Here is a 120,157-nt window from a genome sequence, read left to right as displayed (position 1 = left end):
TTGTTGTTATATATTTATACTCCTCTTCATCAAAAGATCTCAGACAATATTTGTCATAAAAAATATTGATTTATAGCAAGGGTTCTTAACCTGTGGTCCACAGACTCCTACAAAGTCCATGGATGGACATATATTTTCCCCAATGCAATAATAACAATAAATTATTGGCAATTTTTTGTGTGTTATGTGTTTTATGTGCATTGAGGCGAGGGGAAGGAGGGTCCATAGCTTTCATCAAAGTCTCACAGGAGTCCATGACTCAAAAAAGTTTAAGAATCATTGATTTATAGCAAGCAGAAGATTGCATTGCTTTACTAGGAGACATTCTTCAAGCCTTATTTATGTTGAATAACATTGACAGGATGGATTCCCCGAGGCTGTTTCTATGAATACGTGTGGTGCGAAGTTTGGAGAGGGGGTGTGGGCTGTCAGCATCAGGTCTCCTGGGACTGACAGAGATTCAGGACTCTTTTGCAGGAATCAAGAAGACTATAATGTTTCTGGAAATAATCGGTGTGAAATGTGTGCTGTTCTAATAGAAGAATGCAAGCAGCCTTGTCCTCAGCATTGCTTGAGAAACCAAAAAAAATCAGTGCAGTTTGGAAAGTTTTAGCCTCCCATCTTGATTCAAAATGGTGTCTAAACATAGACAGAGAGAGAGAGAGAGAGAGAGAGAGAGAGAGAGAGAGAGAGACTCTGCTCCTTGATATCAGGAACTAGCATGCAAAATTTGGTTAAGATATCAAAAGAGGTTTCCAAATGCACAGTGAACAAACAACTTCTCAAAATGTATAATAGATGAGGTAAATGCTCCCATGCAGCAAGGGAGGTTTTTGCCTTCATGGTCTGCATATGAGTTTTCCAAAGGCACTTGACCGAATCATCTTATAAGTGCATGGTGGACTAGACAGACCTTCGGTCCCAGTTAGAATCCATTCTGCTGTTTGTTACCAGTAGTGGCCAGCAGGGTTCCATGAGTGGGGCTACATTGCTCTCCTGGCTTCCCAACACCACACCACGCTCTTGCTGACCAGGAGCAGGAAGAGCAAGGCAGCAGGGAGCTCAGCTGATCCAGTCCAATGCTGCTGCAGCCAACCCTGCACACTGCCAAGCTGCCCACTGCCTTGCCCCTCCTCTTCCAGAAAGCAACAGCAGTGCAAAGTGTTGGGAAGACAGGAGAGCAATGCAACCCACACACTCCTTCAGCAGCTACTGGTTGTTACTACCGCCATAAGTGCCACAGTCATGCATCTCTCAACATATTTAGCATTTACAGCTGAGAATTTGCACCAAAGGGCATAATTCCAATGTGCGGATTTTGTCATTTTGTGACAAAAAATGTTCTTTATTTATCTTGTCCATATGGCAGAAAAATATATTCTTTATGGAAGCGCATCATTATTTTTTAAATTCCTGTCTTTACTTGTTAGCGTTTAGAGGAGGAAAAACCTTGCTTCATGTCCGATCCATCCAGCTCAAAGTCAACTCATGTATCCATGGATACTGTTTTTATCACGGTGAATGGCATGAGTTGCTGGCAGCTCTTTACCAGACAGAAATGGAAGGGACATCATCTCATCACCAAAGGAAGATTAGAATCTAATGTGAAAGCCCAAATCCTACACAGTTGGCAGAAGCTAAATGCATCATGATGAGAATGTCAGAAATAATTCTACTCTTGGGTCTAAAGAGGTGCTAAGGATGCTGCTTCTAAGTGCTGTGAGTCATTGTGGTGAGCACATGAAAGTGTCATATGTTCTCTCCCCGACCAACAACTTGTGATGTGTTTATTCTCAGTCTAAACACCATGGATAAATTGGAGGATAATTGGACTGATCTGTAGGAAGGAGTCATAAAATATATCTGCCAATACAGTACTCGTGGTCTAGTTTAGCAGCATTCTCTTGGATAGGACTCATACTTACACTATGAGTGTGTTTCCTTCCCCTTCATTTTTGCATGCACTCCCTGCTCTCTGCAGTTCCCTGCTTCTGGGCCCATATGTTTCCTCTGCTTCTCTTAGTTCCCAATGCTGCTTTTTTAAAATTTCCAAAATGAAAGTTCTCTTGGTTCTGCACGGATGGAGACCAGATGTTACTAAACTGCAACTCCCCTCACCCCTGACTATTGGTCATGCTGACTGGGACTGTTAGGAGCTGTCTTATACTGAACCAGACCAGTGATCCACCTAGCTCTGTGTCATCTATACTGACCAGCAGTGACTACCTAGGATTCCAGACTTCTCCCAGCCCTACCTGGACTGTTTGCAAAGCAGAGCTATAGTCCTTCTCCATCAAACACAGGTGAGTTTCACATTATTTTCAGTTCTAGCCTTTGTCGTTGTTTTAACGACTCACAGAACACTAGCTGGCAAGGGGATTTCGGCTTTACAACAGTTCTGTCTGGTGTACTAGACCAATTTTTATAGCTAGGTTTTCTGAGACCCGCGGGATAGCTCTGTAGGTATAGCATGAGACTCTCAAGGTCGTGGGTTTGAGCCTCATGTTGGGTGAAAGATTCTTCCATTGCAGGGCTAATGCCCCTCGTGGTCCCTTCCAACTTTACAAATCTATGATTCTATGAGGGAGCAGGGATCAAAGCATCTTCTCTTCAGACAACCATTCCAATGAATGGATGTGTCTATAGGCAGAGCCAGTCTCAATGTCTGCTGGATGGGCAGGGCCAGGAGTAGAACTCTGTCTCCCAGTAACTGTGTCACACCATCTTCACATGAGTAACATGTCACAAGAGCTAACTAAGGTCACCCTTATGGGATTTTATGGAGGTTAAGGATATCAATGACTGTGCTCTGCCTCCACTGTCAGAGGCAATAGCGCTCTGAATACCAGTTCCTGGTAATAACAGGTGGGGCAAGTGCTGTTGTGCTCAGGTCCTGCTTCCCATAGGCATCTAGTTGGCTGCTGTGAGAACAGGATGCTGGACTAGATGGGCCTTTTGTCTAATCCACCAGGGCTCTTCTTACATTCTTATTATTATTTCCATTTCTTCCCACCTTGCACTTTTGTGCAATTCTTTGTATTTCCGCTCCCTTTGATTCCAATGCAGACGGGATGTGGGCTAATTAATTATCTTCTGACTGCATATTTTGCAGAACAGCAACCTACATTCTCAGTGTTGGCTCTCTGAGGAAATGACCAAGTGAGGATTTTTGCCTCCATCATATTGTTGCTTTTTATGAAAAGGATAATGCGGAGTCCTTGCAAGGCTGGGTTGGGCACAAAACCATGATCAGGTGCACCAACTCTAGGAGGCCAAGGTGTCTTTGGCCCCTCAATATTTGATGGAAGGGGGCTGAACCTTCTCAATGTTGAGGGGGCAGAGAAGGCCAGGCACAGAGTTGAACATAGTTCAGCTTCAGTGGGCAGCTCTTCCAGAGCGCTTGACCTCTTGCAGACAACACAACCTCCTCCAGACAGCAGACTGTGCACCACACGCTAGGCCCCCTCAATCCTGGAGGTAACTTGGCACCTCTGACCATGGTGTTGTAAACTCAGTGGTCACACAATTAGGTAGCCTAAATGTTCCAAGGTTGGGAGAAGGACAGACATGGTGCAAAAAACAAACACTATTCACATAGTTCATCCTTTGTCTCGATCTGCCTTGTGTCTGCAGATAACAGTGCCTAGCTGCTGTCACAAAGCTCATTTAAAATATTTAATTTCATTGTAGCACTAGCCCTATTCAGGTGCTCATTTAAGGCTTAAATGAGTATACAGAAGATAGAGAGTAGGCACAAGTGTGCTAGCTCTATCCCTTGTCAGGTTCTCATCAGTCTCTATGACTTGGAGGGCAACTGCTTGAAGTCTCCTATACTTGGAGAGATTCCCAGTGCACTTTAGAAACTGGGGAAATGTCTAGCCAACCAGCTTGGTTCCTACTGAGGATATTTAGCGAGCCAACATGACAGTGATCTGGGATTGAGGATTGGAGTGATCATTCTGTGGACAAAGCTGTATTGCAACTTTTGAATGTTTTAATTTAATAAAGGAAAAAGAAACCAGGGAAATCAGACTTCTAGAGTGTACATGGAGCTTCCACAAGTACAGAGGGCTCCATGTTTCAGTCAGTTGTCCTCCAACTCATGAAAGGTGACAGGGGACAGTGCTAATGCACTCATGCAAACTCTCTCCACCTCACACAGTCATTTAAACCACTTATGAATGCCTGAATTGTCTCATAAGTACATTAGTAAAAGTGAAACACATAGGCAAACAGTCAACAAAGATTCATCTCGATACCTCTCAGTGGTTGCTTTTTAGTTTCCAGATGCCAATATTTTCCCTTTTGCTAGCTATACACTTTCAAATAAGCCTGATTTTAATTATATGGTGTGAAATTGATGAAGGTTTCTGAAAAATATAATACGATACTTTCTTTGCAAATTACTCCATGAATGCATTTTAGTTAATTAATAGTAAATGGAAGAGTATTCTTTGAAATCTCTGGTTTCATTGATGTAGCTTTTTTTATCTGATGCATAAACATAGGAAAGTAGTGAGTCATGAATCAGTCCTAAGCTTTTATGCACAGACCTCTGAATCATAATCAACATCTACTCGTCATCTCTCATGCTATCTTAGAAGTTCATCAAAGACCATCTGATTTTTCTCAACGAAAGTGAATTATAGTTCACTTTCAGTGTGAGGAAATTATGGAGTGTGGTCTTTCCTTTTCATAATAAGATGCTGGCATTAAAACATGAATGAATGGGTGTAATATTTATGAGAGTTGTTGTCTCAATGCATGTGCTTTATTGAGGAAGCATTCTTGAGTTCGCAAATGGTTCATGTATTGGGTTTGGCAGCTTCATTCTGGCTGATTGATTTTTTGACATCCTGCGACCCCTAGTGAGCAACAGAAATTGCCAACACAGCAGCAGCACCCCTTCCCGTTCAGACTTGCTCTTCTTAGACCTTCCTGTAGACTTTTCAGTGAGTTCTTAGACACACAGTGAAATGCTAAGCAGTGCGTATTTTTTTCAGGTCAAAACAAGAAATTGGATTTCACTTTTCCATCAACAAGTCATGTCACTGATATACATTCTCTAATTTTACTAATGGGTGTTTTTTTTTTTTGCATTGCAATTATTGGGATGAATGGTGTTTTGAAATATTCACAATAGATGATATGCGGAAAATAATTTCTCTGTGTTTATCAGTAATCTTAAGAAGAAACAGCCATACTTTGAGGTTCTAACATATTGATTTTCATGAGTTAGGACTTCAGGTTTCAGGCATGCATAGAAATAATTCATCACGTTAAAGAGAGGGAAATTATCATTTCCAGTAACTGAGAGGGAAAGGGAGGGGATAGGGATAATCTGAAAATGAAAGTAAATCAGTAGGGAAAAGGGGAAAGAACTAAAAAATCCCCTTCATAACAAGCAATGTCAAAAGACACATATCCCTGATCATTTTTATACATGCGGTTACTATTTGGAATATGTACATAAAAATACGTAATGCTCATTTTGAAAGTAACAGTATGAAACGAGTTGTGATTTTTTTTATAGGATTCAGGCTTAAGAAAAGGAGACTTACAAGCCAGTCGTTGTTCACCAAAAATAAAATGTTACACACAATCCCTTAGCTTAGCACAAGAAGGTTCGCAGGTGTTTGAGAACATTCGCAAAAATCAAGTAGATTTTTGGCAGTGAATCAGCCTTGGTCACCATGTTGGTTGACCTGTACTGAGAGCAGGATAGGGAATGTGAGACCATGCTTATGCATCTTGATTTCTTGGAGACTTTTGATACCATTGACCATGTTATCCTTTTGTACCTGCTCTGTGGGATGGGTACATAATCAGCAAGGAACAGCAATGCTCAAGCAAGCACATGATCAGCCACAGCCATCCCAAGAATCCTGTCCACATCCTCAGGCTGAACAAGCTGAAAGTCACCCATAAAAAACTGATAAGGGGCAGCAAAAGATAACATAAGATATTTTAAGCCAGCACTGTCCACAACTGGACAGGGGCAAATGCAAAGTGCATTGAAAACTAATCACAGCAGGCTTTTCAGAGTTGTCCTGCTGTGAAAGGCTCTTCATCCTTCATAAATGCTCCATGGGCCATCACTCAGCAGATGCAATGATGGTGGAGAAGAAAGATTTCCTGGTCACCACTCAGCATCATCACTAAGGATTGGGTTGTAGAACGTTCTCTGGCCTGTCCTCAGTTGGATTTGTCACACGTATTTTGCTTTAAGTCACTCTCATTGTTGTTCCCATGTCCTGTTGCTGCCTTTGAAACCTGACCTCCTGTTTGCCTTGGATTACACTACTGGTTGCTGGTCATTCTGATATTTGATGACTGCTTCATAGAACTTGACCCTTGCCTGTTCTCCATCCATCCCCTCCATGAAATAGAAACCCGAGTGCTTATGACTTGGCCTTCTGACAGCTTAGCTGTTTGTGTTATAGAACTATGGAAGGTTTGATGACGGCTGCTTAGCTTACCTACCAAGCCTACAATTATCTCCTTCCACCTGTTTAATATGACCCTTCCCTGTTATGTCTAAGCTGCATAGGTGGTGATTTTCAGACAAAAGCCTGCTATTTCTCCCCTAAGTGACTGGTAACTGCCTACACTCCCTGTTGTATAAACCTTTCTTGAGAAGCTCTTTGTTGGGATGTTTATATGGCCGGATATATTGCTGTATTTCTATTTCAGTGTAGTTCAATTCAAAGAAGAGGCCAGACTTTGCATACAGGGCACATTAAAGGTAAAGGTACCCCTGCCCGTACGGGCCAGTCTTGACAGACTCTGGGGTTGTGCGCCCATCTCACTTAAGAGGCCAGGGGCCAGCGCTGTCCGGAGACACTTCCAGAGCCAGAGCCAGAGCCAGAGCCAGAGCCGCACACGGAAACGCCGTTTACCTTCCCGCTGGTAAGCGGTCCCTATTTATCTACTTGCACCCGGAGGTGCTTTCGAACTGCTAGGTTGGCAGGCGCTGGGACCGAGCAGCGCGCACCCCGCCGCAGGGATTCGAACTGCCAACCTTTTGATCGGCAAGTCCTAGGCGCTGAGGCTTTAACCCACAGCGCCACCTGCGTCCCTACAGGGCACATTACGGCTATCCAATTCCTTGTGTAACATAGAATAATAGAATTAGTAGAGTTGGAAGGGATCCTGAGGGTCATCTAGTCCAACCCCCTGCAATGAGGGATTCTCAACTAAAGAATCCATGACAAGTGGCCATCCAACCTCTGCTTAAAAACCTGAAAGGAAGGAGAGTCCAGAACCACCTGAAGGAGTCCATTCCACTGTCAAACAGCTCTTACTATCAGAAAGTTCTTCCTGGATATTTGGCCACTTTCTCCTTTCTTGTAACTTGAATTGGATCAAACCCTACCCTCTGGAGCAGGAGAAAACAAGCTTCCTCCATCTTCCATGTGACAGCCCTTTAGATATTTGAAGATGGCTATCTTATCTCTTAGTCTCCTCTTTTCCAAGCTAGTTGATAGTACATGAAATGTGGGGATAAATAGGTACCACTGTGGCAGGAAGGTGAACGGCGTTTCTGTGCACTCTGGCTTCCATCATGGTGTTCTGTTGCACCAGAAGCGGTTTAGTCATGCTGGCCACATGACCCAGAAACCTGTCTGTGGACAAACGCCTGCTCCCTCGGCCTGAAAGCTAGATGAGCGCCACACCCCATAGTCACCTTTGACTGGACTTAACTGTCCAGGGGTCCTTTACCTCTATTATTATTATTGTTATTATTATTATTATACATTAAATGTCCTTGGTGGCACCAGGCAAGATTTGCAATAGACTACATTTGAACTTAACAGCTTGAAGGCAGGTTCGTGATTCATGCATAGAATTATTCAGTGCAGCATTTGAGGTGAGGGGGGTGGATGCAACTGCATTAATGAGATCTATGCACTGAGAGTTAATGATACGCAGTGGACAGAATGGTATGGATCTAGGAGACAAAGTTCCAGATCCCATGAAGTTCATTGGGTAGCACTGTATAAAGCAGCCAAATGTAACAAAGGTCATTGTGAGGTTACAAAGAAACAAGGATAGACCCTGCCCTGGCTATATCTCATAGTGGAGAGTAAATAAAAAGAATGAAGACTCCTAGGAAGGCATTTGAAGTGTCTGTCACAGTGCTGATCTAAGATTGCATTGGAGTTATCCTTTATTCTGTAGTTGTAAAGCTAGGGAGAATCCACTGATTCTGGCTGTAGGCCAATATATTCAAGTGAGCTCTATTTCAATTCACACTTGACTTTGATGTGATTGTGATGCTGAGCACACGGATATCCCCCAAAATAACATCTTGAAATGATGACTGGTTTGGGGGAAATCTGAATTCATCTGAAATGATGGTGCTTTTTTAAAACCTTTAATCCTCTCCTCTCTCACTGACAAATGTATTATCTGTAACATTTTGAGATATGTATGGATTTATTTTTAGGTTGCGTCTAAAGTACTCGGGACTATTAATGGTACAAGAGAACGCTGAGCTTTCTCGAACTCTGCGGCTGCACCGCAGACTTGCCCTTGGGCTGTAGGGGGGAAAAACCAGTGAATATTTATAGCCAAACCCATACAAAATAAATCTGGTCACTGAAAAGGCAGGCAATGAAGTGCATTTCCCCCTCCTGAATCCATAAGCATAGAAAAGTGCCTAAAACCAAAGTCAGACATTGGTCTATGTAAAGGGAAAAGGGAAAAGGGTAAAGGACCCCTGGACGGTTAAGTCCAGTCAAAGGCCGAGGGAGCCAGCGTTTGTCCACAGAGAGCTTTCTGGGTCATGTGGCCAGCATGACTAAACCACTTCTGGTGCAATGGAACACCGTGACAGAAACCAGAGCGCATGGAAACACGTTTACCTTTCCACCACAGCAGTATCTTAGGTATTGGTCTATGTAGACCAGTATTGTCAGCACAGACTGAGAAAGCATTTCATTGCTCTGCAAACCAAGTGCAATGATAATAGATTAATTTGTATTACAACAATAAAGCAGCATGGAAACAATACTAAGAAAGGGCCAAGGATCAAACCAGATGTGACTTTAATCACATTTTAAATATGTTGTGCAAAACTAGCCGCATCTGTTTTTGAAGAGCAGCCACAGGGGACTACAAATCTATGGTGTAGTCCATTTACTAACCCCCCAACACGACCACACACATTTTTCTTGTGGAGAATGTCTACCAAAGTTGCCTATTGAAGGTGATTATTTTCAGCAGAAAAATTATGGTCATTTTGACCCTCACTCAGGTCAGAGTCAGACGACCTCCCATTGTGTCACACAATAGCTTAATGAAATCACAGCACTAGGGCATTTTCTTGAGGCATTTGGTCACCAGCAATGGACCTCAGGGTCTTGTAAATTTAAGTTGCCACTTCAGAGGCTACGGCGGGGGGGGGGAGTTGCTTGTTATGTCCCAGTGTCACATTCAGTCATATTTTCAGTACTAAGAGTTATTCCTATTGTTCATAATTAAATAATATACAGGTAAAAGAGAAGATGCCATGTGTTCCTTCTGTTTTCTCATACTGAGCTGACCCTTCTCAAATTTAATAGTTTAGACAAGGATTAGTCATTTTGAAATTCACACACTTTCCAGTTCCCCCCTGTGCCCCCCACCACCAAGAAAAGATTCATCAAGAAGGGCAAAGGAACCAGGCCAGTCAGGAAAGATGTTGCAGCTTCAGGTTTAATGACACACTGCTCCTCTTTGGAGGGCATCAGCATCTCAGAACATCAGTCGGCCTGGCTTTGTTGGAACTGTGGTTCATTCATGAGGCAGAAATCTTGGTGATGTTGCCTGACATTTCTGGAAATGCTGGATGGTGGAAAGGAAGGGCTTCGGAGCTCTATCTGACTTTCCTGTAGTAGTACACTGTGTGCGCTACTGACACTGCGGAAACAAAAGTGCAAAATATTGTTTGAGTTTCTCCCCCCACCTGCAAACACTTATTTTTAAACATCTACATCATGCACTCAAGCAAGGCATTGACGGGACCCAAAACTGGCCACTCTGCCCTCATTCTAATGCATGTTTCCCTAGACCACAAAGAATTGCTGCTCTTTTTTTTTGTCATTTGTTAACAATGCCATGAGGATCATTGCTTTACCTCGTCTCCCTTTCTTTCCCCTTCTTCCTCCTCTCTGACCTGCCAACCCCCCTCTTTTACGTCTTCTGCGATAGGGAGGCCTACAGCCACATCGCGTCATTTTTCTGGGGTTTTGGTGATGTTAAAAGTCTAGTAGAGGATCAAGAGGAGCATGTCATTCCATGAAGCCAGCACAATCTGTCTCCGAAGATGGTACTTGAATTTGTGAAATGATGCTACCTGCTGCACTTTTACTTATAGGGTCTGGTGGTTATGAGCTCATATCGTTGATATGGCAACCTCTATGTCTTAAGAAATCACCATATATGGGACAGGCTAATAAACTAACTTTAAAACAAACATATAACACAATTCAGCATCTAATAACAAACTTCAGCATGTATTATTATTATTATTATTATTATTATTATTATTATTATTATTTGGTTCATCGCCTTATCTCATGCATTCATTCTCTCATCCCAAACACCCATCTTATTGTACTTAAATTGCACCCAACACCTCGTAAGCTTGGCATTCTAGCATGAAGTTTCACTTTCCAAAACACGAGAAATTCAGTTCTTCAAAAATTTAGTATGTTCTTCCATATCATAACAAAACCAGTGTTTTATTATGCTGAATATAACCCATGTGCTTAGTAACCATTGAAACATTTTTGTGTTTCCCTTTTTCTTCCAGTTATTACTAACACTGGTTGTTGCAGCTGATAATAAACAATAATTTCTTGGTCATTCCTCAAGGTTTTATCTTTCATACTTCCAAACAAGATCACCGAGAAATCCAATGGAAGCCTCTAACCGTTCATTTCTTCGATGTCTGTGGTAGGCCAAGCCACGCTCACCTGACCAACACCTGATGTCTATAGGATGTCAGGTGCAAGACTGATAAAGCTACATGTGCAAATAACGACAAATTCAGCCGCAGCTAGAATTTTGCACTGTTTGAATTTGACAACTTACCTTGGGCCACTGCTTTTGGCAAACTTCCACTTGTTCTTTTTCTGTGTCCTGGGTAGTCAGGAGCACTCCCGGTGGTTCATTTGCATCCACGGTTGTACCTTTGGCACTTCTTGAATCTGGCACCTTAACCCACCATGCTGCATTTGGCAGGGACCAGATGCAGGAGCTCCCGATCCTTCTGATCTGATCCCTCCTGAAAATAGCACAGCAGAGAAACCTGCCAAATGCAAAGAGCACACTCTGCAAATGTTTCTTTACAGCTGCAGCTTTACCTTTCCTGTACCTGAAATCATATGATCTCAGGTAACTGACTGCCCAGTGTGATCCACAGAGGGTTGGCCACTTTTGGATCTGGCCCTCTGGCTGAAAGATAATCACCTTTTTCCAAAATATTTTTATTTTAGGGCATAACCAGAAAATGTGAGTTACACCTGCTCTAATTGCCAACACACACAGCCAGGTTCAAGGTTCTTGTATTAACTTACAAGGCCTTGAGAATTGGGGTCCAGGATCCCTCAAGGACCACCTAATCCCTCATATCGCTGCCCAGTGGACTTTGTGGGAATCACTGTTAGTGGACCCCCTTGGACTAAAATTCAGCTAACAGGAAAGCAACCACAGAAGTTTAAGTACTCGGGTTCTGAATATGCACCAGCAGCAGCCTAGTCTGATGAATGGGAAAATGTGCTTATCAGCAGGGCAAAATATGTCTCATTTTTAATTGCAACTCAAGTAAGTAGGGTGTCTTGCTTTGAATACAAATGAGCACTAACTACAAGCAGTGAAAATTTACAGCGCAGGCCCATTCTTTGCAGACTTCACCGGCATAACTGATAAAAAACATTTCACCACACATTTCTGCACAGAATATTAATCGTGGTAATCATGCCATGCATGGGGTGTGTGGGTGTGTGAAGGGAAGCTAGTGTACTCTGTGTGCACACACCCTACTAGGAGGGGGGAAATTTAGACCGATTCCTATCACCCTATGCCCTTAAAGTTCATCTCCAGTTTTAGTTCAACAAGTATCACCAGTTCATCCTTCTTTGCATAATGGCATTGGATGAGCCTCTTGTAAAATCATGGAAGGCTCTACATGTGCACTATTTATAGGAGCACCGCCAGCCATTAGCTTTTGACATAACAAGGCTTAAAGTTTGTGAGACAAGTAATGTTTTCTGAAGAAAGCTACTTATGTTAGTAAGCCAGCTAAGAAGCCTAGCAAAATTCATTCCACGAGGAGAAGCAAACTCATATTCTATATTTCACAAAGCCATCATTTATAAAAGGTGAACACTCTTTTTCTACTGGATTTGAAAAATAGTATTGGGATATAATGTGGGGTGTTACCTTCCCTCCAAGTATATCATATGCCTTGATGACTTCATGACCGGATTCACTCAGTCCTTGAAGAACACTAGGGGGCCACTAGGGGGCGCATCGGAAGATGGCTGACAATAACATCTCTCCGACCCACACGAGGTAATTTGGAGGCTATGATGGGAGTAATTAGCCTCCCTACCCTCCCCCCCAGGATAGTGGGGGGGGACTGCCTTGCCTGCTGTGCCCTATACCACCCCCAAATTTGTGGGGATGGGGGCACTAGGCACAAAGCCCTCCTGTGGGATTCCGGTGCTCCTGGACGCCGTCCCTGATCTGCACCACTAGCTGCAAGAACTTCAAAAGAAACAATTTGGATGAAGGAATGCACATATCTCAAGGAAGAAGGGGGAGTAAAGACTGCTAACAGAAGAGATCTCTGATAAAATAAGACGAGTCGGAGGAACAAGAGAAATCATGAGAAGATACGCCAAGACTCGGTATGGCAAATGACTGATGGGGGAGGGGGGAAAACTTTCCTTTCTTTCCTTATGTGATTAAACAAGAATCCCCTTCCCTCACGAGTCAGAAATGTTGTTTTAAGGGCTTAAGCTGTGGATTTAAGGCTGTGTGGAGATAAACTTTGGAACCAAAGCATGTTTTAAGAAGAGCATGGAATGTATAAGAGCTTTGTAATGACGCAGTTAAAAATTCCGTCGCCATATTGGGAAGTTCTCTCGGAGGACTTAAGTCTGAGAGGAGAAATAGAGAAATAGAGCTGTTTTTATATTGTGGGTGAAACTCCTCAGTGGGACTTAAGAGCGACAGTTTTGCGAGATTAATAATGGAAAGAGCGATGTTATCTATGAAGGCGATGATATATGGAAACCATCTCGATTTGAGGATTGGAAGAATGGAAAAATTCACACAGGATTATTATTGGTGTTTATCGGCTTAAGGAGACTATCAGAAGAGATCATAAAGAAAAAAGAGAAAATTTATGAACAAGATGTGATGTGGAAACAGCAAGATAAGACTGGATAGAATTATGAACTCTGTTTGGATTGATTTGGACTGATTTGGACATTAACGCAGTAGCAAGAAGATGATCAGAATCCCCCTTCGGATCTTGAAATATGGGTCCCCCCAACAAAATTTAAAATTCGGCTTTGTAATTCGGAATTTATGTGATGTGATTTAATTTGATTTGATTGGCCGGTTAATAAAAATTATTAAAAAAAAAAAGAACACTGGGAAATTTCAGGTGATTCAGAAGAGGTGGACAGATTGTTACCTGGAGTTGGACATTGGGAAGATGTGACTCCCCTTCACTGGCTTATGCTTTGCTTCTGGGCTCAATTTCAAATGCTGGTTATGACCTTTGAAGCCTTCTGTGCTTTAGGACCTCCTCCTACATAAGTCCACCGGCTCATTAAGATAATGCATGCACTCTCTCTTGTCTGTTCTACTCATATCTGAAGCATGTATCCTTGGACCAGGGAAGCATCCTTCTCGGTGACTCCGCTTAGGGCGTCTGACCTTAGTCCCTCTCTGAAGGTCTTTTACCGGAGTGTTAACACCTTCCTTCTCAGAAAGCTCTTTGGGCTCTAATTGTGACCCTCTTGCTACTTGATTTTGAAGTTATTCAAAATCACTTTCTGGTCTGTTGTGTTTTTCCATGACACTTTTGTGGTTAGCTGCTTGACCCCGGATTTTATGGGATGTTTTCCCCTTCCACCCTTTGATATCATTGCCATTGTACAGTATTGGCTTTAGAGGTTCTTCTCCAGCTTGGGAAGCTGAGTTAATTATTTTAAATGAGCAAATTGAGGCATAGCAGCCTTGTCGCGCAAGGCTCCTGCCCACTGTATTTCATCACAGATGAGTTAAGCAAGGTCATCATTTGTTGTGGCTTTGAGGCTGCTTATAAAAAGGCAAAGCCCGCCACCCTGAACCTCAGGCTCCCAAGTGCAGGTTATGCCACCACTGCTAAGAGCTTGAGAGAAGAAAGAAACATCAAATGGCCCGAATCAAACGCAGCCGGAGCCGGAGCCTGACCCGCTTCCGTCAAATGAGGCAAAAGGCCAGCCATGCGGGTGGCTCTGGAAAGAGACGAAAAAGACGCCAGGGCAAAAGGAAAGGTAAGATGCTTAAATTTAAGACTTCTTTGCCATATGACTCCTTTCTATATTCACATAAGATTATGCTCTTGGGCTGTGACCCTTCAAACATATTTGGTAGGAAGTAAATGTATTTTATCGCTATTTACTACAGCTCAACTTGGTTACATTTAATAACTGGTGGTGGTGTTTGTTCTTTTCTGGTAAAGGTCGTGGTCGCAAGAAGGGGCGAAGAAGAAGACACTAAACTCTTTTCATCTTCATGGTGTTCTGTGCCCTTGATTTCAACCATCTGACTCATCAAAACTTTTGTCTAACAAAATGAACACAACAATCTTTCATGAGAATACCCAGGATAACTTCCTGAGATTCAAGGAGCCTGCAACAATTTGAACAATGCCACCTGTCAATAAAATGCTAAAATTTCATTCCTGTGGTTTCTCATGTTATTTCTTAACTGGGGATAGGTGACAACTCCTCAATGAAGTTGGTGGGTGAATTGCTAGGTTGCCATAAGTGGATATCATGAGTGAGAGAAGCTCAGAAAAAGGAACTTAATAAAAAGTTTAGGAACTCTGAGTTTGAGAGTTGTTGATTGTGTCAAAGCCTGTTTTGTCCAGTTATTATATGTGTGATGGGGTGGTTGGTGGTGCCGTGTCTGGGCACATGACTGCCCCACAAACCAATCAGGATTTTGTTTCAAAGACTTGCCATAGCGTTAGCTTTGAGCAAGCAAATCAGGACGAATTCTTAATAAAACAGGTCATCTGGAGGAGTTCTAAATCATGCTTAGAAAACAACTTCCTGAACTCCTGGTTTGCTGCTATTGCTATATGGAACAACTTCAAGCTTACAGCCAAGTGCTTACAGCAAAATCATCCCCTGGCCCAAGAGAATATGCTGTTTCACAATATAAGCCAGCTGTGTAGACTACATATTTATAATCCTCCTGGCTTGGATGAAACACCTCACCTGTTTGGACTGCAAAGGTCAGAAGCAAAGAAGAGCAGGCCTGATCTCTTACATCAGCACCTTGGGGAAGTGACATTACTAGAAGCTTTGACATACAGACCTGAACTGAATTGTTAACAGGAAGTGGGGGGGGGGAGAAATGAGTGGGAGCCAACCACAGAAAGCTGGCTTTTCCCACCAAGAATCCTTCATTATTATTTTTTGGGGGGAGGTGTTTGCATACCTCCTTCCTTTTATATCGTCTGTCAGTAGTTTACCAGAAAATTGTCCAATATGTTAGCCTCTTCCCTTCCTGCTCTCTCACCCACTTGACCCTACTACTGGAAAATACCAGCCATCACTTTGGAGTGTGGTATCATCAATACGGTAATGGTACAAGGCCTATTTTCATTTTCAACAAATCTAGAGGGCTGTGAGGTGTGTCCATGCCTTGAATGAATGCCTTGTTGTAGGCTGGATATAGCTGAAGTTTAATCCACAGTAGCTGAAGTTTAATCTAGACAAGATGGAGGTTAAGATGCTAGGCCAGTCTAGATCTGGAAAGCTGTTGGTATTAACTGTACTGGATGGGGTTTACACTCTGCATAAGGGACAAGGTATGCCATTCTGGGATTCTCCTGGTTCCTGCTTTGCTGCTGAATTCTAAGGTGGCAGCAGCAGCTAGGGATGCCTCTTCTTAGTTTAGGATGGTGAGTCAACTGCTCCTGTTGTTCTCCAGTAGGGAATTGGCCTCGGCTATTCATGCTTAGCTAAGCTTGTATATGTACTACTATATGGGGTGGCCTCAGGTGCCGGTACTGTGTACCCTTGAGTACCCCCTTTTAAAAAAGAACACTGGGTAGCCTTCAAAGGCAATTCAGAAGCTTGCCTTCCAGCAAAAGAGCACTATAGGGAAAATATTATTTGTACTTTTGGCTCAATCACACAGGCTACTTATAAGAATAGGCTAGAGATTGGAAACCTTTGGCCGTTCTGATGCTGCTGGATCCCAGCTCCCAACAGCCCCATGCAACACCGCTAAAGGTTCAGCATGAGGGGAGTCCAACAACATCTGAATGGCCACAGGTTCTATGCTCCTGGATTTTTAAGGGTGCCTTCTTCCATATCTTTATTTCATTTCCTCCATCTGCAGGGGAGATGTTGCCCCGAGTCCTACCTGCTACAGAGGAGAAGACAATCTCTTTTTTGGTGTGACACCCATGCTCTGGAAAGTGGTTTCACTGGCTTCATATTCCATCTCTCTGTTTTCCTCCCATTGTGACAGCCATTAGAAAAGCATTCAATACTGACTGAAGGAGTTTGGATTTTGGCATTTACCTTCCACAGCTGTCATTTAGGATATCTTTACATAGTTGGGTTTTTATGTGCAGTTGTGAGTTGTCACCTAAATTGTTAAAGCCTTGTTTCATTGTGGCAGTTTACATTCCGCATGAGGTCAGGAGGGTGGAAGCACAAGAATGGGCCTTCTCTGCAGTGGCTCCCCACCTGTGGAATGCTCTCCCCAGGGAGGTTTGCCTGGCGCCTTCACTATACACCTTTGGCACTGGGCAAAAATGTTCCTTTTCAACCAGGCCTTTGTCTGACTTGATTTACAACCTATACCCTTTTTAAAAATGCTGGCTCTTTTGGGGTTTTTTAATTGTGTTGTAGGTTTTGTTTTAATTTTATGTATTTGATATTTTATGTGAACCACCCTGAGACCTTTGGGTATGGGGTGGTGTAGAAATTAAATAATACATACATACATACATACATACATACATACATAATTTCTTTTTTTATTTCCTGAACTGCCCTTGGGGTGTTGTGAGAGAGCTAGAGGATACAGTCTAGAAATGCTAAAATAACTCAGTTGTAACAGCACATTTCACCCATGCAAAAATACAAAAGTTAATGTAAAAATTTTAAAAAATCACTCTTAGGAGAATTGGTTTGTATCTGGATTACTGAAGTCACAATGTACATCATTTATGATGTCACTGGTTTCCTGCATAACCAGTCACCAGGATGCTCACACAACTATCATTTGAGCAGTACCTGGTGGCCAGGTAAGCTCTATCAAATAACATCTCGTTTTAAGTATCAAATATCTTTGAAAGATATCTGAGGGTCAAAACAGACACTGAGAAAGCTATGATCAGCTGTCCTGCCATTTTGTTTGATTGGTATTCAGTGCTAGTCCTACTCAGAGTAGACCTACTGAAGTTAAGTGACATTACTGACAGGTTTATTAAATTCAGTGGGTTTACTTTAGAAGGACTTTAGTTGAATGTAATCATTTGTTTTCAAGGCAAAACAGCTTCCTATGTGCCTCCCCCGCCCCTGTAAATAGCAGTTTGTATAGGTAATTTATATCACTGCTTAGATATTTTTCTTATTAATAAGTGGTTTATAAATGCTTCAAATAGAAATAAAATGAATATCAGAACAATAATGCAGTGAGCAAGCATTAAACAACCCCCATTTCCTGCTGTGTCAGGTAGTTTGGATTATATTTTTGTACTTAATGGAAAATGGTGCTGAATCCTGCGATGGATATCACTGATATCAAATTATAAGGCAATCTTTGCAGCACAGCAGTTAATTGGGAGTTCTTGATTCCATTACCTGTATTTTACCTGGAACAAGTCAATGATCAAATTGCGATATATTGTGATTCATTATAGTAATACTGTAAAGGCAGAATGACCACCCACCCAAGGGCCTGTTGAAATTAATTTCATTTGCTTGGCCAGAGTGACATCAACCACCATAACAGAGGATGACCAACTGAATCCGCAGCTCTGCCTGAGGCTGAAAACCTGAAAAGACATGATGTCGCGGCAACAGCAGAGCAGAAACAGGCGAAGAATGATTCGCCTTAGGAGACAACAGCGTAGCAGGAAACTGGCTGCTCGAAGACTCCCGAGGCGGATGAGAGCAGGTTTTTAAAACATTACTAAACTGGGGGTTTCTGAAGCATCCAGTAAGATTAACATTGAGGGTTAAAAATCTCCAGAGGTAGCATTGAGAGTGAGGAAGCAATTAGGCCACTTTGCATTAAACACAATTATTTCTCAGAAGCATGTCACTTATTTGTTTTATTCATCTGATGCCGACACCCCCCCCCAAAAAAAATTTCACCTTAGAGACCCTTTTCTTACAAGTTATGCACAAAGCACTATATAATAAAAAGAACAAATTCAGCTAAGTTAGTTGAATTTCTCTCCTTTGAAATTAACCAGCTACTTTAGTTATGACAGGTCATTGATATATATATGAATGAAAAGTATCCATTAGAAACACTTGGAAAGGATGCCAGTTTTCTTACAAATTAAATTCTATTTGAGCATCCAAGCTTCCTTACTGCACACTCAGAGTTTTAAATTGTGTGGGGTGGCTCCATGAATAGAGAGGCTTCCCTCTTCTTTGAGGGTTACAAACACACACACACAAACACAAACACACACCACTTGTCCTCACATGTCTTCTTACATGTGAGGAGACTGAATACCCAAATAGGGCTTAAGTTTTGCCAAGAACAGGCTTTTGACCGCCATGAAGTTTCTCTCCCTGCACCCATCATGCCTCTACTGAACCCTAAAATACCCTCCCTGTAAAAACCACTCACAATGTAACGTTCCAAAGGTATTTTATACGACTTGCTAAACCTCTAAGGATTAATCATCCGAGGAGGAAACAAGAGGTGCTCTGTTCCAGACCTGGCACCATGTGACAGGACAGGGGAGTCCATATGTAAGAATATGAGACCCACATAGATCTCTTCTTCATTAGCTAGTGAATGGTCATGTGATTCAGCCCACAGCATATCATTTGCTGAGGTTTTCTATTGGACACATTGTGCAAGTCCCACAATTCTTGAGCTGGCACTACTTGAGGAGCAACAATATCATCATTATGAAATCAAATGAACTGGTGGTGTGGTGGCACAAGTCTTTTATGGGGAGAGATAAAGATAATCTGGAGCTTTGTTCGATCCCTTTGCCCACATTTATTTCTATTTTCCCTCTTTCTGTCTACAGGCAGACACCAGTCCCATTACCGGAGAGCCTCAGCTGCAGTCTAGCCTGGGTCACTTTCTGTAGTGAGGCAACCGCTGCAAATGAAGGGAAAAGACCGTGGCAGAAACCAGGATGAAGCACCAGGCTGCTGGAAGCATGCACTGCACTCAATAAACCATTTGAATGGCACTTGGGCTTCTTTTTGTCTTCTTATGAACCATACTATTGTGAGATGCAGGTGGGACTATCCAAAGGGATGTTGAGAAAGGTGCAGCAAAGGGTGCTGGATCAATTTTTTCCATGAGGAAAGCCTACAGTTTCTGGGGTTTCTGAGTTTATAAATATGGGCAAGGAACAGGGAGACAGGATAATAAAATTACGCATGGTGTGTGGAGAAACTGGACAGAGAGATTCCCCCCATCTCAGATTAGAACCTGGGTGTTGTTCACTTAAACCAAAGGGTGGGAAATTCCAGATGGACAAAAGGAAACACTTCTTTGCACAACACACCGTTTAAATATGGAATTTTCTACTACAAGATGGTGATGACCACCAATGTGGGTGGCTTTGAAAGGAGATTAGTGACCAAGTCATGGAGGATAAGGCTAACAATGGCTTCTAGCCATTATGGTTATACACGCCTTCCAGTATCAGAGACAGTGTGCTCCTAAATACCAATTTCTGGGGAACATGAATGGGATGGTGCCATTGTGCTCGTGTCCTCTTTGTGGGCTTCCCGTAGGCATCTGACTGCCCACTGGGGACAGAATACTGATCTCTGGTCTGATTCTGCATGACGCTTCTTAAGTTCTTATTAATATGAGTTTTGCCTTAACCAAGTTTGATCGCAGTCTGGAATTTAACAAAACAACGTTAATATTCCTGAAGAGTGGGATGAAGAAGGTGGAGAGTGGTTGCCCCCTTTGTTTGATTAGGAAGTCATCTGAGATCACTCTTAAGTGTTTTGAAGAAGAAAGACTATTTGGATGGGAATACACATCCCCAAGTTAAGGGGGGTTGTATGATAGAATACATGTACATGTGAAGAAACAGTAGTTTGGGGGACAGACTGCAATCCTAAACCCACGTACAGGAGGGTAAGTCACACTGGATTCATTGGGAATTACTTCCAAGTAACATGCTTAGGAGGATTGCACTCTATACTTCACTACATGTGTCTAAGATTGCAGTCCAGAAATGCCATGCTACACATGTGTACTTAGAAGTTCTACTGAATTCAATGGGGCTTACTCTCAGGCAAGAGTATATACATTGTAACCACGTTGAGGGTTTCTAAAATGAATTTTATGAAATAATAGAATTATGAAATGTTTCAAAAATCAAGCAGTATTTCAAAAATGAAAATGTATTTCAGTTGTAGCATCATCAGTTGTATTGATATCCAGTATTTCAGGAATTCCCAAAGCAGATTTTTCACATATAGCATAAAAGAAATCCCAGGTAGTTTAACCTCTGGTCCCAATTTCAAAAATAATCTCAGTCACTGAGAAAGGGTGGGAGGGGAATGGATTTTCATAAAAAGGGAAGTCATTTATTGTTATAGCCTATTGCCTACCTGTCAATGCCACAGATATAGGTTCTGCAACTACATAACATTATGAACAGCACTGCCACTGTTTTCAATATCAATGAGTATGTTTTGTATGGAATTTATGGAACAGAATATGGAAAAGATTTTAGTAAATAAAGCAGACAGTCCACAGGGCATTATGATTTACAGTGTCAAAAGCCTTAGTAGAACGACCATATTCACAACACTCTTTTTGAATTTGCCATTCAATTGACCATTCAAAAAATCAGATGCTGATAGGATCACAAGTATCTTTGTCCTTGAAAAATAATGTATTTGCCTCTTAAATACAAACTCTCCAGCACCATCTGTCAAAATTTAAAATTTTAGTTTGCCATCCTAATTCCACATGTTGATCTTTGCCCTATTTAATAATTGCTGGACTTTGAACTGTCAAAACAAAAATCGATGAAATGCTGTTTGCTTGAAAAACTACAAAATAAGGCTAGTTACAATTGTTTCCCCATGACTATCTGGCAGTTACTATATATGGTTACATTTCAGCAGACAAAGGGTCACTATGTGATATTGTTACAGATGTTATAAAAGGAGGAGCTCAGGCACAATTGCTTCAGAAACTCGCAAAACACCAGAGCAATTATCTCGGCTGCACAAGCCAAGAGATAATGCCTGTGCTCCTAGAATCTTGAAAGAACGAGTAAGATGTCAAGATGCAGAAGCTCATCTTCTTCTTGCAAGGAGACTCAACGAAGAGTTCCTCCAAGCAGAAGGAACAAAAGGTGCAGGGTTGTCTATGATGCTCCACTAAAGAAGAAGAAAGGTAAATGTAACATTTACTATGTTTTATACTATTATGGCTGGGCATCTAAGGTTTGTCAAATCATCCACATGGTTGGAGGATAAAAGTAGGTTATTCTCTCCATATGAAAGGACTAGGCTTTACAAGAGTAGTGGGTTGTTTTTTGAAAAGAGCATTTAGGTATAAGATCACAAAAGATAACAATTTAAGCAGAAGTAGTAAATATTTAAAGAACCAGAAGGTGAAGCTGAGGGAAGTTACGGGGAGGGTTCCCCCCCTCCTTTATGATAATTGTCACATTATGTTGTTTGGTTGATTGTTAAATTGTAAAACTCAATAAAAAGCTTTTAAAAACAACAAGAGTAATAGGTTTTTGTTTTCGACAGGTTACGTACGGGTCTGTGCCACATACTACTACTGGAAAGGAGGGAAAAGGTAATTTCTAGTGCTTGCCCAACTGGCCTGTTCAGAAAATCCATGTTTGGCACCAGCGACTCACCACCAGACATCTTCCATGATAAGGAAGTCCTTCAAAGGAGCCCACCAATGAGCTGAGGGAAGACTTCAAGATTCAGGAGCCGGCATATTACAGCAGCAATGCTAGACCTGCCTGTTTGTCAGTAAACTCATGAACATGCAGTTCACTTCGGTTTCACTCTCTTTGATCTCTGATGTATCATTCTGTATGTTTGGTTTAATGGCTCCGTTAAACATTATTATGAAATGTGCTTAAACGGAAAAGTGGAGGAATAAAAATGTGCCAGCCATGTAAGCAAGGAAGGCTACAAGAAACACACATTCAAATTCCCCTAATGCATCATGTGAAAATGAGGATTTGCATCTCACTTCACCATGGATTCTGGCAACACTCTGGTTTTCCAACATATCTTCCAGTATATACAATGTTGGATATGCAGTTTTGTTCAGACTTCACCTCTGTCATCTTTTGCACTGTCTTCTCACAGTCAAGTGACCCCTAATTTGCTGAGCTGTGGTGAAGATGAGCAGGCAAACAAAGTGAGCTAAAAGCACTAACCTAAAGGACATATAAAAACAATTTTGTAGTACCATATTTGAGATATAGGAAATGCCAGCCACTGCCAAGTATAGGCAGTATAGGAGCATTTGCAAAATGGTTGATGGCAAAATATTTTGGATTTGTCATTCATTCCTGATAACAACATCGAGCATTTTGTAAAACATCACACTGTGCAAAGAGGATTTCATGTAAGGAATATATGAATCCATCTGCAGATGCATGGTTATGTGTAAAGGAAGACAAAGACGAGTGTGCCTGCCTTTGAAATGCATGACAGGTTTAAATGAAATAAATGTTGACTATGTGCACAGGATAGATTTCATTTCCATTGATTTCAAAGAGATTTAAGCTCTCGTGTTGTTCTCTGAATGTTTCATATACACATGGGCCATTGTTACAACCACAGTCCTTCCTCCTGTGTTCCCCCCTTCACTCCATTCTGTTATGATTGGCACCTTCTTCAATCAGCCTGAAATTTCAGCAATAAGCCAGTAATGGCTCCGGCCAATGGGTGTAACTAGTATGTGGTACACAGAGAAAAGTTCATTGGTGAGGACATGGCAATCTGTCAGAGTTTCCATTGCAAAGTATTTGTGAGGGGTTTATATATTGGTCTTAAAATGTTTTTCTGAACTGAGACTACTCACACAAGGTGCTTGAGGGTATTTAAAATTGGATAACATTTAATGACATAACAGATTGTATTTAATCTTGATTTTCCATTATGCACACTGTGTATATACAGGATTGAAACAGAAAGCCTTTTAAGTACATTTCACAATTTATTTCACAGTTTACAAATAAGGTTTTTTTTTATTTTCATGCCAGAAGATGTATTTAGAAATTCTGCTCATACCTTTTACAAAATTTTAAAAGAAGTGACGTCACAACCAATGAAACTGTGTAAATTCCCCTAATAAGCATGTCTCAAGCCAGCAATAATTCCACGGTGAATGCAAAAACACTCCACAAAGTACTAAGACCTAGTTTAAAAACCAGAACTTTGAGGGAGGGGTTAAAATAATAGAATCCAAATTCATATCACATAAGAATTAAATTTCAAAGAGCACTATCCAATACTTCAGAATTTAATACATGAACATTGAGGAGTATTTGGTTATACGGTTAACTCAGTTGGTTAGAGTGTGGTACTGTAAATGAGGTGGCCATTGAGCAAAGCTGGACTTGCCTTCTTGTTGACTCCACACACACTCTCTTTGCACAAGAACCTTTCCATGCTTTTTCCCTCCTATTTTCTATTCATCCCTCGGGTTTGTACAGCTGAACTTTCTGTCCAGTTTAGCTCAGCTTGCTCGGTCAGTAGAGCATGAGACTCATAATCTCAAGGCTGTGGGTTCGAGTCCCACGTTGGGCAAAAGATTCCAACATTGAAGGGGGTTGGACGCTGATCCTTGGGGTCCCTTCCAACTCATCTATGTGCTCTTGCCTGCAACAAAATGTTTTGTTGGATGCCTTTGGCATTTCATGCCACTGAGGCTTCACTTAGACTTGAGTATGTCAATGTTTTAAACATATTTCACAAGTGTATTTATTTTCACTTATGAGAAGATGTGGCTCTCAGCTATAGTAACATATACATTATTCATAACAGCACATATCAAAACTTGCGCAGAATCAATATGAGGTTTCTAATAACTGGTAACCTTTCCCTTTGAGCTGTTGGTCCAGGCCAGCCCTAAAAGAGCTATTACTTTTAAATCCTTATAAATCTGTGGGAAATGATATTATTGATCCTTGATTTTCCTCTTGCTGCATAATACATTATATAGTCCACTGAGTGGAATATTTAACATTTCCTGCAGAAATGTAGATATCTCATCTTGCGGCTATGCATGTTTATGGTAAAATAAGTCTCATTGAATTCAGTGGGGCTGATTTCAGGGTCAGCATATGTAGGATTGCAGTCATGCAGCCCAATCCAATGCATGTTTACTCAGATGAAATTCCCACTGAGTCCAGTGGGGCTTACTCTCAAGTAAGGATGCACCTAATAACCCACTCAGAAGTAAAAAGCAACTGATAAGTGTGCATAGGGTTGCATTCACACTCATGTAAATAAGCATAACCAAATAAACATGCGCTTCTTTCTGAAGCAATCCCAGTCAACTGGGTCACACAGGCATTATGATACCACCACTCTGTGGCCAATCAGATTTGACAACAGAATGATGTCACAAAGCCAAATCAAGCAAAGACAATGCTTTGCATCCTAGGTAATAAGATGATATTATGTACAAATAACACTTAGGATTCTAACAACACCATCCTATACATGTCTATTCAGAAATAAACCCTGTATGTAAGATGTCCCTCAAAAACTAAGGAACTGGCCACATCTTATGTGGTTCAACCTCCAGAGAGATAGAGAGAGAGAGAGAGAGAGAGAGAGAGAGAGACAGACAGACACTCAGAGAGAGAGATTTCTGCTCAGGCAGCAGCATTGTTAGTGAGTGCTGAGCTAATGAATCAGCACATCAGTGCTAAATCCAGAATCTGATACAAGCGTAGATAAGCTCCCAGTTCTCCTAAAGAGAGGGGCATCTTGGCAAAGCCCTGCTCTCCACGCTCATGCCAAAGCCAAGGTTCCAAAGGAGAGCCTATGTTTTGAAACCCTCAGGGCTTTTTGACCCCTTCTCTTCCCAATCCACCCCACTGTGTGGGACCCTTATAAGGAGATGCTGCAGGGGAGAGGCATTGCTGCAAGGGGAGAGACTGCCTTTGGAAAGAACCAGGGGAGGGGGCAAGAGCTTGTCCACCTGCTCTGTCCACCCACTTCCCCTACCTGGGACACTTATTAGGAGGATCTGCCTGGAAAATGGCTGCCTGACCTGATGAGCCGAGGGGCAGGGAGGCATTACTTTCCCTCTGCTTTTGGTATTTTGAGGAGGGCTGCTTTCCGACAGCTGAAAGGATGTGTTTGAGATTGAAGATTTTTTTCATAAAGCTGCTCTTGAGATTACTGAGCAACTGCTGTCTGAAGCTTGCGTAAGTTGTGCCTTCTTGTGTGAGTTTAGTATTTGTGCCATCCATTCTTCCGAGAAGGGACGTGGGTGGCGCTGTGGGTTAAATCACAGAGCCTAGGACTTGCCGATCAGAAGGTCGGCAGTTCGAATCCCCGTGATGGGGTGAGGAGCTCCCATTGCTCAGTCCCTGCTCCTGCCAACCTAGCAGTTTGAAAGCACATCAAAGTGCAAGTAGATAAATAGGTACCGCTCCAGCAGGAAGGTAAATGGTGTTTCCATGTGCTGCTCTGGTTCTCCAGAAGTGGCTTAGTCATGCTGGCCACATGACCTGGAAGCTGTATGCCGGCTCCCTCGGCCAATAAAGCGAGATAAGCGCCGCAACCCCAGAGTCGGTCACGAGTGGACCTAATGGTCAGGGGTCCCTTTACCTTTACCTTTCTTCTGAGAAGCCTTGCACGGGGTAGAGGGAAGGGGGAGGCCCAGGGGAGAAAGAGGCAGTGGTCTCACCCATATGATACACTGAAAGCAAAATTCACCACACATTTAAAGCACTCGGCATCCTCCAAAGAATCCCGAGAGCCATAATTTGGTAACAGAGCTTGGAATTAAAGCTCTGTGAGGGGATATTACAGAGTTATTGGGCGAGGGGGAAGCTATGTACTTTAAATGTGTGGTGAATGTGCTTTCAATATGTGGTGTGGATGTGACGTCCACAATGGTGAGTATCTCTTTCTCTGATGGATCTTCCCTTTCCCCTGACAGGAGAAGAATTAGTAAGACACCAGCATCAGCTACAGGAGCAGAAGGGGAAACACCAGAAATCACTGCAGAAGGAGGAGCAGGAGCAGGAGTAGAAGAAGGAAGAGTTGAGTGGATGAGAGTCCGGAAGGCCCAAGCCATGGCCAAGGGGAAGGCGCTTCTCTCTACCCTTCCCATAGAAAATGTTGCAAGTCTGGGCCAGGAAGGAATAGCAAAGCTGGCGAAAGCAAAGCTCAAGGAAGATCCAAAAGAAGGGCCTGCCAGCCTCAACATGATGAAAGTCCTTAAGTAGTCCCTCTCTTTCCAGTGGACTGTTTTCTGTTGTGGGGTCCTTTCCCACCTTGTTTTCCTTCAACCCTTTGTTTTCATTTTGGACAACTTTGGACCACATGAATCTGGGTCATCCCCGCAGGATGGGCAAAGGTCTCTGCTGCCTGGGATCAGACCCACAGTTCAACTTCAACCTGCCTCCTCCTTCCCATTAAGCAAGCAGGACTCTACCCACCGGGTTCCTCTCTACACCAGAGGACCAAGTCCCTGGCTGCCTGCCTCACATCAAACAGTTGTCTTAAAAAAATACGGCAGCAAGTTTTCTCTAGCTTGTTTCTGCAATTGTCTCCTAGAAATAGTATGTAGATCAGGCCTCATACTGCTTACTCATAGAATCAGAGAATGGTTGGAAGTTGGAAGGGACCCAAGGGTCATCTAGTCCAACTCCCTTGCAATGCAGGAATCTCAGCTAAAGAATCCATGACAGATGGCCATCCAACCTCTACTCCTCTCTTGATTGCTCATATCTAGTACTTCCCTTCCTAGCTTTGTGTACCAACACTGGTAGATTATAAGAGCAGAGAAGTGAGGTGGCCAAGCTTTCAAATGATTCCAAATTATTCAAGGCAATGAAAATAAACTGCAAAGAACTTTGAAAGGTTCTCTCCCAACTGGGTGATAAGGCAACAAAATAGCAGATGTGGTTGGGAATGGAAACCAAAAAGGACAGAGGAGGAATCAGTTTTAAAGAAATTTAAAGACAGAATTTGATGCTTCTGACCCGATCAAGCTTTGCTCACATCAGACAGCCTCTTGTGTTGAACTTTCACTTAAGTATGTCCAAGCTAATTGTGCATTGCTAGTTTTGCTGGTCTGACTACTTAAGATGCAAAAACGGGTAGAATAACAACAACAACAACAACAACAACAACAACAACAACAACAACAACAATAGTTATTATTTACCTACCCTTCATCCCAAGGTCCCAGAGCAGGTTACAACATTATATAGACAATGCATAGAAAAGAGTCAAGCCCCATACTGCACTATATTTGTGTAGCATAATTCTATCAGCATCGATACAGTATTTTTATACAATTATATCCATTGTTGTAGTATGTATTTGTTTATGTGCTGGTTATCATAAGAAATATGGAGTGTACATGTGTATAATATTATGTTGTAGCATTATAATGCCCATAATATGCAAGAATTAATAATCCTCTTAGCAAAGCTTGTTAGGAAAAACTTTCTCATGATCATGGAACAAGATGGGAACAAGAAAATATACGTGGATGGGCTCCATATAGAGATTTTCACAAAGTTTCATCCCTACTTCAGTGTAAAGTGATGCACATCAAGGGAAACAAACCACTAAGCTAGTGGTGACTTACTAGGAAGGAGATATTGAGGTCATGGCGGTGAAATGCAGACTCAATGTGCAGCAGCAGCTGTGGAAAAGCTAAGGATCACTAGGAAAGGGATCGTAAATGAAATTGCCGCTATCGAAATGCCTGTATACAAATCTATGGTGAAAAACCACATTTAAAATACTATGCACATTCTTGGCTGCTGCATTTCAACAATGATATTGTGGAGCTGGAATGGGCACACAAACCACCAACATGCTCAAGGTCTGGAGGTTGTGCTATGTCTGTTCCATAGAAACTTTCCCAGCTTATTCATCAGAGCCGAGTGCATGTGAGAAGTGGCGAGAAACACCCCTCACAATCTTCAGTGGAGTGAAGAAATTCGTAAGAACCTTGGGGGCAAAGACTTGTTTCAGGCAAAGAAATTATTCTGCCACCTGCTGCTTTCTTTCTTTTTTAAAAAAAGAAAAAGGGATCAAGTTCTTATTAAAAAGAGACAAGACTTTTCCCAGAGTGAGCCTGGGCAAATCTCATATGAAGCTCCTCTTCCCCATCATTACTAAGACTTCCATCATTATAAAAGCCTTCTTTCATTTCTTTACAAAAATTATATTCACCCATTTGCTGTAGGCCTCCCCCTCACGTATTAGTTGTTTCTATGATGCACAGGCCCACTCACATAGGATTATGACATCACTGGGTAAAAAAACACATTTCCATATGGAATAGTTTCAACTGGCTGGATGTTTTCAGCTGGGTGTTTGCTGAATATTATTTTCTACGAACAGAAGTGCCTATTTCTTTCTTCCTGAATTTGTGCCTAGCCTTTGAATAAAATAATTTTGCTGAGAAATACTTCTGGAAGTTATTGTAGACACTCCTGTTTAAATCTACTATAGGGAAAGTTATTAGCTGGATGTTATTTTGTGTTTCATGAGTGTGGGGGGGGGCATAAAGAGTTGAATCTGTGTTATATGTTTTGTTGGTCCAATCAATTCCTACCAACTTTGTTGGTTCCTGCTCTATCCTAGTTCTTATGCCCTATCTGAATAGACTCAGATTGTACTGTCCTGATTCATGGTAGATTATGTGCCAACACGATGATGGGGTTGGGGAGGAAAATGGGGCTGGGGGACTCTAAATTCAATGCTCAATTCAAGCTCTGCTTTGTGTAATTCTACACATATTGTTGGCTCACAGTTCCACACATAGAGCAGCCTATGAAAGCCCCATGGCAGACATTTGGGCAGGCACAACTCCAACCCACTGAAATAAAATATATCACCCTTTACGCTGTGATGCATCTCAGTAATCTTGTGTGCTTTACTTATTGTAGTAGCAAGCTGGGATGTTCATTTCTGTGAGATTATAAAGAGCAATGTGGTGGATTTCTATTCCTGTTTTATTCTGAGAGACTTACATGTGTTTGTGCTTCTCTGCAGCACTATAATTGAGGATAGGTATCCTTGAAAGTGATTGTAATATATATGGTATTAGTTCATCATTTCTCATGGGGAAAATCTTTTTTGCTGAAACGCAAAATTTGGTTTTGATCCAGAAAATGAAAAGCTGCTCTTCCTATTAGTAAATCCAAGTACACTGTTAACCTCGCAGTGGCAGGTGGATTGAAATGTTTGCTGCTGTTTCAGACTGCTACTTAAGAAAAAAGTAATGCGGTTTAGATCAAACATATATTTATGTAAGTGTTGTTAACATTATGCTACTTTCAGAACTCTATTTTTTGTTTTTTCTGAATATAGACTCTGGTATTTAATTACGAATTTATGTCAGTACTCTACCCTTCTGAATCTATTTAGGATACTTTTTATGTCAGGGAGAAAAGATAACTGACAATTTCCCATACTGCCTCAATAACAAACTTTTTTGAGCCTATTTAGTGCCATTGTTTCCCCAACACTTGCCATTTAGGCACATCTCTGAGGGCAAACGGACAACTACGAATGAGGACAATCCTTATTGGATTAGTCATAAGGGTGGTCTGAACTATTCAAGGCTTTTAGACCGATCTAGGAGACATCACTATGCCAACCAATCATATCTGACTGTGAGATAGCTTCACCAACAGCAAATGAAATCGTTTAAAAGAACTTGAAACACCAGTATACCTTTAAAGGAACAGGTCTGTTTCTACAGCCATAATAAAAATTATCCAAAAAAGTGGGGACGGCATTTTCCACTTTCATTTTTAAAGCTGCATTTTCATGGTTAGTCATCCTGGTCTCTCATGAGAGGAAGGGTGAGGCATAAGAAGATGAAGACAATGATGACAAAGAAATGATCACAACAAAAACTAAAACAGCAATGACAGTTTGTTAACTCTGAATAAAATGTTCCCTGAAAATGGTGTGTAGTTCAGACTTACTCCTAATTTTTACCCTAGTGGGGGAAATATAAGTGTGAAATGAATACACTATTAAATAATATTGCAGGAGAGAGAAGCTTGAAGAGAAAGAATTATATTGATCACATAGTTTGACTCTTTCTGTTTTGTTAAAGGAAAGGTCAAATAATTAGCATTTCACTTTTCCCGTGGCCTGAAGGTGGCCAATATAGTTGCGTTTTCTGTAACATCACATTGCACTGAAACTTTTGATAGGTAATATTATGGTGGTTTCCCCCCCAAAAGCAATGGCTAAAGCCAGAGATCAAGATCAAGAATTCAAAATAAACATACAGCTTTTTTTTGTTTTGTTACATTCTAGGATATGTTAGCTATATATTCCTTCTGAATCTGTAGGCCATTTATTTATATGAAATGATATTCTATCTGAATATTTGAATAATGTTTCTGCTCTCTGTCAAGTGTAAAGGATGATTAAAATTACACTGCTTGGCAGCTATAACCATAACACATGTAAATAAAGCTTGTTTGGTCCTTATGAATCTCTTCTGCCAACACTCTTTTCAATCTTTTTGCCAAAATGTCTGCAAAAATTTTGTAATCCACATTAAGTAAAGATATAGGGCGGTAGTTTTTAACTTGGTTCTTCTCAGTCTCTGTTTTCGGTATAAGTGAGATGAAAGCCTCTTTCCACGATTCAGGTGCCTTTTTCCCCTTCAAAATTTCATTGCAAACTTCCTTCAATGGTTGTATCAGCCATTCTTTCAGCATTTTGTAATATTTGGCCGTCAGGCCATCTGGTCCTGGTGATTTTCCCAGTTTCATATTTTGAATGGCACCCTCTATTTCTTGTTCTGTTATTTCCTCGTTTAAGATCCTTTTACTTTGTTCTGAGATTTTTGGTAAACCGTATTTTCTGATGAATTCTTCTATTTCTTGCTCGTTGGTTGGCCCTTGTGCATACAATTTCTTAAAAAAGCTTTGAAAACAATTGTTGATCTCGTTGGGTTTGTGGATAATCTTTCCATCCATTTCTAAACTTGTTACCGTATTCATTTTCTGCCTTTTTTTCAATTGCCATGACAGAAGTTTCCCACATTTATCCGCTGATTCAAAAGTTTTTTGTCTCATTTGCTTTATCTTCCATTCTATTTGTTGGTTCATGAGTTCCATATATTGCATCTGGTGAAATTTTATTTCTCTCAAAATCTCATGAGACTTTGGTTTGGACCTCAACTTCTTCTCTCCTTCTTTTATTTTTTCTAAAAATTTTTCCTTCTTTTCATTTTGTTGCTTCCTCTTAATAGAGTTTTGTTGAATTAGGAAACCTCGCATCACGGCTTTGCTTGCGTCCCAAATTATTCTTTTTTCCACATCTGTTTTCCTGTTGATCTCAAAATAATCTTTTAATGTTTTAAGGGCCTTCTTGTGGATCTCTTCGTCCTTAAATAGGGTGTCATTCATTCTCCATCTAAAGGAACCAGTAGTTGTTAGTTTCATCTCCATCTTGACCGCGTTGTGGTCGGAGCACGTTTTCGGGCAGATTTCTACTTTTTTTGTTCTTGACGCCAGACTGCTAGAAATCCAAATTTGGTCTATTCTTGTCCATGTCATTTTTGCTTCTGAGAAGAAAGTTCCCTCTCTCTCTAAAGGATTCTTTGTTCTCCAAATGTCAATCAAGTCCATTGTTTCAGTCATTTCAAAAAAGATCTTTGGTAGTCTCCCTTCTTTCGAGATCACTTGTCTCTGTGCTTTATCCATGTTTGTTGAGACAACTCCGTTCATATCTCCCATCATTAGGATTTTATAATCTAGAAAGTCAACTAATGTCTCATGCAACTTCCTAAAGAATTCAGCCTTCCCTTCATTTGGGGCATAAACTCCCACAATTAATATCTTTTCTCCTTGAATTTGTATTTCAATTGCCAGGTATCTTCCTTGTTCATCTTTAAATATCAATTTTGGAGCCAACTTTTCCTTTGCATAGATCACCACACCTCTTTTCTTTACTTTGTCTGATGAGATGAATTCTTGACCGAGTCTCTTATTTATTAATAATTTCCTGTGTATCCTGGCAATATGGGTTTCTTGCAAACATATTATGTCTAATTGTTCTTTCTTCAAAATGTGAAAAACCTGTCTTCTTTTCCGAGGAAGGTTCAAACCATTACAGTTCCAACTAAGGAGTTGCAGAGACATTTTGTATTTAAGTAGCTGTTCCTCCAACTGCTCCAAGCTTCTGCTCTTCCTCCGATGGTGGTAATGAAAGTCCAAATGACAAATTTGCTATATCGGGTGGTTCCCTCTCCTCCACGGTTCCTTTCTGCAAATCCTCCAGATACTTCTCTAGAAATAGTTCTTTGTCCTGAATTGTTTTTATTTTAATCTTCCTTCCATTGAAGTTAAAGGACAGTCCTTGTGGAAATTCCCATCTGAATGGTATGGTGTTTTTCTTCAGCAGGTCTACTAAACTCTTGTAATATGTTCTCACCTCTAAGATGTATTTAGGAATGTCCTTAAAAATCTGTATCTGACAATTTTGGATCACCAGTGCCTTTTGGTAATGCAAATTCAGTATTCTATCTCTTTCTTCTTTTGATCTCAATGTAATTAGACAATCCCTTGGTTTTTTGTCCTGCCTTCTGCCCAGTCGAAAGGCTGAAATTATCTCAAGTTCCTCATCTTCCTCCCATTCCTCCCGCCAAAAAGTTATGATGTTCTCTGTGAGAAATTTCACAAGGTTGTCCCCTTCCACTTCAGGCACCAATCTAAATTTTAAATTCTTCTCTTTACGTTGAAGTTCCAGTAAGGAGAGGGCTGCATCATGCTCATTCACTTTTTTAATAATAGGCCCAAATTTTTCCCTTGTCTCTTCAGCTGTTATTTTTGCACTTTCTGCAATCTTTCGTGTTTCTGAATTTTCCTGAATTAATCTATTTATAGAATCTGTGTTCGATGCGACACTAGCCGTATTCACATCCAACCTTGTTGTCAACTCTGTTAATTTTTTAGAGTTCTCTGTCGAAAGTTTTGTCAATGCTTCCAGGGATTGATTTATTTTAAGTAGAGCCTGAGTCATAGGATCCATAGAAGCTGGTGTTTTTTCCTGCACAGCTGCAGTTCCTGATATAGAGGCCCTTTTCTTGTGAGATTGTTTTGCTTTCTGCCTTGTTACTATCTCTTCTGTAGGGGCACTCATATCCTCAAGGTCGTTTTCACAGAGTTGATTCCCAAGTGGAAAATCCCACTGTTACTTTTTCAAGTGCAACAGTTTCAGATAGAGCCCTCTAGAGGGAGCATTCAATTGTATCCAAATGGCAAAGATGGAAAAACAACAAAGAAGCAAGGGAGTATAACAGTAGCCAAAAGTTTCCAATGTCCAAATTGTAAAGTCTCTATTTTTCTATGTGGCCAAAATGCAGCAAAGTACATCTAAGGTCCGATAACTTTTTTGCAAACAAGTCCCCACTTCTCAAAGTTTGACAGACCACGTCCCAGGTGTCTTGTTTGGGCAGCCCGACCCCAGGGGATTTGGCAATGGAAGGTCTTAATTTTCCATTAATTTTCCAGCAGATTAACAACGTTCCAATCCCTTCCCCCCTTCTCCTGCCAGTCTGGGGGGAGGTTTTAAGTCCGATGTCAGTTTGACAGCTTAAAAAAATTAGAAAGGTTCCCTTTAAATGCAGCTTGATTTTCGTTGCTTTATTCCTTCTGCAGTTCCGGGGAGGCAGACTTCCTTAATTTTTGCCTTTCCCGTTTTCAGCCAATTTTATTTTTTAAAAGTCCCGTTCCTTTTCCAATCTTACTCACGGGTGTTGTGGTCAAATTCCAATTGCAGGAAGGAATCGGCGCTCTCCGCTCATGGCGACGCGGCTTCACTCCGCTAGCTGGGTGACGACTCTCAGCACCGCGCTTACCCCGATGCCGCTCAGAAGCCTTTAAAAAGGCTCCCTCACAGTACCGGGGGGCGCAAAAGGTGCCCACCGAATCTCCTTTGTTCACAGGCTCCGCGCCTGTGATTTTAGGGGTCCCCCGCTTGCCGTAGCGGGTGAGACCCGAACTAACGGAGCAGTCCTGCCTCGGAGCTCGAGGCTCGGACCGCCATTAAGCGCTGTAAATAAAGCTGACATGTGCAGGAGTCAGATAAATGCGGGGAAGCTCAAGTTTCCAAGCAGGTTGTCTGACCTTGGATAAAGAAAGCACAACAAGAGCAGTGGCTCTTTGAGTGGAAGGCTTTCTCTCTTCAAGCACACACACACACACACACCCTCCATCCCCAATGTTTTCCAGATCTGCTCCAGAAGTGATTGGAATGGTAAAAAAATAGAATAGGTTTCGTCTAGCCCCCCCCCCCGGTTCACATAACTATCACAAGCAGAACCTGACTGCAATAGCATTCCCTCTTCCTGTGGTTCCCAGCAACTGCTATTCAGAGGCAAGTTGCCTCTGAAGGTAGAGGCAGAACATAGCCATTGTGGCTAGGTTACACGTAAATAGGGTTAGGCCTGCAGCCTCTTAGTGGAAACTAGTTTATACTGAAACCAATGGCACTTAAGGCATGAATAGCTCGTCCCACTCATTTCAATGGGAACCAAGTTCAACGGACTGACAGTGCGATCCCATTCAAATTTTGTTTAGTTTAACAGTGTTGTTCCCAGCTAAGTAAAGCACAGGACTGGGGTCTTAATTTGGACTCAGCTTCAATGAATAGAGATAGCAAGGATAACATACTTAAATAAGCAGTTTTCACTGCAGTGTTCTTATTAATGTCAAGCTTTGTGAATCAGTGTCAGTGTGAGAACAATGTGCTCATGCTCATACGCCCATGCATATATGCCATGGGTAGGCAAACTAAGGCCTGGGGGCCGGATCCGGCCCAATCGCCTTCTAAATCTGGCCCATGGACGGTCTAGGAATCAGTGTGTTTTTACATGAGCAGAATGTGTCATTTTATTTAAAATTCATCTCTGGGTTATTTGTGGGGCATAGGAATTCGTTCATTATTTTTTCCCCCAAAATATAGTTGAGGCCCCCACAAGGTCTGAGGGACAGTGGACTGGCCCCCTGCTGAAAAAGTTTGCTGACCCCTGATATATGCTGTGTCCCTTCAATGAAGCCTGTTTGAATCCCATTTACTGCTGCCTGTTTAAATCCCATTTATTGGTATCTGCCTCTTCCTTCCCACCATGGCAACAAAAATGCAAAAGCAAAAATCATTCTGGCTGAGCAGTGTACTTCCCCTGCCTTTTAAACAATAGAACAAGCACTCTCTGGACTGACTGGTTTATTTAGAAGTGAGAATTTGAACAACAGATGCTTCTAGATTTGGGTCTTTTAATTCTTTTTGTCGGGACTGCCACCAATGTGTGAAATAAAGGTGTACCTGAGGAACTCTCTTCATTTTTTCAGGACCCTTGACCGCTGGGGCAGGCGGGTGGCGCTATTTCCTCTGTAATTAAGAACACCCAGGCCTTTCCATGACATGTCTCTACCCATGGGGGCAATATCAGATTCCCATGTCCCTTTGCTAATTAGTCATTTCCACACACGTGTGGCTTGTCATCTTGCCAACATGCATGAGACAGCATCTCCTATGGACTCTTTGGGATTGGCACTTCTAAAAAAAATCCCTCCATCATATAGTACACTTCTTGTGTATATGATTATGTTTGCGGAAGTAATCCATAAACATTATAGAATGGCCATCTCAACAAGATCACATTCTATAATATAAATAAATCTATTCCACAAGTTTCATTAAGCCAAGTGCTTATATATATATATTCATATATGAATGAATTAGCTATGATTCACAAATCATGAGAATGACTATTTACAGTATACATTATCTCCTCCCCTTTTTTATTTAATTATATTTAACTATATTTTGACTGACCTGTACTTTGACAATAAAAATAAGATATGGGGCAGGAGAATCCTGGGAGGTGATGGAAAACTGTTAAGCAGAATCTACAGTAGACACGGCTTTTAATACATACATACATACACAAATATATATGCCATTTGTTTAACTTCTCCATAACACAGATAATTTTGGGGATTCTGGTTCAAATTAGCCCTAATCTATAACTGGCCTATTTACTGTAAACTGCTTGAGATAGCATCCGTTTTGAGTGAAGGGAGGCTGTAGTAGTACGGTACTACATAAAGGTAAAGGTAAAGGTACCCCTGCCCGTACGGGCCAGTCTTGACAGACTCTGGGGTTGTGCGCCCATCTCACTCAAGAGGCCGGGGGCCAGCGCTGTCCGGAGACACTTCCGGGTCACGTGGCCAGCGTGACAAAGCTGCATCTGGCGAGCCAGCGCAGCACACGGAAACGCCGTTTACCTTCCCACCAGTAAGTGGTCCCTATTTATCTACTTGCACCCGGGGGTGCTTTCGAACTGCTAGGTTGGCAGGCGCTGGGACCGAGCAGCGGGAGCGCACCCCGCCGCGGGGATTCGAACCGCCGACCTTTCGATCGGCAAGCCCTAGGCGCTGAGGCTTTTACCCACAGCGCCACCCGCGTCCCACGGTACTACATATGCTACCCTAATTTTACCATATGGAACATAGTTATATATTTTTGTATCTCATTTTCTTTTCCTTTCAAGTCCTAAACTATTCTTCATTTTGGCTGTACATTTTACTGGGTTGTGCCTTTCCATTTTCATTTTCCCTGCATTCCCCCTCCCCCCAGTAAAGAAAGAAAACATAATTCTGATATTTTTTCCAAACATTTCTTCTACATTGCTTGCTGCCTTTAGATAATGTCCCAAAGCTCAGCCTTTTTATCTTGTTTACTTGATCATTTTTTTTTCCCTCCTCTCAAGTGCTTGTAAAAACACATTAAATCAGAAAATTCTCCCCTATGGTAAAATCTTATTTGGATTTTCTGTTTAAATAAGGAGTTTATGTTAATAATGTTTCCAACATGTTTCCTTTCTGTCTAAAGAAGGATCTAGGAAGTTGTTGTTTTCATGACAAAAAGGAATGAAATATGAGGACAATAGTCAGAAATTAAAAGGAAGTCCTCTGATCCGAACCTTTGCTCATAGGAAGATGATGTCTCTTCCTCTTTCTTTGAAATTGACTAGTTTTGGGGGATTTGTATGGAAGACAATGGGATTTTAAACATTCATAAAAAGCTATAAAGTCAATGTCTGCTTCTATTCCACTGAGGGCTGAGTAAGATCTCATACCCCATAAGATCTGAGTCAGTGGCTATAACTTAAAAAATTAAAGGAAAATCTTGTTTGAATTTCAGATGTAAAACCAGAAAACAGGCAATTTGAGAAGAGAAAGAAATGCAATGCATTTTGACCTCCATGGATTGTCTATCATACTAGAAGTTTTTATATCAAACGTGCTTGGGCTAGATCTACTGATGGACCAAAGATCTACTCATGGAAGGATGGGCAGGTGGAGGTGGGAGTTTCTGATGCCATTTCTCTCTGCAGCCCTCTGCTCTAGCTTATGAATTCTGTGGAATAGCATGGGAGGGGAAGGAGGAGATCTCAGGAAGGAAAATCAGCAAAAACTGCCTTCCCACTTACGTGGGAATCCACTTACAAAAGGTCTGCACTGGATCCAACCTATTGTTCGTTGAACTTGTAGCTTAAACTTATAAGACTCTGGGTCTTATAAGATGAACATCTAATTTAAGTATTAACACTGCAATCCTACCTATTAATCAGGAGTCCTGTTAAATTCAATAGGGCTTATTCCTGGTGCGTGGGTATATTCAATTGCAGTGCAAGTGAAGTATGCTCATAACTGTTTCTAGCACTCATTTGTAACAATGCTGCGAATGTTTTTAATTACAAGGTTTCTTCGTCAGCAAAGAAAGCAGAATGCAATTCTGCGCATGCGCAATTGGCATGCAGCCAATCGGCACCCAAAGCCAGCTGCTTTGTAGGAATATGTGCAAAAGTTTAAACCCCTTAACCTCACCGATAATCTCACTGATTGTTGTGAAATGAAATATGAACTACAATGCCAGTAAGTGCGCTTGCAGAATTTCTTTAATATTCTTCTCAGTGGAACGTTCACTGATTGCTGTTATTGACATGTCCAGACCACCCAACTAAAGCCTTTTCTTTGGCAAATGTCTACTCTATTTGAGTCACTTCTGTCTATTTCATACAAATGTTTGATGTGGTTTTTGTTCCTGGATATGGTTGTTTTGGGAAGAGAGGCAAGACGGCAAGATGAAAAGGTGCACACACACGACATGTTCTAAAAAAGCTCATACTGACAAAGTCAATACTGTAAGAAAGGGAGTTCACCCATCACTACTTATTTCCTCATTCACCTTGTCCAGTATGGCTTCATCCAGTACATGAAATACTGATAAATCAGTGTTTGAGTGTCTCAAAGCTTGGAATTCAAAGCTTTTTCATTCTTTTTCCACATAAGTCAGTCCAACTAAACTACCAATGGTTGGTCGACTTGGCAGAAAAAGGGTGAGGACCAAAGGTTAACTCCCTTGAAATGTATATTATTTTCTGCATTATTTTTAAAAAGCCAAAATTACAACAGAGGGGGGAGAGAAAGGGTGAATTTCAGTGCCACAGCACTTCATTCCTTACGGAAAATGAATATTCCAGAAGGTCAATGCAGTGTCCTTCATGGGCATAGCCGCGAAGGGGGCAGAGAGGGGCAGCTGCCCCCCTAAATCAATAAAAATCAATAAAAATACATAGCTGAGGTTCTGCCCCCCCAACAAAAGGCCTGCCCCCATAACAAAAATCCTAGCTACGCCCATGGTGTCCTTGTTAGTGTCTGAAGGAACGTGGGAGTTTTGTTCCAGAGGAGGAAAGAAAGGCAAGACTCTTTTCAATAAACAATAAAAGAGGGAATTTGTTATTTCACTTTGTAATGTCAGAAGCACTCCCCAGCCTAAAAAAAGCAATGTACACAAGGAAAGTGCAACATGACATCGCTGCCCTCTGTTCATTTATAATTGCCTTTAAAAAATATGCTTTCTCACTCTTTCTCCTTTCATAATTTCATACTGTACAAAAGTAATCTGTCCTTAACAACGTGGTTGCCAGGAGATGTGAGGTGCCCTTATACGGCTATAGTCTCCCATGCTGGCCTCCAAGCAGAAGCAACTGGCATTCAATATGTTGAGAGTTATCACACTTAGAACATAAACTTTGAGCTTCATCTCCAATTTTATAACGCCAATGTCGACTCAGTTTTTGAAATCCGCTCCTCCTTGCGAAGTCTGACAGCCAAAATTAAGTATTTCCGTTGCTTTTTGTGTTGTTTCCATCTTTTTCTTTTGCTAAGCCAAAGGTAGCTGTGCTGCAGATGTTGGTAGACTCCAGCTCCCAGCATTCCTAGCTGCTGGCCATGCTGACTGGGGCTGATGCGAGTTGGAGCCAAACAGCCTCTGGAGGGCATCACATTATCTATCCCTGTGCTACACAATTCCAAAGCCAGATTTCCCTTTTAACGCTTCAGACCTTGCCAAAATTTTGCAAAACACTTTACTCATAATATATTTAGGTGGCGTTTTGCAAATGCAGGGTTCTTTCAAATAAACACACACACACCAGCCACAACCACATAGGGAAAGGTAGATTTTAGATCCACTAATGCAGTTACCAGATTCATTACTTCAATTTGGGAGGATCCTAGCTACTGCCCACTGCTTTTTAGTACCCCCAATGTAGGATGATGGCTAAGCCCCATTATATTTGAAAGGGAAGCTCAGCCTTCCATGATTCCAACATTTTAGGACAGAGGAGTCCTGAGTGTTTGGCAGTCAAAAAGAGCAGTGCCAGAACTGTGATCAAGATACAGAAATCATTTTGGTGCGAATCCAGCTTTCAAACCATGACAAGGATGCAATAAAGTATTGACTTCTCCTCTGTATTGTCTCTCATTCCTTCATAATTTGATCGTACCATCACATCTGAAGACTGATAGCTCTGCCAGGCGTTTTGATACTGGTGCCATTGCCAGCTGGAAAGGCCACTGAAGCCTGTTTGAAATTAACTGACCCAAATCCTGTTTTTCCTGGATGATTATATGAAAGGCATTGTACTTTTTATTACGTATTAACTAGAAAGCATGTTATCCCTGGCAGCATTTTGAAAGGTGGGAAAAAAAACAACAGAAAAAGTTAGAGCTCTTCAAAAGAATAATATGTAGTGATTTCACATCATTACTGGACGCCCTCCCTCTCAATGAGAGAAAAAAAACTATTTGTTGGACCCCAAAGTGCTCTTCCACATGTAAAAGGTGTTTTTCACTCATGTAATGTCTCTTAAATTGCTTCTTCACACATTACTCTGAACAGAGTGTCTTTGCACATGTGAAGGTGTTTGAAAGAGTTTACACTAGGCAGAGGGCCTTCTCAGTAGTGGCACCCTCCCTGTAGAACGCCCTCCCATTAGATATCAAGGAGATAAAGAACTGTGCAACTTTTAGAAGGCATCTGAAGGCAGCGGTGTATTGGGAAGTTTTTAAAGTTTGACATTTTACTATGTTTTTATGTGTAAGCTGTAAGCTGCCCAGAGTGGCTGGGCGGGTATAATTATTATTATTGTTGTTGTTGTTGTTGTTGTTGTTGTTGTTGTTGTTGTTGTTATTACACTTGTTAATTTGTATAGCTCATCTACTGTGTTGTACATTCTTTGAATGTAGGATTGAGTGAATATGTTGGAGTCAATTTTGCCTTCTCACAGTTTCTCATTTTTCCAATATGAGGTTCTCCCCATTAATTTGCAATCCATTTTTTAAAGCTTTGTTCATCAGCATTTTCGTGCAAATCTCCTTACACATTCTTGTATGGAATTTATCCTGATATATACATTTTTGAAAAGAATTTCCCCATAATACAATGGGGGTTTGTGTGTTATTTTCACTAATATATGAAGCTACAGCCACACTGTATGATTTTTTTTTTTATTTTTTTTTTGGTAAATAATACTTGGCTGGAGAAGTACATTGCAAACTTCAAAGCAGCACAATTTTTTGCGTCTTTCAGTTTGTGTGTTGTTTTGTAAAATGCAAATTAGTAAGTTCACCTTTAAATGTGAATTGAATTTCTCCCCTAACCCAGTTGAATGTAATGTGTGAACATGCCTAAGAAAAGGAAGCTGGATCAGATGTCGGATCCATTTCATTGAGCATCCTATTAGTCTCAGTGGCGAACCAGATACCCATTAGCAAAGCATCATTTATCTGTGCCAGGTAAAAATTGTAACACAGGTCCCTTTCCATACCCCTTATAGGCCCTGTCTGTTATGAAAAATTTGAAGATTCGTGCTGTCGTTTAGCTTCTTTGGTTCCCATTGTTTAAAGTCTTTATATTTTGGCTCCCTGATTTGTGTACATATATCCTGACATGGCTCTTTATACAGTCATACCTCGGATTACGAACGCTACGGGTTGCGCATTTTCAGGTTGCAGACTGCGCCGAACCCGGAAGTACTGGAACAGGTTACTTCCGGGTTTAGGCGCTTGCGCATGCGCAGAAACACAAAATGACATAATGTGCATGCGCAGAAGCACCGAATCGCATCATGCGTGTGTGCAGACGCAGCGCTTCAGGCTGCCTCCTGCACGGATCACGTTCGCAACCCAAGGAATGACAGTATAGTAATTATACAAGTCACAAATGCTTTTCAGTGCTTTCCCTGGGATCTAGTGTGAGTCTTTTATGCACTCTTAGACCATGACTGATGTTTGTAGGGGTCTCTTCAGCTAAAGAGAGGGGTATAAATACTTTAAACTAATGTTGGCCTCTTCTGCTTATGCTAAGAAAATACCACCAGTAGAAATATGGGACTTATATTTCTCAAGCGAGTAGGTCATAGGTGGTGGCGCAATTCTGTCTGTTGAACCACAAGTCGGACATCAGGGGTGTGGCCTTTCCGATGTTTTTGAACTGCAATTTCCATCATCTCTGACCATTGGCTGCTGACTGGGCCTGATGGAAGTCAAAGAACATCCAGAAAGCCACTTAGTTTCCTCATGCTTAGTCTGGAAGTCCCTATACAATCGTGTGCTCTCTTCCTTTCTCTCTCTCCCCCTCCCTGCTCTCTTTGTGAGGCCTCTACTGTAGAAAAGGACCCAGGTTGAGCATGCTACAGGGAATATTGCTTGTTCTATTCTAATACCTCTTCCGATTGGCTCAGCAAGCCTTACAAGAACTGGATACCCTATACAGGGTGAAAAGTCTGTATGGATATCTTCAAGCAAGCAACTGATTCCTAGCATAGTGTATTTTCAACTGCTAAGATACAAAAAGATGGAATGAATGGTTGTTTTTGCTGAGCACCCACTATATCTATGATTCCATCTTTCACAGAGCATATATTATTACTGTTGACACACGGCCACCTTTCAATTCATTCCAAAAGAAGCATTCTCAAATGGACGTTGACTGATTAAACAAGAAGTGCATTGCACAATATGGTAATTTGCAAAAAGCATTTTCCCTCCCTCCCCGCCCACCTGCCGTGTGTCAGGTGTCATTCACCAGCCCTGCACATGCTTTTCTGACACATTCTTGTTGGAGTCAGCACTGTGCTTTTGAGACTTTGGCCTGAATAGCTGGATGACCGGCTGAAGCTGCTCACCAGCTCCGATCACATGTTATCAGTGAAACTTTTTCTGCTGCGTTTGTTTCCTTTCATTGTGTCCTCAGGCTGACCATTTCCTGCCAATGTCCTTTAAGCAACGAACATACAGTGAAGATCAGGGTCAGTCCTCTCGCTGCTTAATCTTCACTCATGGATTGCAAAGATAATGGTTTTAGTAATAATAATAATAATAATAATAATAATAGGAAAAATAGGAAAAATAAGAATGACAACTTTCTCTTTCTGTGTGCTGCTTTCTAAAATGACTGGAAGAACTTCTATTAAGAACAACTGCTGAAATACTTTTTAACAATATCTGTCTTGGTTTTAATGTGCAGAATACAATATGCAGAATAAGAGCGCCTAGTATAGTGCACTGACATGGAAGCCAAGTACATTCAAATGTTGTCTAATATCTGAAGGCATGCCAACAGAATGTAATTTTTAATTTAAATAAATCTCTTTTGAAAGCCTTGCCGAACTGTGTATGGAGCATTCCAATCTAGTGTTCTCCACACACTATGTCACATTCCCCCTGTACAGTGGTGCCTCGCAAGACGAAATTAATCCATTCCGCGAGTCTCTTTGTCTTGCGGTTTTTTCGTCTTGCGAAGCACGGCTATTAGCGGCTTAGCGGCTTAGCGGCTATTAGCAGCTTAGCGGCTATTAACGGCTTAGTGGCTTAGCAGCTTAGCGGCTATTAACGGCTTAGCGGCTTAGTGGCTTTAAGAAAAAGGAAACAAACTCGCAAGAACTTGCAAGACGTTTCGTCTTGCGAAGCAAGCCCATAGGGAAATTCGTCTTGCGGAACGACTCAAAAAAACGGAAAACTCTTTCGTCTTGCGCGTTTTTCGTCTTGCGAGGCATTCGTCTTGCAAGGTACCACTGTATCATCATCATCATCAAAATATCTAGTTTATATAGCCTCACATTAAATCAAAATATGTCTCTGTCAAAGTGAATATTTTATTGATTGAACTAAAAAGTCATAATTTCTAGTCTTACTGTCTCATGATCATCTGTTCACCGCTTAGCTGGCCAGATAAGACATGTAGAATGACTGTAGCCATTTATTACTTGAAGTTACTGGAATTTGGGCCTACTTTATTTAACAGAAAGATGGATAATGGTCCTACTACAACCATATGCCTGAGCAGCAGTGATGTCTAGCAGTGCAAGGCAGGTTATTGGAAACATAAATCCATTGTTTGGGTAGAGGAAAATAACTTTAATTCAATCTTCTCTCCCCACATTCTACCCTCCTACCTCTGAATATATGGTTTGTGTTATTGCCAGTAATTTGCCTGTTGTGCACACCCAGGCTGTGGTTGCTGGACAAGCCTTTCTGGAATCAGGAATTCTGCACACAGTGAATCCTTATAGCTATCAATATGGCCTCAGTTGGATCACAGTGAATATGTGCATTTGAGTACATAGCTGCCCAATACTGTAGCTTTCCTAGTGATGATTCAAGTATCTTAATTTGCTAGCTATCAACTCTGCTTATAAACAGGGTAATAGCATCATAATCTTGTTCAAGAGAGAATGTGCTACACAAATTCTTCCTGAGCAAGAAGTACTTGTTCTGTACTGTACCGGGAAAGAGCAGGGTGAACACTGATGCACATCGGCACATGCAGTTTCATAGATAGATCCCCAGGCTTCATATGGCATTTGATGTCAATTGCTGAGGTTGCACAGGACATTTGGCATCTAATGAAATCCTACAAAAAAATTGGGAAAGTGATCAGCTACCCATTTGCAAAAGAGCAATAAATCTTCTCCATGCATTTTCATTTTCGTTTTGTGCAAACTTTTTCTAGGCTGATTTTCTTATCAGAGTTTGTACATCATGGATATCTCTGTAATGTTTTTGTACATAATCTGTTTAGGCAATATATGTTTTACTATTTAGGCTTTAGTTGTCTGAGCTGCCTGCCTGACTTCCTGAATCTGAGGCAGCGCTCTCTCCTTTTTAAAAGTCGTGTGTTGCAGCTGTGTCTTGCAATTGTTTAATTGCCCATAGCTTCTTTTTATGAAGGTGCTAACCAGCCCGAACCACCATAACCTAATAATTGCAATTCAACAACACTCTTTCCTCGTAGTTCTGTTCATTTTTATTTTTTTTAACTTGGCAGGCAAGGCTGTGGAAGCGAATCAGTACACAATGGCTTCAAAATCCCTAAAGTTTATTCACCCAAGAGTAAAAGCCATTTCAGTATCCAGCACAATCTAAATTGTATAGAGATCTAAGGAGGTGAAAGGTGGGACCAGGTGGATCCAACAGAAAGGGAGGGGCCAGAGAATGCACTCTCAGTCTCTCCTGCACACAACTGAAACTGCAAGGGGGTTTCATGCTTGAACAGGGCTATAAAATAAGAGTGGCGGAAAGTGGCCATTCCCAGGTAAAATCTCTCTTGAAAAAGATTCAAAAAGGTGCCTACAGGAGGCTCCGTGCTTCACATAAAGGATGTTCACATGTTACATTCCATGAGAGTACAATCAAGGCGTCTGTAAACAAGTTCTGTACACTCATACAGTAACTCACATGTAGCGTTCAATCAGGGTACAGTTTCTGTAGGTAGTAGCTGAGCTGTACAAATCAACAAGTGTACACTTTTCCACACAAACACTTCTACCTGTGAAGAGACAGCTTGTGCTTGTGTTCAGAGTAATGTGTGAACACACCTTCAATCACCCTCCAATCTATGGAGGTTGAAGAGAAAAACAAGTGGTGCTGTCTGAATTAGGGTTGTTCTCATTGCCCCCTCACACGTTTGCTATGTACAGTGTGACTGTGTGTGTGGTGTGCAGTCACCTGAGCTCCAAGCATGCCGCCTGACCTTACCAGAGAACTAGGCCAATGTGAATGCTAGAAAATCTTACACATAATTCCAATCTCAGGTGCCCTGCCAAATATTTTTCCATAACGGTTGGCAAGTATACAGAAGCAATCAGCATATCATTTAACATAAAGCAGAGGGAGACTTGCAGAGATGTTTATTCAGAGGTGCTTTTAGGGAGATACGCTCCTTAAGTATGCTCCTACTGGGCTCACAGTCTCCTTATCTCTCATCTTGTCAATTGCACTGACAAGTGAGGATCCAGGGGAGCTCCCATAAGCTCCTTTGTACCTTTTGCAGCTCTTCCCCAAGCTGAATGCTCTGCTCAGGCGGACCACCCACAGACACAGACATCACTTCCCACTGGCAACTTGCCAGGCAGCAAACAATCAGCCACACCACCATATTAGCCTCCGTACACACACACACACACACACACCGCCCTCACATAACTCCAAACCAAAGGAGGCAAGAGCCTGCCCAGCCTTCCAGGTGATAGGTGCCACAGGTTTCTAGCAGCCTAGATGTCTACACTGAGAAGCTCCTCCTTCTTGCTTGCACTAGGCCCCACAGAAGTCTCAGATTTGCCCTTTGTGTGCCGTATGTGTGGCTTACGTATCTTAGTTCAATTGAAGTGTCCTTAGTACTGGAATTTTTAGGAATGGGTGTGTTGTGGTGGAGGGCAGGCGGGCGACACTCTTCCTTGGAAGCAGCATCATTAGTATCTTGAATGGAACAAGTCATTTGACGCTAAGCCAAAAGGAAACTGCTTCCTCTCATAAAATTATAGTTTCCTGGTAGACAGAGTGTTACCCACAAGACTGCTTGCTTGCAGTCCTCCTGTTTGGAGTTCATCTGAAGCCAATTGCGCAGAGAATTCTTCCCAGCTGTGTTTGGCATTATCTCTAAACTGATCGGTGAATTTGGTCCTGCAATGATCATTAGAAATCTAAGAAAATGTAAAGCAGTTTTTGGGGACCGCCACTCATGTTACAGAAACTTTGGCCTGGCTTATACATCACACTAAGACAAACCATGGCTTGGCACAAATGTGTGATTGTGGCCTGTTTCCCCATTCACGTAGTCAGGTCCACATGAGGCCCCTTCCCATCTGAGCATTACCCTGGACTTACTCCCATTTAAATGTGCCCCCCCCCCATGGTTGGAAATTTCAAATTTGGAAAACCACACATATAAACTGGGAAAGGTCCTAGACATCATTGGACTGGGGAGGGGGGGTCCACATTTTGTTCTGGTGCGGACAAGCCCTAAGAGTCAACTACCTGTTGAACTGACTTCTGTACATGGGAGGGGAGGGGACACCATCTTGTCCTTTGCCTCAGAAAATGTCAACAGCTAACCCTGCATACTTCCTGGGCCAAGGAATTTGCTTGCTTGCTTGCTTGCTTGCTTGTTTTTTAAAAATGTGTCTATACCACTAATTCATATAAAACAGTAAGGCAGTACACAGCAAGATATAATGTAAGACATGCAACATCGTAAGAACAATACATAATAATCACTAAAATGATTGGCTAAGCATTAACTTAAAGCAGCTGCATAGGCCTAGGGGCATAAAAGTCTTTAAGAGATGCCCCAAAGTCAATAGGGAAGATGCCATTATATACCTTTCAAGGTGTGTTATAACTGGCTGCAGAGCTGGTCAGGATGTGATTATTTATTTCGCCAGTGGGAATAGAGAGTAAGGAGCACAGGTGCAATATTGAATAAAATATTTCAGGAGGGTCCAGGTAAGACCAGCCCTGCATAATCGATCACATGACACAGTGCACACACACACATCATTTGAATGGGAATGCCCATCAACTTTGCATGGGCCTGAACCCCTCAAATATTTTATTATGGGGGCCGAAGCCTCCACAGCCCCTAGGGGCTGTGTCTCCTATGGGAAGGGCACAGCAGTTGTCTGGGACTTCCTTTTTACTAATACCACTTATTTTAGTAGCAAAATGTTCCACCACTATCAGGTGTCGGGCTGAACCCTGAGAGAGCCCAGAATTCTGGCTTAACCTTCCCCCCAGGCCCTCCAGTACCATTTCATGTTCCTCCTTAGGCAAGCAGAGTCCAGACCTCCCATGGGCGCATGGTTATTACCTCACTGGCAGCATGGTGCCCCAACAGGACAAGAGGCTTTAAAAGCAATCCTACCCTGCCCAGGGAGTTTACCTCAAGGTTAGGATCACTTCCGTCAGCTTTCCACAGGCAACTGTCAAAAAGGGGGGGGAAAGGGGGGGAGCTGTCACAAAAAACTTTTTTAAAAAAATATAAAGAAATTTTTACCTTCCTGGCTTTTTCTTATTGCTGAGAGTTAGATTTTAGTTTTATCTTTGTGGAACATAAACAAAGATTCGGTATCTCATCTGGATTAGTTTCACAGCTTTTCTTTTAATCAAAAAACTTGGTGACCTGCTTAAAATACAATCTCGGCAGAGTTTTCTTTGGCCTGTCTGCCTCTCCCTTGACTTGACACCAGCAAGATCAAGCCATGGAAGACTGTCAGCACAAGGGATATCCTTTCAAAAACAGGACACAGTTTTCTACTTTTTATTGTTAAGCATTTTTTAAAAAACAAAACGTTCCTTTTCTCCCTCTGCCTTCAATATTCTGGATTTTTTTCATTTATACCAAGAGATGACAAGCTGGTATTGTTGGTTATTGCGAGGGAGCGGTGATTTATTCATAATTTATTGGGCTGATAAATTCATTTTAATCTGTACAAACTGTCTGTTTGAAAATAACCCAGAGCTTTTGAAAAGCACAAAGCACTCCGAGTTCAAAACTTGCCATAGACTTGTGTAAATAAAATGTACCCAGATAATTTTAGAGAAGAAACAAATCCTGACTTCAGAAATGAGCGCAGATGTTCCTTTTTGACATATACAAATCTGCAGCTTGATCATTTCTTTACATTAGGCATGGGGAACTTCTGGTTCTCCAGACATAGTTGGACTCCACCTCCCATCAGCACCAACCACTGGCTATGCTGACTGGGCCTTATGGGAGTTCATGTTCAAATCTGAAGGGCCACAGATACCTCTCAACCTGGATTTACATACATGTATGCTAGTGGCCAGCCTTAATTTTCCTTGTTGTTTGTGACACTGAAGCCTCTCAATGAATGCCACATGCCTCACTTGGTTTCCTTACCTAATCTGATCCTTCTAGCATCACTTTTTAATTAGAATGCCCAGTTAATCATTTGCACATTTGGTCTACTATTACCCATGTTGATGTAACCAAGTCCATAGACTGTATGTATCTCAATAGTCTCCAGACTGTATGTATCTCAATAGTGTTCTTTTTGTCCTCTGTTGGATACATGAAAGCTTTCCTCCATTGTTTCTGGAGTCTGGACTCCATCAGCATTTTAGTGTGAGATGCTCCTAATATATACCTTTTTGTATACAGTTTCCCCTAATATAATGTATTTTTGCACGTAATTTTTGCCAATCCATTTTTATGCTCACTTTACTCCATCAAATGTATATCTGTATGCATCGTTTGAGAAGTGCATTGAAAAATTCAGAGAAGTGCCATTTTGGAAGGATGGCTGTGTTTCTGTTCTCAGATTGTTCCAGAAACTGTGATTTGGGTAAATTTACCTTTACATGTGATACAAATCAAATTTCTCCTCCAACCCTTATTGTAACCACTAATAATCGATGATGGAGCTGGTGGGCTGGTGGTGACTGGAGCTTCTGGTTCCTCCAGACTTGTACACCACCTACCAGCCACTACTGAAGCCCAGGCCATCTGCACTTCATTTCAGTAATTAAAATGGTGTCACAGAATATAACTTGCTTTGTTAACAGTTGGAGAAGACAGTTGCAAAAGTTTTAAAGTATGTAACCAAATTAGTGCCTGTAATTTAATTCAGATGGCCTGAACTGACACTGTACTACAAATTTATAGAAGGAATAAAAGTACTCACGCACAATTAAAGTGAGAGTTACTATGTTGATTATTTTCAACTGAATCAAGGCAGAAGTATCTGAAGAACAAGAGCCTTTGGTTAAGATCTTGCTGATCGCAGCCAGAGTAGTTTGGGCTCAAGAAGTGGAAAGAGTCTCTGGTTCCAGCTGGATGAGAAAGGCTATGGAAATGTCTTCAAGTTAACAGAAATGGACCAATTGGCTGGTTTGATTTACAAGAGAAATGGTATGTTTTACAATTTGTTGGGAGGTGGGCGTTTGCGAATTATTGTAATGCAAATTTTTGAAAGGTAAGACCCGAAAGACACTTATTTGTGCAAAGTATTATTTGTGCATATTTTGATGTGTGTGTGTGTGTGTGTGTGTGTGTGTGTGTATATATATGGGTGGAGAGAGTTACTCCATGCATGAAGAGCTGCACAGAATAAGGCAGGAAGGCAGGAATATTAGTCAGAAACAAATGAGCAGGAAAGAGATGAACTTGTGAAGAAAATAAAGAGGCTAATATGAGAAAATCCCCCGTGTAAGAAAATACGCTTGTGCTGATTTCAAATTGGCTCCAAAAGAAAATACTGGAGAACAGGAGGGTAGATAGAAAATACCTTCAAAAGAATATCTGGGGGCTCTAAGTGGCTGTGGAGGCAGGGGCATACACCTGTCACACCCAAAATGTCCCCAAGTCCCTCCTTTCCCAACAAACAAGATCTGGCCGACTGCTATAAGAACATAAGGCAGAACTTCTGACCTGATTCAGCCGATTCTGATGATGTTACGACATAGCCGTGTGGCCACATAGCCACATAACCCACCAAGATAGTCTGCTGTCTTCGGGAGCCATGGAGAATGCTGACCTGCCTCCCAGGGTCAAAGTACAATTCGAATGTGGTTGGATTTTGTACATGGAACAGGGCGAGGCGCCAACTTGACCTTTGCTTCAAGTAGCAAAATATCGGGTCAGCTCTAAGTGACTGTACCCTTGCTCTTGCAGTTGTCTGGATGAAGCTGCTGATTCACAACTACTGCAAAATCCGAGAACAAAACTCATTTTGCTGAATTGTCAGTGGCTGCCTCCCATTATGGCATTTTAGTTGCATAAAAAGCAATGGAACCATCATATACATACATATATATATATATATATGGATCAGAAATGTGGCTTTGAGATGGAAATTGCAGTGTAAGGTTTCTCTCTCCTTTTGTTGGGAAATAACCAGTGGCAGTTGGTTATCCTAGTAACGTCTCAGTGTTCTGAGATTCACCCAAAAAGAATGTTCATATTCCTTAGAGACTGTTAGGGGAATCAAGCAATGGAGAAAAGGTGCTGTTTTATAGATAGTGAACAGTCAATACTGAAAAGGAAAGAAAGTTCATCCCAAAATCCTCTGATACTTGTCACATTCACTTATTCATTTATTGTCCAGATAGTCCCCAGATAAGTTGCAGTGTAAAATATATGGTGCATCATGGTCACTAATGCTTCAGTTGCAATATACTGTCATATGGTAGATATATTTCTACATGAGGAGAACATACAAGAGAACATGAGCATTTTTATTGGGTGTGAAGTGATAACTGAATGTTGACCTATTAGTGTGAATGTCAAAAACCAACAGTTGTGTAAAGTTGTGTAAATATCTTTCCATCAAGCCATCACCCTCCTACAGTTGAATGAGACATGAAACAGGAATTAAATGCTAGCATTTATTGACAGGTGGCCTTGCTCAAATGTTTTTCTGTTCCTTGATTCCTGGGAAGACATCCTGGGTCTCTTGATGGAAAATTTGCTTCAATTTCATGTTTGGTGGAAGTTTTAGAAAGGTCAGCTTTTCAGATCAAGAACAGAGAAGACCATGAAGAGGGAATTTAGTCGTGTCTCCTCTTCCTCTGCCTCTTGAGACCATGGGACCTGTGACCTGGAAAAGAGACAGAAAACACCATCAATACTTAGTACGCTTAATAACCTGAATGCTCCTTCAGAAATAAATCACATTTTTATGAGTGGAGGCTGCCAACTGCCAGATTTGTTACAAAGCTGTAGCACCCCTCTAGTTTAAGTGATGCACAAAAGTCTTCACCTCTCTTTGTTTTCCCAGGCTGTCTCCTTTTCCCTCCAGATCCACCTCCATGACGTCTCTTTTGTGGCTTTCTGCGGTGGCAACGGGTCATGCTCCTGATTGGTCTGAATTTTGCCATGTCTGTTACTGTGCTTCCCCTTTGAGCTCTTAGCAACTGGAGCACCACCCGCCTTGATGGGCCTTTCAGAGGTTGTGAACTGTAGTGGCACCACTTGGCTTTCCACACCCCTCCCCTGGAAACTAGTGACCAAGTCTAACAAAGGCTGATGATGTATCAGGTCAACTCAGTTGTGATGAAATACAATGGATGAATCCTTATATGGAGATCTGTATTCTGTCCACATGATTGACCATATAAGGGAAATTACAGTAGCACTATCATCGACTTAAGAGTCATTAACTCAGTAGATTTCACAAAAACCTCTAGGAAAAATCCTAAATGTTTTATTAAAACCCACAAAGGTTTGAAATCCTCATATTGCCCCTTCCATATGTTTTTGTCCGCCGCCAGGAAAATCATAGGAAGAAGAAATAACTTATTTTCATGGCTGACATAAAATAGGGAATTTTCCATCTGTATTTTGGAGTTTTGAAAGGATATTAATGCAAAAGGTAGTTGAGACTCTCAAGTATGGCATCCCTGAAACATTTATAGGTGGGAAAACTCCACATTTTTCTATTTAAGGTGAATTTATGTGAATTGTACACTAAGGTGGTGATGTAAAAATAATGTTGAGATTTTGTTTAAAATGCCATCCCGTGGGTGATAGAATACAGCACGAATTTTATATAAAAACTATGTGCAAAGCCATGGAGTAAAATTTATCTGTCTTTTATGTGCCAGTATTAGAAAAAGGGGGATCCATTGATTGCCAGATTCCACCTGAAGAGAGAGTCTGCCCATGCGGGCATATGTGCCTGAAGATTTACCCAACTATTTACTTGTTTGCCCAATTTATGAGGACTTATGAACAGCCTTGTCCAAATATTTAAATCTCTCAGGTGACAGATCAATGGGGTACCTGAATAATTTTTTATTATGGGACAGGTTACCTTAACATTTCTGAAGAGGTAGCTTGTTTTGCCCTTGTGTCATTTGTTATTAAATCTCCAAAAATATTCCAAAACATTTATCGTCCTTTACAATTTCTTTCCCAAAATTTCTTCTTGACTTCCCACCCCTCCTTTCCTAATGTTTTGCCTTTAGAGTTGCACCTAGAGAAAGGTTTGTGGGAATGACAAGTTAATTTCTTCAGAGGAGCAAATATTTATTTCACCCAATACCCAGTTTTAATTGTAATGTATTTTGTTTTATGTGTGTCTTGCTTTGTAATGGCGTTTGCTACACACAACAGCAGAAAAAGTCATATGTTAATACATTGTCCTGGTATTATCCCAATGCAGTGGGGGTTCAGCTAAAATACTATGCTCGGGGTATCTTGTATAGAAAGCAGGATAAAAAGGTTTTAACATAGTAAGAAATTGGAGTTACAGTTTTATGAAAACAGTGTAGCCAGATACCAGATATATTTACCAATTTTAATTCCTATTGTACCAAAACTCCAGAAACCTCAGCAAAGTGAATTTCTTTATCTAAGGGGGCTTACTATGTGAATTGTCTCCCATATTTAAAAGCATTTACAAACCACATTTTTAAAAATAAAAATGTCTACAGCATTAAAACAATGTCATTAAAACAAAATTACAACACAAAAACCAGTAAAACAGTGGCCTAGAAGCATATAAAAGTAAGAATTTAGGGGAATTTGGAGAAATGAAGACTGTCTGATCTTATGGGTCAGGGAAAGTTTGGGTAAAAACGTGTCTTTTCAAGATGTCTGAAGTGACTGATGGACAAGATGCATATTCTAAATGTCCTGGTCCCCCAAATAATATGTGCACATTTGTTCTAGTGCCACCCAGGTTTTGTGCTTATATTTCCCACCATCACCACCACCTTAAAATACACCAGTGACAAAATCCAAACACAATGATGAAAATAAAACTGAACTTTCTTTTTCGGTGAGATTTCCATGTTCTGGCTGTTCATTAGCAATGTGTCCTTTCTCCAAGATTGTGATTTCATTTTTCTATCTTGCTGCCTCTTCCTTCAATAACTTGAAATCACTCCATTTCAGAATGCAGGATACAAATGGAACCTCTCTATGCCATAGCTCATCCCTACCAGTCAACAGTCCACAGACTCAGCTATACAGCTGCAAATGAAGCGCTTTAAGTGTGTTGTAAAATACAATATACAAATGTGACACTAGATTGTGACAGTAAGCTATGGCAAATTCAATGTTATTTTTTTAAGCTTTTTTAAAAAGGCATTTTTACAGTGTTCTATGTGTGTAGATTCCACCCACATCAATCTCAACTGCTGTGCTGACCTCTCCTGTGCTCCATAGGATATTGGCAGTGCTAAAGTTTAAAAGTATTACCTGCATTCTACTACTGATTAAAAAAAAAAATTGGGGGGGGGGGAGTGTAGCAAAGTTTTGACAGTTGTGTTTGCCCATACCTTGAGGTATTAAAGTATTAAAGAACCTGATCCTGTGTGTGTCCAATCAGTAGTCACATTCCACAGTGTTCAATGGGAGCTTACTGCCAAGTAGGTGTAGAACTGTGGCCTTAGGATACAACCTTGTTTATTCAGTGTTCGGGAGCATTGCAGACCTACTGCGCCACTGGACCTCTGTGCTGAAGATCACGTTTTAAAATAGAGCAACATCTCTTATTTTTGTTACCTTCCCTATTCCTTCCCACAGTATGCCCTAATGAATGAAACAAAGAGGCAAATAAAATGTCCAATGTTTTATTGACAGGTGGTTTGTTCAAATTGTTTCAGCCTCCTTGATGGTGGGGAAATCATCCTGGGTGTTTCTGAGAAGGTTTGTGTCTTTTTTGTTCTGTTTCGCAGGTGCTCCAGAGGCAAGCAGTGTGGGGAATCAGGGGATGCCAGAGACGATGAAGAGGGACTTTTATTTAGTCCTTCTTGTGTCGTCTCCTCCTCCTCCTGTGACCTCCCTTTTTACCTAGACAGACACAGAAAACAAAGACACTGTCACTTCCAATGCCTCAGTTATGGTACAAAGCAGCCATTACTACACAGCCATTATTACATATTTTTCCAAACGTGTACTTAACTCCCTACCTTTCCCTTTCCTGCCACGTCGCCGTCCGCGTTTCTTTCCACCTTTACCACCATGTCGCCGCCGATGGCGATGGCGACGGCGACTGAGGCTTCTGCTCCGGCTGCGTCTGAATCTTGCCATTTCAGATGGTGTCTTTTGTCTTTCAAGCTCTTTGCAGCTGGAGCGCCACCTGCTCTTGATGGGCCTTTGAGAGCTTAAGGCTTGAGCTGGCCATCGCTGGCTTTTTTATAGCCAGAAGACAATGGCCAATGACACGTTACCCAACTGTGATGTAATACAATGGGTGACCTTTGCATGCAGCCAGCCAATAACCAGGTTTGTATATATGGCCAATTTATCCAGCAAGGCAGTTTCAGCATCCACTAACCTGTCCTTGATCCCGTTCCTTGATCCCCAAAAGGATCTGCATGCCTTATTACATGCTGCTTTCTAGGGATGAAAGATAAATTCAATGCTGTTCTCATTTGAAAGTGGACTTATCAAACACACACTTCACAATATATGAACCAAAGCACAAGCATATTTTGAAATGATCACTTCTCCAAATTCTTCAGCCAAAAAACTCCATCCAGAAATCCATATACTAATTGAAAATAACATGAAAAACTGAATTATACTAAGGGACGTTGGAAAAAAGTGTCCATTAAAGAAAAGTGCATATACATGTGTGTATATTAGGAGACATTTTCTCTAAAATGCTGATGAATTTTTATGAGAGCGGTTTAAGAAAAAAAAAATCACAAACTGATGCGGACATGTGGAGAATTGAATTTAGAACTGGAAAAATAATGGAGAGGAACCAACATTGACAGATTAATTCATCCTTATTTTCTACAGTTGCCCACTAAAACCTCTGCATACACCCAAATTATGTTCACTGATTTGGGAACAAAATGTTTTAATTTAAAAGTATGAGATGTCTTGACCAATCATCAAAAAGCATGCAGTGACTGATGAATATATGTTGCGAGCAGAAGACCTCTCTCTGATCCGACCATTTGTGTAGAAAGAAAACTTTGCCAACACAAAAAATAAATGTTCATAAACTTTACTTGTGGAACTCAGTTTAAACGTTACCTGTTACATTTTGTAATCTTACAAATTCCATCTACATTGCTCTAATATAATAGTTTTACATGCGAGTACCTTAGGACTAACATAGAACAGACTTGTAGCTCAGAAATGTTTTTATTCATATATATTCTAGGTTGTCTTCTTATGGCTAGTTAAGGCAACCCTCCAATCCATGCTTTGGAGGATTAAAAAATGAGCCAAGGCAATCTCTTGGGGGAAGGACCTCAGCTCAATTGTAGATTATCTAATCCCTAGAATCTCAAGGTAGGACTGGGAACAACCCTGTCTGGAGCCTTGGAGAGGTGTTTATTTAATGTAGAGATGCTATTCGGCTCTAACTCCCAACAGCTCCAGCTAACATGACGAGTGGTCAGAGATGGGAGTTGTAATCCAAAAATATATGTATGGAGGGCCACATGTTCCTCATCCTTGCCTTAATGCTTTCCTTGCTAAGATATCTGTATCATGCAGTCTGCTGTAGGATAGTGGTTAAGAGTATCAATTTTCACTTTAACTGAAATAGGTAGTCTCAAACTCTATTCTTTCCTTTTCAGCAAACATAAGGAATAATCCATTGCATTGTAATACTGAAGTTTGAGATTTGAGTCCCAGAATATTCACAAGACTTATGCTCTAGCCTGAAGGTTCAAACATTTTTAAGCTTCACTTGAGGTAGATTTTCAATCAGCAAAGGAAATCCTACTGGCACCATGAGTATGTATTGGAGATAACTTGAAATGTGTTATCACTTACATAACAGCCACATATGAAAAGGATGTGGGGTGTCAAACCATGTTTGGCCATTTTTATTAGTCAAAGCTGATTTCTCAAAGTAGATGAATGTGTGGAATTGTTTGACTGTTTGGGAAATGATTGCTTCCAAGATTATTTACATTTGGGATGTTGTTGGTTTTTTAAAAATTGTCTTAACTATACATGAATTAGTGAAGCTACACTAATTAACACACCTTCTCCATTTTTAAGCCCATGGGTTGGTTCTGAATGCTATGTAATATTTGGTTAAGCTTAATAATGAAAAACCAGGAATGAGACTATGCCTCTATTTATCTAATATTTTAAAGGTAATAATCACAAGATGTTGTATTATCTTGGGTCAATTTGCCCCATCATACCACGCTAACCCATCCAAAACCTCAGCTTGTTCCATTTGTTTCCAGCGTCTTTTCGGTTAGGCACTACCAAGGATCCTTAGCTAATTGTCTTTTGTAAAATTGGTTCAATTATGAGCCTTTGTCATCTGAGTAGCACATGTTCTCTACATGAATAGAGCTAAGAACATTAATTCATACCACTAAAACTCATGCAAACTTTGAAAGGTTTGTAAGGGTCCTGTCTATTAATAAATTTGAGAATTTATTGAAATCAAAATAAATGACTTCGCAACTCCCTTCTGTTGTGCAGAATCTGGCACCGATCACTTTGTTTGCCAAAATTATTCACATTGTCCATCACCTTTGGGCTTGGCTTGTTGCTTCAGTTTTCTGTACACCTTATACCTTGAATGTGTGCCCCGAGAGGTTAGCTGATGTGATAATGCTTTTGAGTTATTTCCAAGTGCTATTATATTTGTAAATAAGAAAATGGCAAGATAAACCTCCCACCCTCTTTCTCATTTATACCACTGGAATTTTAAATGTGTACTGGGAGCCAAGCTGACAGCTTTCAGATCACCCAGGATGGAAAAACCTGAGTTGCCCACTGCTGTTTTCCAAGAACATTACTGTAATGTCAACATCTATCATTTTGCTTTGCTGCATACAACTTTCCCCACAAAAAGCACAGACTCAAAAAATGAAATGTCAGCATTTATTGACAGGTGGCAAGTTTCAAATTGTTTCAGGCTCCCTGGTTCTTGGACATTCTTCCGTTTTTTTGGTTTTTGTTTCAAGGGGTGGTTTCGTTTGACTGTTTTTCACTGGAGGCTTTGCTGAGGGGAATGACCCGGAATCAAGGGCAGAGGACACAGCAAAGGGAGTCATTTAGTGTCTTCTTCCTCTCCCTCTTCTGCGACGACCTTTCCCCCTTCCTGGAAATAAACATAACAAGCACCAGTTATTTAATGTAACCCATTAGACCTGTGGTATATAGTGATAATGTTAAATGTCCTAAATGGGTATGGTGTAGGGTTTTGGGATTTTTTCTTACCTCTCCTCCTCCCACGTCGCCTTCCCCGCCTCCTTCCAGATCCACTCGCTTGGCTGGCCTTTCGCCTCCTTCGGCGAGTTAGGCTCCGGCTCCGGCTGCGTCTGAATCTGGCCATTCTGATGGTGATCTTGTCCTTCCGAGCTCTTGGCAGCTGGAGCACCACCTGTCCTTGATGGGCCTTTCAGAGCTGGTGATTTGCTGGAGGCGTCTCTGTCCATTTATTAAGCCAAGCGCAGCACCTCACAAAGGCTTGTGATGTCATGCCCTCCTTTGTGATGAAACGCAGTGTGTGACCCTTACTGCCGTGTAACAGTATGCTCATCTCAAGGCAGGGCAAAAGAAAGGGCAGGCAGGCAAGCAGGGTTGCACCTCAAACATTTACATACGCATAGGTTTCAAATATGCGCCCCAATTTAAAGCCATTTCCCAAATAATGTAAGAAATGAAATAAAACCAGACAGAAATAATAATGGCACCGACAGTAAAAAAATAACTGAGGAACGAGGGGCGGGGGGGGGGGAGTTGGCTAAAAACTTTAAATAGGCCCGGGCAAATCAAAAGGTCTTATAACTTGTTGCATAAAACAGAGTAACAGATGAACCTCAGGGCAGTTGGGGGGGGGTGGTCACAACAGGAGCACTACCACCATGCAAATATATGGTAAAAGGTTAATAAATGTGTCCCCAGATGCATGTTTGGGTGAACGGTTTGAAAACAGAGAAATGAAAACAATCTTTAATGGCAAATCTAAAATATTGTACCCTCACCCATTTTATTTTATTTTAAAAAAACATGTTTATGGACACCAGTTTTAGGGGGTGATGTTTATTTCCCATCCTTCAAATACTGTACTTTATTTGGTAATATGGATGGGAGAGAAAATTTAATGCAAGCCTCATTACTTTGCACTTCCCAAAATGATACATTAACCAAAAAGCAGCTCTTCTTAAGCATTTGTGCTTCTCAACTAAAAAATGTCTCAACTAAAAAAATTTGCATGCAGGAGTAGTGTGTGCATTACAATGCACGTATTAGGGAAAGTAACATATAAAATGCATCGTATTAGGGTGAAACACTTGCAGAAATGTGCGCATCAATAAATGTGTCCTCAAAGAAACCAATAAATAACTTGAATAACTTAATAAATATCAGGACAAGGCATGGAAATAGGATCTGCAGGGTCCACATCACAACAGTCAGTATGCAAACTACACTTTTGGATTTTAGAGGCTTGTGTAGAGCAGGGTTGAAACAGGGGAGCAGCAGTGGCTCTGGGGAATAGATTTTGAGAGGCAACACATAGTAGGGGGGCACATTTGACTTGGACTGCAGGCAATATTTTAAAAAGATAAGCACTGATCCTAGTTCTGGTCACTTCTCCTCAAACTTGGTGATGTTTTGATATAAAAAAAAATCTGGGCATCCAGATGGGTGAGCTGTTGGACCTCCAACTTTCTTTTGTTTGACATAGTTGTCCTACATGGAAGGGCTTCCATTCCACCCCTTCTGTCCATCACACCGGTGTTTATCCCTTGAATCACATCCAATGTGATTTATATGAGCATCAAGCAAAACGTGTGCAGGTCTTTAGACTGTACTCTTTCTTATGAGGTCAGGAAATAATTGCATGTGTTTCACCTCCCGTTTTGCCTCCAAAGTGATGCATATGGGGAATGTAAATTTGTGGTCGTCTAATCTTGCTTGCTTAGACGGCTTGCATAATTTGATTACTCTGCTTTTCCTTTTCAGCAAATCTCACCATCGTTTTTAATAGATCCATTAAAACAAAAACAAAAAAGTGGAATGAAACATCAGAGATCAAAGTGATGGAATATTTAGGATGACACCAAAGACAACAGTTTTTGTTAATGAGTTTACTGACAGGCCTAGCACTGCTCCTGTAATAGGAGCACTCCTGAATCCTGCGGTCGTTCCTTGGCTCATTGATGACTTAACTGATGGGTTTCCACGTTGTGGGAGATGTCACTGTGATTCACCAATGCAGAAGATGGAATTTCTAAGCAATGGAAAGGGAATCACTGGAAATCATTTTCTTCCTTTCCAGTAATAGTATACTGCACAGACGCGGACATACCCTGCAACATAAAAACAAAATCCAATGATTAAACATTAAAGTATGGTTCTTTGAAATATGCTGCACAACACTCAATCAAATTAAATTGGTGTTGGATACTATTCAAAAGATTGGCAAGTTTAAGATCCCCACCTAATGGATTGTAATTGCGTGTCAAAGTTGAAATTTACCTTTCCTTTTTTTAATTGGCATTTCTGCACCTGACTTGCATCTTCTGCTCCTCCCTCCGGTAGAACCTCTACGAGTGATCCTCCTGCTGGCATATGTACTACCTCTTCGGCTTGACATTGTCCTTGATGTTTCAAGGATCCAGGATCAGAAACATTATCCTTTGCTCCTCTGTGCCCCAACTGTCTACTCAGATGTTATGCGAGTTTCTGAAGCATTGTACCTGATCTACCGCTTTTATAAAATCTGTAGCTATGTCACACACGGTTGTTACAGCAACCCTTTGTTCACTGAAATATGACATAAATATGACCATATATGGTGACTGAAGGGTATTGGTAGAAAAAAATAGAAGTAGCAGGGCTTTTCTTCAGCTGGAATTCACCGGAACTCAGTTCTGGCACCTCTCAGGTGGGTGGCATTGCCATTGTAAGAACAAGGGAGGTGTTAATGGTGAGTTCTCGCACCTCTTTTCTGAGAAAAATAGCACTGAGAAGCAATGGCCCTAACATGTAGTGTTTTCAAGAAAACAGTACTTTCCTAAACTTTGCTTAGACTGTTCAGAGTGCACTGATTGTGAGATAAGACAAAGAGAATTTCAAAATGACATAAAGGATTGCTAATATTTTGCAACAGTCTCTCTCATTCATGACATTTTTTTCTACCTTACTTGATCTTGTTTCAACATGTACATATACTTGGATTTTCAACTGAAAATAACAGTCAAAGAAATGTGGATGTTTCAGTAGGGTTAGAAGTTGTCCTCTCGTCCTGGACATTCCGTCTGTTACTTATAATGGCATTATTTCAGTGGCTGAAAGCCTAAACCCATTATGCAATTATTCAATTGCTTTCAGATGGGGATTGTGAGGAGTGAACTGACTACAATGCAAGGGAGGCCTAGACCAAACTCTCCTACTTTTCAGTTTAACTCCTGTAAAAATCACAGTGGGATTTCTTATTTGTGGAAAGCAAAGTTTAAATTTCAAAAGGGGGAAGGGATAAGATATAAAATCATGGGTGCTAGTACTCATTTTATTTGTTTGTTTGTTTGTTTCTTTGCTTGCTTGCTTGATTTCATTAATTGTTTGCCATAAACGAGTGATATTACTTAGACACACATAAATCACATGAGAGATGCTCACCACAGCGAACATTTTACATGTGTCCGATTGGTGCACGTAAGGTGTCTGAAAAGGGGCAGGAGCAGAATTGGGTGGGCTTATGGACGCAGGTGGCGCTGTGGGTTAAAGCCTCAGCGCCTAGGGCTTGCCGATCGAAAGGTCGGCGGTTCGAATCCCTGCGGCGGGGTGCGCTCCCGCTGCTCGGTCCCAGTGCCTGCCAACCTAGCAGTTCGAAAGCACCTCCGGGTGCAAGTAGATAAATAGGGACCGCTTACCAGCGGGAAGGTAAACGGCGTTTCCGTGTGCGGCTCTGGCTCTGGCTCTGGCTCTGGCCAGAGCAGCGATGTCACGCTGGCCACGTGACCCGGAAGTGTCTCCGGACAGCGCTGGCCCCTGGCCTCTTAAGTGAGATGGGCGCACAACCCCAGAGCCTGTCAAGACTGGCCCGTACGGGCAGGGGTACCTTTACCTTTACCTTTATGCACACTCCACCGATGTATGCAGGGGTCAGGAATGGAATCCCTATGCAAAATAGTCACCGATGTTACAAAGATATATCCTTTCTGGAAAGGTTATTGTGTTTGCATGCATTATACACACACACACACACACACACACACACACACACACACACACACGTACATAAACCCACACCCGCCAATGCCTTCTTGGTATGCAAACAGTTTATTATTTATTATTTATTTGTATACCACCCTTCTTCTGAAGATCACTGGGCTTTTCACAACATTAAAATACCAAATGAAAACACAATGCATAACTTGGATCTTTACATGGACTGTAAGAAGACCAAAATGTTCACATTTTAATGTATCTGCCTGGAGAGAATGTAGTTCTCAATATATAATTTACTTGTCAACATTTATATACCTCAGGATTGTAAAATCCCTCTAAGTGGTTTACACTTTAACAAATATGCAATTTCATAAAGATCAAGTTCCCACTGTACAGCTGACAGGCCCTAGAAAGAAGCTTCTTAGATGCAGTGCCTTTTTGTATATGGCTGCATTCAGAAAATACTTTATTCTGTTTACCCAACATTTCCTTACTTGATAATTTCCACATTTCATGTGATCTTTCACACAGCATAAAACTAATGGAATGTAGTGGATGTTTAGCACTAATTTCCAGGCTAATTGTTTTCAAAAAAAAAAAAAACCCATTCTTTTGCAACCTTTTTAAACCAGAAAATAATGGGAGTTTTCTGATGCAATTTCCATGACAAAATTTGTGGCGGTCTTCCAGCATATAGTTCTTTTACGCCATTTAAAAGTTAATGTGACATTTTTCAATTTAAAAAGCCACAGATCCATAATGCAACAGGTAATATACAGTGTTAAAGGAACATTAGAATCAGGGATAGAAGCACTAGCATTATAATCAGGAAAACAGTTTAATAGTACAATTGGGGAGAGCAATAATGTGAAAAAATGACTTGGGAAAGGCAAAGCTTGGCCATTTATGAGATCATGATTTCTATGCTTGTCAAAATGAGGAAGTGTGCTTCCCTCTTCACCTTATTCAGCTACCGTCAGTTACCATTCATCGCTGACCCTTCCCCTCTCCCTGCCCCCCAGTAGTGGATGTCTGAGGCCTGTCACTGCATGCAGGGAGAGTGGAACTCCCAGAAGGCAGGGGCTATTTCTGTCACATAAGGATTTGCAGATTTTTAGAACAATTTAGGCTTTAACTTCTGCGTGATGACTCATTACATCTGGGAGATTGCACAGTTGGTCAGATTTGTCTCAATGAGTTAGATTTTCAGAGCTCCCCCCGCAAACACACACACACACACACACACACACACACACACACACACACACACTTGGGTCTAGGAGAAGCAGTACTGACAGCAGTAGGCTTGCCACCTTTCCCTAAATTTACTATTATAAAAGCTCCATGTCTGGAGGCAGAGTTGCCTTTCCACTGGTGTCTTGGCATTGAATACAAATGACTGGGGAATTCTCAAACAGCTACCCCCGGAAATAGGAGAGCCAATGCAGGCTGAAACCTCATCAGCTAATTTAGAATGGTGGGGTTTTGGGGGAGAGGGGAGAGACTGACAAGCTGTAGCTCTTCTGCAGGAAGATGCACGAGCCACATCTCTTTTTCACCTGGCTACCTAGCTAACCCCTAGCAAAGGAAGGTGCTGCTGGATCAAACAAAAAACTAATGCTTTCGAGATACTTCTGTTAAGAAGGTTGACTTGGTGTGTAGTTGGGGGCATCACTTAGGCTTCTTCTTCTTCTTAAGACCACAGGACAAGGCAAACCGTGATGTCATTCTCTGTCCTGCCTTACAAACTATTCTGAATGTTGGAGTGGCAGGGCTAGTTCAGCTGCAGTTTAGCCCATGAACTCAGAGATGAGCAGGAAGGTGGATTCTTTATTCAGAGAGACAAAACACAACAGTGAACTCCACGGGCAGGACTAGCCTGGTGTGGCAGTTGCCAGAACTGAGGATCTGAGCCTCCCACTTCCTCCCAAGGCTCCTCCCCAGGTAGCTGCCTTCTCAACGTCTCAAACTCCTTTGAGGAGGGGCTCTGTGCCTTTTGTTCTGCTACAGGTAACACCCTCCTCATTCTTGGGGACAGAGGAAGAAGGGATAAGGAAACAGTGGAACTGGCAGGTGATTGGGAATCTCACAGCCTCAGTCTCCTACTCCTCCTCAGCTGCCTCAGTCTCACTTAAACCTGTTGCTTGCTCAGCCTCCAACCTGTCGGCACCCCCTTCATCTGACTTTTCTTCAGCATCCCACCACCATTCTCCTGGCTCTGGGGCTTCCCACTCTGATTCTTCCCTGGGGGGGGGGGAGTTTCCCCACTGTAGCCTCCCACCATTCCTCCTCATCTAGCCAGTCCCTGCCATGGAGGAAGAGACAGCTGTCTCTCCTTCTCTTCAATATTCCAAATAACTACAATAAGATTTCCATCCATATGCACCCCTCTGTGTGAAAGCCAAGATCCTCACATGTCTCCTCCAGATTGATTGATTGATTTTATTTCATAAAATTGCACGAGTGTAGGGGGACTTCAAAACAGTTTACAAAAAAAGCTAAAATCATAAAAATATCACTAAAACAATTACAGCCTTAATTTAAAGCATGCATAAGGTTGAAACTGCAATAGATTAGACTAAAACAGATTAAAACTCATACAAACTTTCTAAACATCTGTGTAGGCTTGTCTAATTAAGAATGTCCTTGCCTGATATCAATAGGCAAGGAGTGTTGGTGCTGCCACACTAAAGGGTTGAGCTCTTACAGATGTGGTTTGGGTATTATGTGCCCATTCCACCAATTAAAGCAGTTGAATGGGCACATATGGGGTAAGGCCAGTGCTTATTTTTTTCTGGGGGTACTCAAGGGCATGTAGTACCGGCACCTGTTTTTCTAGAAGAAAAGTACTGGGTAAGACAATCTCATAGGTAAACTGCTCCCAAGTTGTTAAGGACTTTACATACTAATAGCTAACAAAACGTTGAACCAGTAGCAGATTGGCCACCAGTGCAGACCTCTGAGCACCAAAGCCACTTAAAGCAGGACTGGGGAACCTGCAGCCTTTCCAACACTGGGGCCTACAACTCCCATCAGCCTCAGCCACTATGTCCAACGGTCAGGTATGATGGAAGCTGTAGTCGAGCAACCTCTGGAGGCACACAGGTTTCCCACCCCCAATTTGCAACTTTGAAGGCCAATACCAGCACATTTAAACCAAGCCTGGAAACAAAATAGGCAGCTTATAAAGCTAATTCTAATAATGCTTTTATTATTTATACTTATTATTCATACTTTATTTATATTTATTATTTATACTTTTATTATTTATATATATTAATATGGGGTAGCTCCAGCCACTGTGGGCAGCTCACAACAAAATATTAAAAACACAATCAAACATTTAACACTTCCCTACACGGTGCTCCCTTCAGATGCAACTAGAACCACATGTGGGTTCTGGTTCTGCTGGGATTGTGTCTGCCATCCCGCATCACCACACCCCACACAGTAGGGGGGGGGGGGAATCCTGATGCAGAGAAGCTGTTCTACAATGTTCTACACCTGATCATGCAGGTTTCTTAACTATGTGGGGATCCTACATAGAGCAGGCTCCCTGTTTCAGACCCCACCACCACCTCCAATCTGTGGGTGGCGAGGCCGGTGACTGCCACCCCACTTCTCCCCTTCACACAGTTAGCATCCTGCGAGGGTGGCTTGTCCAATGGACTCCTGATAAGTAGACAGAAAATGGGACAAAGATCAAGGGTGTCTGTGCGTGTGTGGGAAATTAATATACGGCTTCAGCAGCCAATCCTTTGTTGCAAGTCTCCAGCAAAAGATGATTGGCCAAGGCCCTACAGGGTTGGGTCTGTTTGTTTGCTTTTTTTACTCTGACGTTTGACTACAATATGGCGTTAGTTAAATTGTATTCCCTTCTTATATGAGTAATATTATATGTACAAGGATTAATGAAAGCACATCAAACACTCCTTGGTGTTTCTCCAGAAATATATACACAGGGAAGTGATATTATTGAGCATTAGATGGGATAATCTAATAGTTTAGGAAAGCTTCTGAATTTTTGTGCGGGTTGAGTCTCCTTTTTCCTCCTAAGTCTGAGTCAATAATATTAACTAAGAACAGATCCATAAATATTTACTATGGAACACAGAAACACATGTGAATTTCCTCAGAAAGCCCCATTCAGCAATCCAATGTTTATTTTATTCAGTTTGCTGCTGGTGCTCTGGGATCAATGCCAGGGTTACAAATGCTGTTGAATAAATCCCAGAGTGACCCTTCTCCCCTACATCTTAAGTCTTATTAGCATGCGTTCATTATGAAAATAAGATCCACCTCCTCCTCCTCCTCCTCCTCTATCCTTCTCCCCATAGAGCAATCCATTAGGAATGGCATCAAACAGGAAATAATGATTACCTCAACGTAAAAGAAATAATGAATGGGAGGATGAATAGCATCAGGGGAGCATGACGGAATGGTGGGTGGAGGAACAGGTGGGGGTGTCTGTTGAGAAGAACGTCCTTGGGCTGAGAATGGGGGGGGGGGACACAGTGAGATCAGCAAAGGAAAAGACCTAGGGCATGTACATGCTGCATGATAATGTGCATTCAATGCTGGGTGCTGGCGCCTTTTGGAGGTGCTGTATACATGATGTCATCTCTGTCTTACATTATTTGTCTTTCTAAAGTGCATTCTGCTGAAACGGTTATAATCTGATCAGGTCCCAAAATGCACTTCTCGTGCACTTGCTGAATACATGTGTACACAGAGAGGGCTTTCTCAGCTCATCTCCTGTGGGTGGGTGTGTAGATGATAGATAGATAGATAGATAGATAGATAGATAGATAGATAGATAGATAGATAGATAGAGTCTATGGCAAAAACACTGGTTTGAAAGCATGCCCACAGACAACATGGGTAGTAGCTGCTGCTTTAGATGAGGTTATTGCACAAAGGTGTGCAAACTGCGAGCCACTATGTACAGAAGAGCACTGTGAAAAAGTGACCTCTGTGTGCTTCAAAGGCCACATGTGTACACAGCTAAAGATAAAAAGCAAGTAGTTAGGACACCTGATGAAAGCAAGGGGTGAAGAGATGAAAACAGCATGGCTCCCATCCCAGAAGGCAGGCTATTCTGCCTCACTCCTTCTCCCATTACATGTGGACTGAGTAGTACCTTTGAACCAGGAACTGGGGAACTATCCTGACAGTTCCAAACTGATCATTTTGATACACACTGAGTCATTAAAAACAAAAAGAGCTGCCCAAAAACACAATGTACACCCTGCTCTCTGTTTTCCCTTCCAATCTGATTTGAAGAGTTTGGGTTTTGGTTTTTTCCTTTGAGAACATGGGATCTCCGGTGCTCTCATGGCCCCTTGGAGAGCTCATTATCCAATTTGCTATCATCACCCAGCAACAGTTCACACCCTGAAGTTAGATTTAGTGGTTGCAATGCTTACTTCCAGCGCAGTTCAAATGAACCAGGTCAAAGGAACACAACACTGGTAATTCAAGCACAGATGTTTAACAGAGACAAGTTCAGATCTCAGCTTGCCAGGGCGGCAGTGTTTAGAAATGCAAAAGAGTCCAAGCTGTGTAGCAACAAGGCATCTACAGAACAAATTGGGCTTTGACAAGTTGTTGTAGACTATGATACGACGGGTTGTTTCACAGACATTCAATACATTGAATATTGTACCCAAACCACTTAATATATGAAACTCCTGTCTGCTAGCCACATTTTGCTCTATCTGGGTGTTTATAAGCCTTATTTCTGTCCCAATTTTTGCCTGGGCCTTGTAACATTCATAATTCAACATAGACTTATTAAACACATAGATGGGCAGGCCATGCTAGTTTTTACAAAGGACAGTCTTAAGTCACCAAACTTTTAGGAGTCTTTGAATATAGAAATGAGTATGGAGGAGTGGTGGCCATTTCCCCCAAACCATGTCTTTGTGGTTTCCAAGCACCACTCACCCGATTTCATTGTGTTGTTAGATGATTGACAGGAGGGTGGTCCCATCGAACTTTGAAATTTGGTCCTTGAGGCTGATCCAGATAAGAATCTGGCCAGTGGAGCCACAAAAGTCCACCACCTCTGAAGTAGAGAGAAAGGGGCCCTCTTTGGGTATCCTACTTGGGTATTCTACTTGTCTTTAAAACAAATATGTGAGCAGTTAGAATGGGGACAAGTGTCTTCCACTGCACTCATCTCCATCAACAAAATTCTCAAAGGTGTACTTCCAGGGGTCTGAATTAGACAGGTAGCCTCCACAATACAGGAGGCTACAAAGGTTTGTCCACTGAATCAGCATTTCCCAGCCAGTGGCTCGTGATCCAGAAGCAGGTTATGAAGCCTGTGCAAGTGGGTTGCTAGGTTTATCAGTAAACCCCAAATAATTATTGAATGTAATCCAGGGGGGGCACCAGGTGGCGCATTGGAAGATGGCCAACAATAACATCTCTCCAACCCACACGAGGTAATTAAGAGGCTGCTATGAGAAGTATGCAGCCTTCCCGGCCCCCCCAAGGAGATGGGGGGGGGACTGCCTTGCCAGCGGTGTCCATAATTCACCCCCGGATTCGAAAGAAGGGGGTGCAGACACTTGGCACAAGCCCTCGGGTGAAGTCGGCTCTTCCTGACGCTGTCTCCAATCAGCGCTCTGGTTCGCTTTAGCTCGAAATATATAATTGGAAATATATAATTGGAAAGAAGCTAAAGCACATACATCAAGCGAAGATCGGGAGCAAAGACTGCTGATTAATGGATCTCTGTGAGCGGAGCGACGGGCGGGACAAATAAATCAAGTGATGAATCACCATTAATAGACTGGTATGTTTGGAGTGAAACGGAAAGGGGGTGGAGGAAAAAACTTCTTTTTTTTGCCTTATGTGAGTATTAATAACCCTCCACCCCAGAGAGAAGAATCGTTGCAATTTATTAATCACAAGCAGGAATTCAAGAACTGTGTGGAGTGAATTATTGATCAAAGAGAGGATTGGTAAACATCGGAGAACGGAGGAAAGTTTTGTGACGCAGTTTTAAATGGAGTCTCGCCAAGACAGGCTTGCCTAAGAAGGACGGGGGGAGGAGGACCAGGGTCATCGGAATGTGAATGGTGATCGGAATGTGATCTAGACCTGGCAGAGCCCTCTGAGATATGCTTGGCAAGCCTGGGAAAATCAACGGACAGACTGAGGGAAAGTTCTTTACGGAGGTGTGGAAATGGCGTCTGTCCTTATGTGATATGATTTTTGGAGAGTGTAAAACCCACACAGAGGATGTTTGTTTTCAACCCGCTTGTGAAGATTATCAGAGATCGCAAAGAAAGGAATATATGATAACAACAAGAAGATGAGGAAAGTAACAAAGAGACTATCTGGACAGAACTGGATAGAACTGTCTAATTAAAGCAGCAATATAAGTGATGCTTGGACCCCTGTTCGGAGCTTGAAGTATGGGTACCCCCAACAAAAATTTAAAAATCTGACTGTATAATTTGGAACTAATGTGATTTGATTGGCCTGTTAATAAAAATTATATTTTTTAAAAAAATTATTGAATGTAATCCTTAACTGGCATGAATACCTCTGACAACTTTTTTCTTTTGCCAGCCTTGTATGCCTCCTTCCCGCAACTCCTGCAGCCAAGCTGGTGCCACACGTATTGCTCTCGCTTTTCTTTGGACCACATCAGTGAGGCCAAGAGAAGGGTCTTGTCTTGGCAGCCCCGGGGAGGTCACTTCAGTGCTCCTAATGCTGCAGTTCAACTTCAACCCCCAGAAGCGCGCTCCATTGTCTTATGAGATAGATGGATGTCAACAACAAGTATAATGCAGTGTTGACATTTGTAACCACACTACTCTCTGGTGGCTAGCGGAAGATACGGCAACAGTTCACCACAAGGTGCTCATACAGGAATTTGTTTTGAGTGACTATTACAGCTCACCTGATGCACAGGTGCTGCCTTTGGCTAGAGCTAGCTGAAGTATTCCATGAAGTGCTTATCTAATGCAGCAAAAGGGATGGACAAAATGATAGCTCTCTTTTGATTCTCAAAGCCAATTAGTGTTTCAGATTCAGGCAGGTAGCCGTGTTGGTCAGACACAGTCAAAATATATTAAATTTTTTTAAAAAACTTAATGGTATAAGCTTTTGTGTGCATGCACACTTCTTCAAATACCTGAAGAAGTGTGCATGCACACAAAAGCTTATACCAATAACAAACTTAGTTGGTCTCTAAGGTGCTGCTGGACAATTTTTTTAATTTTTTTATATATTCCAATTATTGTTTGATATCTTAGTTCAGAAATTGACTGTGACAACCTCCACCTCACACAGATAATCGTTGCCTCTGGGGCCATGTGCTGCAGAGACTGTTTGAGTTAAGAGAAGGATTACATGCATTACTTTTGAACTAAAAGCTTGAGTTGCAAATTATTTAACCCACACAGATTGGCTAGCAAAGTTAGCATACTTCACAAACATGTTTAGTAACCGGAATGACTTGAATTTAAGCGTACAAGGCAGAGACAAATACATGTTTATACATAAGACTGCTTTCATGAAAAAAAAAGTCACAACTTTGGCTGATAAGGCCTTAGGTTGGAGCCTTAGCTGACATTCTGTTAAAGGATTCCAGGCAGGGATGTCTCTGTCCGATAGTCCTTGTGGGAGCTGATGGGCCATAGAACCCTTCACAATGGTGGCTCCGGTGGGATTGTATCACCTGGGGAATGTCAGGGACGACCCCCAAACCCTGGGTCAACCCCCCACTTGCTTATCAACCAGCCATCGGGCTGTTTTATGATGGATACATAACCAATGCCTTTGCCAAAAGCGTCTTACTTACTCCTGCAATCAATAAAGCTGTGGCTGATTTTCAACCCAATTCAAAATGTCCCACGTTTTATTTCTATGGTTGGCCCCTCACCATGCTGAGGGCCTCATGTGCCTGGGCATGCAGTCACAAAAAGGAATTGTGTTCATTATACCTTGTTTATGAGTTTCTAGAGGTAACTAGCTGTTTGATGTAGGCAAGACAGCAGAAGACAAGAGGCAGCACTCAAGGGCGAGTTACCTATCTAATATAATTGTATGTTATTGAGTGCGGCCTTCACTCTGTCTGCCTTTCTCTTCAAACACTTTCAGGCTAGTGACACTTTGCAAAACTTTTCATAAATCTCTGTAGTGCATTGAAACTATAATTTGATGCAATCTAAAGCTCTGTTATTCACAGAACATGTCTCAACGTTTTTACCCGGAAAAAACAAACATTAACTTCTGACCTTTAACATTACTCAGGTTTTTCTTTTAAAAAAAATATTGCCGGGGTTTGTAATCAAATATTTATTTTCCAATCCCAGTCTGATGTGTCAAGACTTTTCCTGCAAGACTTAGTTGCATATGACTCACTCTTTCAGTGTCTGAGACAAACTCTGAATACAGACTCCTTAGCTTTCTGTTTCCTTCTGTACTACAAATTAGGGAGTATATTGCAGAAGAAAACAACCCAAGATGAATAACACTAGTTTTGCAACACTGCAACTCTAACATATTCATAGACCTTTGTCCGTGCTGACTTAGCTATCCATAAGTGTTACTAGCTTGAAATGCTAGTATTGTAGTAGTTTCCAATCGCTGCTCTTTATTGGGCAAAGGAGGTGGCAGGGGGAGGTGGGTGAGAGGCAGAGGGCTATATTTTGCAAGCGGCCTCTGAGGGAGACATACCACCTGGATTGTTTTTAATGGGTCCAAAGCAATCTTATTTATCCAATTACACAGTGCTGTTCTTTCTAGAAAAAGAGGTGCCAGAACTCACCATGAACACCTCCCTTGTTCTCTTATAATGGCAACGGAGCCCATCTGAGAGGTGCAGGAACTGAGTTCTGGTGAGTTCTGGCTCAAAAAAGTCCTGCAATTACAGCAGGCTGTATCAGAAGAAGGGAGGGAGGGAGGGAGGGAGGGAGGGAGGGAGGGATGTGGCGGTACCAGTAGCTTTGATCCTTCCTCCATCAACTTTCACGTGGGATCAGTCACTGTATCAGGCTGTAGCACAGGATAAAAGGGATGCAGGGCCACTCTCCCAGCACACCTGTGAGATCATCAATGTGGGTGACTTTTTATTGTCCAACTTAGTTGGTCATTAGAATGATTTGCACTTAAGAACTTGTACCTTGCTTATTTCCTCCTCCCTCCCAATCCATTCTCCTTTGGTGTCATGTATTTTTATATTGTAAGCCTGAGAGCAGGGAGTGTCTCTTCCTTTTTTAAATGATTTGTGGGCTGGGTGCCTTTTTTTTTACTGAAGAACTGGATAATTTTCTTTTTGAACAAATAATGAGTAAATTATTCATTATCCAGAGGATTCCCTTCACTGTACTGTAGTCTCATTTTCTTCCCTTTTTCTGTACTGAGTCCCCCTCTTATTTGTTTCTCTTTTCTTTTCTACATTTTCCCAGGCCCCAGGCACTTTTGAAGCAATTTCATTGTCTTTCTCAGGTTAGGAGGAATGGGGACTGGTCACATGTGGCTTGCCCAGTTCTCATTCCCCCTCCTCTGTCAAACTGCACTCTCCCTTGTTTCTTCCTTCCTCTTCCAGGACAGAAGTCATGACCATCCCATGCTCCTTGACCCATTTCCGCCCTTATTATCTCCTCACTGCAACAGCTCCCACAGGCGTGGACCACTGCATTGTCCAATATTTTCACCCTTCCTACTGACTCACAACCCTGCCCTGCTGTTATTTGTCACTGTTTTTGTGTGTGTGTATGAGCAAGCTGTTCAGAGATGGGGAGAAGTAAAAGAGCATATAAATCCAAACGCTAGCTTATTGTGTGCTCAGCTCACAAAAGCAGAGGTAAACTAATGACTGTTCAAATAAAAGGATATTAATGACTGTCAAATTAGGGAGACATTACAAATTCACAATATACACACATAGTTAAGTGCAAGTGCTATTCAAAGAACAATGCCATGATATAGCTATAATAGTCTAGAAAATATTAAAATGAATTTACAGGAGGGGGAAGGAGGATGTGGAGCGGGAGAGGAGAGAAACTGCTGAAATGTAATATTGGCACTAAGATTCCTTCAGATTACAGACAATTCTTGGCAACTGAATGTGTCCCTTTCCCTACAGCATGTTTTGTGGCTGAACCCCCATCGTTCAGCCCGGACACTGAGATCCAGCGCCGAGGGCCTTCTGGCGGTTCCCTCATTGCGAGAAGTGAGGCTACAGGGAACCAGGCAGAGGGCCTTCTCGGTAGTGGCGCCCGACCTGTGGAACGCCCTCCCATCAGATGTCAAAGAGATAAAGAATTACCTGACATTCAGAAGACATCTTAAGGCAGCCCTGTTCAGGGAAGTTTTTAATATGTAATGCTGTATTGTTTTTAACACTGATTGGGAGCCGCCCAGAGTGGCTGGGGAAACTCAGCCAGATGGGCGGGGTATAAATAATAAATTATTATTAAATTATTATTATATTATACCGTATTAAATGCAATATTACATTGTGGGTAGATGCAAAATTTGTAATATGTATCCACTAAAACTGCAATGTATGAATGATCTGAAGTTATGAAACCCAGGGATCACTTCAAGGCCAATGTATGCATTGCTTGTGCCTTGAAAATGTCGCATAGAATCATAGAATTCTATGTAGAAACGTTGTCTCCATGGATATCCAGAGGGCCACAGGTTCCCTGTCCTTGGCTTAGCATAATACTTCACACAGAAAGTATTATATCCCATAGGTAGCTGGTTTGCCACAGTGAGAACAGGATGCTGGACGAGATGGGCCATTGGCCAGATCCAACAGAGCTTCTTATACTCTTATTCATAGTCCCTCACCAGTTGCCACTAAGAGGAGTATTGTTAGGGAGTTGTTGCCCTTGGTCCTGGATAACCTGCCCTTTCCCACTAGAGATATTGGAGAAAAACACCAAAGATGAAAACAGACGTTCATTACATTCACTTATTTATCCCATATTTGGAATTGAAATCAATCTAGTGAGTATGATCAGTACTGGCTGTTGCTGTTGATTATAGCAACTACTTAGTAAGTGTGATATATATATTTTTAAAAAGATGGCCCAATGGGCTCACCCACCACCAGGAAGTTATTTCATAGGGGCATTTCCACATTGAGTTTCTTGTGTTTACCAGCTCTTGGGTTTGCCTTTTGTGTGAATAAGCCCTGAAGTGAATGACTCATACAAATGGCTGAAATGGTATACTTTCTAAACATTGTTTTCACCACCTCAAGACCAAGAAGAAAAGTAGTTTAATATATTAATTCAAACTGGTTGATAAAATAATAATAATGACTGCTTTCCTCTAAGTGTTGTTGTAACAGACAGACCATTCATTTGCCTACACCTCGCTTTAAGCCTGCACCTTCCTTGATAAAACAAAGTGTTATCTGATGGTTTTGCTAGATAAGCTGATGCCCTGAGGATATGGTGTCAAAACGGCATAGCGCTGCACTTACTGCCGTTGTTAAAATAACATTAGTTTTATTATTTGTTGCTGGAGTCAGTGTGCTAGCATCTCATATGTACTTTAGCAAACTTCCAACTAATAATTATCCTATAAAGTCTGATGGTTAGCTTTTAGTAAAAATGATAGAGAAATTATACAGCAACCCAAGAAAAAGTGTACATTGTCAACAAAAGCTATCAGCATAACAGAAGTCACTTGCTTCAGAGAACCTAAAATTTCTGCTAGACCAGACCACTGTATCTTATTCAGTGTTTATTGACAATGGTCAAACAAGACACACAAGACACACACAAGGAAAGGCTGATGAGATGCCTACATATAATTGGAAATCTGCCTTTTTTGCTTAAGTTAATGACAAGCCCCACTAAGTTCAATAGAATTACTACCAGGTACAGTTGCTGTATAGGACTGCAGCCAGAATGTATTATTTCTATTATACTTCATGTCTCCCATCCCATCTCATCCAAAGCACTGTTTCTTAGGCTATTTTAGCCTAACTATTTCAGAAGGATCAGCTGTTATTTAACATTCCAAAAAGAGTAAAATGATATTCTGCATCTATCTCTTTTCTTAAAATGCTACACAGAAAAGACAGTCTTTCTCCCCCCCCCAAAAAAAAAACCAATTTAACTTTTCTTTGAGAGGAAAAGTTGAAGAAAGTACAAAACAAATATCAGGAATACTTTTTTCAGTAGTTAAAAAGATTGCTCCTCCATTATCCCCCCCTTTTTTTAACAAATCCTATAATGTATTATTAAGTACCGAGATATATTGCTGATGGCATGCCTTGCATTAATAGCATTACTGGAAAAGGTTCTACAATTTTCTTCAGGATAATTTATCCAACATTGGGCCAAATGGAAAGCTTTTCAATAGCTGTCGGCATCATTAGCTTGTGCCTTTTGAGGCACAATCAAGGGCACTGGATGCATATTGATCTGGTGTTATTCTAAGAATGGATGGAAAGTTAGAAATGCATGTGAAGAAACAATTCAAAGATGCCCTTTATTCTGCAAACAAATAGAGCTTCAGTGTTGAGCACCTCATCAGCAGGATTATTCTCTTTTTTAAACAGTTTCACGGTTGACATTTCTGACAGGAGAAGAAACCAGAGTTTTGCCACAATTCTAATGATATCCATTCTGTTTTCTGTTGCCTCGCAAGACAAAATTAATTCGTTCCGTGAGTTTTTTCGTCTTGCAATTTTTTCGTCTTGCGAAGCACGGACTTTGGGAAAGCTTCAAAAATCACCAAAGTCTTCAAAAACCTCAAAAAAGGCTACCACACCACGTGCTACGAGTTGCTCCTCGAAGTGAATGCACGGTTTTAAGAAAAAGGAAACAAACTTGCAAGACGTTTCCGTCTTGCGAAGCAAGCCCATAGGGAAATCCGTCTTGCGAAGCAACTCAAAAAACGAAAAACTCTTTCATTTTTCGTCTTTCGAGGCATTCGTCTTGCGAGGTACCACTGTATTGTGGTCTCTTCTTTCCGCACACTAGAGATGCTATGAACTACTTCAAATTCTCTTTAATAAATGAGGAGCAATGCTACATCCATGCCAAAAATTGGGTAGTTATATTAGTTTGCTTGGGAAGTTCATTCTACAAAATCTTTTTAGAAATCCAAATAATATTGGAATGCACAGACTGAATTGGTTGGTTTGTGATTGAACCCCCCTCAAAAAGAGTGGCATTCAAAAAATTAAACTACATGTTTGCTCTAGGAAGAAAGGAGCCAGGTGGGAAGAGTTCAAGTTGTGTTCGCCTGCTAACTGGGGTCCCCAAAGAGGAAAAATCAACCTGCATTTCCATCCTGTATCTGCTATACTTTAACCCATCCAGATTCATATGTACCCACTTCACTGCCTGTTACATGTATCTGTCGAGTCATTAATGTAATCTTGATATGGCATTTGATGAAGAAATGCATTGCTAGAACAGTACAATAAATGTTATAGTTTTATGAGCAATCTGTTAGAAAAATGAATTTGCCAATCCTTCACACTTGGAAGCAGCACAGTGGCTAGGTTTGTACATAATGCACATAAGATGTATGGTTTAGTGTAATGTATGGGCTCATTTTGCTGCTGTGCTGCACTAGAGTATCATCCCATGATGTCAGGGGCCGTGCTGAGGAGGGCTGCACTGAGGAGGAATGGTGGGAGCCTCCCCCTCCCCCTGATCAGGATCCTGAATCTTCCCAGGAGCAGGAGGACAGTATAGATATGGAACAGTGGTTTGCAGAGGGACATAGTTCAGAAGGCCGAAGCTGGGAAATTCTGGATGGGGAACAGTTAGCAGAAGAAACACTAGAAGAGATAGGGTTAACAGATTCACAGTCTCTGGAAAGCATCCATCTGCTCAGCCCAAGGTCAAGAAGAGCTGATAGGGTGGCAGCACATGAAGCACAGTGGTTACGAGATCAGGTTACAAGACGTGGTAGTGACATGGGTGACTAGGGAGGAAGTGGGTGGAACCCTTAATTGGGAACACTGCCATCCCTAGGAAGGGATTATTTGTTCTCTCGCTGTGGTCATTAAAGTTTCTAACTGGTAAGAAGACTCCTTGTCCTTTGTTCTGCTCATCAACTGCCAAAGGGGGGAGAAAGCTGATTGCCTGAAGCCTGACAAATGAGGACATTGTCTATTAACTGACTTCAATGGGCTTTCGTTCTGGTACCCACAATGCAAATCCTTACCCATTTTGCAGTGCAGACATGGGAAATGAAATAGCTGAGTATATACTACAATAGTGATTTATATACTATATAAAGGTAAAGGTACCCCTGCCCGTACGGGCCAGTCTTGACAGACTCTGGGGTTGTGCGCCCATCTCACTTAAGAGGCCAGGGGCCAGCGCTGTCCGGAGACACTTCCGGGTCACGTGGCCAGCGTGACATCGCTGCTCTGGCCAGAGCCAGAGCCAGAGCCGCACACGGAAACGCCGTTTACCTTCCCGCTGGTAAGCGGTCCCTATTTATCTACTTGCACCCGGAGGTGCTTTCGAACTGCTAGGTTGGCAGGCGCTGGGACCGAGCAGCGGGAGCGCACCCCGCTGCAGGGATTCGAACCGCCGACCTTTCGATCGGCAAGCCCTAGGTGCTGAGGCTTTAACCCACAGCGCCACCTGCGTCCCTATATACTATATACATATATTGTAGTATATACTATAATCATAATCTTAAGTCACACTGCCAATAAAATATAGTCAAGTAACTTGGACAACATACCTTATACTAAAGTCACTGTATCCTATTTGCATGCAAAACCAACACATGAGTGGAGAGAGCAAGAATGAGCACGACTCCCATAGTCCTCCACAAATTGGTTACCAACGCTCTCTGAAGCAGGGAATCTCCTGTTCTTGTGGAGGTGTCCCCACTTCAAAAGTTCACTCTCCAACTCATGGAGGGTGATGGAGACAGTGACAAGGACGCACAGCTCATTTCCGATCTCATGCCAGTTTTATGCAGGAGTAGAATGAGCTGGATTGGGGTTGTGGTGGCCCATGGAGTCTGCACAAATATGTTACGTTGGGGGTGAAGAGTGGAGAGGATGACATAGAAACTCTGGCTCAGGTGGTTCAACTCAGCATATGTGGAAAATTTACAACTTAAACAATATGCAAGTATGCAACGCAGAATCAGTCAAATCCAGGGTAAATATTTTAACTGCCAAATTACCTAAATATTTGTTATTTAAAGTTAAAAGCACAATTTAGAACTGCACTGAAAATTGCCAACTGCCTATGAGTGCAGACTTTTGTGGGGGGGAGAGAGAGAGAGAGAGGAAGAACTATTGATGCTGATACAAGTTTGAGAACAAAATGCATTGTATTCACTAGTTGAGCACATGGTTTCGCTTAAAAAATATGGTAAAAGAAACTGTACAAAAGAAATTGAATTCAGTATTACAAAAGAGGGCATTTCTGAGGTTTATGGTTGATGGCATTGTGCCTGGAACCATTAAAACCTGGTATCCTCGAACTTCAGAAATGGTCAGGGTCAACTGTATTATATATATTTTTGCTGAAAATGTGATGGCATTTGTTTATCTAAAATGCATCAAAGTGTCTTTGTGTTTCTTGCTATTTTTCTGAACTGGAATGTGCAAGTAAGGTCACTCTGACGCATATATGCTGTCACACTGGCTGCGTCAAGACTGGCTACAGATCAAATGTCCATTGCCTTGGACAATTCCATTGTGCAATGTGTTTTGCAATATTCTGTTGCTCTCAAAACTGACAACAAATAAATTAACAGGCTCTGCTGTGAAATGTCTTTATTGGTTCCATGAAAATCTGAAATTTTAGGAATCATTTTATACTTGGCAGGAGTATATTCTCTAATCAACTAAGTCATTTAAAACTTCCCTTAAATTAGGTTGTATTACTGAAACTTAACATTTAAATGAAGATTAAAGATAATAACAATGTTAGCTGTCACACAGCAATGCATTAAACATCTGGGAAATCATAAGGAAAAGGTTAACTGATTGAATGACCACGCATAGTACTATGGCTTAGCATGAACTAGCAAACACACAAGTTCCTGGACAGAAGATTTTTTCTATTAAATTTGAAGCATTTATAAACTCCTTAATATTTTTAAAATATCTAAGCAGTATACAATACAATATAATTAAACCAAAGGCAACATTAAACAATAAAATAGTAATACAAAAGCATATAAAGTGGACCTAAAAGTACACATGTAAGTGAACAAAGTGTACAAAAATGCATTATATAATAGGAAAATGCTGGCAGAAATGTGTATATTTATCAGCAATGTATATGCTAAAAGAAATTCTCATTAAAATGCTAGCAAATTCTGATGAATTTTTTAAAAAATTAAAATAAAATTGCAAACTGCTACGGAAATGTGAAAAACTGAATTTAAGAATGAAACAATGAGAAACGGAAAGAAACCATACTTTACAAACTCCTCTATCCCTAATCTGGAGCAAGATAAGCCACCAGCCTGAGTTTGGACGTAGTACTAAGTCAAATAATGGTTTAGCCCTGAACAGTGTGGCAGCTGCAATTATCACGGCAGGAACCCACATATTTGATTATGTGCACTAATCCCTGGTTAAACACAGCATTACCTGTGAGGTGGGTCAATGCCCAGGATAGAAAAGATGGAATGGGTTCCTAGGAATGTGGAACACTTTTATCGGACAATACAAAGAGATCATTCTGAGATAACAAGGCAATTTTCCTAGACTGAGATACCTTGACCAATGTTAAAGGTAAGGTGGAAGCGAGAATTTGGGCCTTTATGTGAGTTTAAAACTATGGATTGCATCCAGACTTACAGAGCATCCTAACCATATTCCATTGACTTTTTAGGCCTTCCTACTAGGTAAAAGGGTTTAGGATGGCAGCCTTAGTCATACTCATAGAGGACCCACTGAAATCAACAGGAGAAGTTCATAATGTGTGCTTATTTGCTGGCTGTTTCTTTTGGGTGCACCCCGCTCTTGCCAGGAACAGAGGGGCTCCTAAGGACCCAACAATAATGTGTCCATCTCTCATCAGCTGCCTTGAACATGCTGCTGCTCTTCCAAGCACTTTACTCGTCATGGCCTGTTCCATCAGAGGACCTCCCATGTCTTATCACCAGCATTAAGTAGCTCGCCTTTCCTCAGGACCCCACCCAGGCTACTTCTAGCAAAGTCAAGAGTAGAGCGACACCCAGAGGCCTTGCGGGGGGGGGGGCGGCAAGGTGTGTTAAATGGAAAGGTACAGGAGGGACTTCGGTTGTCCACAACCGGATGGCCCAGCCAAGTTGCATCATGTATGGAGGAAGCTGATGAGGGGTTTTCACAGGACCTTGTGGAAGCCATTCTGTATCCTACTGCCTGCAAGCACAGGGGGTTGGATTGCATCCTTGAACTTTAGCTAGAAGGTTATAAATAATGATACGAAACAGAAGTAGAGTAGCAAAGGATCAAGAGAGACAAGAGACATGGGGGGGAATACATACCTTCTGTGAATAATGATCGTTTGGCTTGACTGCAGAGCCACTTTGCTTTCAGTCTTCTTCATGTGTAGGAAACGGATGATGAAAAGAAAAAGAAAATTATTGTGACTGAGGGAAAATATACATTGCCATTATTTTTTAAAAAAAATTAAAATGAAACATCTGGAAAGGATTTTTACTACTGCCATGCCAAGTCTGAAGCTTTTTGATTTGTTTTAATCAGAAAATGACACCTCTGGAGAATACGGACATGTTGAAAATGCTTAGCTCCTCGAGTCAAGCGATGCAACTGTGTCAGGAAGGGAAAGGGCAATCTCATTACTTGCATGCTGCAGAAAAGGTCAGAGAGGTCCAGCTGAGACTGACAGGTTCTGATATAGGGTGCCATCCATAACCCGCTGAAGTCAATAGCAAAACTCCCAGTTATTTTAATGGGACTTAAAGTATTCCCCCACCCCCCTTGTATATTTTAGGAAATCCATTTATGTGGTTTGGTCAGGGGGCGTTTCTTTATTTTATTTTATTTTTGCAGCACACACTAACCAATAAACTAAATCCAAATTATCTGCTAGCCTAAAATGGAGCAGTTGCTTGTTTTATATTGATGTTCAACACCATGTCATATTATTGCATTTTACAACTAGGAAGTCATTTTCTAGCTAATCAGCTACATTTCTATGAAGTCTTTTTTTATTAAAACAAAAAACAAAACAAAAAACCCTAACATATGCACAGAAAGGCAAAACTTATGATGCTGTTGGATTTGGCACTATTTTATTTATTTTTAGAGGCTTCAATACAGAATAGATATCAATCAGTATAAAGAGGTTTTTTAATTTAGATTTTCCTTTTGTTTCAGCTTATTAAGTTTGTAAGTTGCTGTCAATCTTTTAACTGGCATAATTCAGCATTTAATTCAAATGAAGAATTGGGGAGAATTGGAATCCTTTTGAATGGCTCTTCTCGTAAGTTTGCCAGTTGCCATGGTGATTATATTAATAATCTCTGTATAATTGTATGACTATCTGTGGGATAAGCATCAGCACAGAGGCGGCAGTGACAGCAGAAATAGCTGCCAGTGGTGATCAAATACCACCAGGGGATCATTTTTTTTGAACAAATCTGGTAATAAGGGCAAAGGAATATGAAAGAAGGAACGAGGAAGCATAGAATATAATATGGAACAATGGACTGTGCAATGCACAGGAAAAATAAAAGAATTAAGAGGAAGAATGAAGGCTAAGAAAAAAAATGGTCTATAAGGGGACAAGTAAAAGTTCTAGTGGAAGAATAGGAGAGGCATTACCTGAAAACAGAAATATGGGTAAACACAGAGCAGCTCTGAAGATGAAAAGTGTGAACATGTAATTACAAGAAAGGGAGGTACCTTGAGCTAGATCAGTCAGCGGCTCAGTCTCTATCGCCAAGGACAAAGATAACTGCACTGGCTGAAACAGACTTGGCAAACTTAGTCTGCTCAAAGTGTGCCCACTTTGCCCAGTCCCATGGCAATCAACCATCCGAATGACTGCGCCTCCCCTGATCTTTGAAAGGAGAGGGGGGGCAGATGTCAAGTGTTGGGATAACGCCAGCTTACACCAAACCATGAGCTTCAACCACAGTAACACTTGCTGGGGAAACTCAGCCACATGGGTGGGTTTAAATAATAAATTATTATTATTATTATTATTATTATTATTATTATTATTATTATTATTATTATTGCTAACCTAAATGATTTGCAACCAGATTTATTTATTATCATTTATTTATTAGGTTTATATACCGCCACCCCCCGCCTTCATCCAAAGATCTCAGGGCAGTTCACAAGATAGAAACACAAGACGAAAACCCGAATAAATAGTCAAAACAAAAACGGCAAAACAATAAGGTCCCCCTCCCACAAGCACATTTAAAAGGCCGTAGAACATTAATCATCCAAAGACCGGGATATATATATATCCAAAGATATAATGAATGTGCCAGACAAACCTCCCTGGGGAGAGCATTCCACGAAGGGGGGGGGCACTGCAGAAAGGCCCGTTCTTGTGTTATCACACCCTCCAGACCACTCTTGGAGGAGGCACTCGAAGAAGGGTGTCAGAAGATGATCTCAGGGTCTGAGTAGGTTCATACGGAGAGAGGCAGTTCTTGAGGTATTGTGGTCCTAAGCTGTTTAAGGCTTTATAGGTCAAAACCAACACTTTGAATTGGGCCCAGAAGGAAATTGGCAACCAGTGCAGTTGGTCCAGGATTGGTGTAAAATGCTCAAATTGTCTTGCTCCGGTGAGCAACCTGGCCACCGAATTCTGTACCTACACATTAAAGCCTTTTTCAAAAACTGCATTGGGAGTATGAGTATTGCATCCACCAGTGAGGACCGGGACAGAAAGTCTGAAAAAAAAGTATGTAGATATAATTAATGAGAGCAATTCTCGTTATGTAGTTTGTGTGAGGTTTTATTCTTTCCCAGTGGGCACTGAAATAGAAAACAGAAACCTAACCTAGGTATTTGTTCTATCTAAGACAGGCTCGATCTGAAGAGCCAAGTGTGGCTCCTTTCAGAATGTCCAGCAAAAGATTGTATGTAAAGAATCAACATCTTGATCCCATCGACGTACTCTCTTATGTCATCTACACACCCTCTTAAAACATAGCAGAAAATGGGAGAGTGTCAAGTATTTTTGGACTGTCCATTGATGTTTTCAGCACAATTAAAAGCTGGCTCTGAACAGTAAATTGTTCCTACAGAACATCTAAGCGTGTGAACTGCTGCTGCTGCTTGTTGCCCTACACAAGATGTTTGACATCTGTAGAATGAATTAGCTTTGCTTCAAAAAAAACCACTGACAACATTCATATGATTCTAAATTCAAGAACTAGATGCATTAATATATTACATGATGAGTATAAATGTGACACTTTCTTGTATTGGCCCATGACCACAAAAGAAGCTAGCAGTTAATACTCAGTTAATGTTTGAGATGATTTCAGCAAAAACGATCTATCACTTTTATTTACAAGCTTGTATTTCGGCAGCTGTTACTTAAAATGATGTAGATAATATAGCAGGGACATTTTTCAATTCTTAAGGGCTTGTAAAGATCCTTAAAGACCTTCTGGCAAGTCTTCAGAAGCTCCACATACTCTCCGGAAGCTTCCAAGAGCTTCTCATTCTTGAATTTATAGTTATGGACACAGAGGGTTGCAACATCTACTTAGACAGTTCTGGTTCTCTTAAAAGACATAGGAGCCTTGCCAGAGAAAAGTTGGCAATTCTGTGGAATGAGCTTTTCTCCATTTTTATGTTCATTTCTGCCATTATTAGCTCTGACAGTTTGAAGGGCATCCAGACAACTGTACAAAAAGCTGCTCTTCTGCTTTATTGGATCACAGAAATTTCCAGCAGCAAGAGAGGTAGTAAGGCCAACTTTAAGAGTAGAGCTTTGCCAAACACCAGTCCCTTAACAGTAATAACTGTTTAGGAAACGTATTTTAAAAGAAGAAAAGAAAAGAAAGAAAATCATGCAGTAAGCATTTCTAACAAGAAAACGAGTGGTTGGCATCCAACAGCCAGCTTTGATAGAGTAGAAAAATGGACCTCTGCTTATTACTACCAGGCGACTTTGTAACTGCTTTTCCGTCAATTTTCTCCTCCTGCAGGACTCCTATGTTTTTGACAGTTGGCCAACAGGTGAGCATTTATTTAACAAGGGAACTTTTCCCTGGCATGGCAATAACATTATGAGAAATGCTTTGTCTGCTACGCAATGTCAGGTGAAGCAATGTCAGGCTGCCATTAAAAACACAGGAGCCCTCCTGCCAGAGAAGAATAGGCAACAGTACCTCTTTTGTCACACAAAATGCCCTTTGCAGTATGCAGTTTAAGAAGCAATATTTTATGCAATATAAATCACATAATGGGTAAAACTCATTCTAGTAACACAGTTTCTGCTGCACAAGGAAAATGAACCCCACATCACTAAAGAAGTAGAGAGGAAGGAGTAGAACTTACAGAATATAAGGATAGGGACTAGGCTCCCTGGTCAGAGAACTCTTCAGACAGGAAGCTCAGTGCACTAGCCAATACAAAATCTGCCCAAATGCTCTCCGGATTCTGGAGATACAATCTTCACTTTCACTTCTGGGGACTAGAAACTTGCACAGCTCTATACTGTAATCTTTATTGTTTGTTTGTTTGTTTGTTGTTATTTTGACCATCATGTCATATCAACAGCAGAAAGAAAATATTAATAATATACACTGGTACTATATCATAATCATATCTCATAATTTATTTTATGTCTCTATATATCTTACTGCCATGGCTAGACTGATTAACAAAAGATCAGTGGACCCAGGGCCAGATGAAGACATTTATCTGCCGGGGCTGGAGCAGTATTTGACATCTCTGTTGCCACCACACCACTACCCTTAAATCATGGTAATAGGAGACAAGGCAAACCTATTTGTTTTTTGCACCTGAGGCAGGAAGCTCCCCGTCCCTGGAAGTGAAAATGTAATAAAAAATATTGTATAACTAATAATTTTATGCCCTTTCATTATATTAAACAAGCAAACACCCCAAATCAGCTGCCTTGAGAGAGCTACCTCACTGTCTAATAGCAGGGCTGACCCTGAGCAGAGCTAAGTGCTCACGCCAAACGCCAAATCTGCAAGAAGAAATAATACGCAAAGAGGTTGAAACAGTTGGACCAATGCTCTTTTAAATCTAAGCAAGACATGTAATGTTTGAAAGCTATATGAAGACAAGTAAACATCAAGAAACAGACCTCCTGTCATGATGCAACTCGAAAAGTGTTTTACAAATATTTATGTACGCCGATGCCTATACTAAAAACAAAAAAATTCCTTCCAGTAGCACCTTAAAGACCAACTAAGTCAGTTCTTGGTATGAGCTTTCGTGTGCATGCACACTTCTTCAGATACACTGAATTCCTTCCAGGTGCTACTGGAAGGAATTTTTTTGTTTTGACTATGGCAGACCAACACGGCTACCTATCTGTAACTGATGCCTATACTAGTTGTTGGAACATAAGAAGAGCTCTGCTGAAACAGTCCAAAGGCCCACGTAGTCCAGCATCCTATTTCTCAACTGTTGTTAACCAAATGCCCATGGGAATCCCGCAAGGAGGCCATGAATGCATTGGCGCTCTCCCACTCCTGATTCCCAGCAACAGGTATTTGGAAGGATGCTGCTTCTGAACCTCACCATAGCATATACATGAAGAGTAGTCATGGATAGCCCAGCCCTCCATGACTTGGCCCAATACCCTTTGCAAGCCATCGAAGGTGGCGGACATCACAATGTCTTGTGACACTATAAGTTACTAAACGCTGTGTGAAAAAGCATTTCCTTGTTTCTCTCCTGAATCTCCTGCCAATCAGCTCCCTGGACTAGTTTTAAGAGAGAGGAAGAAAAACATTGGAGTACATTGGAGTCATGATTTATTCCCCTTATTCCCCCCTCGTTCAGTAATGTTGCATGTGAATATAGTATGTTTACTTTGGCCTATGGCTTCTCGCCATAAACTTGAACACTATTTGCAAACTGTTTTCGAGTCGATCTTTGTATAGTCATCACTGTGCAGATGTTGATGATAAGGCAAAAGTGCTACAAGTCTCTGTTCATCAACGTAACAGAGCAGTATTTTGTATTATTAAGATCCCTTACTAACACGCGCTATGCAGCCAACATGCTTCCCCCACCCCATGCACAAAAGGTGTAGGTTAACAAAAATGCCCAATTACCAATTCACAACAGACAGAAATTTTTAAAGGCCTATCTCCATTAAAGAGGTGGTGGTGGTGGAGCTTACATTGTTTCTGGAAGGCGAGCAGCAGACCTCTCTGGGGAACTGCTTTCATGGAATCCGAATCAGAGTTGCTGCTTTATTTCTACTATTGTTGTTATTATGTCATGTTTTTCTTGGATTGGATTATGATTAAGTGTTTTATGGCTTCTAAATGCTGCGTTTCATTTCAAATGCCCAAGGTCAGAAAAGGCAGCTGGAAAATAAGAAGATTGCTGGGCAGTCCTGTCCACCTTCTATCTCCAGAGCAGAAAGGGACTTAAGCAAGCTCCTCTCAGACAATCGGAACAGGACAGTGTGGGAATATGTGTCGGGAAAAGCTAACATAAGATATTTCTCAGTTGGACAGATCCTTTGCCAAATTTCTGCCCCTTTGGTGAAGTTTCCTCTGCACTTCAAAAAACAAATTATTCAAAACAATGTCAGGGGGAAATGGAACTGGGCTTTAATGAAATACACACACCCCTATCCCCTTCTTAGCCACATCAGCTTCCCTAGTAGACATCTAAAACAGTAGCTAAGAAGATGTCAGAAAAGAGGGGAAGGTTACCTCCATGCTGTCCTGTAACTTGAATGTGGATTGTTTTCTCACTACAACCTCCTTTAAGCACTCTTCTCCATACAGTTGCAATCCCTAGGAAGACAAGAGGGATGTCATGCCCACTGCCTCTCCTCCACTGTCATGCCCCCACCTGCTCCTGGCCACACTTTGAAGGGGATGGTTTAAATTGGGGAGCTTGCTCTTACATGCATAGCCCCTCGCTTCAATTTTGAGCCTTGCATGGCTTCACTCTCATCCTCTGTGCACATGATCTGAGTGGAAGCTCACCTCCTAAACTGGGAGTAGATGAGGCCTTGCCCCCAAGTCACTGCAGGTTACAGGTGCATGGCATGTACACTTGTGAGCGTGACCTTGATATTTACGGAGATTTCCTAGCCACTATATAAGATAGCAGCTCAGAAAGATGGAAGAATGTGGCCAAGTGATCAGACACAAGACTATTGCTGCCCATTCATCACCTTCATCTGCTCTCCCAGTCCTAGTCTTGGCTGGAAAACAGAGTGGAGCAAAGGGATGGCATGTGATGCTGATGAATCTTCTGCTACAGCATCCTTTGAAGGTGACAGGCCACTACATAAATAAGGAGTACTCTCAAACATACATCGAGCTGCAAAGCTGATAGGAGATTAGTGCAAAACATCTGGAGGGCACCAGCTTGGAGGAGTCTAGTAAAGAGCCTGAGATGCTCAATGACTTTTGAGATACTCGGTAGCTCACAGGACAAGGGCCAAAGTTATCACAAGGAAGCATTTCCCAATCCTATCATGCATCTGTATATTATTATTACAAGGGCAAATGGTTTGAGTTAGATTTTGGCTCACTAAGACAAAGATCTGGACATATTTTATTAATTTCACGCAGCATCACTTGGCAATGTACCAATACACTTTAGAAGAAATCCAGAAGGCTGGACAAGGGTAACATGTTTAAGATGTGAATCTGAAAATAAAAACAGTTATAAGGAAGCTACCTGACTGAAACAAGTAAACTACATTAGCACAGCAAGCCACAACATGCACTGAAATCTCTTGTTGTGATTAATTTTGCTATTGATAAGTGTCTCTATAGAGTGAGTTCTGTAGTTTAAACCAAGGAAAACATATTTCTCAGCAGCTACAATGACACAGATTTGTGTTAATCGGCAGCAACGTTTCGATGTGTAGAAACAAAATATATTCTGTGCAATCAAATAAATGTTTTCTTGCAACAGTATTTTCTATATTAAAAAGCTATTCTATGCCGACATTTTGGTTATCTTCCAAATGGTTTGCAGAAGGCTGGGTGGGGAAAGAGCATAAATTATAATGATGAACAGGGTGGTTCCACACATTACGTTAGGGAATTGCATGCTTGACTATGAACTTTGGCTCCAAGACTACCTTTAACTCTTGCCATGGACCAAATTGCAGCATCAACAGCCATGTTAGATTCCTGATGGTTCATTGGGCTCTGGCAGCACAATCCGATGTATATTTACTCAGCAGGATTTACTCCCAGTTAAGTTCATACACAGTTAGCCTAGCTATAACTTTCACTAGACTTTGCACAACTGCCATTCAGAGAGGTCTGGGGAGCTGCACTTCATAGTAGTAACAGAATGCATACCGTTTATACAGCAACCACTAATCATTCTTGTGCACTTCCATTCCACATAATGGCCTGGTTCACATGTCACAGTAGGCCATGTCATGGTTTGGCATGAATGATCAAGTGTGTGGGATCCCGAATTCAAAACTGGGGCGTCTTTGAGTCCTTCTTGGTCCTCCTGCCACTGAACTGCGCTGGTTGGTTTGGCTTAGCATGTTGTTCAAACCCAGACTCATGATTCAGCTCTCCTGGACAAACCACAAGTCATAAACCGTAGGACAAATCTTGGTTACAGGTCAAGACGCAGAGAGCTAAACTATGAGCCCAGTTTCAGATTACACACTAAGTCAAACCATAGCTTAGAACAGCAGCAGAGCAACTGGGGGGAAGCAAAACCACAATCTCCTCTCCCGGAGTCTGTACACTTGTGTGTTCATGCTGAGCCATGTTTTGGCTTAGAATGACATGTGAACCAGTCCTAGGAAAGCTCATCAGTAGGGCTGCATTATTTAGTCAAGAATTGTCTTGGATTGCCTGATCTGAAAACTGACAATCAATTAAAAGGGGTGCTCAATTAATTGAGAAGCATGTTCATTAAAAGCAAAACATGGTCATCATTTTAAATAAAAGTACTTATAAAAACTGTGTTGGCAAACTGCCATCTTAGAAGAGTTATTCCTATTTCTCTCACATACAGAAGAAAATGTCTAAGATGGTGCCTATTATGACACATCCATAATCGAAGAATAAATATTTCCCTACCCTGTTTCGGAACTAAAGGTAAAGGTAAAGGTACCCCTGCCCATACGGGCCAGTCTTGACAGACTCTGGGGTTGTGCACCCATCTCACTTAAGAGGCCAGGGGCCAGTGCTGTCCGGAGACACTTCCGGGTCACGTGGCCAGCGTGACATCGCTGCTCTGGCGAGCCAGAGTCGCACACGGAAACGCCGTTTACCTTCCCGCTGGTAAGCGGTCCCTATTTATCTACTTGCACCCAGAGGTGCTTTCGAACTGCTAGGTTGGCAGGCGCTGGGACCGAGCAGCGGGAGCGTACCCCGCTGCAGGGATTCGAACCGCCGACCTTTCGATCGGCAAGTCCTAGGCGCTGAGGCTTTAACTACTCGATACCATATTCTAGGAGAATTAATGAGGGGGGTTCCTGTCCCAAACTCCATATTTTCATCTATTCTCTATGCTCTGCACTTGTTCTGCCCAGATAGGTTGACTACACATGGCTATTCATGAGGAAAGTGGTGCCTATATAATTTAAGTTGGAATCCAAAGTGATGCAGTGTATAGAGTACTGGGTTTGGGCTTAAGGAACCCAGGTTCACCTAGATCGTTCTCTATGTGTTTATGGACTAGTCGCTGTCTCTAAGCCTAAAGTATCTCACAGGTTGCTATGAGGTTAAAAGGGGAGCATGCCATCCTTGTGAGAAAAGTTGGAGTTAAATTATTAGATTACTTACATGATTATCTCACATGATTCATCCATTTGGATTTCTTATCCTGTCTCTAACTTTTATAAATGTTTTATTCGGGTTTTTCCCACTTCACAATACAATGAATAAAAACAATAAAAGTGGGGATATTAGCAACACATCATAGCACTTTGTAGTGCAGTATCATACAGTTAAGGTAAGTAGAATCAGAATAAATAAAAATGGGGGAAAGGGGTTTGGTGGGAGAGGGTACATGGGTATGGGATTTCCACAGCAGAGAACAAGGCAACTGATTTTCTCCCCTTAAGGGTAACTGGAAAGTAAAGGTTAAGAAGAAGAAACATGAAGAGAGAACATTTAATGCATTGTTTGAAGGGTGTCTGTTAACTTTATGCTCCATTATTCATTTTCATTTACTATTTTATTTAAAATGCTTATTTTGACATGCTTTAAAATGCTTCAGTACTGCCATAACTGAAGCTGAAACAGGGATTTTACCAGGCAAACAGAGATCTGGCAGTTGTAAGAGTGACTGAATGGAGCATTTAATTTTCAAAACTGTGATGTTTTCAATAATGATGGGAAAAAACAAAACAGACAGTACCCATTCAGACTTCTCTTTGAAAAGTAGCATACAGGGTTATCAAAAAAGCAAGAGCATCTGTTTTAAAAGGGAGAAAAATCTTTAAAACCTTATCTTAAGGAGGGGAAAGTCATCTTCAAAGGTCATTTTTACAGAATAGGCTATCAACAGGCAGCTTTCTAAAAATAATACAACAGCTAGGATCACTATCACACGTTTCATTTTGCAGAAACTAATGCTGAACAACCCTGATGGTATTCTGTTCTGCTCAAATGCTCTTCAATTTGTCATCTAGAAGAACCAACTTATTAAACAGAAACTGTTGCAAATAAAAGCCCAAAGGATCTATCAGATTGTTTTGTTTTCTAAAGGCAGCTGCTTGTTTATACAGAGAAGATTTGTAAAATATTTGAATATACAATGCTATTCAGTGTAAATTCTATGACTTTCTGTGTAAGCCAGGCTCTGAATATTGAAATTCAGGCCCAGTTGTGTCCATGGGTGAGCTGTAAAATCCAGTCCAATCTAGAAGCCTTTGGGAAACCTTTGGCCATCTAGATGCTGCTGAACTACAACTCCCATCAGTCCTCCCAAGCTTGGCCAATGGCCAGGGCTGATATGAGTTGCAGTTCAGCAATATCTGGCATGCCAAAGGTTCCTCACACCTGCTATAGGAAACTTTGGGCTGGCTAGTTCAAATCAATATTTGAAAATAATTCCATCCTCACCACACACACAAAAACCACTGATTCCTTGGCTTTATGAGGTTCTAATCTACATCCTCCAAGGTCCCATTGGTTGATTGGTTACCTGCATTAACAGCTTTGGTTAAGAAATTGAGAAGAAGGGATATTCCTGCGACTTTTTCAAAGGATATTAGCAAAAGCTATGCTGCACTTTCAAAATAGTGATCCTGTGCCATAATTGTGCAGACAATGAAAAATCTAAAGAGCAGAAATAGGATGAAAATGTTATCACTATATGGATATAGCGTGAGTGCCGCATTTTGCCTGAAGGCAAACTACTTGGTTTGGAGCTTCAGGTGGTCATTTTATCCGAGAATAACAAGGCATTAGCACAGAATAGGAAATACAATACAAGGTGCTAAAGATAATGGAAGCCTCAGCTACTTAACTCCTCTGAAGTCAGGCCAAACAGTGCTAAAGGGTGTCATTTGTCAAGGGTGTCATTAAGATTAAATAATGCATGAGCTTGCACTGATTCCTATACAAGTGAATAATTAAAGTTTGCTCTGCTCCACATCACGTTCCTTCCTAGCCAAACTCTAAATATGAATATATTCAGAAGCCTGAAGTTCCTAAGCAAAGATGAATTGCTTAGTGAAGTGCTAAATGACAAAGTTTTTGTTACGTTGCATAACAACTGATTTTGCTGAGTTACCCGCCTGCCAATATAAATAAAAAGTCAGGAAGAGAACTTAAAACAGCAGAAATCATAGGAGGGTTTTAACGTGTTTTTTTAAAAGAAAAAGTAATCAATGGCTTTCTTACTAATTCTGCTGTTCTGCATGGTCTCCTGTAAGCAGCAAATGACTGGCCAATAATAAAGTACTTTAATTCAGTTTTTTAACTTGTGAGAAATGAGAGAACATCACAATCCAAAAGGATTCAATAGTTAGCAAAAACTGTTGATGGGGTGGTGATCACTGATGAAATGATTGAGCTGACTCATGCGGTGGTAAATATAACACAAATGTTATGTCCTGCCATGGAACATCAACCATGATAAAGCATTTTGGATGGCCTCCACATTTCACTGGTCCTGAGTGAGGAGCTAAAGGAATAACATCCACCTTGTCCTTATTATAAAATTATATAAACCAGTGGTTTTCAACCAGTGTGCCGTGGTACCCTGGGGTGCCTTGAATGATGGTCAGGGGTGCCGTGAGCAACACTGGCCTCTGTCCCTCTTTCCCTCCCTCCCTCCTCTGATGCCTTCTCGGCTCTCTGCCTCCCAAAGGCTTGTGCAGCTGTTTGTTGCAGTAGCCCTGACTACAAGCTTCCCAGGTGGACTCAAAAATGTTGAAAGCCTCTGATATAAACCTACTTCTGGGTGCTTTTTTTTAAATGGCAATGCTCTCATTCAACTCCTTTCCAGGATGCCATACCCACGCCAAAGAGAAAAGTATTATTTACTGTCTAGCAAGCAGAGCAGAAGATTTGTGTTAACATTTGTGTTTTAGATTACCGGTATCTCATTTTCTTCATCTGCTGAGGAAAGAAACAAAGTTGGGCTGAGGGGAACCTCAGTGGTATTTTTGATATAAGGTGTTCCCTGGCCACGTGGTAGGACGTCCACCAAGAAGTGCAAGGACATACAGTGGTACCTCAGGTTACATACACTTCAGGTTTCATATGCTTCAGGTTACGGACTCCACTAACCCAGAAATAGTGCTTCAGGTTAAGAACTTTGCTTCAGGATGAGAACAGAAATTGTGCTCCAGCAGCGCAGCAGCAGGAGGAGGCCCCATTAGCTAAAGTGGTGCTTCAAGGTTAAGAACAGTTTCAGGTTAAGTACGGACCTCCGGAACGAATTAAGTACTTAACCCGAGGTTCCACTGTAATAGAATTAGCCATTCCCAGGTAACAATAGGGCTTTCCCTGAGCAAAAACATAGGATGATGGGATGTAAAGATGGGCATCCAGCCAGGAGTTCCAAGTGTCTGGCAAACAAACTGTCCTTCAGCAGGTCTGATACTGAACGCAAACGAAGTCAAAAAGTAATGAAATGCTTTAGCAAACAGAGGTGAGGGTGTCTGTTGAATAGGAGGGATTCTGGAGAAACAGAGTGGACATGTCAGGGCTACATTTATTTGTATATAAAAAAATATTTATATACCACTGTATCATAAAAATATATCACAGTGGTTTACAATCATATGAAAACATTAAAACTTTCCAAAAAGGAAGCAAGGTCTGCTTAGCAAGAGGGAGATGTACACCCAATAACTGGCTAGGAAGCCACTTAATGCAGCGGTTGACATGCCCACGGGATGGAAGGGGGGGCATCACCCTCAGAAGTGCGAGGAGTGGGGTGACCCACTCTATTGCATCCTTTATTGCAGCCCCCAAGCTGTGTAACTCCCTCCCAACAGAGGTGTGTCTGGCACTCTCTATACAGTTTTTAATCATAGGCTGAAGACCTACTTCTTTACCCTGGCCGTTGGCACCTGACCTAAGGTATTTTTAGGATCAATCCTTTTCTTCTGACTGAAAATTGTTTTAAATTTTAACAATCGTCATCACTAAATAAAAGCATACAAGATGCATGACAGTCCTGTAACATGGAGCCTCAGCCTGTGGAGAGAATTATGTCTGCTGAACATGAACAAAGCAAATATGAAACTAGAGCAATACTCAATGATGTTTTGTGCTGAATAACTTTGTTCTCCTTTTGGAACTCTGATACTTCCTTTTGGTTGACTTTATACATCCCACGTGGTAATGTGATACAAATAGGTTGCTATAAATTTTATGTTAGCTGGGATTCACTTAATGAGTTTAGTCAGCAAAAATAAAACATAAAAATATTTTTAACAGGCAGAAATATTGGGTGATCAATTTTATACATTACAAACTTATTTCATTTGTCCAAAGTCTGGCAAATATTTCAATGCCAAAATCTCTGTAGCTAAGTATTTCTTCAGCATTTAATTACTGTTACGTTCAATGCATTTCCCTTTACTAATAAAGGTTTGGTTTATACTTTTACTTCATTTCCATAATGCTGGATGCTTTTGCTGGTAAAGCCATGGCAGAACTCCAGTTGGTTTCAAGCTGAGATGGACTGGGCTTGTGGTAATTATTTTGAGAGGAAGGGTACCACCCAAAATGTTTTATTTCTAATCCCCTTTAGTCCCCAATCATTTTTAGCCATTCCTACTAATATTTCAAACAAGATGACAAATTAAAGGGGTTTTTTAATAAATAAAAAAATCAGTCTCACAATTTCCTGGAAAACTATTGCTCTGCTTTGAGGGAAAAGGTTATAAAGAAAATATGTGGCTTATGGAACATACATTCACACATTCCTCATTGTGGCTGGTGTCTAAGGCACTCCTTTCTCATTTGCAATTTTTCCCAATTGTATATGAAATAAGGCTCTCAGATTTTGGCACTGTTTGTTATTTTTCTGCTATTTGAAACAAATTAAGTCTAAGGGGGCCAATGCAGACGACTCCATCTGCACTTCCACACTATGTCTTGGACTGTCAGAATGTCAAGGACAGCCAACACTCTGAATGCTCAAGGATCACTTACTCATTATGGGCCGCTGGTTCCTAAACAGTATTAATCTGAGCTATTGCAATATAGAGTAGACATTAAATCGATGGCTTTAAGGCTACTATGTCATCAAGTGCCCCCGGGAGTGGGATGCTATTATTAGCAAAACATACTGCAAATTATGGTTAATAGACACTGTTACAAATTGCACTTCTGAAAGGTTTAAAAGCCACACAAGATGTTGTGAATGTTTTCTCATTGGTTAAATCTATAGATTTTGTACTAAACCAAAAGTCCAGAGAGACAAAAGCTCACCGCGACGGGGTCAGCTCCCGTTGTTCAGTCCCAGCTCCTGCCCACCTAGCAGTCCAAAAGCACGTCAAAGTGCAAGTAGATAAATAGGTACTGTTCTGGCAGGAAGGTAAACAGCCTTTCTGTGCGCTGCTCTGGTTCACCAGAAGCAGTCATGCTGGCCACATGACCTGAAAGATGTACGCCGGCTCCCTCTGCCAGTAAAGCGAGATGAGCACCGCAACCCCAGAGTCGTCCGCGACTGGACCTAATGGTAAGGGGTACCTTTACCTTTACCTAAAGATGGTACAATAAGAGTTTTGTTTCTTTGACTGGAGATTAGAGAGGGGCAAAACTTTTGAGTCAGCACAAAAACTCAAAAACAGTGATGACACCAGAGTCCCTAATTCAAGATCCCTGCTTCACTGCATAACCCAGACTGCATATTTGCATGCTGTTGTATTTATGTTTGTAGTGGAGAAGTCTTCCTTGTGAGGTACATCACTGCTCATCAGCTAATCTGCGCAGTGGGGCTGTCCCTTGCTGCATTTTTCAACAATGCTGAGTTACAACAATTACATTACAGTATTCGGAGAATTCGGGGACCACACCACCATTTCATGGATACTAGAGGTTCCTCATATCGATCCAAGGATAACGGATGACTATAGGCAGACACTATTTGTTTGCATGTTAATAAAGGTACATGTTTTGAACTGCCCCAGATCTCTTTAAGGCAGTAAATCATTATTCGTTAATCACAGGTCAACCTGCTGGCCTTAAAACTCAATAAATGTGACACAAGACTTGACAGAGTCCATTGGTATTTAGTAAGCCACAACCTGTCTGTTTTTCAATTATGCTAGCTCTTACTGTGCATTTGCCAAAATTTTGCATTAACACACTTGTTTTGTTTGTTTTCTCTTCTAATCCTTTCTTTTAAATGTTACGGAAAATATGTGTAAATTTTCCTTATACAGTGGTACCTCAGGTTAAGAACTTAATTCATTCTGGAGGTCTGTTCTTAACCTGAAACTGTTCTCAACCCGAGGTACCACTTTAGCTAATGGGATCTCCCATTGCCGCTGCACAATTTCTGTTCTCATCCTGAAGCAAAGTTCTTAACCCAAGGTACTATTTCTGGGTTAGCAGAGTCTGTAACCTGAAGCTTCTGTAACCTGAAGCGTCTGTAACCTGAGGAACCACTGTATTGCATAATTCTTCATTTAAAAAAGTCTACTCTAATTCAAATCACTTTATAATTGCTTTCCTTTTTTTTTTAGCTGCCCTAATAGTATAGGATTCCATGGTCATTTTCTTGTTTTATTGGTCTCTGCCCCACCCCTGCACAGAAACCAAGTTCAGCCCTCTAATATCTCCACCTGGTCCTCAGGATTCTCCCCAAGCCACAACTCCTCACTAGACACACACCCTCCCCCTGGCCACCCCCTTCCCTGCTTGGCACCTTCCACAAATGTTTTTGCCTGTCCAGAATTTGTCCTTGAACTCTGATAATGCCTCTTGCTGGCCTGGATGGAGAACAGAAAGGGGTGTCTTGTTTCCATCCTGGCTGGCCATTATAAGAACAACTTATAAGTAGCTTTAAGGAATTGTACCTGAGATTACTCGTTTTCCTCTTCCCTCCTCAGCCCTCTTTCCTTTTGTGCTGTGTCTTTTAGATTGTAAACATGTGGGCAAGGATGTCTTGCTTGTATTGAGCTTCTGCATAGCCCCCTGGGAGCTTTTTCGGCAGAAGAACAGAGTAAAAATGTTTTAATTGAATGGATGGATGGATGGATGGATGGATGGATGGATGAATAAATAAACAAACAAACAAACAAACAAACAAACAAACAAACAAATAAATAAAGTGGGTGGAAGACAAGAGCTACACAAACATGTCTGTTCCAGATATAAAATGAAACCAGATAGAAGAAATTATTAATGACAGCACTTGGAAGAAAGTTGCTGAAGCAATGGGACACAGATGGCCAGAATGCTGCCTGAAACACTGCAGGCAATGTTCAGCATGCATACAATTGAGCAGATGTGAGAGATGTGTTGGGAGTGTGAATAATGGTCTGCTCTTTAAAGGACACAGAACAAATCTGCCTACTAGAGAGAATAGGGAAATGTTTGAAAGGCTATATATAGAAAATATTTAGGAACGGACATGCCAGCATAAGGCTCAGAAAGTGTTCTTCTTGCCAATAACGAGTAAAAGGATTGATATCTATGCATCAAAGCATCCAGTCTATTAAAAGATAAAAACCAACAACAAGCTACGGAGGCAAAAGCTCTTGTTATAGAGAGAGCAATCAATACACCAATTGGCACCATCACCAGCTGGGCTGTAACTATAAGACGGCTCTGTGTTCCTTCTAAGTTCCACTCAAACAATGTTTCTTCTTGCCCTTACCTGGCTAAAGATGGCCAGCCATACAGACAAGACACAAATTCCTTCTTCCTTGAGAGCTTTTGCATACCGCTGTCTCATCAGTGACCTCAAAGTGGTCCACATGTAACAAACCACATTGACACGAAGCATAAAACAGATTAAACATCAACCATAAAACAATTACAGGCACCTCCCCACTTGTGCAGGATCCTGCTGACACACAAGCCATTTTTTGTGCCTAAAGGGGATGGGGCAGGGGTGGAACAGGGCCCTTTATCAAAAGATCCCAGGGCAGTGTACAACATTAAAAACACATTACAGAACATCGGTGATTAAAACATAATAAAAACATCTTCTACAATACATAATGAAAAGCATACTGATAGACAGCCTGGTCATAAAATAGTCATCCTAATAACAGTTCTCTCCCCCATACTTTTACAGGCCACAGATTACAGCGGTACCTCGGGTTAAGAACTTAATTCGTTCTGGAGGTCCATTCTTAACCTGAAACTGTTCTTAACCTGAAGCACCACTTTAGCTAATGGGGCCTCCTGCTGCTGCCGCACCACCGGAGCACAATTTCTGTTCTCATCCTGAAGCAAAGTTTTTAACCCGAGGTACCACTCTGGGTTAGCGGAGTCTCTAACCTGAAGCGTCTGTAACCTGAAGCATCTGTAACCCGAGGTACCACTGTATTTAATAGCCATAGGCCTGGGTAAAGAGAAATGTTTTTGCCTTGCATCTAAATACATGTCATGATGGCACCAGACAAGCCTCTCTGGGAAGACCATTCCACAATCAAGGAGCCACCACAGAAAAAGCCTATTCTCTTGTTGGAGATTCCCCTGTATAATCAGCTCTGTGGCATGGAAGGAGACCAAAAGCTCTAAAAACGTTCTAAGCATGGCCTTCAAAAGCTTTAGAAAGCTTTATCGTGTGATGAAATCAGTTCCGTAAAATGGAGCCCAACTACCGAAAAGGACTTCCTCAAGGTTCCTACCTGACGAGCTTCATCTGTTGGAGTGACACATACAGATGGAAAACGAAGCAATAGGACCACCCCAAAACTTTGCAGGTACAAACAAGTATGAAAAATAGGATTGCATATCGTGCCATCGTGAACACAAATCATTATAGATGAACAGGAAACGGGAATGTCCAGAGTGGCCCCTGGTGCTTTCATTTCCCCATTCCCACACCTTCAAAAGCAGGTGGCTAGAGGACAGAATGGAGTTTTGTTGCTGCCCTTGCCAACAAAGGTCCATATAGTTAAAGCTATGGTTCTCCCAGTAGTGATGTATGGAAGTGAGAGCTGGATCATAAAGAAGGCTGATCGCCGAAGAATTGATGCTTTTGAATTACGGTGCTGGAGGAGACTCTTGAGAGTCTCATGGATTGCAAGAAGATCAAACCTATCCATTCTGAAGGAAATCAGCCCTGAGTGCTCACTGGAAGGACAGATCCTGAAGCTGAGGCTCCAAGACTTTGGCCACCTCATGAGAAGAGAAGACTCCCTGGAAAAGACCCTGATGTTGTGAAAGATTGAGGGCACAAGGAGAAGGGGATGACAGAGATGGCTGGACAGTGTTCTCGAAGCTACCAGCATGAGTTTGACCAAACTGCAGGAGGCAGAGGAAGACAGGAGTGCCTGGCGTGTTCTGGTCCATGGGGTCATGAAGAGTCGGACACGACTAAACGACTAAACAACAACAACAACAGCCCACTCACAATCTCAGTGCATATGATCGAAATGTGAAAACAGAACCTATGCATGGAATGCACAGAGGTTCTCTCCATTCAGGAGGGGAGTCTGCATTTTGAAGTTACTAACTGTGTGTACAGAACCTACACATGTACAAGTTATATGCATGCAGGTACATCAAATTCACTGAGAGGCGCAGCGACCAGTCTTGGTTTCCTACGTCACACCTGTGCAGTTTTTTAAAAAGGTGTGAAAGAGGCTTCTGCTGCTTCTTTCCTGGCATTTTCGGAAATGGACAGTTTCTTAGCAAGCAAGCACAGTTACTAAATTTAAAAACCTGTCACAGTCAAACTGGCCTCGGTGACAACGCTTTGAGGGAAAATAGCACATTACTGACAGCACTGAAATGAATTTGATGGGCTCCCCAAAAAACTCTGTGGTTAGGAGAGAAGGTGCTACTGGACCCAGCCCTATCACGTAATCTTATGACTTAAATTAAATCGGGAAAAAGAAAAGAACAAAAAGCCCATAAATATCTGTCCTGCGATGATCCCTTACACATTCTCTCTCTCTCTCTCTCTCTCTCTCTCTCTCTCTCTCTCTCTCTCTCTCTGGTTTCTATCCAGGTATCTCAAGATTGAAGAAATCTACTTGCATGTACCTATTTGTCACCACAGTGGGTGATAGCTCTCTCAATCCCTTTCCCGCTGTCATGGAACACTCCTTTATTTGAAGCCACACCCCAAACTTAAATACAATGTTGATGTACTTTTAAAAACTGAAATTATGGAGAGTGAAAACAGCATATATACTTCATTATATTTTTTTAAAACGTATTTCAATCTAAGAATGGATTACAAAAATGCCTACTTAAACCAACTCCTGTTTCTAGGCTTTTTAAATGCCTCCCACAAAGGCAGTGACTGGCATTAACAATGTAGAATTTTCAGATTCTAACATAGCCTGGCCTTAATTACTGTGGTGCATTGGTTAGAACATTGGAATAAGAGAAGATTCAGCATCAAATCCCCTTTCATACTCATTGCTTGCTGGGCGTCCTTGGGCTACTCACCAACTCTTGGTCAAAGCTACCTCAGAGTTTGATTGACTCATAGGAGGAGAACCATTTCATGCAGGTACTGTGCCAGAAACCAGTTCAGGCACCAGCTGACAGCCCCTGGGCTTGAGCAATAAATTGAAGTCTAAAGCACACATAGGAGAAATGGAATGTATACTTAGGAATGGAAAGGCAACCCAGTCCAAGTAACTGAGCAAGACTTTTTAAAATCATAGAGTCTATGGGACTGGCTGTCACCGTTGCCATCAGCATGTTGTGAAGTAAATTCCTTAACAATGGCGGATGTTACCTTATCGTTCATTATCTACACAGGATATGTCCAAAGTACCTATATCAAGTAAACATTGGCAAAGCATTTAATATTTCTCTTCCTCAGCTGCATACGGAGAAAGGAACTGTCACGATGCCATGTATATCCAAGACATATTTGTGGAAAGAGGATGCTGCTAATAAAGAAGGAGGGTCCTTTTAAAAAAAAAATATTACAGGGCAATAGTAATTTGTTAAATGGAAACAAAGGCCTTCTGTATCTTCCCTGTCTTTTCTGTCTCGGGATGATTAAGGAGATGTGGAACATTTTACAAAGAAAACCCCAGAAATGCTGAGTTGGCTACAGAACTGTTTATGTTGGGAAAAGTCACCACTTTCTCGTGCAGCTTGGCCATTTTTATCTTATCAACCTCAGTTTTTGTCTTTTATGTCAGTGGCTACATGTTACAGATGATTGAACCTCTGGCCTTCCTGGTTAAAAACAAGATTGAACAGCAGCAACGTTCGATGTTAATGCCATGCCTAGCTAGGATGCAGGCCCTTGCAGGATCAGAACCACGATAAGTAGACTCCAATTCCGTTAGGGGTCATTGAGAAGATGGCAACCGGGTCAAGCAGATCTAGCTCATAACCTGCTTGCTGAGGCAGCTGCCTAAATGCGGTATGGAAACAATCTGCTTGGGCATATAAAATACATTCAGAAAATAAAAAGGGAAAGAGTTGCTTTAGAGAGCGGCAAGCAAGATTTACTATTCTCAGGACTTACCCAGACCGACCGACTTTCTTTCTTTCTTTCTTTCTTTCTTTCTTTCTTTCTTTCTTTCTTGCATTTCTAGGCACAGGCCTGCTCTTTAAAGCACTCTGTCAGAATCTTGTTTTTTTCTTGGTGGGGGTGGGTTGCCCTGACACTTTCCCCCAAAAAGCCCGCTCATTACCACTTATAGATCTTACAGAGTTGGAAGAGACCACAAGGGTCATCTATTTCAACCCCCTGCAATGCAGGACTCTTTTGCCTAATGTGGGGCACAAACCCACAACCCTGAGATTAAGAGTCTCATGCTCTACCGACTGAATCAGAGCTGACGACAATCCACAGAAATTGCCATGCGTTCCAATTCAGCATTAAAGAGCAGGGTGCCCTGGGGAAAGCGGAAGAGCAAAGAAATAAAAACAGCCAGACACAGAGCTTTAAAGCGTGGACCTGTGTCTAAAAAATGTGGGGCAAAAGGTAAGTGTGGGTGAGCCCTTGGTGTGAAAATGTACCTTGTATGACAGGAGCGAGGCACTTGAGGCCCTCCAGATGTCATTGGAGTACAACTGCCAACAAGGAGAAAAAGGCGAACCTACCTAATTTGGACTTACCAGAACAAGATGTCAACTGAAACACTGACAGACATCCTGTGAAATCTGCACTTCTCCAGATTGCAAAAATGAACCAATCCCGAACCATTGGCCATGCTGGTTGAGACTGATGTGGGCTGAAGCCCAACAACCATCTGGAGAAAATACCTTTAGAATCAACCAGGCTGAAATGAAAGAGTGTTTCTTTGATTGAAAAGTATTACAAGACCAAGATGATAATATATATTAATGTATGAAATTAGGTAGGTTGGCATTTCTGTGCCAACATGGGGCAATTGCAAGTTATTACTCTAATAAACTGGACTCTTTCCTTCCAACCCCATGCTATGTTCAACTACCAAGAATGTCTTAGAACCCTTCATCAGCATATCATCAAACTGTGTGTCTCATATTGCAGCACGCATAATAACATTATTGTCATGACCTGCCAAGATCTCTCTCCTTTGAGTAAAGCTCTGACATATCCATTAAGAATGAAGACCTTTTAATCTAAGATACAAACTGGGAATTAGAACATTTTCAGATGTGAGGCTGGAATTGACTTTTCATTAAATCATCCTTTAGTTCAAATGTAAAAACTGCATGATATCCCTCGCAGTTTCAATTTCTCGTCTATGCACTATCAATATTAACAACTATCTCAATTTCATTTCCGTATATGCTATTGTTTTTTTGTTTATGTGACTTCTTACATTAAATAAAATCCCATTTTAAAAACCCACAACTTTTCACATATGGCACAAATTGTGTGAGAGGTGCTCAGAGGTGCCTTTGAGTGCCTAATGCAAAGGCAATCTAATTTTAATATTTCAGAAAGCCTGTGATAGGCATTTCTGGCACAAATCTCAAAAAATACAATGTGTAAGAATATATTATATATATATATATATATTCTTATTATATATATATTATATATATTCTTCTTATTATTATTAATATATATATATATATATATATATATATATATATATATATATATATATATATCAAGAACGTACTTGATGCCAGTTCTACCCAAAACACTTTTCCTTTAACTGATAATAGAAGCTTCACGGGCGTAGATTCACAAAACAACCAGCCAATTTTTCTAAAAGAAGTTGACTTTTCTTATATTCTGAGTCATCTTCCACTATACATACTTCCTAGTCTTAGGAATGGCTCTATACATGTTGATTGTAGGCCACACAGCTCTTATATGGAACTAAGTTTTTAAAACCAAAGCCCTGAGGGATTTGCCCTATTGTTGCTGTAGATGTTGGGAGGGGGAAATCTGTGGTCAGCAAATCGGAAAGCTACATTAGACATGCCTGAACCCAGTGGGACTTCCAACTTTCCTTTGAACGGCATCCTCCCATGCCATATAATAAAGTGCATATGAAATTCTTCTCAATGTGAATTTATTTATTTATGCATTTATTCAGCATAGGAAGCTGCCGTTCTGGAAGCACATCCAAAGCCCCAAAGGTTACATTAATCAAATTGTACAATTCTGTGAACCGTAGTCATGGTGAGGTGTGCCTTCTACTACAGAAATAGTCATGTGAACTAGTTCTTAGCCAGGAAAAATAAGATGGAAACAAGTTATTTAAGAACAAGCAAAAATGCCCACGCAAACCCTTCCAGCCAGTGACATTATTATTTGGAACTATGAGTACCATGCTCCAAAACTACATTGATTTAGACTTCATGTTGATAGATGGTGCTGCCATTGATTCTCATCTAGCTTTCCAGGCACCTCAGCAAAGCTGATGTCACTGTGTGATTACAGTAGTGAAATTAAAAGGACAGTGACAATTTTTATTTTACACAAGGAAGATTTACTTGACTGAGTTTAGCCCCTATGTCAGATACTTCCCATCAAAAGTTTTTTTAAAAATTATTTATTTTTTCCACAAGCAGTACATGAAGCAATCAAGGATTGCAAAAACTTGCTTTTGGATATGTTAAGTTGTGGGTTGACATAGCAGACGACACAGCGATTTCTCCAAGTAGCTCTTTATTTTGTAAGCTGGAATAGAACTGACTGCAAACAGCTCAGCCGGCCTGCTTTTATAGGCAGCCGGCTGTCAACATTGTAGCAACAACAGCCCAGCGTTTCCCGCCTAAAATAACTGATGTGGACCTGAGTGAAAACTATCTACAAACCTGAGTGAAAACTATATACAGTATCCCCCTGCTGGCCCAGGGTGAAACTTCACTACATAACAGGATACTAATTATTTGGATGTCTCACATTGAAATCCTTTGCAAGTTTATTCGGAACCAAGTTCCACTGACCCAATGAGACTTACTCAAGTGGGCACAGCGCTGTAGCTGAAAAGACATAGCTAAAAGTCTCCTGTTTAAATTGGCTGAAAAGAAAGAGAGGCATGGTGCATGATCAAGAAAACTAGGGGTTGAACCAACTGTGCTACTCGGCTGGTCTTCCACCAGCCGATTGCAGAAGGAAGCAATTGTCAGTGATTTCTCCTCCCCTTTCAGCCCCTCACTGTGCCCTGCTAAATCTGCTCTGGAAGATGGTCTCCCAGCCATCTGGAGCAGATACAGGGAGAGGAAGGAGGAGGAATCCCTGAAAATGACTCCCTTCCCTATTTGGTGACAGAAGCCTTAACGTCAGCTGAATGACCCCACTGGATACAACCCTATGCCAGGAATATCAAAGGCTTGCATGTATTCCCAGCTTATTACTACTGGTCAAGGAGAGACATAACTCAGAAGCCTTGCTAGACATATGCATCAAACACCCCTCCCAATCTTCTCTGTACAACTCTGTGCCTATCCTAAGGTATCCCTCTTCTGTTGACTATCATGCAGCTTGAGCTAGAGACAGATAATTGCCTTTGTCAGAAATGGTATGATAGAGGCATTGTTGCCTGTGGTTGCCATATGTCCTCTTTTTCCAGGACACATCCTCTTTTTAATGGGTAGAGTTGTCATAGCAATCCACAGTTAAAAGTAGAAGTTGGCAAATGTGTCCTCTCTTTTGCTCTTCAAAATATGGCAACCTTGACTCATCCCACTGCCAGCTTTGATTAACAGGACTTTGTAGCGTTTCAAAAACAGCTTAAAAACCTTTCTTCACCATAGATGATGGTGGGACAAAAGGGGTGTGTGTGTGTGTGTGTGTGTGTGTGTGTGTGTACACCAAAGTTAACAAGACCTGTAACACACTTCTAGCAACTGTCTTAAAAACGAATGCCTACCAGCCATAGTTGCCCACAAATGCAGCTAATTCCTCAAAAAGAACTCCTTCTCACACCCACTCTGTTCCCTGTTGTTTACCTCATCTGCTTCTCCCTCCGTTTCATTGCTTATTCTCATCTTGTTCTGCTAACACCTATTAATTTATGTGCTCCATCTATCATGTCAGTCTTATGTTGTCAATTGTGTTTGTCCAGTTTCTATGGCTGGATTAGGAGGAGGGGTGTGAATTAACTTTCCTTTTTTATTGCCAATATTATGTCACTGCCTTCCAGAAACAGAAGCCCAGAATGTGGTACCATTTTCTCTCTCTCTCTCTTGCATCTTGATCTCATTTTACATTGAGACTGGGCCATGCACTTTGAATTATGACCTCTGCATATATTTCTCACTGTTCTCAAACCTGAGTGTTAAATCTTTGACAATTAAATTTGTTGAACTCTGACCTTCCGCTTCTCAACAAATAAGGGTAGGCATTTTTAAAACAGGCACATGCACGCTACTCTTTCTGGAAGAAGAAGAAGAAGAAGAAGAAGAAGAAAAGCTTCACTGTACAAACACCAACTATTATTCATTTCTGATGACAAACTCTCCGTTGGATATATTTTTTAAACAGTCTTTACAACTTTAATTAAAGCTGTGTCTATTGAAGGTGTCTACAAAAGCAGACAAAGCTATCTGAGAAAAGTGTATAGTTCAGCTGTAAATTAATAGCCACCATGCAGAGAGAAGAAGAATGCAAGTCTTGTTTCTAAAAAAGCAGGGTCAACAATATCAAATATTGATTCATCATCAAAACATTTGTTAATACATTAAATTCTGTACCTATTCTTTCAACCATTTGGACCAGCCTGGTAAATGTAATAATAAGTATTTCAAACATCTTTCAGGAAGCTTTCTTATTCTCCAAAACACTATAAAAGAAAAACTGTTGGTGAATTAATTTGTGAATTATTTGTCTATTGCTTTCATTTTATTATCTGCATGACATCCAACTCAAAGTTCAAATAAATAAATAGCCATTCCAGTAAACATTCATGTTCTAAAGCTGTATAATAAACAGAGCAGGCAGGCCTTATTCTAGTTATAAGACTCCAAAGGCATAATAGCTCCAGGTCTGCTTATCTTTCAAAATGCAAAAGACCAAAAATAGCTGAAGTGTCACCCTGTTCAATGTCACTGTTTGTGTGTTCTAATTTTAGGAGTTCTATTGTTAGGCTTTTGCTCATGCGTGATGCTTTTAGGATCAGTGACAATCCTACAATCATGAAACAATCTTTCCACCTGAGCATGCAGGCTTTACTCATTGCCATGGAAGCCAATCAGAGCGGCCAAAATTTTTTTACTGCTCCTTCATCCCCCATGCTTTACATGCATTCCCCCCACTAACTGCACAAGCAGGATATTGAAGGGGAAAATTTCCTCCAGAAATTTCAAGGTGGAGAAGAGCCAGAAATTGTGGCTACTTCTGGCTGATCTCTGTAGAAAACAATGGAGTTGGGATCTAGATACATTTAAAACAAATTGTGAAAATGCTTTTTTAAAAGTTTTTTGAAAAAATATATTGAATTTGCCATAGCTCACCGTCGCCATCTAGTGTCACATTTGTATAATGCACCTTACAACACACTTAAAACGTTTTATTTGCAACTGTATAGCTGAGTTGAGAGATATTTTTTGCTGAAACATTGACCTTGCAAACACAAGATCACCAAAATTGTCGCATGTTGCGGGGGAGGGGGATCTCTTTTAGCTTTGAGGATGTTGCATGCCTATTTTTTCAGATCTGAACAGCTGTGGTTGCTAAAAGAATTAAACATATCCAGGGATATGCCTCCCCTAAAACACACAAAATGTCCTGCACAAACTATCCACAATATGTATCAAATTATGAACTGTTCCAGTACGGTATTTACATATCTGAAGAGTTTTGAAGCTAGGCACCTACAGCAGACCTTGCAGCAGACTAGGCATTTCCATCCTTGCTTGTGAAGAACAAAGACGAATCCAGAAGTTAGCTAAACGAGAGCAGTTCTGGCTATGTCAATGTGTAGGTCCAATCTCAAAGCCAAAGAAGGTTAGAGAGAAGGGCTCCACCTGAATGCCATACACAGCAGAACTGTGGATGTAGAAGCAGCCCTACCACTCTATAAAGTCCTGCTGGGCTCAGAGATGGGGCAGAAGTTACAACGGCTCCCCAAAAGCCTACTATGGAAGCAGCCACTGTAGATCAGTATTTCCAACTGAGAGCAACTAGCAGCAGCTACTCAAAACAATTACAAATGGCCCAAGATGCAGAATGACTCACCTCTCCATCATTTGAAAGGCATTTTCAGTACCAAAGAGCTATTTACGTCATTGCAAAACTATGCTCCTGACCTGCGGTCAGTTTTTCTGCATGCAAAATCAGCAGACGAACACACCACATTGTACACCAACAAAAGTAAGTACGCTTACCTTAAAGGTCATCCCATGATGGGAACAGAAAAACAGGCCACAAGAAACAAAGCGCAAAGTGTGACTCCCTTTGCATCAGATTCTGGAAATAATGTACTGAGCACAAGAATTTCAGACGGAAGTCATAGGGGACAAAGGAGTAATGGGTGAGGTTTCTTTAGGCTCTGTTAATTGAAGCAAGTTGGCCTAAGTTCCAAAGCAAAGAGATGTTTTCACTCTTCAACCTTGCCCAAATGGAATTATATTCAAGAGATTATGGTGGTGAAGCCTTGCAAATATCCTTGTTTTTGTTCCAGCCCATAATTTATCCTTAGCAGCATCCTTGAAAAAATGTTCAACACAATGATTATTATTTTTCTCTTGTTGTTATTCCCCTTCCACGCCCCTCCTCCCCCCACCAAAAGATTTTTCTGGACAACCTACCAATTAGAGGGGTGGAAGTGAATTTATATGACAAAGCGATATTCTATCCTAGCTAAACAATTATATTAAAATAAAATAACATTCCAGAACACCTCCTCCCTTTTGTGAAGGAGCGGAGGTTTCTTTTCCTCCTAAAGGAATAACTGGCACATCAATTTCTTCCTCCCACTTACCACTATTCAACCATACACTAAGGGTGTGCCCACATCAGCTGTCTGTCTAGGAGTCAGAATCTATGCCAGACTGAACATGCAATCTCTATAGACTCCATTCATAGTGCACAGAGTAGTCTCCTGACATCTAGCTTCACACAACTTGCCCCCAGAGAATGGATTTCAGCAAAACAACAACAAAAACACATGCAAATCAAAGGCACCCCTCCCCCAAATGCAGATATTTTCTTAAGGTGTTCAAGCATTACATGGAGGAGAAAATGTGTATTAGGTGGGGTGGGAGTATCAGTTTGCCCCCATGTGCCACCCAGATCTCACATTGAGCATACCCCAATAGCTTAGCTGAGCTTAAAAGTCTCCACACAATTGCAAACTCTGATACTGTCATGTTCTGGATCATGTGGGGACCTCTAATGCACTCGGCTGAAAATTCTTAGAAGTGCCCTTCAAGCCTTTATACTCAACACGTGGTCTCCTGTTACGCTGGGGACAGGGCTTGTGTGTGTGATCCTGATATCTTCTCCAGGCATTTGTTCTGAATGCTTGAAGAAGACTTAAATATTACACACACAAATCCCATGACTTAATCCCATGGAACTCATTAGACTAGTCTCAGTCATGACCTACTCCATTTAAATTGCTTTTCATTCAATTTCCTTTTTTGTATAATAATTTCTAACCATTCAGTTTCTAACCATCTATTCAGTAGTAGTTCCAATGAATATAAGAGAAAATGCAGTTTCCTGGTTCTCCAAAGTGGGACCACTGCTCCATTTTCAATAAACAATAAGCTGCAATCCTGTCCTATATCGCTCCATATAATATACATTTCCTATAAATCAATCTTCATTGATAACACCACTTGAAGATCCAACAACTAGTAAATTCAGGAGATCAAACACTTAAGGCCCAACCACACTTGGGTTTGTCCTGTGATTTCAAGTCACAGATCCAAGAGGTGTTTTGTCCCACCACTTTCCCCGGGAAAACCCATTGTTTACTTATGAATCTGAACAAACATCAATCCACAGAAAACCAGATTGACTTTTTTTCCAATTCAGCAGTAAACAGAGGGGTTTCCCGGGGACAGTGGTGAAAAATACAAAAACTGCTCAGACCCATGACTTGAAATCACTTGACATCACGGGACGAATAGAAGTGTGGATGGATCCTCAGTTGCAAGTGAAAAGAAAGCTGAACTAGACTGAAGGGAACGAGATAGGATGGATGAGATGAACAGAAAATGCAAGGTCAGGCCAGCCAACAACCCCAGGAGAAGCATTTGGGCAAAAAGAGAAATTATTCCCAGGAACAACTAGGAACAATACATGATAACAGAGAGTAAGGCCTGGTCAGTTGCTGGCCTTCCTGGGCATGGCCCACAGCCAACACTCAGCCAGGTGGCAAGGCACTGCCCCTCCAGCAGGGCCTCTGATTGGCCCATTTACTTCTGGCAGGAATCCTGCTTGGTACTTCCTAATGGCTGGCAAACATGTGGGCTTCTGCTGCTGGGGATGGCAAATAGGATGAAGGTCGGTAACCATGAGCAGCCATTGCTGATAGACTGACAGAGGGAAAATTAAAGCATTTCTAAATATAATGACCACTAACAACTAACACAATGCATGGCTGGGGCAGAAGAGGAACAGACTATGAAAAGTTTTCACATCAATGAAAGAAAATGCACAATAAAATTGGGAAGGTGGCAGCTAGAAACATCTGCATAATGGACACAGAGGAGTACCACTGTTGAAAGTATTAAAGTTTGTGATTCAGCAACAGTGATTGCCTTTTGGGGGTATGCTGAACAGTGAAATGAATTAGCCCAGTGCTAATTAAACTAAGGTTCCAATTAATATTAAACACTGATTGTTCAGTCAAGTGAAATGCTTGACTTAAGGAAGTATCTCTCACTCTTGCATCAAAACAGACCTCAAGGAAGGAAACAGTCCTTTCCCCTAAAGCCTTCAAACGCTACAACAAACCCATAAAGAAGAAATGAATTAAAAGCCCTTGCCTGCATTCTTATACTGTACAAACAAAGCTGAAATGTAAATCTCTGACCTTGGTGAGTTCCATGCAGAAGCCAGAAAAGAGGAAGGAACAAGTAGCTAAAATAAGCAGATGGGTTGATGGGGCGGAAATAATAAACAGTGAAAGAAATTTCACTACTAGTAAAGATATTGAAAGGCTTAATCGGAGACAGAATACACTAAAACAATAGCTGAACAGTAAAGATAAAACTAACACAATCAGGGAAACATTCAAAACCACATCTTACACAGTGGGTTTTAATGAATTGTGTTGTTGGGAGCTCCTTAAAATTCTTCTTATATTTCACAGGATATGATGACTGGAGTTAAAGCAACACTCAATACCTCTTATTTTTGTTTTTATACCCCTCAGGCAATGACTTATTTAAAGGTATACACCTGATATACACCTATTCCTGAAGCTAAGCTAATGTGAGCCTAGACCAGGGGTCGGCAACCCGCGGCTCCGGAGCCGCATGTGGCTCTTTGACACCTTTGCCGCAGCTCCGGGGCGGATACTAGTTAGGGGAGGAGGCGCATTGTGCGCCCCGACACTCCCCACTGTGGTGGGCGCTGTACTGGCTGTGATGTCGCATGGGGGCGGTGCGTGCGTTAGTCACGCACCGTCCCGACGTCACCTTCCCGCCCGCCCACCTGCTACATTGTAAGGGGCATGTACGCTGGTCACTGTTTTGAAGGGGAGTGAAGAACACACACACACAAAAAGGTAACTTGTTAATTTAATGTTTATTTCTATGAGGAGGAGTAATTCTGAGGGGTCAAACAAAGAAATAATAAAAAAGTGACAAAAAAGTTATTTTTATAATGACGAGTTTTGCGGCTCCCATTTTTTTTTTCTTCGGAAACGGGTCCAAGTGGCTCTTTTTGTCTTAAAGGTTGCAGACCCCTGGCCTAGACAGCACCTGAGTAGCAAGGGGATGAAAGGCTCCATTGACTCCCATGTGTACTTGTCACCTGGGAGAAAGGGTGAGATACAAATGTAGAAAATAATGCAAAAGATAGTGGAGGAAAACTATGTTGGTTGGGGCTGATGAGAGCCATAGTCCAAGACACTGAGGTGGACATAAGCTGATTCAATGAATGTATATGCCGCCTTTCATATATTAATCAGGGCAGCTAACAAAATCTTATAATATTAAAAGGTATAAAACACTAAAAACAGGGTGTGGTTGCGTTTGTGTGAGCAGTAATAATGAGCCAATAACTACAAATCCATATAAACAGTCAAGCCGAAAGGGAGCCAATTATAATAAAAGCCATCAGATTCCATTAAAAGCAAGGAAGAACAGAACAGATATTGCCTGGCACTTAAAACGTTACCAAAGGCAGCACTAGGTGAACATGGCAGGCCATCACTCCCACTTGGGAAGTTTCAATCTTTTGTACTAGCCCCATTAACCAGGGGTACTTCCTGGCCCAGTTGGACTGGTGGCAGGCAGGCAGCAAAGGAACCAACTAGAACTCTCTTCAGGCCAGATACAAAAGGGGATGTGGTTCCGGCATCTTTCATAGTTGTGCAGAAGGAATTGTAGCAGGTGCAGCTCACCACGAAAGCTACAGCTTCTGAAATTCTCTCTTCATGAAGGGCGCACAAGCCCTGTCGTCTTCTGCATCTGGCCACCCTAAGGTCTCCTCAAGTAGCATCCTCTGAGACCACTAGCAGAGGGGCCAAGTAGAAGCATTCATGGATGATAAAATGTAAAGGTAAAGGGACCCCTGACCATTAGGTCCAGTCGTGGCCGACTCTGGGGTTGCAGCGCTCATCTCGCTTTACTGGCCGAGGGAGCCGGCGTACAGCTTCCAGGTCATGTGGCCAGCATGACTAAGCCGCTTCTGGCGAACCAGAGCAGCGCACAGAAACGCCGTTTACCTTCCCGCCAGAGCGGTACCTATTTATCTACTTGCACTTTGACGTGCTTTCGAACTGCTAGGTTGGCAGGAGCAGGGACCGAGCAATGGGAACTCACCCCGCTGCGGGGATTCGAACCGTGACCTGCTGATCGGCAAGCCCTAGGCTCAGTGGTTTAACCCACAGCGCCACCTACCAAATTGCTATGATGGCTATGGTCTTACCTCTACTGTCAGAGGGAGTATGCCCCTGAATTCCAGTTGCTGGAAATCACAAGTGGGGAAAGTGTTGTTGTGCTTGTTTTCTGCTTGTGGTCATCCCATCATGCATCTGGTTGGCCACTGTGAGAACAGGAAGTTGGATTAGATGGGTCTAATCCAGCAGATCACTTCTGATGTTCTTGAGTAGGGGCGAGTGGGAGGAGATCTATGTCCCTCTGCTATCGGCACTGTGATTTCTGTCTGGAACCATGTCCACAAAACCCTGTGGACATCCTTCTATTTCCAGTTGATTGAGCAAAAGCAAGGCATATACACAGAAAGCTAAAGAGCTAAAGAGCCTCATGGAGCCTTCGCAAGGCACCTTTTCCTAAAGAAATATGCCATAACGATCAATCATTTGAACAAGATGATTGTCTGAACAGTCTTAGGCAAATCACTGTTTGTGTTGGATTAAATATTATGGCAGTTTTTATCAAGTTCTCTGCCAAACCTTAAAAACAAGATAAAAACCTGAATTAAGGGGAAATGAACAGCAGCAAGGCTTGCTGAAACCTTAAACATACAGCAGCAGTCATTTTCAGACTAAAGCAAAGGCTCATCAACATGGCAGCTTGTTTTGAGTCTCAGAACTAGAACTCCTAGAAAAAAATTATACCAGTTACTATTTAACCTTGGAACCAAATCTCATTGATTTGCACCTGAAGAACATCCTTATTTCTGTCTACCTTCAGCTGGTGGAGAGAACACAAGAAGCTGCCATAAACCAGGTCAGATCATTCGCCCATCTAGCTCAGTATTGTCTACACTGACAATGGGGAAGGTGATGGAGGGGACCAGCGTGAGTGTTCTCATACCTGCTTTATATTTTTCTAGGATGGGGTGGGCAGCCACATTTGCTTTCAGGGACCTCATGTCAGTGGTGGGCCAAGCCAAAGGTAAAAGTGGTCAGGGCAACGAATGCAATTTTTACATGTGTGCAGTAGGCTAATATCTTCACAGCCAGCTCTCAATCCTTCATCCAGGCAAGCAAGAAACATTATCAGAGCTCAAGGACACATCACAGCCAGTCCAAAACACCCAACAGCATACCAGCGCTGGCGAAAGGTATGGCTCAGGAGGGTTTGTTGCCTGGGGGAAAAGTCTCAAGGGCCCGATAGAGAAGTCTGGAGGGCCACATTTTGGTGGGCAGGTGCTCCAGATGCTGCCTGACGAGTGCAGAATTGATCTGAACTATTATTTCCTGTGACCTGGACACTCAGTTAAGGCATCTTAAGATTGCACTTATTAGCACGTGCAGCGCATTGCCAGCTCATGTTCAGCCTGTGATCAACTAGATCCTTTTAAAATGTGTGCTGCTGCCAAGCCAGGTCTCCCTCATCCTATCCTTGTGCCCTTGATATATTGGTACTTAAATGTACCTCTGCTGAATTTCATTTTGTTAGTTATGGCCCAGTGTTCTGGTCAATTGATAGCATTTCAAATCTTGATTCTGTGTTCTATGGTGTTACCTATCCCTCCTGGCTTTGTGTCATCTGCAAATTTGATAAGCATGTTCTCTGTACCTTTGTCTAAGTCATTTATAAGAACGTTGAACAGGGCAGGGCCCAGGACACAGCCCTGTGGGCATGGCACCACTTGAGAACTCCCTCCAGGCAGACGCTGTGCCATTAATGAGCACCCAATGAGCATGGTTACTGAATAAACATGGTGTTCAGTAACATTTCCTATTCTATTTTTTCCATCACAATTTAGAGTCAGTCCACAAAGGCCAGTATTTAAGTTATGACATTTTCTGCCACACACAGAGATCTGTGCAGAGCAATCCTATGCATATTTATCATCGGTCTTTTTTAATGGTTTTATGAGATTTTGTTTTCCTTTTAAAAATGATTTTTAGATATGCAATAGTTTTAACTGTTTGATATATGTAATTTATTTATATATAGATTTTTAATGCAATTCATAAATGATTTAAAATAATAAGATTTACCTGTTCAGTGGGACTTACTTCCCTATATGTGTCCTTAGCATTGCAGTATTAGGCTTTTGCATGCTTTCCTGGACACAGGTCCAACTAACACAGTAACCATGCTTAGGATCACAGCCTCAGTGGAGAAAAAAAAACCTTCCTTATATCTCGGTAGACTTCTGTGTGTGAAAATTGTCTGAGTAAGCATCCATTTTACTGCAACTAAGCACGTTTAATCTTCTGGAACATGTGTGTTCACGTGGCAAAATAGAGTCACGCAATTTTCACACATGATAGCGGACAGTATTTTCCCCTGGCATGGGGGTGAGGGGACTTTATGTGTGAAGCTTCCCCAAGTGTCGAGAGGGGCATTTCCTCTAAGCACGCTTACAGCTCAGCCAAGGGACACTGACTCAGGAAGGAAGCCAGAGAACTGCAGATATGAGCTGAAACACTCATTTATCAAACTAGAGATTGTAGGGAAACTATTTACACTCTTTCTCTGGTCTGCTTTTAAGAACTGGCAGGGGAAAGAAGTGTTAGCAGCAGGTTGTGCTAATACATTTCTACAGAAAGTGGGGTGTGGGCAAAAGTCTTTCTTTGCTGTTCTATAACAAATCACCTCACATTTGATTTTAATTTTCACCAAGAGCAGAGTGCATCTGAGAACATGCAGAATACCTTTCCCCTCTGAAGGGAAACAACTCTTGTTTTGCTTTTTAAATGGACAAAGTGCCTTCAAGTACATGCAAAGAGCCCTTCCCTTCGGAAGATATGCATCTGGAAAACTACAGCATTTCAGTTCCAAGTTGGCTACATGCAGTGCAGACCCAGGGCTGCTTTTACCTATGGAGACAACTTTGGAAAGCAAACCCATTCCAAGTTAGCCACAGTCACCTTTGATAAAGGATTGGCCTTGTAATAGAGTGCTATAATTGCCAAAGCAACCTTAGCAGTAAGACCAAAGAGGAAGAAAGGGGAGGAAATGATGCTGGAGCTATAGAAGTTTTAGTTTTCTGAAGTATGGGTTAATGTTCATAAAATATGAAGTTCCTGTGCTGGAAAAAGAGAGCAGTACAGATGTGAAAATGTGTAGAAAAGGGAATGTCCCTTTAAATAAAACAGGAGACATTTGTAATTCTAGTGCTGGACAAACATCAACTTGGTGTCAGCAAGCAAAATCCCTTGGACATTCAAGAGTGACTACAACACCATTTCCTTGGAATATGGATTTCTAAGGACTCTGACTTACTCTGTCCTATTCAAGAGCCAGCACTCAAGTTCCTACTGCATTACAAACTAATCCTCCTGGTTCTGCGAAATGTGTAATATGATCCAGTCCTTTTAATCGGAGACTGTAGCATCCATCTTTAGTCAGATCTTTATTAACAATCTTTTTGCCACCCCTTTTTGTTCATTTGAAAGTGTATTTATTTTAATTTTAAAGTATTAGTATGCCACTTTTCCAAATCGGTTTGCAAAAATAACAAACTACAAACTGCTTATCGGACACAGCCCAATATAATTATATTCAAAGGGCCGTGTTCTGACATAGAGGACTGGGAAAAAATAGGTAGCAATATAATGTTCCAGTATAAAACCATTCAGAAATTAAAAACATTGATTAAAGAAAGAAGACAAAATGGTAGTGCAACATTGGAAAATCCACTTAACTATGGCAGCAAATGGAAATCCTGTGGTCCTCAAACTGTTGTCAGACTGCCAACTCTCATCAGCCCCAGCTGATGAAACTGGCCAAGTACAGATATTATTCCCCATGAAGGAATGCTTAACAGAATTCTAGATGGCAATCCCAAGTACACTGGCTGTTTGAATCTCCAATGCATATTAGCTCAGAAGTAAAATCATCCAGTGTTTTTGTAGGTTAAAACCAAAAACCTTGGCATCAGCCTCATAGCTTACTGGCAGCCACTGCAGCCCGTTTAGAAGAGTAGTGTAATATGTATGCAACTGGAGACCCCGCAGAGTAACCTCACTGCAGCATTCTGCACCAGCTTCCAGATCAACCTCAAGGGAAGCCCCACACAGAAAGCGTTACAGTAATCCAACCCACAGACCCAGCGTCAGCTCTTAGGCTTGCATGGGAATGCCAGGCTGGCCCAAAGGGGCTGACTCTGGCAGCTGCAACATTCTTCTCCACTCCATAATTGTTTTTTTAAAAAAACAAAAACAAAAAATAATAGTCAGCAGAAGCTGGCCAGGAATGCACATTTTTATAGATGCTAATTTTATTATTTTTACTTAAAATATATATTATCCTTTTCTACAATAACTGGTGCTTTTCCCCAATGTGTTCAGCATCTGGGAAGCAGAAGCAAACTTAATTTAGTGTGCTTGTAATAGTGCTAAGATTTAAGTGAGTTTAAAATTTGTTTGGTTTTGCATTTATTTACTTAAGCCCGGGTTGTTGCTGTTGTTGTTTGTAATATTACATTTATTCTGCACTGGCCAAACTGTAGGTTTTTGTCATTTCTGGATTTACTGACATGTTCTGTATTCTGTATATTTGTATTTTCCATTGCTTCTGTATTTTGATGTTCATGGTGCACAAAGTGGCATATAAGTACACTTAATCAATCAAAATATAAAACTGAGTAGATACATATAAATCAGAGTTAGGCAAATTTGTTTTGTTTTTCTCTACCTTCCCAAGAAAATAGAAGCAGTTGTAAAGGGAGGCGGGGAAAGAAGATAAAAGTCGATTTGTGCTTAATGCACATTGCCATCTAACGCACACAAACACACACACAGAGCAAACAATTAAATCCAGGGTCTACAATTATCTAGCTGCACTACTGACAGGTCCCAAACAACTTTCATGGCAGAGGTTCAGCTAAACCCCTTCATAAATCACAAAACGGTCTGTGAAGGCTTTGACCACTTTAGAGTATACTGAGCTTTGTGTTATTCACAATATATTTAATCAGCCTGAGCCCCGCTCGCAGAAGAGATTCCTGTACTCACATGGCAATTCTGGTTTTGCATGTAAAATGCAGGCTTCTCCGACTGTTGAAAGGCCTAATCCACATTTCAGATGGCTGGGAATCAAACTGCGCCGCTGGTGCAGACTGACTGTTTCCAGTGTGGCCTGGGGAGGGAAGCGTGGCTGCGATGTCGCAGTTCGTTCTCTCCATTCCAGCAATGTTTCTTTTACAGCGCCTTCTTCAAACTGTCCTCAGGCTCCCCTTGCTGTACTCCACCTGGCATTTTATGAGCACCTGAGGGATTTGAGACCTTTGGGGGCTTGCTTTTAACTTGCAGGACCTAGTTCTGTTGAGCTAGCAGCAGGTTTATCGGCCACCTTTGACAGAAGTGGGACAGACTTCTGCAACCGACCGCAAACAGAGCTGTCCTTTCCTGATGACATCATCGAGCTGGGTGGAAGTTTACTCTTATCTATGACATTTGTTTATTATTAATAATAAAATTATACACAGCTGGATTGTTGAAAAAAACAAAAACAAACCCCTCGGAGCGGTTCCCCAAAAAGCAGTTTACCACATTTATATCCCATCTTTCTTCCAGTGAGCTCAAGGTGGCAATACAGTGATACCTCAGGATTACATACGCTTCAGGTTACATACGCTTCAGGTTACAGACTCCACTAACCCAGAAATGGTGCTTCAGATTAAGAACTTTGCTTCAGGATGTGAACAGAAATCATGCTCCAGCGGCGCGGCAGCAGCAGAGGGCCCCATTAGTTAAAGCGGTGCTTCAGGTTAAGAACAGTTTCAGGTTAAGTATGGACCTCCGGAACAAATTAAGTACTTAACCCGAGGTACCACTGTACATGGTCCTCTGCATTCCCACTTTATCCTCACAAAAAAAGAAAACCCCGTGAGGTAACTTAGGCTGAGAAGATGACTGGCTGACCTCAGGTCTTGGCCCATGAGCTTCAGAGCCAAGTGGGGATTTGAACCCTGTTTTCCCTCATCTTAGTCCAACACTCCAACCACTATGCCACACTGCAGTGCTCTATTATTAAGGAAGGGGCAGGTGCTAAAGTAAATTAAGATGCACCGGGTTTTATAACAGCCCAAAAAGAAAAGAAAGGGGCTGCAGTTTCTCCATAGAATTCTCTGCCCCCAATGTGGCGTTTGCCAAGCGGGCGTCTGAGTTTACAGGGTGAAGAACATAAGAACCCTGCTGGATTTTAACAAAGGCCCCTCTAGTTCAGAATCCTGTTCTCACAGGGGCCAACGAGGATGCTTAAGGCAAGGCAGATGCCAGACTTTTGGGGAGTCAGGGAGCACATTTGGAAATTTGAGAAAGTGCTGTGGGTGCCATTCACAAAATGGCCACTGTGACGGCATGTAGAGGAGGCCAACCCACTGCAAACAGGAACAGGAATAGCAAACAGTCTCTCGTGCAGTGTGAACTTCTAGGGGGGATTTAATTAGACCTTTCACAGTCGCCACAGAAAGTACTGGTGGGCGCACAGGCCCCCAGAAGCTCCCACATTAGCAAGCCCTGAATTTAGAAGACAGCAATGCCAGTAACTGCAAGGCAAGACATCCACGTCTATTCCCCAAAATAAAGGGCCCTGCGAATGAACCGGGGACAGTTAAGCATGATGTGAGTGAATGCATCGGCTGAAGGATGTGACCTATTTCTAGTCCCATTAATTTTCATTACCTCTACACCTGAATATTATCTGAGAAGTGTCTTGTGCTTGCCTGCTAATCAAATAACGAAGTCTAAATCGTCTTTCATTGCTAGCACACCCACCTGTTCTTCTCGCAACGTGCTATGTTCGTGGCCATCCTTTTGCAGATGTGAATGCAATGCCATAAATGAATAGCTGGGATAAAAAGCCTCTCAGGATGATTGATTGGCCTAACATTTCAAAGCACTTGTATCTGGCCATGATGGTAAGCAGGCTGCATTCTGTTCTGAGGGATGCAGAGTATGAATGTTCAGAAGAAAAACGGTAACTAAAAGAGAACATTGGTAACGAATGAACATTTAGAGAGGGCACAGGAAGTCTGTGACTGCCCTGTCCTCTGCCCTTGCTGAATGGGATGTAAATATTTCCCAAGATAGTTACACAAGCAGTCCTGAATATTCATAAATGTAAATGAACTGGATTAAATTAACCCCTGCAAAGAAATGTGTTATTTCACGGATGACTGCGGTGAATTACTCCCCCCCCCCCTCACTTCTTAACTTTCTTTTTCAGTTTCTAAAAATACATATAACAAACAACCCTCATATACCCTGCCCCCAGAAACATTCCATGCATATACACTGTAAATAATACTGCCAAATATTAAGTAAATTTGTAAATAGTTTTGAATTGATTGCATCTGATAGGTGCTCTCCATCTTAACAGATTGTCCTAGAGTGAGCCATGGGTAGCCAGTGGTGAAAGGACAATACTGACCTTTCCGGTGTAATGAATAAACATGTGCCATACAGTATCAAGGTCACCTTTGGTTTGTGTGGTCCTGAGCACTCTAAGATATTAGACATGTGCATCAACTCTGTTTGCAGCCCAAATTATGAGGCAAACAGGGA

The 120,157-nt window shown here is 41.5% G+C and overlaps 1 protein-coding gene and 8 long non-coding RNA genes across 35 annotated transcripts; 5 read left to right on the top strand and 4 right to left on the bottom strand.

Annotated features, from left to right (window-relative positions):
* Nucleotides 1-9,681: 9,681 nt before the first annotated feature.
* On the bottom strand, nucleotides 9,682-13,708 carry LOC307224552. 3 transcript variants are annotated; one of them, XR_013842639.1, is made up of 3 exons: nucleotides 13,694-13,708; nucleotides 10,121-11,272; nucleotides 9,682-9,903 (listed from the first exon to the last, which is right to left on the bottom strand). It is a non-coding gene; the product is annotated as an uncharacterized lncRNA (long non-coding RNA). The 3 variants fall into 3 exon arrangements; XR_013842640.1 differs by lacking the exon at nucleotides 13,694-13,708 and adding an exon at nucleotides 11,565-11,579; XR_013842641.1 differs by lacking the exon at nucleotides 13,694-13,708 and having other exon boundaries at nucleotides 10,121-11,553.
* A 134-nt stretch (nucleotides 13,709-13,842) lies between these two features.
* LOC307224550 lies at nucleotides 13,843-14,947 on the top strand. Its single transcript, XR_013842637.1, has 2 exons — nucleotides 13,843-14,540; nucleotides 14,729-14,947. It is a non-coding gene; the product is annotated as an uncharacterized lncRNA (long non-coding RNA).
* Nucleotides 14,948-16,165: 1,218 nt separating this feature from the next.
* Nucleotides 16,166-19,681, top strand: LOC307224553. 2 transcript variants are annotated; one of them, XR_013842642.1, is made up of 3 exons: nucleotides 16,166-16,180; nucleotides 18,158-18,414; nucleotides 19,514-19,681. It is a non-coding gene; the product is annotated as an uncharacterized lncRNA (long non-coding RNA). The 2 variants fall into 2 exon arrangements; XR_013842643.1 differs by lacking the exon at nucleotides 16,166-16,180 and adding an exon at nucleotides 17,525-17,539.
* A 292-nt stretch (nucleotides 19,682-19,973) lies between these two features.
* On the top strand, nucleotides 19,974-22,487 carry LOC307224551. The gene is made up of 2 exons (XR_013842638.1): nucleotides 19,974-21,864; nucleotides 22,230-22,487. It is a non-coding gene; the product is annotated as an uncharacterized lncRNA (long non-coding RNA).
* Nucleotides 22,488-25,274: 2,787 nt separating this feature from the next.
* Nucleotides 25,275-27,223, top strand: LOC307224137. The gene is made up of 2 exons (XR_013842435.1): nucleotides 25,275-25,888; nucleotides 26,629-27,223. It is a non-coding gene; the product is annotated as an uncharacterized lncRNA (long non-coding RNA).
* A 9,954-nt stretch (nucleotides 27,224-37,177) lies between these two features.
* LOC307224542 (uncharacterized protein) lies at nucleotides 37,178-119,913 on the bottom strand. Of its 24 annotated transcripts, none has more exons than XM_079991468.1 (6): nucleotides 119,369-119,913; nucleotides 80,919-80,971; nucleotides 48,261-48,300; nucleotides 44,827-44,954; nucleotides 43,228-43,318; nucleotides 42,273-42,575 (listed from the first exon to the last, which is right to left on the bottom strand). In XM_079991468.1, the coding sequence occupies exons 1-5, from the start codon at nucleotides 119,429-119,431 to the stop codon at nucleotides 43,237-43,239; spliced, it is 366 nt and encodes a 121-aa protein (XP_079847594.1). In that variant the 5' UTR covers nucleotides 119,432-119,913; the 3' UTR covers nucleotides 42,273-42,575; nucleotides 43,228-43,236. The 24 variants fall into 24 exon arrangements, 7 of the variants coding, with proteins under 7 accessions (XP_079847594.1, XP_079847593.1, XP_079847599.1 ...); XM_079991467.1 differs by having other exon boundaries at nucleotides 42,274-42,575; nucleotides 80,919-80,974; nucleotides 119,369-119,912; XM_079991473.1 differs by lacking the exon at nucleotides 119,369-119,913 and adding an exon at nucleotides 117,605-118,188 and having other exon boundaries at nucleotides 42,274-42,575.
* LOC307224549 lies at nucleotides 54,906-58,644 on the bottom strand. The gene is made up of 3 exons (XR_013842636.1): nucleotides 58,500-58,644; nucleotides 55,259-58,380; nucleotides 54,906-55,139 (listed from the first exon to the last, which is right to left on the bottom strand). It is a non-coding gene; the product is annotated as an uncharacterized lncRNA (long non-coding RNA).
* On the top strand, nucleotides 58,827-60,533 carry LOC307224570. Its single transcript, XR_013842673.1, has 2 exons — nucleotides 58,827-58,934; nucleotides 60,249-60,533. It is a non-coding gene; the product is annotated as an uncharacterized lncRNA (long non-coding RNA).
* Nucleotides 60,359-60,983, bottom strand: LOC307224554. The gene is made up of 2 exons (XR_013842644.1): nucleotides 60,765-60,983; nucleotides 60,359-60,595 (listed from the first exon to the last, which is right to left on the bottom strand). It is a non-coding gene; the product is annotated as an uncharacterized lncRNA (long non-coding RNA).
* Nucleotides 119,914-120,157: the final 244 nt, after the last annotated feature.

The sequence above is a fragment of the Podarcis cretensis genome (assembly GCF_951804945.1).
Source record: "Podarcis cretensis genome assembly, chromosome: 9".
Taxonomy (NCBI): domain Eukaryota; kingdom Metazoa; phylum Chordata; class Lepidosauria; order Squamata; family Lacertidae; genus Podarcis; species Podarcis cretensis.
Note: the sequence above shows the minus strand (reverse complement) of the source record. Positions and strands in the feature narration are given on the sequence as shown.

Excerpts from the sequence above, each read along its gene's own strand:
- LOC307224542 (XM_079991467.1), bottom strand. The coding sequence starts at position 119,431 with ATGGCATTGCATTCACATCTGCAAAAGGATGGCCACGAACATAGCACG. Across the intron at positions 80,975-119,368 it reads GCACGTTGCGAGAAGAACAG|AAGACTGAAAGCAAAGTGGC; the intron begins GTGGGTGTGCTA and ends CTACACATGAAG. Across the intron at positions 48,301-80,918 it reads ACGATCATTATTCACAGAAG|TTGCCTGTGGAAAGCTGACG; the intron begins GTATGTATTCCC and ends CCTTTTTGACAG.